Source organism: Desmodus rotundus, chromosome 1 (assembly GCF_022682495.2).
Source record: "Desmodus rotundus isolate HL8 chromosome 1, HLdesRot8A.1, whole genome shotgun sequence".
In the NCBI taxonomy this organism is placed as follows: domain Eukaryota; kingdom Metazoa; phylum Chordata; class Mammalia; order Chiroptera; family Phyllostomidae; genus Desmodus; species Desmodus rotundus.
Genome location: NC_071387.1, coordinates 150047865 through 150181985, shown reverse-complemented (window position 1 = coordinate 150181985; position 134121 = coordinate 150047865). Strand labels below are relative to the sequence as shown.

General features: G+C 43.0%; 2 protein-coding genes across 5 annotated transcripts; one reads left to right on the top strand and one right to left on the bottom strand.

The window, feature by feature from the left end:
* The first annotated feature begins 12728 nt into the window (after nucleotides 1-12728).
* Nucleotides 12729-63262, top strand: RHOBTB3 (Rho related BTB domain containing 3). 3 transcript variants are annotated; one of them, XM_053911747.2, is made up of 12 exons: nucleotides 12729-13340; nucleotides 13506-13731; nucleotides 18403-18589; nucleotides 27005-27156; nucleotides 30291-30402; nucleotides 33565-33930; nucleotides 40473-40585; nucleotides 43856-43976; nucleotides 49036-49209; nucleotides 52546-52712; nucleotides 56658-56754; nucleotides 63087-63262. In XM_053911747.2, coding segments are annotated over exons 1-12 (1833 nt in total). In that variant the 5' UTR covers nucleotides 12729-13338; the 3' UTR covers nucleotides 63203-63262. The 3 variants fall into 3 exon arrangements, with proteins under 3 accessions (XP_053767722.1, XP_053767715.1, XP_053767723.1); XM_053911740.2 differs by having other exon boundaries at nucleotides 27002-27156; XM_053911748.2 differs by lacking the exons at nucleotides 56658-56754; nucleotides 63087-63262 and adding an exon at nucleotides 56285-56637 and having other exon boundaries at nucleotides 27002-27156.
* A 15764-nt stretch (nucleotides 63263-79026) lies between these two features.
* GLRX (glutaredoxin) lies at nucleotides 79027-87077 on the bottom strand. 2 transcript variants are annotated; one of them, XM_045197922.3, is made up of 3 exons: nucleotides 86575-87077; nucleotides 81825-81943; nucleotides 79027-80263 (listed from the first exon to the last, which is right to left on the bottom strand). In XM_045197922.3, exons 1-2 carry the CDS (start codon nucleotides 86779-86781, stop codon nucleotides 81830-81832), a joined length of 321 nt encoding a protein of 106 aa, XP_045053857.2. In that variant the 5' UTR covers nucleotides 86782-87077; the 3' UTR covers nucleotides 79027-80263; nucleotides 81825-81829. The 2 variants fall into 2 exon arrangements, with proteins under 2 accessions (XP_045053857.2, XP_024419354.2); XM_024563586.4 differs by having other exon boundaries at nucleotides 79027-80268; nucleotides 86575-86896.
* Nucleotides 87078-134121: the final 47044 nt, after the last annotated feature.

Sequence of the window (134121 nt, the reverse complement as noted above, 5' to 3'; positions counted from 1 at the left end):
CTGATAGATATTGTTGGTGACAAAACCAGCCCAGCTAGCCCTTGTAGAGATTTGGTAGGGGAGACACCAGGAGAGGGAAATATCCTGTCTCATTTTACTCTTTCTAATCTCCCCATTGATTAAATGCAACTAGAAGCTAGAAAGCAGAAAGAGCTTATTGATGTAGTTCATACTGCCTAGCTCCCCAGTATACACAGCAGGGTGGAGAAGAGAAAAGAGTGGGCGTGGATGGGCAAAGGAAAAGTTAAACTCATACAGAAAAACTGGGAAATTATTATCATAAAATTCAGAATGGTGTTCACCTCTGGAAGGGGGAGAAGGTAATGAACTTAAAGGGACACATGGGTGGGAGGGCATTTTCTTAACAGAATGGTGGTTAAATGGGTGTTTATCTTATAATTATTCATTAAACTACACATTTATGTTTTATACTTTTTGTGTATTTCATAAAAGTTTAAAGAAAACAATGGTGACCAGTAAGGACTTGTGTATTTGAGTTCTAAAAGTCACAATAAATTTTCAGATGAGCACATTTGTAGCCCCTAAAACAAGTCTGTTTAGAACACAAGAAAATTTTATAGACAAGAATACAAGTCCTGACAAGTGAAAGAATTAAATAACTCATAACAAAAAGATCTTTTCTTTTTTTTTTTTTTTTTTAAAAAAAGGTGTTTTGAGCCAGATGGGGAAGAAAGAATAGTAGCTAGAGTCTTGGACATATTTAAATGCTGATTGTAAAGAAAAATAGAGAGGTCAAAGCCGAAGAGGTCAGTGGAGAAGAAAGGGAAGTAGATGGAACACAGCCCCTCCAAGTCACCAAGGATGCACCCTGCCGGAGGGATACGATGAGGAATATTTATTGTACTGTGGCTGTAGGAAAAGCATGTGTGTGGCTGCATATAAATGTATTGGCGAAGTAGTGGGAAACTGAGGGGAATGTCCTATGTGATGCTTCTGTTTTCTCTGTGACAGAAAACATGGGGAGGAGGTCAAAGTCAGAGATGGGGGACAGTGAGAAGGCTTGAAGCACTCTGACATCGTGGAGGACCAAGGACTTACTGGAGCAGAGAGAAAAACAGTGAACAGGGTAAGTGAGGAGGGTTGGTGGGGGTAGACTGGGAGGTTGCTAAATGACAGCAACAAGAGAGGGGCGGGGATGAGTAGTCTCTCTTGGACCTCAGAACAGAAGTTCTTCAGGAGGATGGAGGAGTAATGGTCTGGCTCTCACCTTCCACTCCAATCGGAACTGCAGAAGGTAAAGTAGAAAGTTTTGGAAGGAAGCCAAGTGTGGGCAAACCTAGATAAGTAGGATAAGTTATAGTTGGCTCTGTGGTAAGATTATCAGAAAATGGGACATGTTATATTAAACCGGCTGTAAGGTTTCAAAGAAGAATTTGCCCTAGAAATATTCTGATACTGATTAGTAGATGGTATTGTGGCCTAGATGCTCACAGATTGGCTCTGGAAGATTCCAAGTTTTTAGATCACTTTCTGATATGAGAATCTCATGGTAACAACCACATGCTCATTATACATAATTATTTCCCTACATGTTCAGCGGGTTATCATATTCCTTTGAAGTTCTGGGTTAAGAACCATATTTAGAAGGTGGCTTTGTATTGGATGTGGCTATGGGGTGATCCTCATGGCTAATTCCATCATGCAGATAGGTATTATTCTCTCCTAAAAGGCTGACTCTGCCAATCAGAATACCTTAGAAAATTGATCAAACCATAAATTGGCTTAATACAGTTTGCTTTGGAAAGTAATGTCTCAATGACAGTTCGGTGTTCCCATAATTCTAATTAAAGTGTTTATACATCCAAACATCATTGGGATCAAAATAACCTGAACCTGCCCTGACCGGTGGGCTCAGTTGGTTGGACATTGTCCCACAAAATGACAGTTCACTGGTACTATTCCCAGTCAGAACACATGTCTGGGCTGTGGGTTCAGTCCCTGGCTGGGTGTGTAAGAGAAGCAACCAATAGATGTTTCTCTCTCATACTGATATTTCTCTCCCTCTCTTTCTCCCTTCCTCCCCCTCTCTCTAAAAATAAATAAATAAAATCTTTTTAAAAATGACCTGTACCTTAGGTGCTTAATAAACATTTGTTGAACTGGAGAGATAATAATGGGCTTTCCATGTAGACTTTCCTACAGAGAAAAGGTGTTGGCCACGTATCATATGCTTGTAGGCTCTTTGATAGTTCCCTTTCTCATGATAAATGAGCAAATCAGTATTCTAGTCTATGCACTGGCCTCTGTGCATTGGGCTAGCACAGGCCTTTTCCCTTGAGTATGATTGACTCTGGGCACCCTGGCAAAATAAAGTTTCTAGACTTCCAAAACCAAGAAACGAGCCCTGGAAAATGTGACTTGACTGAGGCAATGTCATCCTGAGGCCAGCCTAAGCGCCCAGCGGGCCTCTCCCTAGGACATTTCTAGCTTGGTTGTTTAGAACAGTGACTCTATTTAAATCAATTTGACCTCCTGCAATAAAAATCTTTGAGACCATGATGGAGTTGTTACCACAACATTGTTGTAATCATAGTTAATGCAAGAGGACTGGGTAATTTATTAGAAATCATAGTGAGTTAATAAAATACGCTGGCTGAAAGTGCTGCCTAATTCCAGAGTCTAGCACGGGGAGTCACTGGAGTGTACAGTTTGTGACTGCTCATGGGTGGCGACCTAGAAACAGACTTCCATTTTAAGGCTACAGCTAGTGAGTTCTCATACGCTTGTTGCAAAACAAAACAAGGTGATGTAAACCCCACCTTTTGTCTCGTTTGTTTGTATGATACTTCTTCACCGCTTCTTGTTCCACCAGGGTTGCACATTCCTGAGTGTCTCGTTCTTTTTGTTTGTAGAAATCATAGACTATTTTCACAATTCTGAAGAGGTAGACATAATGATCAGTAAAAACATAATTTTTTCCCTACATGACAAACATTCCAATAATAATTACTAACCATGCTTTTGTTTCTGTTCACCCACAAAATGGTAGTTTATAACTAACCAGTTCTACAAAGTGTCATTTCTTGCCAGGTTTCCCTCTAAGAGTTTTCTAACCACCAGCATTTCATAAATTCTCTTTAAGATGTACGGACTTCCATAGAGGTAAACCAAGATATGTGAAAGAAATATCACAGTATAAACAAGACCCGTCCTTCAATTTTACCTGTTGTCAACTAATCTAATTCTTATTTTCATACTAAATCAACAAAGATGTACTATGGCTTCAAAAAAAAAATAATCCTGGGCTTGCAGCGGGCAACTTATGCTGCCACCTGGGTGGGAGGTTAGGGGTGGGCATGTTGGGGGTTTGTTTGGGGGGGGTATTTCATAGAAAAGTTTGAGAAGCTCTGCTTGCTGCTGGAATTAGTCCACAGGCATCTTTGCTGTGCTTTCCCTTCTTATCAGTTCACTGAGAAAATTATGCATGCCTGTCAATGTGGATCGAACTGCCCTTGTCCTAACCTGTCCTAACAATGGAAGGAGCTTGTTAACATGAGAACATCTGGGGAAGCACATGGAATAAGCCCCTTCACTAGTAGAAACTGTATTAGCCCTGTAGGAGAGGGGCAGTGATTGGCTGAGAAAGGGGTTTGGATCTTGCTATCGTGCGAAAAGAAACTGGTGGTGTAGTTGAAGAGATGATAATGATTAACACAAGTCCAGGTGTTTTAATTTGAAGGTGAGAGGAGAGACTATCAATCAAAAATGATACTCAAGTACCAGATTAAGATTTTAAAAATAGAATGGGTTCTACAGCGGAACATGGAGATCAGCAACGGTAAGAACATGCCCAAGGGGATCTCTGGAGAAAGTGAGCAGTAGGAAAAAAGGAAGAGAAAAAAAATGTCCTTCAGATAAGCCAAAAAGTGTAAATTCCTCAGCTAGGTGATTTGTTCGAATGCCAGGGGGACTATTCACCAAGAATACAAGCTGCCAACTTCATACTGAATGGTATCAGTTGGACTTTCCTCAGAAAAAACAACCTGTAAGAAAACTTAATTGCTGTTCATTGTAAAATAGAGTTTTTAACTGCATACAGGATAATAGACTTGGAAGTGTAAAGTAAAAAGCAGGCATAGAAAAATCAGGATCAGACTACTGTGGGAGGGCAGAGGTCAGGCTAAGTGGTGTGTGATAGCTGTTGAATGGAAGATAGCACATTTCAAAGAATGCATGTGAGATGCCCCAGCTGGGATAATATCCCACTGATGACCACAGCAGAGATGCACGAACACACACAGTAAGTTAAAGGGTACAAAGGATGATGGGGAAGACTTTGGAGAACTTTACCAATGTAAATGGTACAACTTTTAGTAAAGTTAAACTAGAGTCAGATTATAGTAATATTAAAACAAATCTGTTTTTTAATGTATTTACATTCTTCAAAAAGAATGTCTACCAGCAAAGTATTATAGCACTCAAATCTAGCATCCAGTATTTCTGTATGGCTACAAATGGAAAACTTCACAAAATTGCTGCATGAATAAATGACATAATCAATAGTGCTTGGTTAGATACTTGTATATGTATTTTTTCAAGGGCTAAATAACACAGCAGGCATGCAAAAGGCCAAACAACCAGACTTCTTTGAAGTTCAATCCTTTGAAAAATGCTGGTAGAAACAGACAGTCCTGGTTCAAAGAAACATACATGTACTGGTATTTTAAAGTAACATTTTAACTGAAAAACAGAACAGTTGTTTTAAAAACACAATTGGACACAATGATAGAGGTGGGTGGGTAACATAAATTCAATCAAACAGTTTAGACCTTTTTCTGAAAGAGATTACAGTAGTTGTTGCATATAAATAACACTCTGGATTTCCACCTCAGCTTCTCTGAAGAGAATTGAGGATATTGCAGCCTTGCAATTTAGAAGAAATCCACAATTAGAAGAAAACTGTTGGCTATTTCTCTGAGAAAAATTACTCAGATAATAAAACAAGTAAAGTCAACTTTTCTTATGACTAACTATGGTTACCAACCCTGGTACGTGACTTTGCTTAGGTTACTCTATAAGAAGTACATGCGAGCTCTCGTAAAAAGAAAAGTCTAACCTTGAATTTTATGATTTTTGTGTCAATTTGCAAACTTTATCACTCATTTGATTAGTAATATAATACAAATACATTTTTCACCAGGCTGATTTCTAGGCAAGTAGGCCTGCTGTTTATCTGTGTTGCCTTCTCCTATCTCCTCCCACTTCCTTTCTCACAGCCGCCCTCACTCCCGGCCACAGGCCCAGAGTCCCTGTTCTGCTTCCTGGTGGCCCTGAACTCCACCAGTGTCCTTTTAGGCTTGCCCTCTAGAGCACAGTCCTAGGCACCAGACTGGCAGGTCTGGAAACCATTTTAAAAATTTTTTCTTTTTCTTTTTATTGTAAGCATCTTTTTAAATAATTTTTATTGTTATTCAGTTACAGTTGTCTGCATTTTCTCTCCATCCCTCCACCCCACCCCAGCCAAACCCACCTCCCTCCCTCACCTCCACCCTCCCCTTTGATTTCGTCCTTGTGTCCTTTATAGTAGTTCCTCTAAACCCTTCTCCCCACTGTCCCCTCCCCACTTCCCTCTGGCTATTGTTACATTGTTCTTAATTTCAATGTCTCTGGTTATATTTTGTTTGCTTTTTTTCTTTTGTTGATTATGTTCCAGTTAAAGGTGAGATCATATGGTATTTGTCCCTCACTGCCTGGCTTATTTCACTTAGCATAATGCTCTCCAGCTCCATCCATGCTGTTGCAAAGGGTATAAGCTCCTTCTTTCTCTCTGCTGCATAGAATTCCATTGTGTAAACGTACCATAGTTTTTGATCCACTCATTTGCTGATGGGCATTTCGGTTGCTTCCAGTACTTGGCTATTGTAAATTGTGCTGCTATGAACAGTGGGAATGCAGACTGGTGAGGCCACTGTGGAAAAAAAAATTTTATTTTTCAATTCCAGCTGACACTCAATATTACATTAGCTTCAGGTGTACAGCATAGTGATTAGACATTTATATAACTTACAAAGTGATCTGCAAACTCTTTTGACTGAACATCCTATCAGAAAGAATTTTGAGTATACCCTCAATATCTTTATAAGTTACATGCATATATTAATGTCAACATATTATGATTATAAGAAAACATACTAAAATAGAAGTTTTTTCAGTAGATGAAGATGAAATAATCATAGTTTTACACACTTTAAAATGTATTAATAGTAATACAAAACACATTTTTCTCTAAAATGTTACTTTTAACAAAGCTTTTAGGGGGAAACAATAATTGAATATGCCTCATTATTTTTAAAATCTTGGTTTAACACTTTGTGAGACAGCAGTGCAGGTGTCTGCTTTTAGGTTCAGTTTATTTAAAGGCTCTCTGAGAAGAGCTCACAAAGATATATGGATTTAAATGGAAGAACTGCATCATTAGCTGGGTTACTAAATCATGATACTTATTTTTCAGTCCCGTCACTCATTATACAAAGATTTTGGTTGAAATCTGATGAAAGATTTCCATCCTGCCTACTGTTACTCATTTGCTCCAGCTAACTAATTAGAAGGTGTTGTACTTTTTTATATTTTTAACAAGTGGCTTCAAAATCCATAGGATTATACTTGGAAAATGTTTAGGTTGGCTAAAAAATCCTGTAAGATATAAGAGTTTTTATAGGCCAAATATATCATAATGTATTTTTCAATCACAAAAAAACTACATAATAAAAGAAATACTATTAAACATCAACACAGCACAGTGGGTAAGGGCAAAGCCCAAAGCCCCCGGATCCGGTTGTCTAAGCTGGATTCCCAGCTCCTCTACTCCCTACTTGTGTAGCTGTGGGCAAGTTACTTAGCATCCTTATGCCTCAATGTTCTCTCCTGTAAATTCGGGTAGCAACAGAGCATATTCAATAGGGTCATTATGAGAATTAAATGTCAATAATCATAATGTACTTACCATATTTTGCCATGTACAATGTGCTCCTGTGTATAATGCACACCCACCTTTTTGGCCCCAACTTTCAGAAAAAAATCTTTCACTTTAATTTTTAAATTCAATTTTCTATTTATTTATATTTAGAAACAAAACTGATTTGCATATTCCAGGGTATTATTTTTGCATACAGATATTGTCATTGCTTTCTAGAGTAACACTTTTAATGCACAAGTATAAACAACAGAATTAAAAACATTTATATAGATATGGAATTAGTACTACCCATGTATGATATGCATTCTTATTATTCCCTCAAAACTTTGGGCAAAAAAGTGTACATTATACATGGAAAAATATGGTTTTATCAATATAATACTAGCATATAGTAAGTATATTGAAGCATGTAAAGGACTATGGGTAGATTTCTTGTGCCCTGCTATTAGAAATATTATCATTAAAATCACTTTTGCAATCAGTTGGGTATTATGTACCAAAGTAGGACACACGCACGCCCTGTGACAGCATACCCACTCAGAAACTGTATTTTAAAACAAGAGTAGTCCTGGCAGCCTTGTTTGTAACACGCAAACACTAGACATAACCCACATGTGCATCTGCAATGAAATGGATAAATGAATGGTCACATTGAATGCTATTCAGCAACAAAAAGAAACGGAAGGAACAAATCACAGCTACGTCCACGTGGATAAATCTTGCAAATGACGATAAGCATAAGAACCAAGACACAAAAGAGTACATACATTGTTATGCCTTTTATATAAAGTTCAAAGAGAAGAACAACCAAAATATTAGTTTAGGAATGCATATACAGGTAGTAAAACCATAGAAAAAATAAATAATCATCACAAAGTCAGACACTGATTATCTCTGAGGAAGAGGACTGTAACTGAGGAAGGGCAAGCAGGGGTGTGTGTGTGCATCTTTGCGTGGGTGTTGATAATGCTCTATTTTTCTGACCTGGGAGACATTTAGAAACGTTTATTTTATAATTATATTAACTCACATGCACAGGTATTAAGCACTTTTCTTTATGTGTGTGATATTTCATAATAAAGAAATGTTAAAAAAATATCCTGCTATACAAATCTTGTTTTCACAAAATTAACCACATTGATAACCTATATTGTTTGTGTTCTGGCTTCAGCTTCTTTGCTGGAATAATTGACTATGAGATATACTGTGAATTGAATGTGGTTGCTGTCACTGTAACCTTAGCTTGGACTCCTTCCTTTATGCAGAAAAAAATTTTATTTTTTAGTCTAAGCAATTAACCCACCAGTGGTTACACTTACACAAGTTTTGCATACAACAGTTTTTATTTTTTTAAGTTAATTATTGTTTAAAATGTCATTAAAAGATGTAATACAGAAAGAATGTCTACTATAGCTTTCCTTTAATGGCTCACCAAAAATGCCATTTTAAAATGTATTTTATTATTGAAACACAATCTAGTAAAAACCACATTGAAACAGAATCTATTAAACACAATAGCATGAGACATATTAAAAACATCTGTGCTCTCAGTTTAACCTTATCATAAACGTCCACACTGTGTATTTGATTCCAATACTTGTGTCTTTGGGTCTTGAGCAATATTTTAGAACCATATTCTCAAGGTAGTCACTGTCAAAAGAACACAGTTGTTTCTTTCCATTTCTGTTCCATGTATATTTCAGCCATTTTTATCTTGGCAAGAAGCAAACTATTTTCTCAAGTGTATGTTGCTCTTCGACTTTCATTTTTAAAAGAAAGTTCAGAAGCTTTTTAGCATTTATAATTGGTGAGTTTTCTTTAAAGTATCAGCTTGAATAGTACTTTAGTTTAATATCCTGGAAATATTGTTGAGTTTTATTTTCATGTTTGGATGTCTAGTTTTTAAATGGCTAGCTAACTGATCAGTTCAGAATACTGTTATCTAATAACTAAAATACACAGAGTGAAGTCGACATTAGCAAAAGTAGATGTAAATTCATACTTAAACCAGTGTTCTTTATAATTTGAATTATTATGGCCAACTTATTGTCAGATCTGACTGGTCATTAGTTTTTCACCTTCGAATATGGCTCCCAAAGAGTGTCAGAAATGTCAGCTTAGCCAACTGTGTGTTGCCTATTATTGCATTAACACCATCTCCACTAGTCCACGCTGAAACAGTTAGTTTACTTAAATGCCATCCATAAATCCACTTAGATCCAAGAACTGCAACATGTGGCAGCATGTTCAAAGTGAACAAAGGGGAGAGCCCTGTCCTCCCCAGCCCTGCACTGTGCTCCCACTACTCCTAAGAACACAAGGTGCTTGCCTTTCTGCTGACCAAGAAGGGGTGCCAGTGCCAATCCTCATACTAAACATTAGTAAAGCTTACTTTCTTTCCTTCTTTTTGGTAAAAAAACAAACAAACATATGCTTTTTAATAGAAGTTCAAATTCTGGAATTTCAGGGGTTATCTCCTGCACTCCATTTTGGAGACCCTTGCTCTAGATAAGTAGTCTTTAAATAATGTTGGAAAGCCCTCTTTTAATGAAAGTGAACATGAAACTCTAACATTTAAAAAACAGATGGCAATAAGACTGCTCTGATTGACTCTGAGATGGGAGGAGTAGGGGCTCAGCCCTCTCTAGGCATTTTGTCCACCACCTCTGTAGGTGGACTTGAAGATTCTCTGTGGAAACCTAGTTTCCTTGAAACACAGTTGGAAAAATCTTATGCGAGGCCCAGCCCCTCAGACCTGCCCTTACTGACACTTGCTTCCTCTTTAGTCATTAAGGACCAGCATGTTTTTAAAGGCTGGTACACTAATATTCACAATATGGGGACCAATAGTAGCTCAATGAGTTATTGCCCATGTACCTTACACTCAAATGTGGCTACATTTTATCTGAGGATCAGAACATTAAAAATGAATATAAAGTGATGGCCCTTCAGCCAAGAAAACAGGAAAACATGTTGTCCGGGCTGGAGGCCCTTCCTTGTGTGTTCCCCAGTGACCTTGAGGTTGGAGAACATATGATAATCCAATTTGTTACACCCTGGTTAAAAAAATAATAATGCTACTAATGAAGGAAACTACAAAGGTATAAACCAAATAAAAATTATAAATAAAAAGGAAGTAATTATAAAAATGTCTTAAGGTAATTATGAAAAAATCAGTGAGATATCAGGAAATGGAGCATCTGTGATACTGTATGAACAAGATCAGTAACACTAATTGCTGTAATAACTGACCCCAAAATGTCTGGCTTAACTCAATAAAGATCTGTTTTCTCATTCATATCACAGGGCAAGGCATGCTATGAGGAAACTATGCTGTACCTAGTTATTTAGGGACCGAAGCTTCTTCCACAATGTGGACCAACACATTCAAGCACATGGTGTCAAGGCTGGCCTGGTTTCATCCAGTTGGTAGATAGAAAGATAAAACAGAGCAGAGAAGGCATGTCTTCTCTTAACTGCAGGGATTATATTCCTCTGATAGGAATTAATCATATGGCCCTACCTTTGTGCAAAAAATTTGGTACATATGGTTTAGCTATGGGTCCTGGAAATCAGTTTTGGTCAGCATCTAGCCAGGCTTCGTCACATAAACAGAGCTTGGTATAGGGATTCCCAATGTACAATGTGAATATCACTAGGTCCTCCTTTGGAAATCTCTTGGAAAGTCTCTACCACTCTCTTTTCAACCTGCTGTAATAAAGGAATCTACTTGCCTGTACTAATTTCAGCTCTTGTTCCCAGAACAAGCCATGATGTTGCATGTCTCTACACCTTTGCATGTGATTTGCATATGTCTGTACATTCTTTCCAGTACTACTTCCCTTCCAACCTCCTCTTCCTCCAAATCTAGCAAGCTCCTTTTCATCTATTAAGACCTAAAATGATGCTTACTTTCTCTATGAACTTGTCTCTAATGACACAGAAGACACACAGATCTCTCTTTAATGTTCACTGGACTTTATTGTTGTAGTTTGTACCTACCACTACTACTAGATCATTAGCCTGTACTATAATTATTTAGGGAACCAGTATGTTTTCAAAAGGATCAGACACATTAATATTCACAATATAGTGACCATTAGTAGTAGACTTAGCTTCTCAAGAGTAAGGACTGAGTCTTAGGTATCTTAGTATCTCCCAATGCCTACTCAGCACAGGTCTGGCTCCCTTACTCAATAACTGAGGGAAAAAATGCATCCTGCCTCCATTTTTGCCACTTCCTAGTCTGTCTGTCTGTCTCTGGTGTGGTGATAAAACACATAACATAAAATTTACCACCTTCACCATTTTTAACTGTACATTACAGTAATGTTAACTATATGCCCCTTGTTTGCAGAATTTTCTCATCTTGCCAAACTGAAACGATACCCATTGAACAACTCCCCATTTCCCCCTCTCTCCAGCCCTTGGTAACCACCATTCTACTTCCTGTTTCTAAGAGTTTGACTACCTTAGCTAGCTCATAAAAGTGGGAAAATGCAGCATTTGGTATTTTGTGACTGGCTAATTTCACTTAGTAAAATGATTTAAAGATCCATTCATGTTGTAACATATGATAGGATTTCCTTCTCTTTTTTTGAGGCTGAATAATATTTCATTGTATGTATACACCACGTTTTATTTACCCATTCGTCCATCGTGTGTCTTTGATTTTGCCCTGTGGTCACTGGGGAGGACTACAAGAACATGTACTTCCTATTGACCCAAGAGAAAAGGTAATCCTGTCCTCAAATATTTCAGGATGGCTTAGGTTCTGGAGACTAAAAGGTAAATTATACTGAGTACAAAGGGAAAGTAGTTTTTTTTTTTAAAAAAAGGAATGATTTTACAAAAAAAAATGCCTATCATTCCCTATTTGAACATAAAAAACTATTACACAATTTTCATCTGGGCAACAAGGGCCCATAATAAAAAGCTGCTCGCATTCCAAAGGCCTCTCTTACCCCAGTCTTTTCACTGCCCTCCTCAGTATCTCCTGCTGCATACTCTCAAAATAGCTCTGCTGAGAAAAGCAGCAGCAAAATTTTAAAGTAGGGCAAAATAAATGAATAAAGGGATAAACAAGAACTCTTTTCACAGAGCACTTGTAAGAATTCCCAGGTTTATGGAGAAGCTGAGCCCAGAGTAACCTCTGGCCCTTTTCGATATTAGCAGGTTCCAGTGTTCATTTGCACTGAGGTAGTTTGAGGCCCTTTGGAGACATTCACAACCTTTACTCAGTACATTACCATGATGGAATCTAAAGTGTCTTTGCATTAGCACGAACTTTATTTTTGCAGTTGGTCTGAGGGGCTATTACGAAATACGTAGCCATAATGTGTATTTTTAAAAGATCTCAAAGTAAACTAGCATTTACCTTGTAAACGTGTTAAACACCTCACGCATCGCAGTAAGAACTCCAGCACTTAAAATCCTGCAGTTTTTAGTAATATATGCCAAATATAGCTTGAAATTGTAAATAATCCCCCCCCCCCCCCCCCGCAAGAGCTGTGTTAGCAAATCGGTGTGTGAACAAAGAGCCCTTTCTGCACCGGCATGAATGTTGCCTTTTTTCCGCCCGCCTCACAAGCGTGATTTTAGAAAACAGCTGTAGCGCACGTTGCGAAATGACAAAGCGAAAGACGCGGTCAAACGCTTTCGGTCACTGCCAAGCGGGAGCTGCGGAGAGGCCAGCGGGCTCGAATCCCTAGTTTCTTCCAATCTTCAGCGCGCGGGGGCCTCAGCGCCCCACCCCCTGTCCCTGGCTCCGGTTACAGCCTTTCGAGTTGAACAAACTTGCTGCGGGCGGATTGGCGATCGGAGCTCCACGGCCCCGGCGTCGTATTTATTCATTGAGAGTCCGCGGCGTCCCGCCTGGGCCGCTCCTTTGGATCTGCCGCCTCCCGGGCGCCCGGGCCTCCGCCGGCCGCGCGCCCCCTGCGTCCGCCCGGCCCCCGAGGCCGGCACGTGCTGCGCCCGCCCGGCCCGCCGAGGGGGCGGAGGCCCAGCGTTTCCTCTAACCCCCGTTCGGCCGGGAGGAGGAGCAGCAGCGGGAGGCGACGACTGTCCGGCCGCGGGAGCGAGGCGGAAAGGGGCTGCGGCGCCCGGGAGCCCGGCGACTCGCGGCGGCGGCGGGGAGGCGGGGAGCGGGCAGCGGCCGGGATGTTCCCGGGCACTTCCTGACTGGCCGGCCCCGCGCTCGCCGCCCGCCGCGCGCGCCCCGGCCCCGCGCTCGCTGCCCGGCGGGGGCCCGCTCCGCGTCGGCCGCGCCGCCCTGGAGGCACCCGAGGGGCTCGCGGCGGGGGATGAGCTGATTGCGGGGGAACACGCCGCGGACCGGCCGGAGAGGCCGAGGGAGCCGCGTTTCTCGGAGTCGCCGCCCTGCCCTTGGATTCGAGACCATGTACGTGCGCGCCGCGGTCCTGCTATTGTCTGTGCCCGGGCGCGCGCGGCGTGCGCCCCCGGGCCAGGGGCTCGCGCCCACCCCCGCCGCCGGCCCCCTGCGCTTCCTGTTCGGGCCGCGCGCCGCTCCGCTCACCGCGCGCTTCTGCCCCTCTCGGTGCTGCAGGTCCATTCACATCGTGGCGCTGGGGAACGAGGGGGACTCCTTTCACCAGGACGGTCGGCCGTCGGGGCTCATCCGCACGTACCTGGGGAGAAGCCCGCTGGTCTCGGGGGACGGGAGCAGCTTGTTGCTGAACGCGACGAGCGCCGCCGCGCGTCCCGCGTTCACGGAGTATCAGGCCAGCGCGTTTGGAAACGTCCAGCTGGTGGTCCACGACTGCCCCGTCTGGGTAAGGCGCGGCGGCTGCTCCGGGATGACACTGACGCAGCTTTTCTTTCATTTTTTTCCGCCTCCCCTCTTTCCCTCTTTCCTGAAAGTGAAGTGTCCGGGTCCCCCAGGTGGAGTTCTCGAACACTTTTAGGAATATATTTGGTCCTTTGTTTCATCGGGCAGGGAGCAGCCCCGAGAGCACTCTTAGGAGACACAACGCCCCGGTGGGAAAGTGGGGCGTTTACACTTTCGGACTGTGGCTTGTCCCTCGTTAGACGCTGACAGTTGAACGTGCCAGCCACGAGGGACAGGGTTACTAAGTTTCACCGGCTGAGAGTAATGCTTTTTATGCCTACCCTGTCAGTGATAGTGTAATACCCAGTGTTCTAAAAATAAAGCCCTCTGAAAGCTCGACACAGGCAAAAATACATTTCACTGGGGCAATTCAGAAATGGGACCCTGGAGAGGAGAAGGAGAGACAGGGACTGAGGATTAATTTTTAAAAACTCATTTACATTACTATCTACCTTTGAAATTTTTTAGTGTTTCTAATTGTAATAATGCAGACCCTCTTGATATATTAGGCATTTTTTAGTGATTCATAAATCAAATGATATTACTAATACAGCTTGGAATTTTGAAAAGCTTTAAATTTTGTAATTGACAGGAATTGTAATGAAGTCGGTAAATTCTAATATAATTCCTGAGTGTTTGATAAAACGAGAAAGAATATTCCCACTGATACATATGTTTTCAGTACACAATAACATCATATTTTTAAATGTTTTCATCCTATTTGAAAATGCCTGATTCTTTTTTCCTGGTATTTAAGTTATATTGCTACTAAATATTACATTTTGTAACAAGACAGTTTAGTGTCTGAAAAAGAAAATAAAAATTATCATTATGTGAGATTTTTACATTTAAACAGCATTTCTTAAAAACTGAATTAGGGGTTATATGGAACTAATATACATTTCTAAAGAAATGTATAGAATTTACATGTAACATTTTCTTATGCAAATTTCCATATTATGGAAAGAAAAGATCACTTGCCCAAATAAATGTGTGGTTAAAGGGAAATTTATATTAACAGGCTAAAATAAATGAAAAAAAAACCAGGCTTTTTTTTATAACAGTGATGCTATTAAACTCCTGGTTACGACAGCGGTGAGGCTGATCATAAGACGCATTGGTAGAGAATTTATTGACTGGAGTCCACGCAAGCAAATAAAACACTTCTTTTAATGTGGTCATTGCATGTGAAAGGCCATACAGTCTAAAAACTTACTGGTTTTACACGGAGTTGAGCAGATGTTGACTAAGTACAGGAAATAAAATCTAGGGGAAATAAAATAAGCTGAATTAGGATGTTAGGGTTACCTTTTACATTTTTTCTTTAAAATGTTAAGTCTTTCCTGTTTATGTTGTTAATTTAGCAAATAGAAATACTTGTAATCCCATGAATTGTCGTAAGTGGAATCTTCCAAATGGATTTAAATAAGCCCCAGTAGTGTGAGTTTTTGCCATTTACTGATTGTCATGTTTTGTCATGCTAGTCATCTTTGTTTGGCTAGACTCTGGCCCTGTAGAAGGCATTGAGTTTGTAACCAGGTAGAATTTTGGGGGTTATTATGGTCCACAGGCATAGTAGAATACATTTGTAGAGTTAATCTTTATAAGGTGGTTTTCTTCTTGGTATTAAATAAAAGCATATCAGAGATATTAAAGTTGATTGTACTCATTGTACTCATCTGCTGATACTTGGCATGTACTGAATCAGAATATTAAACATAGCAGAGCAGATAGCGCACAGGTTTTGATATCAAAAGGACCTGACTTCAGATCCTCACAGTGCTACTTGGTGGCTGTGTTCCTTGCTAAGTCACCTGTCCTCTCTCTGCCTTACCTTTCCTATGCATAAAGTAAATATAATAATCCGTACCTCCTAAAGCTATGCCAAGGAGTAAATGAGAGAGTCCGTGTAAAGATCTTAGTGTGGAAACTGGCATGTACTAGACACTCAGTAAGTGGTAGCTGCTACAATAATAGAGTATTTATGACAACTTTGGTACAGCCATGTATCACTGATGTTAAGCCAAAGTACAGTAGTTTTCCCATACATCATTCAAGATTTAAACAAATACAAGTGCATCGATGCAGACCTGTTAGTACTTAGTAAGTATGGCATTTGCATCCCCACAATCAAGTGGAATAAAATGACTGTTTTCCTATGAAAATTCAGATTAGTTTTTGAAAGATGAGCTTTATTCTCCAAATGTGGCTCCAAGCCTTGTGTTGCACAACCTCCTAAAGGAAATCCTGGAACCGATTTACAAGGGGTGGGAAAATTTTATTTCCTTCATATTTCTAGAAACCAGTGGAGCATTTTCTCTTTGACGTAGTTTGAAAAGAAATGTGTTGTTTCCTTGAACCTGGAGTGAGAGAGCTGTGTTTCCCTTTTCTAGTTTTCTTCTACAGATCTGTAGTCCTACTCTGGACCCTTGCCATATATACTTGGCACTTTGAAAATAAATGTGCTTCAGATTTATTTTATGTAGTTCATTTTTTAGTATGTTTCTCTCAAGCCCACCCCTTTTGTTGCAGTTATTATTTTATTTCTACATTTTCCCCTGTTTACCAGAAATAATTCCACAAGAAGCAGTGAGGGAATACATGCATAGTTTTCTTATGCAAGGTTTGAAACTCTGGTTTATATTTAAAATAAATTTAGAAATTAAAATTAAATTATTTATATGTCTTTCTAGTCTCAGTACCATAGTGTTAATAGGGCCAAAATGTATTTTTTATGACATTTTCTCTTAAATATTTGTCCCACCACCCATCACCCCCGTACACCTCTCTAGTAACTGGAATTTTGAATTATTTTGGAATGCAGAGAGCAAATTACTTTTGATTTGTTTTCTCACAGTTAAATGGCCACTTAATATTGATTCCGCTGATGTTTAGTTTTTGTGTTCCATTCTTCTGGTGTCCTTCTTCCTTGTTATCCTTGCATGCTTTGAGCTCACATACTCTAACAGATACAGTTGGAACTGAATGGGTTTGTGGTTTGGGATTTGGAAATTAGCACAGAGCTCTGCGGGAAGCTTTCACACTTTCTTGATCTGTGTCCCACTTCACTTCTCTCCCCTCTTACACCCTCTACTAAGTGCAAGACTTTGCACTTTATATTCCTATAGTTTGTCTTTGGGTGGGGGTTTTTTTTTTTTTGGTTTTAATCTTCCTTTAAAAATGCTGTATCCATCCTACTTTCAGTAGGGTATGCATAGCTAAAAATTCTGTAATTCTTGTTATTCTGAGTGTACTTGTAGGAAATGGGTGGGTGGGGAGGTGTAGGGAATCGACACAGGCTTTGCTGGGGCTGGGGGGGTAGTGGTAAGAAGCAGCTCTCTGCCAAAGGGCTTGCCGTGAAACACTTCTCCAGAGTTTGCCATCATGGGATAAAAGCTCTGACACACAGACACAGATCTTTATTGATCGATTCAACACTATTAACTCTGTTTTAGACTCAAAGTGAAAACTTTCATAGTCCAACAGTTTTGGGGCCACCTAGCCACATCAAGCTATCTGTTTTCTTTCTGTGTGTGTGTGTGTGTTCCAATAAATCTTTATTCACACACACACACACAACCCCAGACATTGGACCAGATTTGCCTGCAAAGCTGTCTATTTTCCTAATCCAATTTTATTACATCCTAGAAATACATACTAAAGGCCACATGAAAACACAAATAATGACTAATAGTTAACTAGAATATGAGAAGAAAACTACTTAGGCATATTTAGTAATGGTATTAAGACACATAAATGTATATTCTTTATGCCACTATTCACACAGAAACTTTGAAGAATTATTTTTAAAATATTAAAGCACTAATTTTTAAGGATTCGCATCCACAATGAATTATTTTTGGTCCAGGTTCTAAATATAAGTATTATAACTATAGCTCAAAAGTAAAGATTTCAAAGTAGAAGGATTTATCCTAAATTTTTTAATTTATATGAACAAAATACATGAATTGCCGCTATATTCCTTACCACGTTAGCACCTTATTGTACTGTTTCCTTTTACAGAGGCACCCCCCACCACGCACATGCATGCTCATACTTTATGTATGCCGTGCTGTGCAAGGGATACATGAAGATGAAAAGTATATATGAATTTTTAAAATACGTATAAAACATACGGAACTCCACAGAATTTACAGTGTATTACGATTTAAAGCACAGCATTCTGCAGTGTCTAACGGGGTCACAGAAAGTCCTTTGAAGCTTCCTTACTCATGCGATGCTTTTGTATCTAATGTATAGTGTTCTGCTTTGAAAATTATTAGTTGATAAAAATAAGGCATAATTTTAAAACAAAGTGCTTATTTTTAAATACAGTTATTGAAAGAAAGAGGTTTATTTCAGTAGACTCTCGGGAGTTCTCTAAGTCATCTACCGCTACCTAGTTGTCTAGGCTGAAAGAATAAATAAAACATTTTTAAAAATAGAGGAGTTGGTAGACTTCAAACATTTTTAAAATGATGTAGTTATTTTTTTAAATAAATTTTTTTATGAATCCCAAAAGTAAGATAGGAAAAAAATTAAACTACTATGTTACAGTTTATTTTGTGATTGATTTGAAGACAGACTAAAGGTTACTCTTTGCATTTTGATTTAGGACATTTTTGACAGCGATTGGTACACCTCTAGAAATCTAATTGGGGGCGCTGACATCATTGTGATCAAATACAATGTAAATGACAAGTTATCATTCCACGAAGTGAAGGATAATTATATCCCAGTGATAAAAAGGGCATCACATTCAGTTCCAGTGATCATTGCTGCTATTGGAACCAGACAGAATGGTAAGTATTTAATTTTCCTTTTATATAATGAGAGTGCAGGTACCATATTAATTATTAATAGAGCTAAGTTTATTAATGATTAATGCAGTTTTTAATAAAAAACCCAAAATGACTGTGGGTTCAAATGCCAGCTGTTGTCTCTTCATCATTGGATACGTTAATGAGACATCAAAGGAAAGGATTGCAAACTTCTGCTGTGGTTATGCTGGGTCAGATATCTCAGGGCCAACTCAGAACGCACTGTGATGTGGTGATGTTTTATCATTCCTAGTGGTATTTTCTCAGTAAAGCCGACTTTAAATTTTTAGTTTTATTCATTTATTTATTTTTATGGTGGTGTGGCAGAGTAAGGACATAAAGCTCACTAATCTCTGAATGCAGCTTGGTTCATTTTTGCTTATGCATCCATCACACCAATTGAGATACAGATAGAATCACCTGTGGCACTAGGCGTCTCTCCTGCCTCTTCCCAGTTAATAACACCCCTCCCAGAGGTATCCACTATTCTGACTTATAAAAACATAGATTAGTTTTTTCTATTCTTGAACTTCGTACAAATGGAATTATACAGTAGGTAATGTGTAGTGTCTAATTTCAGTTAGTATAATACCGTTGAGATTCATCCTTGTTGCACTTATCTATCATTTGTTCTTTTCATTGCTGCATATCATTCCATTGTACAAATATGCTGTAATTTATTTGTCCATGCTCCTTTGGATGATGCTTAGGTTTGTACCTAGGAGTAGGGTCGTTGGGTGATAGGGCAGCTACATGTTTACCATTAGTGGATACAAAAGTAGGTTTGACCGTTCCTTGAAATCACATGTCCTCTATTTCCCTACCTTTCTTTTCATTGCTGGCCGTGAATCTCGAAAGTGTCACCCACACCGAGTTCACTTCCTGACTTCCCATTTATTCTTCAGTCCACTACAGTCTGATTTTGACTTTTACGATGACACTGAGTTTGTTCTCAGTCAGGGTTGCCAGTTTATATGTTTATTGCCAAATTTAATATGTTTCAATAATATTTTTCTCTTTGAAATTATTCAATCATACCGTTTTCTCCTGATTCCCAATCAGGGCGCATGCCTGGGTTGCAGCCCAGGACCATTGAGGTAACCACACATCGATGTTTCTCTCCCTTTCTCTCTCCCTTCCCCCCTCTCTAAAAATAAATACATAAAATCTTTAAAAATATATAGCTATTTGTTCCTTCCTAATTGTTCTGTCTTCTTGCTCCCCAACCCCTCTCCCCACACATACACCAACACATCTTGTAGTTGTTGCCCAGAGTTCCACCCTTTGACTTCACCTCTTGCTCTTTACTTTGACTGTGAACTCGCTCATCTCTTGTCCTTGCCTTGTATAGACACTGATGATTACCCAGCGTGTGTCTCTGGCTCCAGTCTCTCTTATGGCCCAAAGTTCCACAGACATCTTCCTTTCTCTCCTGAATTCCCTGTCTTGGAGAATAATGCCAAACCTATCCGTTCATCCAAACTAGAATCATCCGACCCAGCTTTTTCTCCCATTCCCTATACCCAGTTGACTCAGAAGGTCTTTAGATTTTGTATTTTAAATAGATCTCAAATTCATTGTCTTTTCTTCATTTTCATTGGGTTTCAGATTATAGTCATTTAATTATCTGTCACTGTGACCTTCTTTTTGATATCCTAAGGGACAATTCCAGATTTTGTAGGACCTGAAACATACAATTTCAGAGGTTTTTTTTGTAAGAAACCCCCGCCCACAAAATCACAGATACCTATATGTATTTAAAGCGAATGTTTATATTGAAAGAGGAAAGAAACCACAACAGATTACAAACCTAAATAAATAGCTGCCAAATACCACAGGTTCGTTTTCCCCCCCCCGCGTGCTTCTTCACTGTCTACATTGGTTCTGGCACTATAATTTGTGTTGTGCTCGTCCTTCAGCTTGGCCACTCTGTGTCATAACACCAAATAAGTCAGCACAGCGGGTGGCAAAGGCATTCCTGAAGGCCATTCCTGTGCCAGCACACTTAACCGTGCAAGGAAGTGACTACAAACTACAAATAATATACCCCTAAGCCTAAATTTAAATTCCTCTTAGCATGATCCCCCAGATGCCCCTGGTTACTCTAGAGCTAACCGATACGAGGTGAAATGGGCTGGATTGGAAAGAGACAGTGGTCTTAACTAAACGTAGTTAAAATATCCTATTTTGAAAAATTCACAAAAGCATGTGTCTGTGTGAGAGAATCTAATGCTCAGGCCCCTCCCAGGGCTTTGGGAAGGACCACAAGAAAAGGGCCTGAGGCTGGAGCGTTTTAAGCTTCATGGTAAATTGACCTCTAGTTCGCAGTTCCTACCTTGCCTCTTTCTGAAATACATCCTCACAGAGTCATTATCCCAGAATACAAGTCAGACCTTGACACTTCAGATTGTTCAGAAACTCTTTTCTTTTTCCCTAGCTTTTATTTGCAAAATTTTAAACCTAAGAAAATTGATAAGAATAGAACAATGAACCCCAGAAATTACACACATACACACACACTTGTCTCCTCTGAACTACTGGAGAGTAAATTGTAAACATTATGAGATTTCTTCAGTTCTAATTATTTAAGCCTGTATCACCTAAGAACAAAGTTATCCTTCTACTAACTGGAATGCAACTGTCACCCCCAAAATGTAACTGTTACCTATTATACTGCTGTTTAAAATAGTCACATTTTCCCAATTGTTCCAAAGCTGTTTTGTTTTTAAAATCCGGATGAAATAAAGGACTGCACATGGGATTTAGTTGTCATGTGTCTCTGCTCTCTTTAAATCCAGAACAGTTCCCCAGCCTTCTGGGGAGTGGGGTGAGGAGGGAGCGTGGTGTCTTTCATGGCCTTGACATTTTAAAAGAATCCAAGCTCATTATTTAATTGCACAGTTCCTTCAGGTCTGATAACTCTGGTTGCAGATAGTGATTTTTTTTTTTTTTTGGCAAATAGTGACTTTTTTGCAAAAGCAATTTTTTAATCATTCCTTCTATACTTACTAGTGGGTATCTTTCTGTAAACAGAGGTTTCCCTTATTTCTGCTCCATCTTTCTTTTAGAATCATTATGACTCATGAACTTGCTCTTTAAGTTCAATATCTTATAAACTGTTCTCATTATTCTTTCTGGTACTCAAGTTACGCCAAATTTTCCTAGAGGGGGCCTCTTCAAGCTAACTCCAACTGATTTTTGAGTTTTTCCTTATTTTCTGGCACAAGATGTGCCAGGCTCACCTTAGACCTTTCCTGCCCCAGCCCTGGAATCAGTCCTTTCTTCAAGGAACCCTGGGTCTGTATAATGAGTAATGGTGTTCAGAAACCAAGAATTGGACTGTGGGGGTGTTCATCACTTTAGGTGTCTTGGCTTCTAGGTCCATGTATATATGACTCTATCCAATGGCTCTATCCTATACACACACATACACACATACAGGGCCTGTCCCAAATAACGCCCCTTTTGTATTACAAAATTTTTATTACAAAATCATAAGCATGTAATTCTGTAACATAACAACATCACATTCAAGCACCATTTGACATTTTAGGTGAAATTTTCAAATTAAAACTTTATAAATTATTACACCCGTGTTATTACCCTACCAACCACACTCAAGCAGGCCTTCCTTCCTCCAGACCCTGTGTGCATGTTGTGTGTGTATTGTGTATACATAAAATCATGGGTTCCCATTGATGACTCTTATTCCAGTCCAATATTTTTTATCTCCTTTCAATAATTTTCTATTGTAAAGTCTTACCAAAAACACAAGGCAGGTGTGTCTGTCCTCTGGTCCGCATGCCCACCATACTGAACCCTGGAAGAACTTAACATCTTTCTTTAAATCTGGGAAAATCTCAACTGTATGACTTCTTCAGATACCACCTTCCCTTCATTTTCTCTAATCTCTCTTTCTGAGACTCTTATTAAGCTAATGTTGAAGCTTCTGGATCTTTCCTCCATTTCTCTTATTTTATTTTAATTTTTTTTATGTTTCCTGTCCCTTTATTTCTCCCCGTCCCATTGTGGGAGAACTTCTTGGTGTTTTTTCCCCCCAGCTCACAAATTAGTTCTGGGTTCATTCTGCTTTATTAAATTTTATTTTTATTTCAACAGCTCTTCATATCCAAGATCTCTAATTGGCTCTCTTTAATAATTTATTTTTGTTTTAAGGATGTAGATACTTTTTTAACAGCCCTCTCAATTAATTACACTTATTTTAAGATTCTGTGTTGATTGCTCTATTAAGTCGGTTTTTGAGGGGGGTTGCATTTTATGTCTTTCCATGTGATGAGATTTTATTTCATGGTATGGATGTTTCCCAAACATTTGATAATTCTTAATTTGCCTAGTTTTGCAGTTTGGACTCCCTGTTGGATTGATTGATGCCTGCCACCCTGCACATCTGCTCTCGGGGGGCGGAGGGGGGAGTATGCACAGGACCTGCAGGCCTGGCTACTTTCACTGGGGTACTGCAGCCAGCCTCCACTGGGTCACCCTTGGGCCTCCTCCACCCCGCCATCTTTGAGCAGTGAGTGTTCTTTTTTCTTTACTGTCACTTTTACAGATGTCCCCATTTCCCCCACTCCTCTGCCCACCTCCACCTGCCACGCACACCCCCACCCTTGATGTTACCACAGTGCAGAACTTGAAGTCCCATGTGTGCAATGAGCTTCTGCTTTCCTCTTTGGTCTTGTGCTGTCTGCCTGCAGCCCCTCAGGCACTCCTAGTTTCTGAGTTGATGAGTATTTGTCCTCTGATTTTTGCATTGCTCTATATGCACATCTCCCTCCTTCCCCCCTTCCTTCCTCCCTCATCCCTCCCATTCTTCTCTTCTTCCTTTCTCCCTTGCTCTTCTTCCCCCCTCCCTTTTCTTCCCACTCCCTGGATTTCATCATTCTGTGATTCAGCAGGAGAAGAGGGAGAAGAGATTACAGTGTGGGCTTTGCCTGCCATCTTGAAACTGGAAGTGAATGTGTTCTCCTTTGTCCCTCACTTCCAGGCCTCTGCATGTGCTATATGTTTCGATCAGAGTGTCTCTCTGTATACCCCCATCATACCTGCGTAGCAATTTCATTATCTTTTAGATCTTCACCTCTTCTATGCAGCCTTCCATAATCCCCCAGGCAGAGTTAATTGTCTTCCGTTCCCATCCTGATTGTATATACCTTTATTTTAGTACTTACATTGTAATTGTTGATAGTCAGGTGTATCTCGGTTCCATTGACAATGAACTTCTTTTTGTGTGTGTTCTTACATCCCTAGTATTTGATGTGGTAGGTGTTTAATAAATATTTGTTCAGTGAATGCTTTAATGGTTTTATGAATGATATACCAAAGTGAAAAAAATAAATTGCACTGACAAGATGAAATTAATTTACTATTTAAGATTTGATCACAAAGTAATTACAAAGTTAAACCTGTCTATTCAACTCAAGGACATTTATTGTCTCCCCCCACCAATCCCTTTTAATACATGAAGCTCCTGGTATCTCCTCTCTTGATCTCTTTTTAGAATTAGTTCAGCAAACGCGATCAATCTCATCTCTTTCCTTTGTTACACATGTTTTGACAAGCTAGACTGTGTGTATCTTCTTCATCATTCTTAGCTCCGAATAAATTTTTGGCTTTTACTAAATACTGAATTTAACTTTAAAGTAGAAAAAAAAAATTCCAACCTTGCCCAGGGTGTATTCATCACCTTCAGCTCATAAAAATTGGCATACTGTCTTCTTTTCTCTTTGGAGCTCTTATATAGACAAGTACCTTGCTAAGCTAGTATTCTTACAAGGATTTTCAAAAGTTTCAGCGTTGGCAACATTGTAAGAATGTTCTCATTCTTACAGGTTCTCAAAGCCACTGCTTTGAAAGAGTTGCCATTCGTTTGAATTCCAAAGGTACAATGTGTTTGCTTTAAAATAGTACACATTTAGTGATAACTACAAAGGCAACATGTAAGAAAAAAGCCTACAGTGTTAACTAGAAGCATAGCACTCTGATTTGCAAAGTCCCTTTGACCCTAGGGGTTGGCTCACAGGAGTGAGCTCCTGAAGAAGGAACCACAGTTTAAAGTTATTTGGGTCCTCTGAGTGTTCTGGTGACATGTTCAATGAAGGTTTATTTAATCCGAACATGTTTTGTTGATTGTCCTACCCAACACCTGATGACTGAGCAGTTTTCCTTGTGTGCGTGTGAACAGAAAGAAATGTGTCCTGTGACGTAGAGGCTCTGTGAGGATTAGCAATAAGGAGGAGCTTTCTAGGCGTGTGTGGTAGCAAGGTGCTTATGGCTGCTCGCAGAGGAGACCCCCTCAGATGGACTAAACCTGAAATTAGTTTCCTTCAAATCCAGATTTTTGGTTAAAAATTATTTTAAATTATGTTCACCTAATTTTTCACTTGAAACACTACTGACTTTGCTTTGTATTTGAATAGAAATACAGTTTAATGCCTGCCCACCCCATTCCATCAACATAAGGAGAGCTTTGTAGACATAAGAAGCCCTCTGTATCCAGAAAATCAAAGACACTGCTTATGAAGGCTTTGTAAAGAATGCGAAATACCAATTTCAAAATAGGCTAAATTCTGTATGAAAACTTTATATGCTCCAAACCTAAAATAGAAAAAGTAAATGCAGAAAGTCAGAGTAGAACTTACGGCATAATTTAGAGAACTCAAGCTTAACTTGTTAAATCACTGTATATTTGGAATCTGTAATTCTTTACTCAAACTAAATTTTTAGCTTATTTTTCATGTCCCTTTATCAGGTGGAACAAGTATCAGTTTTTTATTGTTTCTCCATCTGTGACACAGGGAAGCTTGGACAGGTCACTTTACTTCTCTGAGCCTCAGTTTCCTCCTCTGTGAAATGAGGACATGAGTATGTACATGGTTTCTGAGCTCTCAAATGCATTCAGTGAAGCTAAAATTATCTAACTTGTGTGTGCACACACAGCTACATGCATAGTATGAACATGCGCTCAATATCCTTGGTATACACCCTCTGTATACATATATGTGCACCATCTATATGCAGCTCGTTGGCAGAAAATCTGTTGTGTGTGCTGCGGGGAGTTTCCTAGATGCCCCTTCAAGGCCACTGTTGTTACTACTCCTTCTGCCACTGGGCTTGTTGGCGCCTGCTGCTGTATAGCTGAGTCCCTTTTCAGACATTACCTTCTGCTGATAGAAGTTGCTTGCCCAAGGTTATGCCCCCTCCATACGGCGGTCCTCCTCTAATCTCTGGTGGATTTAGGAATACGAAGGTCCAGCTGCCTTCCTCCAAATAGGGAACAATTCTAAGAGCCAAGTAAGCTCCAGAGCCCCCCGTAGGATCAGCTGAGGTCCCTGTTGCAACTCTATTGCAGTTCACATTTTCCTTCTGCCCAGTCCCACTTCTTCCACTCCTGAGAAGAGTTGTTTCTGAGGTCACCCCCACCCCCTCATAAACCTCCTGCACACCAATTTTCATCAGAGTCTGCTTCCCAGGAAAGCCAGCCTACAGCAGCATGCATTTCCAGAAATAGATTTACCCCCTTCTGACTTGCCTTTGAACAGTGACATATCTGATGTTTTGGCATGAAACAAAATGAAGCCAGCCAACCAATACAGAGTTGAACATACATTTTGAGCCTTATTATGGAGTGTACTTACACATAGGTTGATCTAGCACCTTCCCAGTCGGATCCATACATGGTATAACCATGAATCTTGGAACAATACACATTTTGAGTAAATACTTTTTATTCCTTCAGTTTTTTATATTTCAATCTTGAAGAAAAAGATAAAGAGTGGTTGAATTTGTTCTCTGCAGTTGAGTGCTTTAGAGTCTAATAATTGAAAAGTCTGGATTGATAAGAATGTACTTCATATGAAATCTACAAAGAGAGTGGCATTTTCACTTTCTCTTGAGGATTCAGGTCAGATTGAAGATTCTGTTAAAATAAAAGTGTAAGGTCTATTCAAACTTGGTGAACATATTTCAGATTTAACAACCCATTGTTTCCCATGGTGTCTTTGGGCAGCCAATCTGTTAAATGTGTATTGATGCTGAGGATGTCGAGGTGGTTTAAAAGGAAGTAGGCCAGCCATTACTGGCTCATGCTACAGTTACTGTAATAGCCTTGGAAATACTCAGTCACCTACTTTTAAATTCTTCTGTTTTCTAAGATACTGTTTATTCTTCTTACAGTTAAAGCTTTTTTTTAGTTTTAGGGATTTTTCGATTATCATTGACACTTCTTATTCAGAGCCTTAGCGGATCATGGATGTACTGAATGCCCTTGAACCGTGGTTCTGATATGAGCTCTTGTTTACGTTCAGATTGTCTGTGTACGTGGGGTTTTTTCTGCTTCAATTCTGAGCTCTTTGTTGCTCCCGTTCATTTTCCCAGAAGAATTACCTTGCACGTGCCCTCTGTGCACCTCAGACAGAGGGAGCTGTGTCAGCACGACGGAAGGGATCCAGCTTGCTAAAGAACTAGGGGCTACCTACCTGGAGCTCCACAGCCTTGACGACTTCTACATAGGGAAATATTTCGGAGGCGTGGTGAGTGGAAATTCCTGTCACATACATCAAAGCCATTGTCAGGTGGCTCTTTAGCTATTTTCCAGAACCTCAATTAGAACTTTAGTTTTAAAAGCATGATTAGTTTTAACTTTGAGAAATAATATGTATGTGAGTAGAAAAAAAGGTTTTGTTAGAATAAAATGGTAATTTTATTTTTCTCTTCAAATGAAACATGTTCTGTTGTCTAGTATGATGTTTTAGAATTTTCTATTTGGTGCCACTTTATTAAAACATGTTTACTTAGTACAAACCCATGATGTCAGCTTTAATAGTAATCTTTAAATAGCTCAACCAGCTTGGCAACCTGAACCAGTGGGTCTTGAAAGTTCTTCATTTCTGTCTTCTACTTAAAAAGAATAATCATCTTTACCTGTGTGTGTTTCATCAAGATTCCATGTACTTCTGATTTTGGTGTAGCTCAAAACTACCCAGAGGAACTACTTATAAAATAGCTCTTGCTGGATAGGTGGGCAGCGGGGTTTGTTACCCTGCTGCAGCAACACTGCATGGCTCTGCAGGCATTCCTGAGGCCCACCTTAGCACACCGCCCCCGCCCCACAGCATTAGGATAGGATGGTCCTTGGAGAAAACTGAAGAGTTGTTTCCGAGATCCGACAGGATCGGGCATGTTGAGGGTGGTGTGGCCATAGACTAGAGTTATTTCACATAAGTATAACTAACTTTGGAACTGTCTTCCCAACCCTCTAAGAAGTGACTTCTTTTAATAGACAAATTTAGTAAACACTGGTAGGAGGTTTAAACCAAGTAAAGCCTACATTACACAGGAGCACTTTGGGCTTCCCCATCAGCATCCTAGCTCCTCATCGGGTACCCTTTCCTATGCCAAAATATTTACTATGTAGGTTTATGCTGAAATGTTGAGGTTCCCTTAGACAACTATAGAAAATGCATTTGTTCTGGAGTTACTAAACTCCAATTAAGAACCAAAGATAAAATGACCAAATATAAATGGTTCTGATTTCTATCAAATATAAATGGCTATTATTCATCCAGTATTAGAGAGAAACAGTAATAATAAATCATTGAGGGAGATATACTCATAATACTGACATTATCAATGATTGAGAAACTTTTGTCCTATTCATCTATATTGATAAGCAGTGGGTAGGAAGATAGAGAGGGGGGACTTCTTTTAATAATTAGTCTAAATTAGTCTAATTTTCCTGTCAAGCAGATTATATTATAGTGACTTTAAAAAAATCTTAATTTGGTTTAATACTCTCACACTTTCCTGAAGTACCTAGGGAGTTGGGGGCATAGCGGGAGGTGGTCTAGTTTCATTTACTGGAGAAGAGGGGCTGGTTCTCTTGGCAGAGGTGGCAGGGAGTGGAGTGCTTAGGCCTCCTTGCCCTTTCAGGTTCCTGAACCTGAAATTCTCAGGATCACTCTTCCCACCTCCCAGCTCCCACTTTCTCTTCTCTCTTCCTCTTCCTTCCCCTCTTTGTTTCTCTTTGCTCCTAATACCTACTGTTACAGCTGGGGTTGGATGCAGGTTGAGGAATGAAGATGTGGTCAATGTTGGAAGAAAAACGTGGTGCTTTCCTTTTTCCTTAACTCAAGACTTAATGAGAATGTGGAAATAAGATCAGAGTGCTCTCTTTTGAGACTCTTGAAAAGTAGAGTACAACTGAGATCTTGAGTGTAAGAAGTAATGATGTTCATAAGAATACCCATGGAGGTGATAATGTCAGAGCGAAAGCGACATTTAAAACCTTGTTCTTAAAAGTCAGTGATGACGAGCTGTGCGGTATTACCTTCACATCAGGGCGAGAGAGGCTTGTGTCCTTGAGCTTGAGAGGGCCCCATCTAGCCCTCCTCCAGTTGTACCCTCCCTACAGGACATGAGATGCTGGAGCCAAGGGGATGTCCACTAGAGCTAGTAGCCCTCCTAGACCTGTAGCATCTAATGTGGTAGTCAGTAGCCACATGTGGCTATTTATATTCAAATTAATTAAAAAAAATTCAGTTCCTCAAGTATACTAGTCACTTTTCAGGTACACATTTTAATAGCTACATGTGGCTACCAGCTACTGCATCAACTAGCACAGATATTACAGAACATTTCCATCAACATGGAATAGAGAGTTGTACTGACCGTGTTCCAAAACCCAGCATTCTGGAATTCTCCGGGTAGCTGGCCCTGAGTCTGTTTCCCAGGCCTGTGCAGGCTTCTTTCCTGGGTCCCTCCTCCTATAGGTGGACCACGTTGCTGGTGTGTGCCCTCGCAGACCTGAGAGGTGGCCGTGGGGTGATTGCGTATGCAGACTGGGGGAAGGGAGAGTGGATGGTGCTTGGTTGTGTAGCCATGGACATTGGTGTCTGTGCACACACCGCCTCAAGGCAGGGGATGGAGCAAGGGCTATGGAGAGAAGCCGGGCTGGGGCCCCAGAGTTAGGGACCAGCCCTCCCTGTGCTGCTTGAGACTCTGAGAATTTAAATCTGCACCTGGCATTCCAGGCTTTTATGATCATATATTTGTCATAGAAGGAGGATAGAATATCTTTTACATAACAGTTTGTTTTCTTGATTTATATTGTTTAAATATTCGGATATGCGGTATGGGGACCTGCATTTATACTTTTGCGTCAGGCCTCACAGCAAAGCACAGGCCTGTGAGGAGCTGTGTGAGTACATGTGGTTAGGATTTTAAATTTATAAAATACAGGATATATTTCAAAGTAATTTATTCAGGAAAACAATAGAGCAAATGTGAACTTTCCTAGTTGATATGAACATATGCAACGTAGCCAAACCTCTTCCTGCCTCAACTTTCTCTAATATTAACTGCCACGGTTACCAGAGAGACGGTCATTGATGGTCACACGGTTTTATTGATCAGCTTTCTTGATTATTCAAGAGAATAAACAGTTCCTTCTTGATTGGATAGTTGATTTATGTTTAGACAAGGTACAATCTGATCTACCTGATACATTTTTTTTAAACTGAAAAAAACATTTGAAAGTGTTTGCTAAAGCTTACACGTAGATGGCACTGGCATTAAAAACATTTGGCAAATGTGATTTGGGTGCAAATAATCATGTCAGATACACAACTTTGTTGGAGCTTTAATTAAAATTTGATTCATGTTTTAGTTGGAGTATTTTATGATTCAAGCCTTAAACCAGAAGACAAGTGAAAAAATGAAGAAAAGGAAAATGAGCAACTCGTTTCATGGAATTAGACCACCCCAGCTTGAACAACCAGGTGCATTTATTAGCCAATATCTAGACATTCAGTTTATATTTATTAGAGATCATTTTACAAGTTTTAGAGCAATTGTTCTCAAATTTTAGTATATTTAGGATTCACCTGGCATTCTGACTCAGTAAATCTGGAGTGGAGCCTATAATCTGCCTTTTAAATAAGACTCCCAGGTGATTTGGAAGCAGGTGGTACCTGGACTATATTTTGAGGACTACTGTGTTAAAAACTTGAACCTATTTAGATTCTTAAAAATAGTGTGTGTTGTGCAGAGCTATCTAGGTTATAGTCTAATGAGAAGTAACAGCCAAATGCAATGCATGAACCTTGATTGGCTACTGGCTCAATAAAAACATCTAAAAGACATTCATGGGACAGTTGGATAAAATTTTAATGTGGACTAGAATTTACATGATATTATGGAATTACTGTTAATTTTATTATGTATGATAATGCTGTTGTGATTAATAGGATGTCATTATTCTTTTTCTTTTTTTTAAAGATTTTGTTTATTTTTAGACAGAAGGGGAGGGAGAAAGAAAGAGAGGGACAGAAACATCAATGTGTGATTGCCTCTCACACGCCCCTTACTGGGGACCTGGCCTGCAACTCAGGCATGTGCCCTGCCTGGGAATCAAACCAGTGACCCTTTGGTTCACAGGCCAGCACTCAATCCATTGAGCCATAGCAGCCAGGGCCTTATTCTTTTTATTTTTTTATTGTCCTTCAATTACAATTGTCCCACATTTCCCCTGTTGCTCTCCCCGCTCCTCCCACACACACCCTCCTCTCCATAGTCAATCCCCATCCAGATGTCCGTGCCCATGGGTCCTCTGTACATGTCCCTTGACTTGCCCCTTCTTAGGAGATGAATTTGAAAGTATTTAAAGCCAAAATATTTTGATGATTTTGCAACTTTTAAATGGCTCAGCAGTGTGAGTGTGTTGTGTGAGACAGAGAGAGAGAATCTAGAGCTAAGGCAAAAAATGACAAAATGTTAATAATTGCAGAATTTAAGGGAAGGATATGTGTGTGCTCATTGTATCAGTCTTTCACCTTTTAGAATATTTGGGAATGTTCATAATACAAGGCTGAAAGAAAATAAAGTTAAAAATTAATAAAATTACATCAACTGTTATCATAATTTTTTGCATAATTTTGTGATACAAGTAGTAGAATAGGACTCTATCCAGATCAATTTGTTATGGACATTGCTTTAAAAAGAGGTACTTGATAAGTATTTGTTGAATGAATGAATGTAAATTTATCATGAAAATATAAGTTAGTATGGAAAGTCAATTCCAGGTTTTAAAAACGAATGCAGATATAGATCCCATAAATCAGTCATTTTCAACTTTTTTCATCTCATGGCACATGTTAATTTATAAAATTCTGTGGCACACCAAAAAATATATTTTTTGCCAATCTGACAAAATAAATAGGTATAATTCTGATTCATTCACACTGGATGGGTATTGTTGGGTTGGTGTTGTCATTTTTTCTATTTGACAACCTAAGGGCAAAAAGATCAGTGCCTCTGACTGAATATTCAGGTATTGAATGTTTTATAAGTTCCTGCAGCACACTGGTAAATCATTGCCATAATGGATGCACACCTGGTTTTGAACTTCCTGCTGTACAAAGTGAAAGGAGAGACACAGTCTATTATGTAGCAAACACTGGGGCCATAAATACTTCCTAGATGGGAAGATGGGTGGGGAATAGCCAGATAAATAATGCAGATAGATAATTTCTTAGTTGTTATTAATCAAGAAGAGAAAACACACCAGTTCCTTGGAGAAAGCAAAGCATTGCATGTTATTTACCACTAAAAGAAGTTTCTCCTGTGGGTCTTCATCTGAGGACACTAGGAGATATAGTGGACAGGGCTTTCAAAAGTGTCCCATCAGCAAATGCAGTCTCAGCTTTCCCAAGGCTGTTTCTCTTCCGTTAGGAGAGATGTGGTATCACACTAAACATAACCCAGAGGCCCAGGACAGTACAGGTCTGGGCACACATTTGTTCTGGTTCTCACTTGTTGCAGTGAGACAAATCCTGGATTCTGAGGCATGTGACTTGCAGACTGTGCTCAGCCTTTAAGGGTCTGTGAAGGTACCTCAGGCAGTGGAGAGGGGGAGGGGTGGGGTTCAGTGCAGAAAGAGCCTAGTCCCCAGATTACCTTGTTATTGTTCATTTTATAGACTGGACTTTTGCTTTAGAATAAAGCATTTTCGTTGCCAAAGAAGTTTGAATTTCACAGATTCAGGTGATTGCAAATCCTCCGAGCAGCCCTTAACAGATAACACTTTGCTCAGCTCAGCTTTGGATAAAAATTAGAGAGCAGACAGTTTACAATCTGTGACGAGAGTGTAGGGTGTGGCCCTCTGTGTGGATATTCTGGATCGATTGCAGGCTAACCTATTTTTGGTAGTAATCAAATTAGGAAACGGAAGGTTGCATCCTCTTTTGGAAATCAGGAAGCCTAGCCAACACTGCGGAGGGGAAAAAGCTGATTCTGGCAAAGCATATTGTCTTACTAGAAAGAAAAATATACTAATTTTAGGATCAACATAAAATGGTTACGGTGGTTTTAAACAGTGAAGTCCAAGACACTGAGCCCTGGCTTTGAGAAGTTGCAGTTTTAATAATTTATCTCCCCACTTTCCGTCCCAGGAGGAAAATGACTTCTGATGTTAGGTTGGGTTTCTTCAGGACTTACTCTGTAGTTTGTTTGAATTTTGTATCAGGTGTCAGGAAAGAGTGATGACTGCCCACATACTAAAATTCCGCATTTGGAGGAATGTTTTATTTTGGGACAGACAAATCATGAGAAATGTTATTTTATTGCTCCTATGGCATTAACAGGTTTATTTGTTTGCACTATGAAAAGTAAATACAGCATTTCTGTGTATCTGTATTATGAAATCCTAGTCCTTGGATAATTATTTTTATATGTCTTTAGGTTAAATTGTACATGAAAATTTAAGAAGCTATATAAAACTGCTGTTTTTATAGGTCAAAATGGCCAAATATTGGCAATTTTGCATGGCTCAATCTAATAATACTAAAAAAATACTGTTTTGTTGTATTTAAGGTAAACCTGAAATGATTGGGTCTGTAAACCTAGAGGGTAACTTACTATTTTCATTTTCTTTTTTGAAACAGAAAAAATGCCCGTCTTAAAGGCTGAAGCATCCCATTATAACTCTGACTTAAATAACTTGCTGTTCTGCTGCCAGTGTGTGGATGTGGTATTTTACAACCCAGATTTAAAGGAGGTTGCAGAGGCCCACAAGATCGTTCTGTGCGCCGTAAGCCATGTTTTCATGCTGCTTTTCAACGTGAAAAGCCCTGCCGACATTCAGGATTCCAGTATCATCCGAACTACCCAGGATCTCTTTGCTGTCAACAGAGATACTGGGTTTCCAGGTGCTAGCCAGGAGGCTCCGGGCAACCCGCCATTGCCCGTCATTGTTAAAGACGCCCTCTTCTGTTTGTGTTTATTGGACATTCTGCGCTTCATTTATTCAGGTATCTTGTCAAATGGTTCTTGTACATTCTCTTAAGCTTTTCAAATGCAGTGTGCCTGTGGTCCTTTGGAGTATTGGTTAGTTTTACATTTATCTTCTTCCTGTCATCTGAAGTGAAGATTATACATGAATTAGTATTGGCTTTATGTACAGGAATTGTTCCAAGCTTTCTGTCTTCCTTACAATTTACTTGCCCTAGTTTTAAAACTACTTGTAAAAACAATAATCTCTTCTCACACTAAGCAAGAAATACCCCAAATATGAAAATTCAAAAATTTGTCATCTAGTTTAACTTTAAAGACATAAAATTTTCCAGGTATATATATATCAAAATAAGTGTCTGTATCTTAAAACCCAGCTATATATTCACCTTTCTGTTCGACACTGAGATTGTGGAAGGGAATGAGGTGAGGAATTAGTAGGATCGTTCTGTTCGGGTTAGGAACCAGAAACAGGGTCTGAAGGGCATTCAGGCTGAGATCTGACCAACTTTGTGACTATTTTAGACTTAAACTTTTTTTTCTTACTGTACTCTAACCTTTTCAGGATTCAGCTTATCTTTCTCTTTGTCCTTTTAACAACTCAATAGCAACTTTATTTTAAAGAATAGAAGTTTTATCTGAGTCATTTTAGAAAATGAATTGAAGGTCTCACATCTAAATGTCCCATGTAGGAGTGGAACAGAATAGGATGTAAAATGACCTTCAAAATGAGCATCTAAATATACATTTTTGGGGAACTTCTTTTTTCTTCAGTTTTCTTTTTCCACTTGGAATCATGCTGATAAAAGATTACGTTAAGGTCATTCCTTCTGTCAAATGTGTCTGGAGAAACATAATCTGTTTTTAGACATCAGAATTGGGGACAGATATGATGTTAATGAAGGTTTACAAATAAAGAAGTATCATTTCCTATAGGTAAGAAAGTTTTGAGTAGCCTTCAGTTGAAAAGATTGATGCTAAAAGTAAGATTTTACTTTTTTTATTTGGGTTGTGGTTGTATAATTTTATAAATTAAAAATTAATGGTTGTGAAAAGTACAGTTGCAGCATGTAGATACAAGTAGGTTAAAATATATACCTGTTGGAGTAAAACGTGGTAGGTGTTAAATCCATTGTTCAGTGAAATTTGGCTTGGAAAAGGCATGAATGATCATTCCTACAGGGCCCACTAGCACAGTGCCTGCTGCACGGCAGGTTCTCTGTTAGTGTGGGTTAAGTTAATGAGCAGACTCCAGCAGCAGGGAATCGTCACATGAGGAAACCACACCAAAGACTTCATTTAGTACTACAGACTTTTATGTTGAAACCTGGAGTGTCACAGTTCGGAATTTAAGACTCATTTTGCAAAAATGAAATGTTCACATGTTAAAAGGAAAGAGTGATTTTAATGATATGTTTAGGAAACTGTTGAGGAAGTGTTTGGCTTTCCTTTTCAATGATTTTACTGTTACAATTATGAATTATTCAGAAAGTTTCCCACAATATCCACTGAACACTTTCAAAGGCATACGAACACTTTGAGGTCAGTTATATCCTCTTTAATGTTGTAGCAGTAAAATTGCTAGATGTCTCTCCAGTGACAGAATCTACTTGTCTTTCTGCTAGGGATTGAATTTTTTTTTTTTTTAGTTGCAAAATTAATACATGCAGATGGAAAAAAGGGGGAAAGAAAAGCTCTCCTCATTCCCTAGTTCCCTTCCCCGGAGTCAGTTACCTATCATCGGTTTTTCATATGTTCACTCTAATGTTATTTGAAAGAAATGAACTCCTGGGAAATTTGCATTAATGAAAATGTAATCTTTGGTAACTGCTGTTTTCCGGGAAGCACAGGCAATTCCCCAAGGCTGGAGCATAGAGTGGGAGGTGATAACGGGAAAGAGTGAGACTGACAGGGCCGGTGGGACCTGTTCCTGCTGTTCTCAGAAACTGTTCTAGAATTTTAAGCATGAGCAGACGGGGCTTTAGAAAAGTCATCTCTGGGGATGTTGGGAAGAATGAATAGAGCAGACCAGACAGGAGTCCAATCAGGAGGCCCCCTCTCTCTGGCCATCTACCTCAGGAAGGCAAACATTCTGACAGCCGGTGGTTGGTGTTGCAGTTTGTCCGTCATCTGGGCCAGGGCTGAAGTGCGTACAAGTCAGCTAGGGATCTTGTTAAAGGGCAGGTTGTGATTCAGTAGCCCTAGGGTGGGGCATAAGATTCTGCATTTCCAGCAGTCTCCAGGGGATGCGGGTGCTCTGGACCACAGCAGTTGCAACACCTGCTCTTGGAAGAACTGGCTACCAGCCACAGCCGCGGGCTAAGGGTCCAGAATTCACCCCAGAGGCCCAGGAGAGGACCCCAGTTCTCTGTTGTAGGGCTCAGAATCAAAGTGGGCTCAGCTGCAAGGTTGGCCTACACAGAGCTGTTTGGAGTTGGGGCTGTCAGTGCCCTAGTGTTGTCTCTTCCTAAAGCTGGGGGAAACGAACACTTAGCGGTTGGGTGGAAACCGAGTCTGAGAACGGCCATTACAGGGCCCAGGGCTGCGATGGCAAGGAGGGCCTGCTGAACTACAAGCCCTTGAATGGTTCAGAGCTCCGGCTTCTTAACCTGACACTGAGCTGTTGCACTTCTGCCCTGATCTCTGTGTGTGTGTGTCACGGCCCAGCAAGAGCTGGAGTCAGGTTTGACCAGGGCCACAGGCCACTGACCTGGGGTGCAGGGCGGCCCTGACGCTGGCTGAGGAGAAGCGGAAATAAACACTTCAGTAGGTCCTGTGTATTATTCTTTAGTTATTTAGGGAGTATAACCTCAGACTCAAGCAAAATTTATATTATCTAAGTTATATTTTAAAAGATATTAAAGCTATATTTGCACAGTAAAGGCAGTTTTTAAAAATACAAAAACTTTACTGAGAAAAAAAATCAACCAGATACCCACTCTCAAATCCCTAAACATTTATTAATGTTTTCTTTTATCCTCTAGTCTTTGTTTCTGAATTGGTTAGTGTTCTTTGTTTTTTTTTTCCTCAGAGACTTTGGTAAGGAGGCCAGGGTCGTTGTTTTTTCTCTGTTTTTTTCTTTTTTCCTGTTGTTCTTAAACATTTAAAAACTTTTGAACAGAGCACAGGTTTTAAGACTCAGTTATGTAATGGTTTCCTCACAGAAGCCTACCCACGGGTTATTTAGGGGCCTGACGAGGACAGGAGCTGTTTGTACTCACGTCAGCTGGGTTGGCAAAGCAGAGGCAGAATTTCAGGATGTGACACACTCAGGAATATTTGCCCTGAGCAAACGTGGGCTGAAAAACCATGTAAAAACCTAGCTCCTGCCTTAAAAAAAAAAAAAAAAGAACCAAATTACAAAGAATGTCTTAATTTTTTAATAACGTACCTGTTTAATCTTTAGGAATTTAAAATTTTGTATATACAACAGTTGAGTCCTATATTTAGGAAGGGCCTATTTAATAGTCTGGATAACACATTACACCTATAAGCTTTCAGTTTATTCCTCTGTCCAAATTTCTGAGTAGACACCATGAAAGCATATACATGTTAGTATCCCATTGGCTAACAGCTGACACTGCATGCTGTCTGGGCTCTTAGTGAGTAACGCTAAAGAAGGAGCAATCTGAAGAGTGAGGGCGGCAGTTTCCTGGCTGGTGGAGTAATCCTTAAATGGTATACAATTGTAACATTCTTACACCCCTTGATACCGTCTTTATGCTTACAAATGCCTGAGCCACATGATCTCAAATGGTTAGAAACTGAAATATTTGTAAGAGCCTCAGGAATTTAGCTTTGAGCTCTTCCTGCCACAGATGGCCCTTAGAATTTCCTATCACTTACTGAAATGCCGCCCGGGTAAGTGAATATGTGGAAGCGCGCTTTCATCTTCAGTTTGCATAGTGTTCTTCAGCTGTTGGAACCGTTCTGTGGCATGCTCTTTTCTGCACTGCATGAAAACGCAGCATGGTGCACCATGCTCTGTAAGAGTCTGAGTAAAGAAATGCTCTGAGAAGTTAAGAGAAGAAAATCCCAGCCAGTTATGCAAGACAAGTCTTAAGTTCTGGAGACCTGCTGTACAGACATCATGCCTATTGTTAACAGTATTGCATTGAATACTTAAAAATCTGGTAAGAGGATGGATTGCATGTTAAATGGTTTTACCACAGTAAAAAAAAAAAAAAAAAGAAGAAGAAGAAAAGAAAAAAATCCCAGTCTAAGGATCATTGCTTTATTAGGACCTAAAAGTATCAAAGATGATTAGTTAGTGTGTCTAACTATGAAAACAGCCCAGTCGTTGGAGAGCCCTTATGAACTAGTCTTGCTTTCAGTTTTAGTTATTGGATCTTTAGGTCTGTTCTTAAACAGATCAGTGGCCTGTGGGAATTTACCTGCTACTTATCCCATGTATTTGGATCTGATGCTTGCTTGCATTCACATTATCTTCTGAATGGAGACATTGCGGAGGTGTTCTTTAGTTAATATAATTGTATTTTTAAGAGACAATGTCTGTGCTCTCCTTTAACATGCATGAGTATAGACCAATCAAAAATACCTGCATGTGCTGTTTGCTGCACACCACGGACCCCAGGTTTGATAATGGGTGAAATGTCGAAGGACAGAGCCGTGGTCATCGGTAGTCAGTGCACGTTAGGTTAACCTGGGAGGCTTTTAAACTCAGTGTCTGGGCCCCAGCACTAAAAATTTTAGTTCACTTGGTCTGAGGATGAGACCTTCTCCAATGGTATTTTATACAAGATCTTTAGGTAAATGTCATGTGTAGCTACAGTTGAGAATCACCGGCATAGAGTAAATTTTCTTGATCTGGCAGCCTTTGGCTTCTAAAGGGTTCTTCTACTCCTGACATTTTAATACAGACTTTGTTGCCTATGTGTGCATGTGAAATTTTCTGGAGCAACAACACAAAGAATTTGCCGGGTCGTGAAAAGAGTATGTTATCTTAAAGTTAAAAATCATTCATGCAGAAAGAGGAAAACAGAATGTAGAGACCTGCTCCAGACAGCACACCTTTGGGAACTGGAGGCAGAAAGGGAGCCAGCAGTGAAGTCAGAACACGGGATCAAAGGTGGGAAGAAGCACGGTGGGCTGCAGCCAGCTGGCCCCAGCTGGGAGAGCTGGCTGTGTTTATGCCCATTCTGCGTTCTGCACCAGCCGTCATGTTGGTAGCTAGAATATGGTCCTGGTGGGAGTATTTATACCACAAAAATAGCAAAGGCCTCAAATCAGGGCTCTCCTCCCTTCTCTCCATGCTCCCAGGGTACACTGTAGTCGTCATGAAGGTCAGGGGAGGAGAAGTTTAAAGATACGTGAAAGTGCCGAGTGCTGCAGGGCTCCCTTGTCTGGAGGCCTGAGAGCTGCTGGGCTATCACCAGTCTGACTCTTCACATCAGCTTTGGATCGCGTGGGTACAGGCTGGCTGTGACACCTGGTCTCATTGGTTCCATACCTGTTTATTATGTGCCCTCTCCACTCCTGAGGGTCCATGAAGGCATCTGGCAAAGTTCTGGATACATAAAGGGAAACATCAGAGGAGATAGATTGAGATAAGATGGAAGAGGGCCCCCAAGGTGCCCAGACAAATGAAGTGACTTGCCTTAAAGTCACACCAGTAATTAATGGCAGAGATAGACCTAGAAACGGGGTTCCCCAACCATGGCCACTTATACCACATCTTTTTGAATTATGTTTTTAGAAGTTAGGACCTTCTATAAACCATGGGGTGGATGAGGGTGATCTCTCAGAATATCATGATCAGAACTGTACTTTTGGAAACATACCAGCACTGAGTAAGGGGTAGGTCAGACGAGGGAAAGGCCAGTAGGGAGCAGGGAGGCTGCTTTAGGCCATGTGAGAAGCATGCTTGCGGAAAAAGTGAGCTTTTGCTGACCATAAAATAGCAAGTTCTTAAGACAGTGAGGGAGAGGGGCTGAAAGAGTGTGACACAAGTGAAGTGAGCCTAGGAAGAGGTAATTTGGAAGTGGGTTGGGGTAAAGACGGGGAGGGAGGGGCCAGGTGGGGTGATTTTGCTCCAATGCCAAGGTCTTGTAGCTCATCAGAAACTTGTCTGCTCCCTGTCTTCTGGTTGGCCTGTAGAGATGGCTGTGGAGCATGTCCGAATGTGACCCAGACAATGCACGAGACCTTCTGAAAGCGTTCTGTTCCCACTGCCCACTCCTCTACTTGATGGCAGTCACCACTCCCTGTGATTAGTACGATTTAATTCGACCTTAGAAACGACCACAGGGCAAGTAAATAATTTGGGTGTTGGACCACGTACGGTGGTAGCTCAGATTGTGGCCAGTGCAGGTATCAGTAGCTGCTACAGGGCGGTGGCAGCTGCCCAAGGAGGAAGACTAGCTTTTGAATAATTTAGGGGAAGGCAAACTGATTTTCTTGTAATGTGAGAGTTGTGTAAGTGTTTTAATGATATATATTTGGTAAAGAAAAATAAGACTATGAAAAAAGAGGGAACATCGATATCTTATACTTACTTTCCTTCCTGCATTAACAGAAATAGTCAGTATGTATTTGTTTACAGGTGCTTTCCAGTGGGAAGAATTGGAAGAAGATATCAGGAAGAAGTTGAAAGATTCTGGGGATGTTTCAAATGTAATTGAGAAAGTTAAATGCATTTTAAAAACACCAGGAAAGGTAAGTTAGTTTACTTTGACTTTCTTTGAATTATAAGTGGTATACTATAATGAATATAACATTGAGCCACAAAGACTCAATAATATACAAATGTTTTTCTTCAGTATATTTTTGCCATTTAAATGTAAACACACTATTTCTCACTGTCTCCCATTTTAATTCACGTAAGAGAATTAAAGTACATGTAGGTCATGTCTTTAAAGTGCTGTCTGGGGAGCCCATGCTCCAAAACGCTCCCCTGACGCTCCAGGACGTCCAGGCACAGGGCAGTCCCCGTGCGCGCCTGCGCAGGGTTCACAGAGCTCTCTCTGAGCCAGTGAATGGTTAAAGGTTTGTTTTTCGTCTAACAGAGATTCAAAAGTGTATGTTAGATTCAAAGGTTATAAAAATACAGACTCTGTGTGGTCATACACTGGTGTACATTAAACCTTTCGTCATTTAGATTGTATAGTGTCTGTAAGGGTTTTAAAAGTAAATTTGTTACATTTTAAAACAACAATATTGCACAATTTAGCCAGTGCATTCTTATTTCAGATTCTGTGGTAAATAAATTGGCTACAGTAGATAAAAAGGTAAGTTATGTGCAATGCCTAGCAGCATATAGGTTTATATTAAATATAAGAAACATCATTTCTTTAATTTTTTTATACAGATGACTACCAATTATACAACTGAAATTATTAATGTTTAAGTTAATATTTTAAAAATATAAAAATGTACTAGTTATTTTATTAGTTTTTTTTTTATTTTTAGAGAGATTGGAAGTGAGGGAGAGAAACATCAATGTGTGATTGCCTCTCACATGGCCCCTACTGGGCACCTGGCCTGCAACCCAGTCATGTGCCCTGACTGGGAATCGAACCGGTGACCCTTTGGTTCACAGTCCACATTCAATCCACTGAACAGCACCTGCCAGAAAACTCTACTAGTTTTTAATGAAGATTCCTGACTATTTTATAATTGGGAAAAGAGACACTTTTTAAAACAAAGTAACATGGAATTAAGGGCAAGAACTTTCTTTTCTTGTTTCAGTACCACATTGAAGCAGCATACAGAGGCTGCCCAGTTTTACCCAGGTGTGTGGCAGGGTGGTAGCTCTCTTGCAATCTAAATCAACTAAATAATGCTTTTGTATAAATGTGCACATAACCTGCATTCAATTTTCAAAAGTTCTCTAGATTAACTAGTTTATAGACCTGTGAAAATGTATGTCTTGTACATCTGTGTGCTCTTCAAACCTCTGCCCTTTCATTTAAGGTATAGGTGGCAAGAAAAATATATATATACATACACATATATATTCATATACATACATGCATAATATACATTTACACAGTATTCGTAATATACAAACTCATAACCTTTATATATGAATGGTTAGGACAGAAGTGTTGCCTTTTGTTGTAAGGCAAGCCTTCCTTGGGTTTGATTCTGAACAGTCATTCCTTTGAGTACTCAGAATAAAATGAATTCTTATTTGGGAAGGGGAAGCTGGGGGCTATGAGTCCATGATATTGAACCAAATTCCCTCCTCTCCATGGCTAGAAAGAATTCTTCTGTGCTTTCTTCCTGTGCTTTCCAGGGATAAGGGTCGCTCTCATTCACTGAGTGTGACACAGGGGTGTAACACTTAATTAGGGATCAGAGAGTGTACATTTAAGTTGGCTGCCACTAACTAACTCTGTGGCTTCGCGCGAGTCTTCTCGGGCTTTCTATAGAATGAGGGTTAGCCCTGGCCAGGCGGCCCAGTTGGTCGGAGTGTTGTCTTGTACACCAAAAGGTAGTGGGTGCCATCCCAGCTCAGGGCACATATTTAGGTTGCAGTTTCAGTCCCTGGTTGGGGTGCACATAGGAAGCAACCAGTCAATGTTTTCCTCTCAAATCATTGTTCCCCTCTTTCTCTCTCTCTCTTTCTCTCTCTTTTTCTCTTTCTCTCTCTCTTCCCTCCTTCCTTCCTCCCTTCTTCTCTAAAATCAATAAATACCCTTGGGTGAGGGTTTTTAAAAAAAAAATGAGGGATAGACTGGGTGATTTCTAAGGTTCCTGCTAGCTCTCAAGTTTTGTGATGCTTTTGACTGTGGCTCTCTTTAATGTGTGGCACTCACCTGAATCTCCATCCATTCCTTCAGTGTGTGTTAATTAATGTGTATAGTGTACAGAATCAGAATGTTCTCTATGGGACCAGAATTTGGACGGTCCTGTTTTGCTCTTCTGTCCTGCTCACAGATAGCATTCTGGAGTGTTTTCTTTTTCCTTGTGAGGAAGGCTAATGTTGTTTTCTCCTCACCAAATATTTTAACTTCCCACCGTAGTAGATTAATCCAGAGTGGCGAATAGGTGACCTTCATTCTTAATGCTAAAGTTGTATGCTTGGTTGTTTTCTTTTAGGGATAAATCTTTCTGTATTCTCCAGCTAGGCAAGCAGAAGTCACAGTTCACCACAGGCTGAAGTTGTGAGATTCATCAGGGGAAATGGGTAGAAGGGGCAGAGGGAGGAGGGGCTGGCCCTTGACTCCTGGGAAGTCAGAAAGATGACAGAGATGATAAACAAAGCACCAGATCCTGAGCTGGGAGCCGGGAAGGCTGGAGACCAGTAGGTTGGACAAAGGCACGGTGATGGGAGGCCACCAGCTGGAGCGAGCGGGTGCGAGAGGATGCGAGAGGACAGACAGGTGTAGTCGTGTGAGAGGTTCTCTGGGCCCCATGTCAGAGACCCAGCAACTGTTACGGATTTCAGTAGTCCCCACTGAGGGCGGGAATGATATTTAGAATAATAAAATTGTAGGTTATGGTGGAGGTGAATCCATTCATCACTCTTGGGTATTTTAATAGTGATCTAGTAAGCAGTAGGACATGGTGTGATAAGGAAAAAATGGGTATTTTTTTAATTGCAAATTGAACTTTTGTGTATGTACTTTCTGAATTAGTGAACAAATGAGCAGGTTGCATTTGTAAACATATTTTTTCTAGGTTGGATGGCTGTTGTCTGTTTCCCAGGTAACAGAGAACCCCAGGGTTTCGGGACCCCACGGCTTCTCAGCCATGGAGTCGAGCTCTCACTTAGCCAGGGCAGTCACTGCTGTGAGCACTGCACAGCTCCCTGACGGGTAGACGTAATCCTGAGGGTGAGGTCCCGTGAAAGCTGGGATCGGGGATTCCGCAGTAGGATCGTTTAAACATTTAGCACAATTCTCCAAATTCTCTAATCAGCCCATATAATCAAAGATTTGTGTATAACATTTACCCTTGTATTTTCATTTTTACTTATAGATTAATTGCCTAAGGAATTGCAAAACCTATCAAGCCAGAAAACCTCTGTGGTTTTATAACACTTCCCTCAAGTTTTTCCTGAATAAACCAGTGCTTGCTGACGTTGTCTTCGAAATACAAGGTATGCTTCATTTTTACAAAGTTTATTATTCACTTTTGTTTCTTGTTTTATTACTTTCTGTTTCAGCTTTGAATATTTTGGGTGTACGAGTGACATTTCTCTATTGCAGGAAATAGATTAACACTGAATTTCAACAAAATCTTCTAGAGAAATGAAGTATCTTATTAAAATAAGAAATGAAATTTATATCTTCTTAGTTTTTTCTTACTAATTTCATTAGTAATGAAATATGTATTTCATTAATATTTAGGGGCCAGCAAGGGATGGGGTGATCTTTAATATAACCCTGTTATAAATATTTTTGTTTGTGTATTTCTTTAAGATCCTAGTTTTTGAATCATCTGAAACCAGCCTTCTTAAAACTACATTACCTCTGGCTTGTTCTCTTCCCCCTCTTTGTTTTTATTTGAGCAACAAGAGCTAGGCACGGGCGGAGCGGCAGGCCTGGCTTCCATCAGGCACCCGTGGATACTACTGCAGTTATTTCTCCCAGCACCAGAATTATCACCAGGGCAACTGGGAGCTGCTTTTTATCTCTGTAGGAAAGTACTGCCACCTGGGTTTAATTAAGATGAGCTAAAACAATGCCCATTATTGATTATTCACTTGATTAATTTTGTCACTTTAGTAGATTAAAAACATAATCCTAAAAAGGAAATGTCAGCTGCCTATGCAAGGATAGAAGGAGTTGTTTTTAAATGAAATAAGTAGAACTTCAGGTGGGCTATTACTAAAAGGAATATATAATTCTGTTTTATGGTAGAAATGTATGCAGCTAATCGTCTTTTACTTTTTAAAAATTTTCCCAAGAAAGATCCATTTTACTTTTAAATTTGGCCACTTACCAAGACAAGCAATGACTTGGAAACTTTCCAAAGAGCCTTCTAATAAGCTACAGTCAGCTCTGTCTGCAGTGTGAGCTTGGGACACTGAGAATGGGACAGTAAGAGTGACCTTGGAGTACATAAAACCCGATTTGGAATAAAACAAAGCTAACAAGAGACTAAATTTGCTTATTTGCATGACAGTTATTAACACCTGCTTTTAATTTGCATAGGAGGCATCAACACCAAACATTGTAGTAGAGTAAACCACTGAAAAGATTTTCAAAGGGAATATGCAACACATAGAAATGTTACATAAAAAGGAAAGAAATAAGCAGCAATGTGGAGAATCCTTTCTCCTCATAATCTCTTGCTTTTCTTCCTTGACTCCACCTGTGGACCCTTGCTAGCCCCTGCTCACGCCCCACCAGTGCAGAGGAGGGGGTCTGCAGGGCTGGGCGGGGGGTGTGCCTGTGCAGATACTCTCTGGTGCATCTCCAGCTCCCAAACCAAGGCCTCCCAGGGAGTCGGGAGCAAAGAGAAGCAAGATGGGTGAGGCAGGTCCAGCGACAGTTTCTCTGGCATCACCGAGAGGAGAGACAAGCCCAGCTTGTGAAGAGTGTGGGGAGGGCAGCAGCTAGGGTGTAGAAGGCAGCAGTGCTGTCTCTTCCTGAGGAGGCTGAGCCTTGTTCTGAAGCCCTGGCTCCAGCCTTGGCTTTGCATCCCAGCCAGTGTCTGTCTTGGGCAATTCACTTAACACGTCTTGAAACCAGAAAAGACACGGGTATTCGGGCTGCCCGTCACTACCAAACCCAATAAGCAATGACAGCGATTGAATCTTTATGGGTGCTTTATGGCCAGTGATCTCAGAATCTTAGGGTTCATACCCTAACAGACCATCTTGTCTTCTCTTTCCAGGCCAGACTTTTTATAAATGGGGAATAAACACAGTGGGGTGAGGGCTTTGAGATTCAGGGAGGATTGGGTGAAAGAAGCTGCAACATTCCTGTCCTGGGCACTTAGCTGTTCCCGGGGGTGGGTGGTTGTCTGTCTCTCCCTGGAACACAAAGGCCCGGATGCCTCCAGTTGTCCCCAGGCGGTAATCTTTAGCAGTGTCCTGGGAGGTCAGCTGTTTTCCCAGGAGCCAGGACAGGCCTTATCTGTAGTTTCTGAAACAAAAGCTTTAACATATACATTACTTGCTAGACTTATAACTTTTTACCTTAAATTAAAATTTTCCAACTCCTGAGTCCCCTATCAGCCTGGCCTTAAGTCTTCTCATTTGCAAAGTGAAGAAGAAGGTAAACCATAGAGATTCTGAAAGGATCCTTTGTAGTGTTAAGCTTGATGAGGTGGGAGTGGAAAGGCCTGGTTTGGATCTTGCTTGGGTGCTTATCTACTATATAATAGGTTTGCTGTGTTGCTCCACATTTCTGATCCTTTGTTTCCTCACCTATAAAGTGGGAATCCTCATTTCCACCTGGCCGAGTGGTCCCAGGGGTTGAGGTGGTGTGTGCAGCGGTGAAGCTGGAGGCCGCAATGGCAGCCAGCACAGGTGGATTGGTGCGCTGTGTCCTCCTGCACCTAGGGCCTCCTCACCCTTCTTTTCTAACCTTCCAGGCCATCAGCAGCAGCTGGCTGGAGGTGACACCGGACACAAAACCTATTTCCTATCCCTGGACTAGATAGCCATCAAAAAAATGCCATCCCCTCAATTTGTTGTTCAGGCTTGTATCTTTTTCCGTGAAATAATTTCTAAAGAAGCTACTATAAGCAGTTCTAAAACTAGTCTTGGTAAACACTTAAGCCTGATACAGAAGGACATGAATTTCCATTTGACATTTGAATCTTCACCTCATGAAAAATACTTTTACATTCTGTTCCTGTTTGCTTAAGTAGTACAAATACTAAATCTTTCTTGAACTAGGCAAGTTTTCTATTTTCAGAATAAAACAAAAAACATTTCTAAAAATTTTATTTTTAAAATTTAGCAACTAGTGTGAAAAGGAATGACAAATGTAGCATTTTATTTTAGTATATAATAAAAATCTTGGATAATCAATGCAAGATTACCAGAAAGCTTGGGCTTTTAAATTTTGTTCCACTCTTAAAACTCTTTTCCTTAAAAAAAGTTTCTAAAAACTGTAACAGCAATTAGATACTACAGAGGAAAGACACTTTTGGCCTTGACATTTTCAAAGAAAGTGTTTATCTTTTAACTAGAAAAATTGATGTCTATCCTCCCTGAGTAATTCTTCAGCTCTATCCTATTGCTGTTTATTATGTAAACACTGCATTATGTTTATTTAGTAAGTTTTGTACAATGTTTGTATATTGATACAGTTTATGTACAATGTTTAAAAATGTGACCAAACTGAGGTATTAAATTACAGTTTCACAATACAACAGTTTATAATACCAAGAGAGTAGTTTAAAACGGTGAGAAACAGAAGTTGATATTTTCTTAACTGAAGGTGTAATGGTTTTCTAAACTGAATTCTAAGGTTGAAATTGACTTGAAAATGCTTTAAGGTATTGAACATTTTGTTGCTGATTTTGTAACCACATTGTCAATGGAAATTTTCTGTTAAAATTCCAAGGCTACTTATCAAATTCCTTCCCCATCTACTATCCACTTGGTATTTTTGGCCAGTCTTAACTCCCTCTGCTTAACCCAAGTGAAAGGTTATCTAATTTGTGCCATGCTTCTAATTTTCCCTTTTTTCCCCCATGGTACCCAATTTAAGATGTTAAAACCTTAAAATTGCAAGTCAGACTGCACTACCTGTTTGAATTCTTGATTAATTGCCATAGGCATACATACAGCACCCTCTGAGTACGGAAGCCCGTCATTCTGTAGGTGGATACTGATATTGTGGGCAGGCAGCCTACAGGCAAAGAGGCGGGGAGGGTAGGACATCTGCAAGCAGGTGTGTGCACACCTGGGCAGGTGCTTGCTGTGGCCTCTCTCCCTCCCCTGTGGGAGGTGGGCAAGTGCAAATCACAGTGCCAGCAGTGAGCTCAAACTGACAGTGTTGGGAGCTGCTTGTGACTCCTGAGGGGTTAGTAGCTCTAGAGAATGCCACTGGGCTTAGGGGGAACTCTTTTCTGAGCCAAAAGATGTATTGCTTGGCTTTAAAGAGAGTGAAGAAACCAATAATTGTAAATATTTTAGAGAAGAATGATATTTTAGGGATGCATAGGTGAAGACTCTTGGTCACGGGAGGGTGGCTTGGCTCATAGAGTTACTATTCGGAAGGTGACATCTTTGTCACTCACATTGGCTGTGGCATCTTTCACCAAACCTAAAGCGCGGCTCCTCCGAAGCCAGGTAGCTTGTCTTTCTCATCTTCGTATCTGCACTACCTAAGGTGGCGATTGGCACGTGGGGGGTGCTGGATAATGATTTGTTGAACTGATCTAGACTAAACTGAAGGCCGGCTGTGGATTCCTGGTTTCCTAATACGGTGAGAGTAGTAAGAGCTGCTTCTCCACCCACAAGCCTCGGGAGACACGTGTCCCTTCTGGAGTTTGGTGTGGTGGCACAGTTTTTTTACTAGAGAGTCAGTTTAGTTTAATGAGCTTCGGTGAGGGGTGTAGGCTGAGGGGCCTTTAAAATTTGCAGTAGCTCTGGCTCACCCAGAAGCAGGCATTGCTCATTTAGGAAGGAGAGGTTCCCTGGGGAGACAGTGGGGGGACTAGGCCATCCCCTCCCCAATTTTCTGTGAGATCTGGAATGCTCTCCTTGGCTCCGCAAAGAGACAGCTTAGGCCAAAGATGGTTTATTTCCCGTGTCTGCTAAGGGGAAGCCTGGGCAGGGCTGTCTGGTGAGTTGGCCAAGAGAAGAATGGCATTGTTTTCTTGGGAGGCATGTGGGCAGGGGTGGGTAGTGGTATTTCAGGCCAAATGGAAAGGGTAAAAGGATAGATGTTTCATTATAAACACATGAAGCAAAAATTGTTCAGGGTTCCTGTCATCAAGAAATATAAACTAGTAGCAAATAATTGCCTGACTTGCAAATTGTTGGTTTCAATGTCAACTTTTGAACTCTTTCTTTATCAGTGAAAAACTGAAAGGTCTCTGAATTAATGCTGGCCATCACCCCCAAATTCGGTTTCCATGTATCAGCTTAGCTGTGCCGAATGCAGTAGCAGTCTCATCACAAGGGAAATTGCTAGGGTAGTAACTCTGCCAGCTCATCTCCCTTAACTTAGTTTCCCTTTGGAACCATGCAGGTACGACGGTGCCAGCCCACAGGGCCATCCTGGTGGCGCGCTGTGAGGTGATGGCGGCCATGTTTAACGGGAATTACGTGGAAGCAAAGAGTGTTCTGGTTCCGGTCTACGGTGTTTCCAAAGAGACTTTCTTGTCATTCTTAGAGTACTTATACACAGACTCCTGTTGCCCAGGTGAGCAGTATAAATGTGAGATAATATCTAACACTTCTTTTTCTCCTTGTCTCCTATTTTAATAAACTGCTTCATGTGAAATCTGTTTTCAGCGAAGGTTTATCAGTTGACATCATGGAGTGTGCTGAGCAGGTGGAGGTAGTTTTGGGACAACAATGAATTTTCAGTCGGTGCAAGTGGAAGAGCAGTGATTGGGAACCTCCTGCGGGCTCTCAGACTCGGACATAAGTTCACGTGTCCCAGGTGGGGCCAGCAGCATGGTGGTCCCTGTGGGCACCCTGGAAATGGAGGTGTCCTGTGGGACCCAGTGGCCACTCCAGTTCTACAGATGGGGACAGAAAGTTCCTTGCGGCGTTGTCCCTTCCGTGAGAAGAGGGTTGGACAGCTGCTTTTGTGGCTCTGCATTTTGATAAGGGCACTTTTGAGGACTTTCAGTATTCTGGGGCCTCCTTCGTCATCTCTCTGGCCCAGAGGATGTGAGCTCTTTGAAGGCATTGTTCTGACTTCTCCTAAAGTCAGACTTCTAAAGCTGACTTCTTTGAAAACTTTTCCTAAGATGTTTAGAATGCCTAATTGACTGCAGGCTTTCTTTCCTTATTCAGTGATTATCTTTGAACCAGGAGTTAACCGTCTGTGGCAGCTACAAGTTGGAACAGATCTTAACAGGTTAAGAATCCTTTCCACAGGCTTAACGCCTTGGGATGTAGGCACAGACCACCTTGGTAATCTTCCCCCTTTGGCCACCAGATGGCCCCCACCACAAACACAACTGGAATAAGGCCCTGGTGGCTTAGCCCAGGCCTGAGGCCTTGATGGCAGAATGAGGCCAGGCATCCTAGCAAAACAAATATCAAAAAAAGAAAATACACATTTCAGACCATACCTCCCTTCAGGTTTACTCTTTTGATTTTTAGATTTGGAAGATATCATGTGTTTGTTATTAAAAAGTTTAAAACAAGTCATGAATGCTCTAGTCAAAAGTTTTAGAGCTCCAAAAAAGAAAATTCCCTTTTAAATTGAATTAATCCTGGTCTTGCAGCCAATCACAGTTCTTCCTGTCAGTGGAAAAGACTGGTGTATCATTTTTGCATCATAAAAACAAAAGCACACACAGTAGAAACAAAGAAGCAGCTCCTACCTTTTATGACAGCACGGATGAACCTGAAGAGCATTATGCTAAGTGATGTAAGCCAGGTGGCAAAAGACAAATACCATATGATCTCATTTATAAGAGGAATCTAATGAACAAAGTAAACTAATGAGCAAAAGAGAATCAGAGGCATAGAATCATGGATAACTCACAGTGGTGAGAGGGAAGGAGGCAGGTGAGGACTGACTGAAAGAAGGTGAGGGGATTAGTCCAAGGACACACGTGAAGAGTCCATGGACACTCACAACAGTGAGGGCAGTGACTGGAAGCGGGGGGGGGGGGGGGGGGGGGGGCTGTGTGAAAGGGGATATGGGGGGAATTTAGGACAACTGTAATAGCATAAACAAGTCATTAATAAAAATAAAAATTAAAAAAAAGTGTGAGAAGCAACCACACATTAATGTTTCTCTCCCTCTCTTCCTTCCCCTCTAAGAAAAATAAATAAATAAAATCTAAAAAAAACCAAAAGCATTGGTTCTCATCAGAATGAGTGTTATTGTTTATTTTATTTTGATACTGGCCTGGCAAATATGTGTATTACATTAAAAACTTGACGAGATTTGAAATGATAAGAAACTTTAGTTTCTCAGTCATTTCTCATTAGAGTAATTGAAGCTTTAATATTTAGATTTTATTGTGTTAATTAGAAAAATGCTCAGAAAAGCAATAATAACTATAGGATAAAGCACTTAAAAATTTTGTCAAAGGTTCAGGGAGAAAATGAGTGAAAATGAATAATCAAAAAGCTAATCTGGATACTAGAATATTTGCATGGGGAAAATCACAGAAAGAAAAGTATTCTATTTGTTACGTTAAATATGCACAGCATTCTTGGTTCCTAAAATCAGGTTACAAAAGAATGTAAGGAATTTAAGGAGGGATAAGAGAATTACATAAAAAATCAGATATATTCCACAGACAGATGTTATTTGGACAGCATGTTTAGGCCTGAAGAACATTATGCTAAGTGAAATAAGCCAGTCAGAGAAAGACAAATACCATATGATTTCATTCATATGTGGAATCTGATGAACAAACTGAACTAACAAGCAAAGTAGAGACAGACTCATAGAGAGCAGGCTGACAGCTATGGGGCGGTGCAGGGGGGAGGTTAGGGGCGGAGGGACCAAGCAAAAAGGTAGAAGAACTCATGGACATGGACAACGGTGTGGTGACTGTGGTGGGGAGAGGGAAGTATAAGGGGAATAAATGACAATGGGGAAAAATATGGTAAAAAAATTAGACTTACAGGGAATTGTTAAAAAACAACCACCAAGGTGAGTGCCAGGGCTGGAAGGAGGGGGACGTGGGGAGCTATTCATGGACACAGAGTTTTAGTTTGGAACGACGTGACGTAAGAGCTCTGGAGATGGGTAGTGGTAATGGGTGCACAACAGTGTGAATGCACTTGACGCCAATGAACTGCACACTTAAAAATGGCTACTGGTAGGTAGGGTGGCAGAGGGGGAGTTGGAAGAAGGTGGTCAGTAAACAGGTGCTGGGGATGCAGCGTACAACGTGACTGTAGTTGGCACCGCTGTCTGGCTAGGACAGGTGTTACGGTTGTAGACCCTAAGGCTTCTCGTCACAAGGGGAGAAGTTTTTTCTTTTCTTTTTTATAGTATCCATATGAAATGATGGATGTTAACTAAACCTGTTGTCGTAATCATTTCCCAGTATATGTCAGTGAAACCATCATGCTGTACACCTTAAACTTACACAGTGATGTATGTCAGTAATTTTTCAGTAAAACTGGAAAAAATGCTTAGTGGTAAATTCTATGTTATGTTTATTTTACCACAATTAAAATAAAACGAATCTGGAACTAAAGCCAGAAGTAGAAGAACTACTTTAGTTTCCTCTGCAGGGCTTTAGTTTAGCTAGCGGAGGGAGGGAATTACCCCATGGCTCTGGGGCGGATCATTAAGGGCAATTGTAGAGCCTCCCCCTCTGGAGAACGGAAAAGGAAAACAACACACAGGCTCACTTCTGAGTGTGAAGGCTTAAATTCTCTTTTTAATGGCGTTTAGAATGCTGACTGCCCCAAGGTTGTCTCCTGGGCATTCTGTTCTATATCACATGACACAGCACTTTTTGTTTGTGTTTTTGTTATTATTGTTTTGTTTTAGGTCATAAAAGAAATGGTTTTATTGTCCACTTTCTCTAATTTCCCTTTTTCGCATCAGCCGGCATCTTGCAGGCCATGTGCCTCCTGATCTGTGCTGAGATGTATCAGGTGTCCAGACTGCAGCACATCTGCGAGCTGTTCATCATCACACAGCTACAGAGCATGCCAAGCAGGGAGCTGGCGTCCATGAGCCTCGACGTAGTCGACCTGCTCAAAAAAGCCAAGGTAATGGGCCCTAGGCATCTGCTTATTTGGTTTTCTAAAAGTCTCATAAAATTATATTATTTGAAAATTGCTTCTTATTAAGACATATATTAGTAGCTGTCTTAGAATAGAAGTTTGACTAAATGAGGCTAAAGTGCCCTCACAATAATTTCCGTGGCTGGGTGATTTTGAAGATAGGGTTTTTGAGCGATCCCTTTCTAAGGAGGTAGAATTTGTTGATAGGGAATTTTTCAACTACATGGTGGCAGTTATTAGAGTCCTTTCAATGTGGAGCTATATTGTATCATGTCAGCATTATAGGAAATAGAATTTATATTGAATTTCCCCCAAATGATCACATCTTAGGGTTCCTGAAAGGAAAATGACAGGATTGGTCCATTCATACTAACAGAGATGATTAGGCTGAACCGACTTATTTGTTCATTCATTCATCCACTTCATGAATCTGTTTCTGAAGTTTCATTTGTCTGTAGGAGGTATTGGTGTACCTCATTAATCCTGTCAAACCACCTTTTGTTGATACGTCTCTTGTTGATACGTCTCCCGGTATCAGGAATACACTTGGTACAAATATCTGCGTTGAGAATCACTGCAGTACACCAGGCCTTCTGGCCTCTTCGAAGCTCAGGGCCCTTTTGTTTTTAATAACTGTATCGCTGCACATTCTAGGGCGTTTATGCATTCAGCTAATTGTGATATATTTACATGGAGCTTGGGCTAAAGAGAGCTACCCACTAGATTTAATTTAAAAATGAATTTTTATTCTGCCTAGCATTTTCACAACCACAGTTCATTTCTGATGTGCCATCTTCATTCTATTGTAACAAGTCTGTCATACTTTTTGAAAAGGGACACAAACTTCTCTTATCTTATTGTACTCTTTTAAATGGATAGTTCATACATAAGAAAACTTCCTCTGTGGTTGCACTGATTTCTTCTAAGTGCTCTCCCCCCAATAACCCCGCCCCCCCCCCACACACATAACATGCAGTTCCTCATCAGCATCATTTAGGACCATGTTGTGAGAAATTTTTCCTGACTTCTTTTCCCTGACTGTGTGGTTTCTGATTATGTGATTATCCTCATTTTTACTCTTGAATTTTAAAATTCTAAGATAACTCTTTAAATTTTACTGTTTGTTTCTGATGACTTTTCTGTTTGCTAAGATTAAGCCTACATTTACCAGTTTTTCTCTCTTCTATTGCTGGTGGTCCCTGATTTGGAATTATGGATCCCAGATAGCAGGATAATCAGCCCCTCCAAGTTCGAATTTTCTAGTTTGAGGTTCTACTTCACTAGCCAGTTCATCCTGTGGTTGGAATTTAGTTAACCTTTTCCTCATTGTTTCTCTGACTTACTAGGAGGTGAAATTCTCTTTTAGCAGATTTAGACTTTGGAGCTCTGAGAGTAGTTGAAATTTCCAGTCCTTCTATCTGTCGGTTTTGTATTGTGTATCAGGAAAGCATCATTCGTACCTTCAATATAGATGAGTCGCTTTGGTATTCTCTCACTTCTGTTTCCACTTCTCCCTAAATTCTCTTAATCCTTTACCTTGATTCTACCTTTAGGTCCATATGTTTCCATCAAATTTAACTCTTAACGTATAATGGAGGCTTCTTTCCCTTAATCAAACTAGTTCCTTCGGATTATGGGAGAGATTTCCTTATCTCTACTCCCCTTTAAACTCTATCTAGCCAAATTTGCTGATTCATGTGAGGTCTTATTTACTCTCATATTAAAGTTTTAAATTCAACTTCTTTATAATCTGAGTATTAATATTTGACTGCTTCAGGCCATCAGTTTTGTTTCTGACCTTTTCCTAGTGAGTTCTTGGTACTTTCTGCTCCATTATTATTCTTTACCGAGCTGTTAAATGCTATAGCATTTGGTTTATGGTTTTTTAATGCCTCTTCTTTTTTATTCTGTTGTTTATCTGTCTAAACCTATTTTCTGAGTTTAGCACACATTCTTCCCTAAAAGTAGTTTATAGTGAGATGCATTCCATCTCTTCACAGGAGCCCACAATTATATCTTAAATTTTGGTCAAAAATAAAATTCTGCATTTGAACTAAGCTTTTGTAGGCAGCTATTCATCTCTGTGATCTCCCCTGTCTTCGCAAGTCACAGCCATTAGGCAATGTTCTGAACTTTTGTTGGTAAGTTATTCATCTCATAGTATTCATAGCTTCTGTTAAAACAGCTACAGCTACATGTTCTCCCCCTACTTCCTTGAGATCATTCACATTTATCTGCTAAAAGATAAGGTGAAAAAATATTGTTAAAATGTGATGTGGAATTAGATGAACTATAAATTCTCATACAACTCAAAAATTCTGAATTTGTTTGATAAAAATCAGAGGGTCCTATGAATTTACATTTTAAAGTGTTCTCACATTGGAACTTTCTAAAAGAGCAGTACTTGAGTTTCCTTCTTAAAATATGAGATTACAGCCCTGGCTGGTGTGTCTCAGTGGATTGAGAAAGGGCTGCTGGTTCAGTTCCTGGCCAGGGCACACGCCTGGGTTGCAGGCCAGGTCCCCGGTAGGGATTGTGCGAGAGGCAAGCAATTGATGTCTCTCTTGCTCATCGATGTCTCTCCCTCTCTTTCTTCCTCTCTTCCCCTCTCTCTGAAAATAAATTTTAAAAGTCTTTAAAAAAAGATTTGAGGTTACAAATCTTTCTTCAACTTACAATTATTTTAAATAATAATTTTGAGTGTCCTTAAAAGAGCTATATTTGGCCTAAGGGTGGAAACACCCTAAATGTCCATCAGTAGATGAATGGGTAAACCAAATGTGTTTTCACTCACAGAATGGAATATTACTCCGCCTCAAAAAGAATGAAATTTTAATACATGCTGCAACGTGGAGGAACCTTGAGGACATTATGCTAAGTAAAATAAACCAGACAGAAAATAAACAAATACTGTATAATTCAACTTATATGAGAACCCTAGAATAGTCCAATTCATAAAAGTAAAATTAAGTAGTTGTTGACAGGCACTGGGGGTAGGGGAAAGGAAATGTTTTATTTAACGGGTAAAGAGTTTCAGTTTGGGATGATAAAAAAAGTTCTGAAAATAGATAAAGGTAATGGTTGCACAATAATGTGAATGTACGTAAAGCACTGAACCATGCACTTAAACATGCTAAGTTTTATGTGTGTTCTAACCACAACAATAATAAAAGGAACTATACTCATGTACCAAAGTTGCCTCATAGCAAGTTATTGTAATCTGAATTGGGTGGTTAGATGAATTGGTGAGTATCACTGGATTGGTACCAAGGTGAGGATGTCATGGCCAGGTTGCTCTAAGTTCCCCCTCCATTAGCTTTTGAAGGTCAGAATGAGAAATATGCTGGGAATCCTGCTCATTGTAACAGTACCTCTGAGTTAAAAGCAACTATTCAAACATAACGTTCTCACAGAAATATTTATGCTGTGCTACCCATAACCTTAGGAGATGACATTTCCTCCCCAAAATAATTTTTGGCTCGCTCGCTGGGTAGATCTGTTTAGATATGGCCAAGTGTATGCCTTTGTAACTGTGATCTTATATCTCTGCCACACAGATGCAGGTGCAGTGAGTGAAGGCCATGACCTTAGATGAAAAGCTTAAACTAAATCCTCGAGAACCTCAAGAATAGTCTTTGTGAACCACGAATGCTCTCATACATCTGCTTAAAGATACTCAGCCACTGCAGCAGCAGTAGCTTGTTACTCATTTGATTCCGTTTATTCAATGTTGTAATTTTATTACTATGTGTTATTAATGCTCCTTTTTTCTTTCTGTTGTCAGAGTAGGCTGGAGGCTGCATCAAACATAGACGCATTAAACATGGATTTGGGCTCTCCATGAGTTCTCCCAGACCATTCTCTCTAGTCTAATCATCAGAGTGCTGGTCATTGTGTGCAATGCTGTTTCACTTTCCATTTTTCTTGCAGTTTCACCACTCTGATTGCCTTTCAACCTGGCTACTTCATTTCATTGCCACTAACTACCTCATCTTCAGTCAAAAGCCTGAATTTCAGGATCTTTCAGGTAGATCGCCAATTACTGTGTTGAAAGAAAACTTTATGATCTTTGTTCTTAGATTTGGGACATAATTTGTAGGAATAATGGTTTTTAAAAATTAAAAAGTCAATGTAATACATTCCTCTTACATATGCAGAGTGGTACTTGAGGACACGTTAGCTAGTTACCTGTGCTATGTAAGTAGCTTTACCTGTATTACACAAGAAGTTTTCTAATGAGGATAGCTCCCATAATTTTTAAATGCATTTTTTCCTTGAAGTGTAGAGATAAGGTAGCCTCAGGCAGCATTTGGAGTTGATAAAAAATATCTTGGTTTTATCTACCCAAATCAGAAGCAAAATTTAAACAGTGCAGATTGAAAAACATTTCTATTGTAAACACATTGTAATTGTTGTATGTTATTCATAATATATAGTTCTATTATACTGATATCTCTACTAAGTATATTTATATAGGAATTCACTGTATTACCTGGGACTAACAATTTTTTATAGATCAAAGAGTGCTACAAACTTACTGACCCTGGCCCGGTCGTTCAGTTGGTTAGAGCATCATCCTGATAAGCCAGGGTCGCAGGTTCAACCTCTGGTCAGGGCACATATAAGAATCAACCAATGAATGCATAAATACGTGGAACAACAAGCCGATGTTTCTCCCTCTCTGTCTCTCTCTCCCCTTTCCTTTTTTTTTCTAAAATCAATCAATAAATTTTTTTTAATTTACTGAGTAGAGAGTATGCATAGTGTGATTTTAAAGGTAAATTATAAAGATTAAAACCAATCAAAGATTGAGCTTCTCAGTTGTTACATAAGAGGAAAGAAAATGAAAATGGACTAGTCATCAGGGTAGATAATCACCTTAGTACAAAGATCTGCTCCTGTTATTACCTAGAATAGACTCAAGGAATAATCAGATTAGAAGGAAATTAAAAGATCACCTAGTCAAGTAGTTTCAAACTCTACAAGGAGAACTCTCCTTGGAGATGCCTGAAGGTCTTCTGAAGCGGGGCAGAGAGTGGGGAGGGGGTGCAGGAAGAGGAGGGAGTGAGGAGAAACGAAGGGAAGAGAAGACTACACTTGCACGTACTGAGTTTTCCCTCTCACCTTCAACCAGAGTAGCTCCATTTCTCTCTGCTTTATATCTTAGCTTTCTACATATATTTTACTTGTAAAAGAGAATCCATTGCTAAAAAACCCCTGAAAATCCCTGATTTCATTTGGCTACTTGTACAGTTAAGGAAACCAAAAAATACACAGTTTTTGGCAGACATCTTGGCAGGCATCAGCCAGTCCGCAAACATCGAGTACCTGCTGGAAGCCTCTTCACATAGAATTCAACTCTTAGCAGAACAATAGATACTTACTAACCACTTGCTTTGTGCAAGAAATGAACAAAAAGTCCATTCATAAAGATAAGGCAAGTTTCTGCTTGCTGTTCATTGGTAGGGACAGTCTTATACAGTTATTTTTTTCAGAAGTCAATTGAAATGAATGGACATTTTGATTTTAGAAGCACCTTCATTTTGCCACCTCAGGTTACTTTCAATTTGAAAACAAAGAATACGATTATTTTCCACTCACTACCTTGTAAAAATGTATGGTACACGTGGAGAGTGCTGCTACAACCTTGGGAGAAAGATGCTCTGTAAATTCTTTGAGTTACTCATTTTTATTTTATTTTATAACTTACACAATGATTTATAAGTATGTTGTGACCAGTTGGTGTAGTGAGAAGCAGGACCCCAGGGCGTATTTGAAAAGGCAGGGTAAGAAAATGAGACCGAGTCAGTGATTGTCTTCTATGCCTTTGGTGGGAATTATAGGGTATCACAAGTGCTGTGAATCAGTGGTGCCTGCTCTGTCCAGGACCTGCTGTGACTGTCCTCTTGGGCAGTGATAAAAAGCCTCTGTGGATAAGGGGAAATTTGATAGTCTAAACAGGTGGTCACAACTGGTAGTCTGCGGGTTCAGTGTAGCCTGCCGAGGGGTTTCATTTAGACCACATGGTTTTTGTTTTGTTGGTTTTAATTTAGTATCAACATTTAAAAACTATCACATGTTACATTCAAAAAATCCAAAATTTTGGCCTCTTTGGAAAAGTTGGAAGGTCCGGCTGCTCTGGGCCCATCTTCCCACATGACAACCCCCGGGAATAAGCAGTAGCTGCCCGTGTAAAGCTGCCCGTGTAAAGGAGCATGTCCTCCAGGCTGTGACAGTCACCTTTCCTCTCTGTTGCCTTACACTTGGCCTACTTCTCATGGTCACCTGAAGTTCAGGAGGGTTCTTGTCACAATCACTCTATAGCTTTCCTAAAGAATTGCCTGTTTTCAGTTTCAAAAATTATCAAATTATTGTTAGAATTGTTTTCTCTTAACAGAATTTTTCATATTTAGAGTTATTTCGAAATTCAAAGGTGAGACTGGAAAAGATCTCATCAATTCTGGTGCTGATGCATCAGAACTCAGTCAAGCAGCTCATTAAATATTAGACATTTTCTATACTGGCCTCATGAAAACAAACAGCAATGCACAGGAATATAAGTTACCTTTGGCATTTATGAAATCATTATCCTAGTTTAATTTAGCTGAATATTGCATTATGCATTTTATATTATGGAGGGTATTTTTTTTTGTCTTGTTTTTTTGGTGAGGGTATTGTTGGCCAGAGCTCATCTGTGACAACTTTTTTCTTTTATTTTATCTTAACCGAGGGAGCAGTTTTATATCACCTTTGCTTCCTAATGAAACTGAAATTAGTTTCCCTGAGCATCTAGTTCATTTCTCCTTATCTGGGCCCCACAGCCTGGATCAAGACCTTGTTAGTCCAAATTAGGGGAGGTGGAGAAGTGGAAACTGACTTAGCAGAAGGAAGCCTGAGTGCCCACAGAAGGGAAAATGATGACAAAAGAGCTGATTCACCCAGCACAATACCAAAAACCTTCAACATTCAAGGGACCAGGTGTTTTAGAAAGCAGAATGAGGCTTGGGGCTGAAAGCAGTACAATTACTTAAATGTTGATTAAGATGCTTTTACCACACACTATACCCCCCAGGCGGGTAACTGCTTCTCCTTCATCATCACTGGAGAGGGGAGGTTTGTTCCTGAAGAAATGAAACCAAAAAAGTTATAAAATCGTGAACTCTGAGTATAGTTGAGATTGGGCAGGGAGCTGTACTGAAAACATGGGCGTTAGGTGAAAGTATGCACATTGTATAGTAAATAGCCAGCCTCCTTCCTGTATCCAGGTTCTAGAATTCTGGCAGCCACATGTTTGCTACCTCTGTAGCCTGGGCATGAAATTGAAACATCAGAGGAAAAAAAAAAAAGAAAGTACAGATGCAATCATTTGGGAATTCTTTCAGTGAACCCAACGTTAATCTGCTCAGTCGTGCTCCAGGATATTCATTCCACCAGTCAGCCAGTCCGGCCCATGCCCCAAAGATTTCCAAACAGCATTCCAGTATCTCACTCTTAATATAAAGAGATAACTGAGGATCAGCAGATACATGAGGCAATGTCCAATCTGAAAGATAGATACCTTTGCCATTCACACAGAATACTTCCCTTCTGACACTTCTGCTCACCCAGTGTGGGGGCGGCTACCCCACACCAAGCAGTTCTCCATACTACCAGCTGGGTGACCTATCATTTAACTCAATTCTGACACTCTACCTGGAGATAGTGAGAGGGTCAGACCCCACACATTAGGGGCTCAGTCCCACAAGACTGTCCCCCATCCCACTTCAGACATCAGTTGCAAGTCCAGTATTTCCAACCAACTGGTTATAGATCAGAGGTTCCAATGACCCCTTCCTTGGGTTCAATTAATTTACTAGATTGGCTCACACACTTACCTAAATTTACTGGTTTATTAAAGGATACAGATGAGCAGCCAGATGAAGAGATGTATCAAGTGAGGTCTGGGAGGATCCTGGGTGCAGGAGCTTCTGTCCCAGTGGGGTTGGGGGGAGTAGCATCCTCTGCATGTGGATATATTTACCAGCCGGGAAGCTCTCTGAACCTTGTAGTTTTGGAATTTTATGGAGGCTTCACTATGTAGGAATGACTGGTCATGAACTCCATTTTCAGTCCTTTACTTAAGAAAATGCGGGGTGGGGGTAGGAGGAGGGGCATGGCTGTAAAGTCCAGGCTCTTAATCGTGGCCTTTCAGTGATTAGTCCTCATCCAGGAGCACAGCCAGGGTTGCCTCAGTAGAATAAATGACACTCTTGTCACCCAGGAAGTTACAGGGGTTTCAGGAACATCGAAACGGGTTAAAAACCGTGTATTAGAACAAAAGACGCTCCTAGTGCTCTTATTGCTGAGGGAGTTACAAGGGTTTCGGGAGCTCTAGGCCAATAACTGGCTGCAGAGACCATTATATATGCACATTTTCTATTCTCTCACAAGAGGAACTTAGAAGAATAAAGAGACACAAGGAGTAGACGAAAACCTTTAAAAAAAACCCTTTAAAACTATCCTCAAAGAATAAGAAATACGCATCCATAAAAAGCAGGGATAGAATATGACTGAAAAGAAATAATAGACAGAAAGACAGAAAGCGGAGTGGGGGTTTCCAGGGCCCGGGGGTGGGGAGGACAGAGTTGGTGGTGAACAGGCAGAGTTTCAGCTTTGCAATTTGGAAAGGGTTCTGGAGCTTGGTTACACAGTCACATAAATGTCCTTAACGTTACTCAGCATACACCGTGCACTTAAAATAGTTGAGGTGGTTTATTTTATTTCATATGTATTTTACAATTTATAAAAATCAATAAAAGAAAACGTCATTCTTGGAAATTAGAAATGTGATAGCAAAAAACTCAACTAAATAAAATAGTTGAAACATATAGATAATGAAATCTCCCAGAAAGTAGGACAAAAAGATAGATAGGAAAGAAAGTTAAAAAAAAAAAAAAAATTGGGGGACTCAATCCAGCAGGTAAAGATCCTGAATAATAGAAGTTAATACAGAAAGAAAATGGTGGGGAGAAAATTACCAAGAAATGACACAAGAGGTTGTCTATCCCAGTAGCGAAGGCCTCGGGTCAACCAAGTGCAAACGTCTGCTAAGTGCTCAGCTTAATGAACAAGGTATGCCGTTGAGACCTGTAAAAATGCCAACTGTAAATAGAAGAAAATTGGAAACTTTACAGGATAAAAACAACAACAACACATATTACTTACCAAGGACTATGAATCTGAATGGTGGTGGAGTTCTTAGCAACCCTGGAAACTAGAAAGCAGTGGAGTACTTTCTCCAACATTCTGAGGAAAGTTTTTAACTTAGGATTCTGTCCCAAACCAAATCATGAATAGGTTGAAGTCATTTCATCATAAGCAAAAATACTTCTGATGTATCCACCTTTTTCAGGAAGCTAATAAAGCAGGGGTGTCCAACTCATTTTCACTGGGGGCCACATCAGCCTCACAGTTGCCTTCAAAGGGCTGAATGCAATTTTAGGGCTGTATAAATATAACTACTCCTTAACTAGGGGCAAGGAGCTCTGTGCTGTCGCTGCGTGCCAGCAACAAGGTGCCAGGTGGGATGAAACAAGGTGGAGGGCCGGATTCAGCCCGCGGGCCTTGTGTTTGCCACCTGTGTGATAAAGGTTCTGCTTCACCAAAACTAGAGAATACACAAAGTGAAGGACCGGAGTCCAGAGTGGAGGGATCCAGCACAAAAGCGAGGAGCAGGCCTAGAGAGCAGTAGGATGCAAGCCCGGAGGAAAAGGTCTCCAGGGCAGAGACAACAACAACACTACAGGAATGCAGAGATTATTTGATAACTCTGGCTTGGTGGAAGATAAAATTGAGAGGATTTTAAAGAGTTTGGAAGGTTTCCCTCGCCTGTGTGGCTTAGTTGGTTGGAGCATCATCCCATAGACTAAAAAAGGTCTCAGGTTTGATTCCCTGTTAGGGCACATACCCAGGTGGGTTCCATCCCTGTTCAGTGTGTGTGAGACAAAGCAACCAATCGATGTCTCTCACGCATCGACGTTTCTCTCTCTCTCCCTCTACCTTACTGTCTCTCTAAAAGCAATGAAAAAAAATCTCCTTAGGTGAGGGAAAAAAATTTTTTAAAGACTTTGAAAGGTTTAGTTAGCTACAAAGGAAACCAACCAATTAAATGAAAAAAAAAATGAAGCAATGGACAAGATGTATCCTGGTGCCTTATTTAACCAAAATTGTAGTCAGTGAGTTTGGAAGGCTTGAGGGAAGTGTAGAGAGCATGTAACAGAGCTTGGGTGTCATCTATTAAATAGGAAACTAATAATTAATGCCTAAACTTGATCCCAAAGAAAATACATTCAATTAACATTTTTTTTCTAAAAATTGTAGTGGAAGAACGCAGTTTTGTTGAAAAGCACAGATGGCCATCGAATATGTACTTGAAGCAGCTTGCGGAATACAGGAAGTATATTCACTCCCGGAAATGTCGTTGCTTAGTAATGTAACCTGGCACTTTTTATACATACACTTTTCAAAAATATTATTATGAAGAATGGGATACCTCTGGGTTCCAGCAAAATTCTTGTGACCGAAACATGGGCGTTAGAAAACAGACAAAAAAAAATATATATATATATAGACATGTGTATATATATATATATTTTATGGTATTAAAAAATTACCATACAGCTTAGTGAGTTTACTAGTTCTCTTTGACAAAAACTGTTGTGATCTTAAAAGGGAACAGCATACACCATAGGCTAGATCTGAGGCTTTACCCTAGTGTGTAGAGCTGTTTGTTGTACAGCTACTTATTCCCTTGGAGATGCCCTGTTGCTTTAGTGACATTAATACCCATCCAGTTAAGAAATGTTTAACTTAAAAAAAATCATGTAGGATTAATACAAACATTTTATCGTGTCTGATTAATTGCTCTGTTAAAATAAGGGGCATTTAAAGACCTAGTCTGACTATTTCTGTAATGAAAAATCTAGGGGAAGACTGACCAATCTGAGACTTTAGGAATCAAAGCTCACCTGGGATTTTGAATGTGAAATGACACTTAGTTCCAAATCAGGGACAGCATTTGAATGATCATGAAAAAAATTCTTTTTTTTGTCTGAACAACCCAACTGAGCCATCTTGTCTCCTCCCTGGGATTCTGATTAGGCAGGAAATCTGAACAGGCATGACTCTCTGGCCAGGCCACCCATGCAGCTGGACCGGGCTATGGGCTTAAACAGGCCCCTGCTTGTTCAGGGCTCTGCTGTTACTGTCTTGAAATTCATAATAATGTTTGAAGAAGGACCCTGCCTTTTCACTTTGTACTGGACCCCCCCACACACACACCCAATTATGTCTGTGTTGTGGCGGGATAGGTACTATGTTTTCTTGCTCAAACATCATTGTCCCTGAAAGCAGAAAAGAGGCACTGCTGTCCAGGGGAGAGCAGGAGTCTTTCTGAAAGGAAGAGAGCCTGTGGGGGTTCTGGGATCTTCGGGGAAATGCGTCCCACCCAGGGCCTCTGCTGCCACTTCGACTGGCAAGTGAGAAACGCCTTTCGTTATCTTTAAAATACAGTTCTGTCTCTATCACAGACGAGCAAATACTTTCTTGATCATTCTGAAAGACCAGGATATTGGTAAAAGTGACAGGCCAGTGTGACTTTAATGTGTATTTATAAAGATGCTCATGGGAAAAAAATGCTTTTTTAAAGAACTCACTGTCAAAGCCTCACGTGTTTCGTTTTAGTGTATTTACCAAGATCAGGACCTGGGTAGCTTGGATTGTTTCTGAGAACCACAAGGTTATTTGATGAGGAGTAGCATGAATTTTGTCCTTCAAGATTACCCAGTAAGTTAAAGAAAGGTTATAAATGAAAGACGTGTTACAAGTAGAGAAAATGGTATGGGATAGAGGACAGAATTATAAATTCTTCTGTGTTATGTGTCAACAGAAATAATTACACTAGAAGCTCACAAGCTGAGAGATGGAAAACCTGATTACCTTATTGTTAGCATCATTTTCATCTGCAATGTAATTCAGTATTGGATACATTTTTCTTTTAATTTCCAGTTATTCTAGAATGCATACAGTTTTCCGACTGCTCCAAGGTTTGATTAAACGGTTTTGTACTATGGTACTGGGGTCCCATGCACTTCGTCCTGGGTGCGCACCAACCCTGCCGGAGTGACACAATAAAAATTCCCGGCATGTTTCTTCTAAGAAACCTGACTTTAATTGAATTGTGTTGATGAAGATTACTGTAATGCATTCTATGTTTTTCGTATTTTAATCACTTGAGTTAATCAGCTGTTGGCAAATCCCACTTGATATGGACCGGCATTGTAAAGAATAGATACTGTGGTTGATTTCTAGAAATTCATTCACCTTCAAGAACTTTGAAAATGCAGTGATAGCATTTGGTTCTTCATAAGCATAGTCTTACCCCTATGTTAATTAGAGCATTTAAAGTTCTAAATCAGTAACTCTTAATCTAGGAAATTGAAAAATAAAAGTTCAAAAGCAAAATATATTCTTGCCAATACTGTTTAACATTTAAAGAGACCACAGCTAGTTTTTCGGCCGTTGGACTGGAGTTGAACTGCAAGGTGGTGTTCTGTGGGTGTTCGGTGCGTAGCTTTCTTGATGAGGTGATGACTCATCTGCGCAGAGGTGATGGCTCCCCAGAGCTGGTCAGAACAGTAATCAAATGAGTTTTTAAATCTAGATTAAAACTTCTGAATTAACAGAATTTAAAATAACAAGATATTACAAAATAAGCTGTCACAGAGAAATGAGTGCTCTTTTGATTTTATTTTTAAGTGAAAGACTATTTCTGAATGAATGCATGCTCTGTGCTGATCTCTGCTTCAACGTATTTACCAGTCATTTTACTTAGAGAAGATACTGTTTGGTAGGACGAAAGCCTTTTCTTTCTGGGCCAGGTTTTCACCTCATATAACCCTTTGCATACTTCTGACTATTCTGTGTTCGTATTATAGGAGAGTAGGCTTGTGATATGAGAGTTTCGGTAACACACCTGAAATTTTCCAGTGCAAGCCAGCATGGTGGCTTCATACTGGGTAGTAGCAACGAACTGAAGAATTGGATAAATCTGACCTTCAAGACTGAGAAACTTTTCAACTATAATTTTAAAAACTACACTACACTGATACAGTTAATTATACAAAAATATCCTCAAGAGTATTTTATTTTATTTAAAGCATCTGTTTAATTCAATCTTTAATAATTTTGCAAGGAAGGGTATGTGTGTATTTTAATATAGCCTGATCTGAATTTATATGTTTTTAGCTTTAGTATTTAACATTTTGTAACAAATAAACCTTTTTTAAAAAACAAATTCACCACAGTGTTCTATAGTTATTTTATCTTGGATATTGAAATGCTAGAATTAATTTGGGAATATTGCCTTGTGTTTTTCAAGTAAAATTATGTCACAGAAAATTTCCAATATGTGTACAATTTTTAGAGAATTGCTGATATTATAGATGACTCATATGCATGTGATAAGAGAAAGAAATATATGTTATAGCTTATCTAAAAAAATTATATTTAACAGGTGTTACCAGAATTTCTCTAAATGAAATAATTGCCTTTATTTACAAAAAAAAATGTTTTGATAATTATTTAGCATAGAAGTGAGTCCTCTGCAGGCTTGAGTGTTGGCTCTGCATAACAGTTAAGAATCTGGAACTTTCTCGAGCTGAGGAGCCCAGATAGGAGCTGAAGAAGGACCGGACAGCCACAACAAGCAGATGGAGTGCGCACTATGCAGTACAGTCTCTCCCCAGGAGGTTCCCAAATTGTCAGTAAAAGCTGCTGAATCCCTAAAGCCCTGCACAGTTCCATTGAAATTGTGTTCCTGTCACAAGTCTGACCTGGAGTCACACTCTCCTAGAAGACCCCTGTCGCCCACAGGGGAACCTCCACCGCCCTCACTGCCCTTCATAACTGGTCCCAGCTTTTCTGCTTTGACTCTCGGGACTGTGTGTACAGTTGCACACCTCATACACTTCCTACGGCTTGGTGTGGGTTCCCGTTCCCTGTCCACTCTGCAAACTCCTGCGTATCCCATAAAGCCCAACTTAAGCATCATCTCTCTTGCTTTGTATGACTCTCCCAGGAAGAATCAGTTGCTTCTGCACATGTCTTTCTTAGGTCTTTATTCGCTTAGCTCTTTGTGGCACTTACTGCACTTCAGGAATTCATGTATTGCTGGTCTCTACTTGGCTATAACTTGAGGGCAGGGACCATGTCTTGATTTATCTTTGTGACCCTTTCTCCAACCTTCTACTAAGCACACAGACTGACACAGACCTTGTGTCTAAACTAAATGGCACTGAAAAGGCCAGACTGCCTCAGCTGGAACAAAAGTCAAAGTTGCAGATGCCAGTGGAAAGTATGCTCACACTTGAAGGTCTGTTTGCTCTGTGTCTGGAGCAGCCTGAGTCAGCTGGCATGAGACCCGGGGCGACCGGGGTAGCTGGCTGTCTGGGGAGTTAATGAACATGGAATGGAAAAGTGATCAAGTGTTGAGGGGGGTGGAGAACATGTACAAAATGATCCTTGAGGACACCTCTGCCTGGGAGTCTCTACTGCACATTGGGCAGCAAGATGTGTCTGGGGAACAGAAGAGTTCTTACTGGACATAATGAGGGGAAAATGGCTCCCAGGGTTAAACATAGTATTGACTTTGTGCAAGCAGTTCTTTTAACTGCATGCAAATGATGCCCCTGGCATGCAGCTGGCTATGTTCTCAAAATCTTAGTTGTCTTGCCCTACTATTAGAGTTAAATATTCAACAATGAACTAATGATCAGCATTAATATAAGAGGGTCGACATTTTCTCTTTTACATGTCAGAGAGCTCTCTTATTTACTCCCATTTAAGAAGACAGTATGCCCTTTAGTGGACACAGTACCGGGTCCAGCACAAATAATGCCTCTGGTTTATTACAAAATCTTTTAGTACAAAATCATGAGCATGTAATTCTGTAACATAACTATCACACTCAAGCACACCATATGACATTTCAGGTGAAATGTTCACATTAAAACTATAAATGATTATACCAGTATTATTATCCTGCCAACCACACTCAAGCAGGTGTTACTTCTGCTGGACCCTGTATATTACTTATTTTTTAAAATTAAGTGGAAAGGAGATGGGATCTCAGTTTCTCCTCCTTTGTTGGAAACTTGGACTAGAAAGATCCTCAGGGGAATACTTTAACTCAAAAACAAACTAACCAAAACAGTAAATTTTCCTTAAAGCTGAGCTTAGTCCCTCATCTATGACCTAGTGCCTGTCTTGTTTACAATGACAGGTTTTGCTACTATGTCAACATATACTATTTTTTGTCTGAAAATTGTCTACCCTTCCATTTTCTGATTTTTTAAAAAAAATATTCAGCTGCCCTTAAGAATTGGAAGCAACATTGAAGCACATTCATAAATAAATAATGTTTTAAAGATTTTATTTATTTTTAGAGAGAGGGGAAGGGAGGGAGGAAGAGACAGAGAGAAACATTGATAAGAGAGAGAAACATCGATCCATTGCTTCTCATACATGCCCCAACCTGGGATCAAACCTCAAACCAGTCACATGCCCTGACCAGGAATTGAACCTTTGACCTGCTCAACCAACTGAGCCACTTCAGTCAGGGCAATAAGTAATTTTTTAAGCCAAAGGGACTATAGGACAAAATCTAGTTAAACCAGTTTTATGAGCCCCAGGAATTCTTATCACAAACAGCAGGAAGTTACTAAGTGGCCACTGTCCCCCCTCACAGAGGCTGGCTTCAGACTTCTGATTGCTTTTCCCTTCCTCGTCCTCACTGCAAGTCCCTTGCTTTTGCCTTCACTCTGAGTAACACTGAGGCTGTAGAAAAAGAACTACAATCTCCTCAGTTCCAGTTTTCATTAAATTTATGTGGATGATTTTTATTTTCCTGGAAATCTCATGTCTAATTCTCTGCATGGTCACCTAGGTGACAACCCATTATTGTGTCCCCTTGGGTGGAGGAGGAGCAGGGGTAGTTTTCTAAATTTTCAGCGACTTCCTCTGAAGAATGAATTGCCTCAGAGCGAATTAGGACATGCCAGCCCGCCTGCGAGGCCACACGTAGCGCCCTGGGCAGCGGCGAGGAAGGCAGGCTGCAGTGCCCCCGACAGGGTCCAGGGCCTTCCCCGACCAGAAGGATAGTGAACGTTAGGACATGTCCTTGGCAAAGATTCAAATGTAAAGATCTCTTCAATCAAGTAAATAGGTACGTGTCAAGAGTTGCCTGGGCATTTTCCTAAGCTATGCACCACCACCGTCAACAGCAACACTTTCTATTTCATAACCCTCACTGTCTTCAATGAATATGGTAAAAAAAGGCTGATTTTATATGGGACCTTAGTGGACATCGGGGGTTCCTAAGCTGCTCTGGGGTACCAGCCTGGACACACTGGTTGCTTGTGTCTTCCTTCTTTTTTTTGTATATCCTCTGGCACCATTTCCAAAACATAATAGTTGGTTAAGAGTTGTCTGTTGTCCCTGGCCAGTGTGGCTCTGTTGGTTGAAGCATTGTCTCGTAAACCAAAGTGTCATGGCTTCAGTCCCCAGTCGGAGTGTTTGCAAGAGGCAACCAATCGCTGTTTCTCGCCCTCTCTCTCCCCGTCCCTTCTCCTCTCTCTAACATCAATAAGCATGTCCTCGGGTGAGGGTGTCTGCTGAATGTAACAGGACATGGGTGATGGAGAGCCCAGCAGAGTACTAGTTCCTGACAGTGTTGACTGCTATGGCCCAGGCCCACCATTTCTGCTTAGGGACCAGGGAGGTGAGTTCTGTGAAAGGGGCACAGAGGACAATCACAACAGAAGTGGAAGAGACCCCACCTTCAAGGGACTTCAAGGGCAGGGCCTTCAGGGAGGGCACGTGTGGGAGAAGAGGAGAGTCAAGTGAGACACCTCAGAAGTAACTTGGAGAAACGTAGAGATGCACACCATACAGGCAGAGGTATAATCAAGTGAACTTGCTGTTACTACTCTTCGTGTGAACTCCATGGGTTGGTGAGGCCTAGGGAAATTGAAGTAATATTTACTGTTTCAACATTACCATTTACTGCACTTTTACTAAGTGCCAGGCATTTTCCATGTATTATTTCTTTCAGAAGAGACAGTATAGCACAGGAAAGTAGTCTGGTGGGGCGATCAAGCACACGGGTGATGAAACCAGACTGCCTGGGTTGACTCAGATCTCAGCTCCGTGTCTTACTGTGCGACCTTGGACAGATGAAGTGGCCCCTCTCTCCGGACTTTGCTCATTTATAAAGTGAAGCTAATGGATGTAGTAACCTCATAGTTTCTTTGGGAGGGATAAAGGAAGTGATACATATAACATGCTGAAACCAGTGTCTCACAGAGAGTTAGTACTCTGTAAGAATTATCATCATCATCATCACATTATTCCAGCAATCCCTTGGGGCACATGCTGTTGGAATCTCCATTCTAAAATGAGCATGGTGAGTAAAAGCCTAAGGCCATGTAGCTAATAAATGGCAGAGCTGGAGCCTGATTCCAAAGCCCCCATCTCTGCCAACCAGCAAACAGCCTCCATGAGCATTCTAAGAAAAATGTCAGTTAACCCAGCTAAGGCCGGATCGAAGGTTCCTGCAAAGGTGCTGCAATGCTGCTGGCTTTGTGAGAAGAACAAACTGGACGTGTCCCTGGGATCCTCTTTGCAAGGATAACTCCAAGGTCAAGGAGTCATCAAGGTCATCACTCCTACCCTACCTCCATCCCCTTCCCTTGACTCCCTTCTTAGAAAACTGTTAAAAGGTCTGATCTGATCATGATTCTTTAAATATTATGACTGGTTAACACTCCACCCTGTGGTTAATATTTGAAATAAATAGCCCAAGGCTGATGACTGGAAAACAAATAGCATATCCTGGTATGAAGCAGTCAGAAAGCGCGGTAGCTGGTTGCAGAACCCATTCAACCCCCACAGCCAGGAGGTGAGATTTCTCTGTTCATCTCTTTCATTTAAATTAATTTTAATTTAATTAGTTTTATTAACATCAATTCTATATCAATATTAACATCAACAGTAAGAACCCAAGCTGGATAAATTTGCATAGCCACAGGCACACATCTAGGAAATAGCCTACCCAGGATTTGAATTCAGTCCATGTTGCTTTTAAGCCATAGGAATCTACCCTTGGAGCAGGGATTTCGTGTTCTTGGGCCAGTTCCTATAGCAACTGTGCAGCTTAGGTGAACGTTCTCTTGTGAATTGTACAGCCGAAATGAGTGAGTTACATGAGCTATAGACTACGCCTAAATAAAGTTGTTTTTTAAAAAAAGAGAGAAAGGAAAAAAAGATCAAAGAAGGGAGGGAAGAAAGGAAGGAAGGGAGGGAGGAAGGAAGGAAAAGTCAGAGTAGCCAGAACATGAGTAGCCAGAAAATTTTTCCTTATTGGTTCAATAATCACTATAAACCAGTGACATGAGTCCAGTGAAGACCAGTAGAACTGGATAAACCCTGAAAAAATTGGTTTCCAGGTAATTTCCTTGCACACCCCCTTGTGAACTTGCAAGTTTCTTATTGAACCCTCCCCTCCTCACGTCACCCCCACAATACAGCCTGGTAACCATGGAATTCTACACTCCAGGAAGTATAAACACCCTCGTGTGCATGTTTGCTTTTGGGGTGGCGTGCTTGCAGCAGTGAACAGAGTCCCAGGATCTAGGACTTTCTGAAAGAATTCAGTCTTAAGGGTGTCGTTTTAGGCAATTACCAATGCTTAGGGGCTGTGTTGATAAATCAGTTCTAACAACATGTGGCACAGACTTTGGGTAACAATAATGCTTGAACTGAACCAGCAGATGAAGGCTGTGATGGATTTTGTGTTGTTATTGGGAATGTCAAGACTTATGCCAGCTGTCAGCTGAAAGTATAATAAATAAATTAGGAGCTGCTGACATGGAAAAAATGCCAAACATTGACTTGAGGCAGCTGGTGAGCGTCTCTTGCCGGCAGTGGTTTTAGCCATGGAAAGCAAGGGAGGGTTGGCAAACTGAGGGCAGGGACATGAAAGAGAAATAAATCAGTATTTTCTGTGCTTGTTGCTCTTAAAACAGATTCTGATTAGTGCTTCTTGAAGAAGGGATGGCTAGTTAAACGCTTTGAGAAATAATGGGTACCTCATTACCACGCTGGAAATTCACAGTTCACACTAGCATGTTAAAGGCTCTGAAACTTCCCTAGGTAAGGCCAGCAAGCCTGGTGGGTGTCTCTGGGTAAATTCAACAAGCTCAGAGCCTGTCTGGTGCTGCCGCCACTGCTCCACCGCTAATGCCAGAACAAATCAGACATTCACCTCTCACATGTCGCAGATGCTGGTTTAGTACATCTGGAAGGTCCGAAGAGTAAGACTGGGTGCAGGGCCTGGTTGAGCTTCCCTGCTTAGGAGTCTACCTAACCCAGCCCAGTGTCATCTCTTCAAGCTGGAGATGCCCCTCAGAGAGACTGTTTCCCCAGCATCCATCCATCATTTCTTGTCCCCTTCCCACGTCTCAGCAAAGGGAAAGAGTTTGTATGCCTGTGTGGTTTGGTGAGGCTAAGAGCATGAGTTTTGTTTTGTTCTTTCATAGACTTTATTTTTTAAAAAATATATTTATTGATTATGCTATTACAGTTGTCCCATTTCCGCCCCCCTCACTCCACTCCATCCTGCCCACCCCCTCCCTCCCACATTCCCCCCCTATAGTTCATGTCCATGGGTCATACTTATAAGAAGTTCTTTGGCTTCTACATTTCCTACACTATTCTTACCCTCCCCCTGTCTATTTTCCACCTATCATCTATGCTACTTATTCTCTGTACCTTCCCCCCTTCTCCCCCTCCCACTCCCCTATTGACAACCCTCCATGTGATCTCCATCTCTATGGTTCTATTCCTGTTCTAGTTGTTTGCCTAGTTTGCTCTTGTTTTTGTTTTAGGTGTGGTCGTTAATAACTGTGAGTTTGCTGTCATTTTTACTGTTCCTATTTTTGATCTTCTTTTTCTTAGGTAACGCCCTTTAACATTTCATATAATAAGGGCTTGGTGATGATGAACTTCTTTAACTTGACCTTATCTGAGAAGCACTTTATCTTCCCTTCCATTCTAAATGATAGCTTTGCTGGATACAGTAATCTTGGATGTAGGTCCTTGCCTTTCATGACTTGGAATACTTCTTGCCAGCCGCTTCTTGCCTGTAAGGTCTCTTTGGAGAAATCAGCTGACAGTCTTATGGGAAGACCTTTGTAGGTAACTGTGTCCTTTTCTCTTGCTGCTTCTAAGGTTCTCTCCTTCTGTTTCATCTTGGCTAATGTAATTATGATGTGCCTTGGTGTGTTCCGCCTTGGGTCCAGCTTCTTTGGGACTCTCTGAGCTTCCTGGACTTCCTGGAAGTCTTATTTCCTTTGCCAGACTGGGGAAGTTCTCCTTCATTATTTGTTCAAAAAAGTTTTCAATTTTTTGTTCTTCCTCTTCTCCTTCTGGCACCCCTATAATTCGGATGTTGGAACGTTTAAAGATGTCCTGGAGGTTCCTAAGCCTCTCCTCATTTTTCCGAATTCTTGTTTCTTCATTCTTTTTTGGTTGGATGTTTCTTTCTTCCTTCTGGTCCACACCGTTGATTTGAGTCCCAGTTTCCTTCTCATCACTATTGGTTCCCTGTACATTTTCCTTTGTTTCTCTTAGCATAGGCTTCATTTTTTCATCTGGTTTTCGAACAGATTCAACCAATTCTGTGAGCGTCTTGATAACCAGTGTTTTGAACTGTGCATCCGATAGGTCAGCTATCTCTTCCTCGATTAGTTGTATTTTTTCTGGAGCTTTGAAGTGTTCTGACGGGGGTGGGGGGGGGGCGAGGGGGGTAACGCTGGTTTCTGCACTGTGACACTGTACGTGGGGGAGGGGCCGAGAGGGAGCAATGGCGCCTGCTCCACTCTCCACCGGATTTCAGTCTTTCACTCCACTACACACAATCAAACTGGGCCCCTCTGGTGCTGGTTCCCGAGTGGGTGGGCTTGTGCACGCCCTAGGCCCCTGTGGGTCTCTCCAACGACCTCTCCCATGAGGCTGGGAGTCTCTCCTGCCGCCCCAACCCCCACGGGCGTTTTCAATCAGAGGTTTGAGGCTTTATTTCCCCACGCTGGAACCCTGGGTTGTGCGGCCTGCTTCGCTCCCCGTCGTTTGTCCGGTTTATCTGTGCGTGAATGTGGGGCCGTGGTGTGCTACCCGCGCTCTGCCTGCCCCGTTCTCCTCCACTCTGAGTCCGGCCCTCTCGGTTTATCTGCGCGAATGCGGGCCGCAGGGTCTGCTAGTGGTCAGACTGCCTGCCCTGTTCGTCCCACACTCCGCCAGTCTTGGTCCCGCAATGGCAACGTGAGTCCTCTCTGCCCTGGCTGCCCATCTCCGCCCCGCCTACCGGTCTGGATGAATGTTTATTTTTTATTTCCTTTACCGTTCAATTTTCTGTCAGTTCTGGCTGTGTGAGGAGGCGCAGTGTATCTACCTACGCCACCGTCTTGGTTCTCCCTAGACTTTATTTTTTTAGAGCAGCTTCGAGCTGAGTCCTCTATCTAATTTGGCCTTTCCAGGTGTTGCTGGTCCTCCATTCCCAGAGTGGATCCTCTGGTCCCTGTTTGACACTCCTAGTTAGAACCGGGGCAGACTGTGTTAAAGAGCATCCATACCCATTTCTCAGGATGACTTAGAAGATTAATAAGGAAAGACAGTGCAAAATCCCTACCTTAAAGACAACCTTCAACTTTAGGTATGAAGAATTGCAAGTTTCACAAGGTGCACAAAAGTGAGAAGGCAGTTGCTCTGCTCTCTCCTGAGAAAGCTCGGCTGTAGGTGCTGCCCAGAGGCCCCAGCCCTGGTGGTTGGGAGGGGGAGCCCACTGGGAATAGAGCCCCAGGTATACTAGGTGCACCCCAGAGAGGTTACACAAGTTCTACACTTTCATTGGCTCTCCTAATACCCTTTCTCCTTTCTGCAGCTCTGCACAGCTTGCCAGGAAAGTCACCTGGGGACAGGAAATAGAAATCTCTGTGTAGATATAGACCCACAGTTAAATATCACTTGTGCTTAAAGGAACCAGGCCAGAATTCTTTTTCACTAATTAGTAAGATTAAATTCTGCCCCTTCAAATGTTCAATGTGTTTAATAAGAAAATATCATTTACGAAAGGAATTGTATTTAAAATGTCTCAGGAGCCCAGTTCTTTAAAATAGCTCCAGGACCACTAGTAAGTGCTATGGTGCAGTGAGTTAGGGAGCGTGGCTTTCTCTTAACATCCAAATATCAAGATAATGGCCTCATATTACTCACTGGGGGTATGAATAGTGTGGTCTCAGCCACACAGGCCCATCGGTCACCCATGACTGTTTTATTCCCTTAGGGCAACCTTTGGACAGCCTGGAATGGGGAGGAATGACTGCCAGTTGTCCCACTCAGGGAGCCAGGCAGTTACTAAAATGAGACATGCATGGGGGACTGAGTCACTTGCTTTTTAAAGTGAACAGAAGGAGTGGAGCTTTGGCTATGCATTTTTTGCCTGGTTATTCTTGTTGCTTTCCCCTGCCAACCTCTTGTGCCAACCTCTCAGTGCTCTTGGGATTATAGTTTTTCTATCCCTGCAATTCACACAGAATTATTCTGCAAGAAGCTGGCAGAGAACAGGAGATTACAGGAGAGTCTGTACCCAGACCAGAGGCTGCCAAACCCCTTTCCCCTGCTTGGCGGCCAGAACTGGAGGCAAGACCCAACCCCCACCCTGAGCCGAGGAACAGTAGAGACTGAACAGCTCAAAAGAGAAGCTTCCAGGAACTATCACTTGGGGCATCTGCACCCGATCATTCACTCATTCGAATATCCATTCATTCAAACCCCTAGCAGATATTGATCAAGTGCCTACTATGTACAGATTGTCTTCTCAATGCTGTAGACACAGCAGTAAATAGACACAAATTCCTGGCCTCAAGGCTCTTACATCTGAGTGGTGAAGATGCGTAGTAAACAAAATAACTAAGTAAAGTACCAATATATTAGGTGATAAATAAAGTAGAGAAAAATAAAACAAGGAAGAGGTATGGGGAATTCCAGTGATATTTTTAAATAGGGTGATGTGGAAGGCCTTGCTTAGAAGGTAACATTTCCACCAAATCTCTGTACTGAAGCCCAATCCACACACACAGATCTTTCCCCCAGTTTCTGATGTCTCATCCATTACAATTTACAGACATATGTTCAATGCAGAACATCATGCATAAAGCAGAAACAGAAAATAGGGACTCAACGAGAAGAGAGCGAATACAGGCATCAGAAGACAGCCTCAACTATGAGTAACATCTTTGGAGGGAGAAGTGATTGCACCCATAAAACAAGAACAAGAAAAAAGCAAACAACTGAGAACAACAGAACTCTTGGAAATAAGAAAAAAATCATAATTGGAAATAAAAAGATCAAAACAGATAACATCAGAGAGATAAGAGACTGCACTCATGAAACAAAAACAATTCTATGAAAAAGGAACATTCACATAATATTGAAGAGCTATTGGTTATGAAAAGCATGATGTTAGAAATTAAAAACTCAATAGAAAAATAAGAAGATAAAGATGAGTAAATCCCTCAGGGAAAACAAATGTGATAGGAAAAGGACAAATCCAGGAAAGCCAATATCTGATTACTAGGAGTTCCAGAAAGAGAACACACAGAAAACGGAGGGGAGGAAGGTGTCCATAAATAAATCGCGTTTCCTATGGGCCCGCCCGGCCTCTAAGTACACTCATAACATCTGAAAACAGACGCCCACCAGGACACATCGCTGTGACATTTCAGAGCACAGGGCTCAATGGGAAGATTTTGTAAGCTTCCAGAGTATGAAACAAAATAAACAAACAAGATAACCAAATAGGTCATCTGCAAGGGATCAAGAATCAGAATGGCATCCGACTTTTTTTTTTTTTAAGTTTAAGGAGGTTTCAGACTTCTTAACAACCACACTGAAAGCAAAAGACAGTGAGAAGTGTCTTCAAACTTCTGGAGGAAAATAGTTGCCGGCTAGGAGCTATATCCAGCGGAACTGTCATCAAATATGAGGGCAAAATAACAATATTGTCAGACAAGCAAGGTTTCAAAACGTTTCCTTCCCATTCTCTCTTTCTTAAAATCCATGGTATACATTTGGTCCTTTGAAATGAAAAAGAAAACTGAGAAAGAGAAGGACGCAATCTGCTAGTTTTCCCCATTCTCTTTTGGTGTAGTCTTAGCCGGACAGGGTTTCCCAGCGGGGATCCTGCTGCTCAGCGCCCCCTGCATCCAAGTGCTGAGGCTGTGCCCTAAGCTCCGGCCAATGGGATGCGAGCAGGCGGTGCACACAGCCCCTGGGTTGATGTGACTTCGTGGAGCAAAGCCACCTGCCTGCCTCTGGACTGCTACAAGAAATAAATTTCTAGCATAATTTTATGTTTTTGTTACAGCACTTTAGCTGTAACAAATAGATATATGGGGAGTGGGAAACAGAAGATTCGACCCCAGAGAGAGGGTAATAGAGTCCCTAGGGAGGTAAGTTCCAGGAAGAGACCTGCGCGCAGGTAGAGGGCACCCAGTGCAGACTGGAGCAGTGTCATCCCCCACGTCAGGGGCTCACCATTGCATTCCTTTTTTAAAACTGGAGGGCAGAGTGCTCAAATGAGCCCACAGCAGGTCCCTGCCTGTACTTTGCCTTCTGCCGATGACATTGCAGTTCCCCACACCACACACACCAACCAGTTGAGGGGTGTGGGAGCGCCAACCCCCTCCCCCCTGGAAAAGTGGCATATGCTTTGACCTGCTCCTGAAAGCTGCTGGAGGTGGGCCACTATGCGGAAATGCAGAGCAGCCTACTTCTGTTTACCTTATTTCTGGGGTCCGCCCCAACCATGGGGTGCCCGGTGTTTCCAGGGCTCACTCAGGACCACCCCTCTGGTCAATTCCCAGGGAAGCTGAGCCTCCCTTCAGCTCATCTCCTCCTGAGGCTGTTCATCCACTGTCATAATATTGCCCTTTTCTTACACAGCTAGGTTGCTGTTTGGTATTGCTTTTTCAATATGTATTGCTTAGGGCAGGGGTGTCAAACTCATTTTCACCAGCCTCCACGTTGCCTTCAAAGGGCAGAATGCAATTTAAGGACTGTATAAATGTAACTATTCCTTAACTAGGGGCAAGGAGCTCAGGGCTGCTGCCGGGTAGAAACAAGGTGCTGGGCTGGATAAAACAAGGTGGAGAGCTCGATTCGGCCCTCAGGCCTTGTGTTTGCCACCTGTGGCTTAGGGGTATTGTAGGGAGTAAAACTATAAAGAGAAGCATCAGAATGATTACAACAGAAATGAGCTAGATTAATCTGTGGAGCGAGGAAAGGATTCATTCAGAAGGGGCACATGGGCCCCTGAGGTACTGTATCAGTACTTTACAGACAGTCTTATAGAGTTGCTTTATCTATTAACCTAGAAGGCATATATCCAGGTGTTAATTTAAATAGAACTCTGCCTGCTTACCTCTTCTATGTGTTTAACACATTTTGCAATAGTTTTAAATAGGCTTAAATATCCATGAAACTGATAAATGTGTAGCAAGGACTGGGGTTTGGAGGGGTGGAGGAGGAAAGACTCTCCATAGAGACTGACATGTTAAACCACATGCAGGTGTTGATAAAATCAAAGTTCTGTGCTAGGAACTGGGCATAGAAAGATATTAAAATCCAGGCTCTTTCCTGTGAGTGTGGTATTTCTGCATCTGGCAAGAGACCGATACAGATGACTGAATACAGCTGTAAAGTACTCAAACGTGGAGTGCTTTAGGCTTACAGAAGAGGGAGCAATGGCTTTTTCAGTCAAAAAGTAGTGAGAAGAGAGGATAGGAACAGCGTAGTCTGTCATCAGGCCTTGAAGGAGGAATCTGAAAGCAGAGCAAAGGAGAAGAAACACCATGAGCAAGGGCAGGAAGCGTGGGAGGAAGTGCAGGGGAGAGGTCCGGAGCGGATCGGGGACTCGGCAGGCTGCACTCTGCACAGCCGCCAGGGTGGCGTTCAGTGTTGCAGTGTCGCCTGCACAGTAGGCACACTCTGCCAGCCTGGTGGAAGAGAGCGACGTGGGCCCACGAGAGAAGAGAGAGGAAGCTGAAAGAACAAGGGTATGAGGTGAGAAAGGGAAAAAAGCTTTAAACGTCATTCAATAGTCTACTGTTGACATGACATTCAAATTGTCATTTCAATATGAAATTTAAAAAATCACATCAACCATTTGTACTCAGTGAAGGACAACAGCATGTGCCTTTATTTATAATGGCAGGGGGCAAACACGAATACAGCTTCAGACCGATGCATCTCACATTAATGCCATCCCTTAAGTGCTCAAGAACATAGGAAAGAAATGGACAAAAGAAAAACTGTCATCTATGACTGCTTTATTACACGGAAATTAACCTTTCACAGTAGAGACTGCAAAAGGAAATTAAATTAATCTTGTGATTCTAGAACAAACTCACAATGACGAATTCTTAAGTTTTCATAGAGTAGGGAGTAAAAGGAGAGAAAATCACTTAGGACAGTGTTTCTCAAATTCTGCTACTTTCACAGACATATTCTTGGGGTACTGGGTTGCACATTTTTTATGACAATGTTTTGAATATATGTGTTAATTTGTTCGTAATTTAAACAAATCATGCACACTTTTGCAGGAGCCCCTGACAAGTGCTAGCACATGGTCACCGCATCTGCACGCGCACCTCTGAGCCCTGTGGCGCCAAGCGAAGGCCCACTGTGCTGAGCTCTATGTGGCCAGCATCCCTCAGATCGGCCCCCAGGCCCTACACACGGTCGTTGGCCATTCCTGAAAGCGCTGTGTGTTGCCGAACTTCGGAGAGGTGATTCTCAAGGTAGAATGAGAGGTGACTGGGGAGACACATGTAGTTTCAAAAAGCACATTAAAAATACCTACTTCATTTTAGGTACAAAGTCTATGAAGTCAAACTCAACAAAATAATTTTGGGGGTGGTAGCAGAAAGTTAATTTGCAGATTCATCCTAGGGGGCCTGAGATAAATTTGGCTGAGAAGCACTGGCTTGGAGGTAGAGTCCTGGCACATGAAGAATACATAGTAAGAGCCACGTGCAAAAGAGAAGGTACTTTTGGGGGGTCAGTGAGGGAATCCTAAGCTATAACTTGTCAACGTCTTTTGGACCCCAAGGGCCAACCCTGAAGAAACCCAAGGCGTCCATCGACCTTCTCAGGCCTGTGGTTTGTGGCAGGTGGGTCCCCTTTAACTAAGTCAATAGAAGCAAAGCCTGGTTGTTGGTAAGAACCACCCCCTGCCATTTTTTTGGTTTAGCTATTTCAGAACTTTGAGTAAACAGCTGCAGTAGCTGGGTGAAGGAAGGCCCAGGTCCCAGTCAGGAGGAAGCGCCGCCATCATTCAGTCACTCGCGAGGCCGTCAGCTCTCAGGGAGGGGTCAGCCCAGGGTCTGCCCTGCCAAGGAAAAACACGAAGAACTGCATTTTCTTGAAAAGGTAAATTCCCCTCACTTCCCGCTCATCACCAGAACATTTATTCTTGTTATTTAGACACAATCTGTTACAAATGGCCTTGAGAAGCGGTCGTCAGCCAAATACTGAGAGCGTACAATGCCAATAGAGGCCTTGTGAATATAGAGACTCTAATAATTGGGGAAATTATATTTCCCATATTCCCAGGAAAGTCATTAGTTTTCTTCCATTCTTAATCTAAGCCTAAATTGCTTAAAAAAAAAAAAAGTTCTAGAATAGAAAACATCTGGCACCACAATTGAGTTGTGAAGCTTCAGTACATGCGATAAGGCCAGAAAGCTAACACAAACACAGTGTTCGCCTGCTGTGATGATATAGAATTGTGATTACAAGGTTTACAATATTTTTATCTCAAAGGGTTCAGTGTAGTTTTTCAGAACTTTTTTTTTTAACTTCTGTAGCTATTCTGAGTAACCACCACAAATTATATATACTCATTGCCCAAGGGTAAGTTATTAATTAGTGGGCAATAAATACCCCTCAAAAAACATTTTGGTTTAAGGACCATAAATATCTCCTCTGACTAACAACCACCCACCGAATCGGTGTGTGTGTGAGTCGGAGGAACTGGCCTCACTAGACGCTAGCTGGCACTAGGAAGAGCTGGGGGAAGGGGAACTCACGGGATCCCAAAAGTATCCTGGTTCCTTTCTACAGAGTTCATCACCCTATGGTTTCCCCTTTAGCCAAAGACACCCTTTAGGTTACAATTTTAGAAAACTTTGTTTTGATGTTTGAGATGTCCATTAGATTGAAATTGAGTTGCAGTGTGAACACAGGTGAAGCAAAATTACCTTGATTCCACCCTGCACTTATTATAATCTGAATTGCTTAGCATGGCCTGTGAGCTCTGGCCCCTTGTCCATATTCATCACTCCTCTTCCCTCTCACTGCACTTTACTTGGTCTGCTCTTCCTTGTTTCTGATTCTCGAATTTTCTATACTAGTTACCTCAAGGCCTTTGCACTTGCTATTTCCCCTGTCTGAAAGCTTTTCTGCTTCATCTCTACATGACTGTCACAAGACCTTGAGCTCAACCAGCCCCTCTGAGAAAGACCTTCCCTCACCACGTTGGCGAGCTTCGCTCCCCACCCCTGCCATGATCTACCACATTAGTCTAGTCATTTGTTTCAGGAATTATTTACTTATTTTTCATCTGTCTGCCTCTCTAGAATAAGTTTCATGTTACCTTTTTTCCCCATCATTATATTCCCAGTGCCTCGCACTGTCTGGCACATAGTAAATGCTCAATACATATTGTGAAATGAAGGTTGAGTGAAAGGATTTCTCCCATTGACATGATTAATCCCTTTATAAAAAGGGGAATTCACAAATGACATTGCAGTTCCTCAGATCACTCCAAACCACCCTTTTCCTAGCCAGAGGGCCTTCCTAGATTATGATAAAACATGGCAGCAGAATCCTGCCATCTCTCGGTTCTCCCAGTGCCCCTGGCCCAGCATCCCACCTGTCACTCACCATAATTACTGCAGAGCTCCAATTTGCTTTAACCGAGTCAACAGTTCCCCGCGTTGATGCATATTTGTTAGATCAGTGCATCCACCTATACACTCTTCACCGATAAAGACTCGAGGTACCTAAAAAAAGCAAACAAGCCAGGACAGTTAAGGAGCTTAATTATTAACTTAGAGAATGACATTTTATCCTTCCTCTAAATATTTCCCATGATCCAAGCCTTCCAAATCACTTGACAATCTCCTCGTGTGTATTACAAGTCAAACCTTCGTCTAATCATAAAATTGTGCCCCAGGGAGGGGGGGAGGGGGGAAGAGCCCTCAGGACTGTGTTGCAGAGAGAAAGCCCGGTAATGTCTTCTTCTTAAGTCACAGAAGGGGCTGCCTGCTCTGCTGGCACCACAGGCTTGTGGGGACCTTTACTAAGGGAACGGGGCTTTTGTGAGGCTGAAGGAACAGCCTCGGACAGCTGAGGTCAGAAACCTAAGTTTCCCCCTGGGTCCTCGCCATTACTTTAGAGAATATAAAGCCTCCCCCATAAATCGTTGAGGTATTTTGGCTTCTATCTCCCCAGGAACACTCAGCTAATGTAGTTCTAATGTAATTATACTGCAGAACTGCTACGGAAGGCAGTGCCTATAATGAAGTAAAAATCACCTGATTTTTATATCATTCTATTTTTACATTATATAAGGGAGAGATGTAATCATTGTAGAAATTCTACCTTATCAAAAGGAATTGAGCAATTGCCATCACTCCTCCAGCTTGCCACATCTCCACCTTCCGCGAGGGTGTTGACCAAGAGGGTGTTAGTTAAGTTAGTAGGGCAGAACGCCCTGAGAAACCAGGAGTCCTCTTTTTAAGCAGTGGAACCTGCACCGGAACTGCCAAAGGGCCTATTGAGACATAGATTTCTACTCCTCCTGCCCCCTCCGCATAAACTTCTGACACAGGAGATCTCGGTTGGGGCCCAGGAATGTGCATTTTTGAGAAGTTGCTGGGTGGTACGGATGCTGCTGCTCCAGGGATCACGTCTGTAAATCACTGACTGGGTGACACTGAGCAGCTGTTCATTCCTCCCAGGGTAACTGAGGCTTTTAACTTTAACAACCCACAGCCCACAGCAGCCCCCAGGTGCCTGAGACGGCGCTGAAGCACAGTCGGGCCGTCTGCAGGACAGAGCCTTGAGTACACCATCTGGCGTGGATGCTGGTTCGCCTGAGAGCCAAAAGGCCCCTCTGACTTACGCTCACCCTCTAGTCTCTGCAGCCCAGAAACACCTTAAAGCCGCCAGTTAGCTGCATTACAGGTTGCACCAGACAGTGTGGGAGGGGGCGGGGGGGGGGGGGCTGTGGTGGCAAAACAGGAAACGTGATTTGGCTGAGGAAGGAAGAGGACATGTGCCCTCAGTGCCCGCCCCTCAGGGCCCCATCCCCCTTTTCTGAGGAACCTGAGAGTCTGCTACGGACAAGAAGCAGAAAGAGAACTCCCACCACAAACAAGCCTGGTAATGCAGGCACCCTCTCTCTCCTGGAGCAAGTTTCTTCAGTCCCCAGCCTCAGCCAGGTGCAGTGTCTATGCTCTAGGGTTGCTCAGATGCAGCTACTCAAAGCTGCTTCCCAGCACTCCTCACCTCTGCCATGACCACAGGCCTGGGACAAGCCACCAACGTTCCTCATCACAACTGAAGCTATGGTCTCCAACTGTCTCTCAGTTTCAACCTTCAACCTGGCCCTCCTCCAGTCTCTTCCCCATAGCTGCCAGGGTGATGCTTTCTACACTAACGCAGATCAGCTGTCTCTGCGCATCTCACATCACCAGCAGCAGTCCTGATGGTAGCTTGAAAGGCCTTTGCAGCCTACACCCCACAATGTCCCGGACTTCAGCTCCTCCTACTGTCTTACCAGCTTCCAATGACCCAGGCACACAGGCCTCCTCATCAGGCCCACTTCTGGCCTAGGTGGGACCTCTGCACTTGCTATTTATTCCATTCCCTGTGCCTGAAACACTCTTACCCATACATTTCTGCAGGCCTGGCTTCCTCACCTTCTTTAGAGATCTAGTCAAATCAACGAGGCCCCAATGACTCCATCTAAAAAACTGTACCTTGCTGCTTGCTGCCTACCTCCCTTTCCAGCTTAGTTTTCTCCATAGCACATATCAATTGTCAGCTTCCAACACACTATTGACTGCATTTACTAGAATGTGAGTTCTACAAAGGTAGGAGTTTTTGTCTGTTCTGTTCTTGGAGGTGTTTCCAATGGCTGGGAAAGCGCCTTGTATGTAGCAGGTGCTTTAAAAATACTTGTTGTATCCAGTAAAATTATCCTTCAAAATTAAAGAAGAAATACTTTCTTACACACACACACACACACACACACACACATTGAGGGAATTTGTTGCCATTAGACCTGCCCTGCGAGAAATGTTCGAAGAAGTTATTCAGAGAGAAGGAAAATAACAGGCCAGAAATTCGAATCTATATGAAGAAGAATTTTAAAGAAAGAATAAATAAGTGGCCTGATCCACTTATTTATAAATAAATAAGTGGACACGTGGCTACTGCAAAACCGAAACAGGTTTCTCCAGGTGCACGGCCTGACTGAAGGCACAAGTTTCTGTCGTTAACCAAGTCCTGCTCTTACTACGCACACAGCACCGCGTGCCATTGCAGGGTAAGACAGCAAGTGCTTCCAAGTTTTCCACCTCTTCCAAGATAAATGCATCACTGTTGGGGACCATAGAGCACAGAATTCTAAAGGATTTGTTCTTCCCCTTGGAGGAAGCTGTGAAAAAAAATAGTTCTTAGAATTTAAAAGCAAACTTAAAAGACCACTAGAAGAAAAATCATTGATTACAAAGAAATGAAAAAAAAACCAAAACTGTTGAGCGAATGCATGAAGAGGCTTGTTTGTCCTGCTAGAGAACAGATGGTGCCCGGCTGAAGGCTGTAGCTCCCAAAACTTGTTGCAAATTGGAATCACCTGGGGAATTTTTTCTGGCTAGAAAATAAACTTTTTCCCAGCTTTACTGAAGTATAATTGACAAATATACTTGTGCATATTAAAGTCTAAAATGTCATGGTTTGGTAGAAATTGTAAACTGATTTACCACAATCAACTTAACACATCCATACCTCACAAGGTTGTCATTTGTGTGTGTGAAGTGAGAGCACACTCTCAAAATTTCAAACACACAACGTAGTACTGTTAATGTACACTGTGCTGTACATTAGATCCCCAGAACTTACTCAAACTTTCAGTGGTAAGACCACCGAAAGTTTGCACCCTTTGACCCAGGAGAGATCTTTAAAACTACTGATGCCTGGTTCCCACCTCTGCTTTGGTGATTAAATTGGTATGGGGGATGATTTGGGCATCAGGATTTTTTTAAAGCTCCTCAGGTGATTTTAATGTGCAGCAGCATTTGGGAACCACTGGCTGAGAGGGACCCGCCACAGTGGGGGCCGTGGTAATACTTGCATGGCTCTTTCCCTCCCACAGCCCAGGCAGCCTGTAGGCCTGGTGGTCCAGCTCCTCTGCTCCAGGACCTCGCAGCAGAGATGAGGGTCCTCCACTCACAGCTGGAGCCCTGGAAGCAACTGGGTCACGTGGTCAGCCTCCCTCTGCACCAGAGTGCTGATTTCTCACTGGAGAGGTGAGGAGAAAGCCTCCTGTGCTTTCAAATCGAGAACCCAGAGAACACCCTGTGAGCAAAACTAACACTGAACTCGGACACGTGCTTCTGTCCTAAAAAGTGCATCTTGAAAGAGAACTTAGGTAAGCTGGTGGGACACCGGTTACCCCAGCCAGCACCAAAACTGACACAGGCAATCTGGTTGGCTGGGCATCCCACAAGAAGCCATGAATGCCGAAGAAGCCTTTCCAGAGGCAGGACAGCAATTCTTAGAGCGTCCCCAGGTCTCTTTGTAGCAAAGGAAACTCTGGTCCAGTCTTGCAGCCAAGAAGGTCCTTGAGGGTCACAGAGGACTTGCCCAGGATCACACAGCAAGACACTGTGAGAGCAAGGCCCTGGCCTCTGAACTTCCTACTATGTCAGGCCTAGAAACATCCCATAATTTAGAACAAGGAGCAAATAATAAGCCATTTTTTAAATTATAAGATTAATAATTATTTTTTCAACTTTCAGTACCATTTATTTTTCCTAGAATCCAGATACAATTAACTGTACCTATTAATAAGATTTTTCCAGTGGGAGGAGTTAAGCAAGATGCAGAATAAGAAGCAAATTAGGTTAGGGTGAAAGAGAGCCTAGAGGAAAGAGCGAAGGACAGCAAGTCCCACTTGGCCAGGGAAAACAGGAGAGTGCACGCAATTCCCATGGTGTAGCAGAAACGTACAGATCACATCTGGCCCCTGCACCCCACCCTCCACCCCCAGCACTGCAAGCTGAAAACTGTCACTTCACAGCTTGCTTAAAACAAAGACTCCGGCGAACTCCTCCCTCTCCTGACAGCCGCTGGACCGTGGACCCTGACGCCCAGCACAATCAGCTGCGTCCCCTCCTCGGTTCTGAGAGGACCCTTGACAGCAGTCCAGCTGCCCATTCAAAGGAGCAGAGTTTTCTCTCAGGCGTCCTCCCCGACCTCTCACGCCCTCCCGGAGGAGCCGTAAGTGACAGAGCCCTAGCGGTGTCCTAGAGAAAGGCACAGGCTAGGCTTTCACAGCCCTAACAAGAAAAAGGAACCCGGGGAGCCTTTCCCTGGGCCTTTTAGAACAAAACCCCAGACTCACTGTTCTGGCTCCGGTGAGCTTTTGCAAATAATCTTGAATCTTGTCTGTTTCACCGGTGGCTGTGATATCAACAAATTCCAAAGCCCCTTGTCTGAAGGAGAATTGGCTGAGGAGCTCTTGGGTCTGTCTACAGTAGGGGCAGGTGGGCTTGACGAACACCACCACCTTCCCAGGATGGATTTTGCTGTCCACAAACTCCTGAGCCATGCTGACAGGCTGCTGCCTCCTAGGTGGGAATCCTCAACCGCAGGTATCACTCAGAAGTACAAAACGGAGGCCCAGCCAGCTGGCTCTCATTTAAAGGAACCTCCCTGGAGGAGGAGTTTGCCGGATAGCGTGCTGGATTTTTAAAGGGACAGCCCCAAAGTCATTCCATTCTAAGATGATTCACCAGCGAGTCATTCCAAGGAATGCATACTTGCATTTAATCAGCAATAGCTGTGCTCAGGATGTCCTTGTTGTCCTCAGATCTTTCAGGAGTGCCTGCCCTTTGGCAGAAAGCAGGGTCAGAACACGCTCTGGGGAATCACAAAACACACAGACCAGCCCCAGGCTGGGGACTGAGCAGGCAGTGACCTCCTAGAGTAAAATATTTGTTTGCCCTCCGGGAGACAGGGTTTTCAAAAATATGCATGCAGACAGAACCATTCAAGAAGTAGAGCACATGGCAGCCTCCTCTGAGGAAGTGAAACTAAATGTGCACCTGGTCTTGAGCTTGCCCCCAGGCCCTTTCACCTAACCTACACTGGGTCCTTGTTACTCCAATTATTTTACAACACTTAAAAATCTGGACATTTCACAAAAGAGTCTGATCTGGAACTTCTCTTATAAGTCAAGTCGGACGAAACAGCTTGTGTTCCTCCATGACTACCGGCAGGGCTGAGCGGCTGTTGCACGGGCCAGCGCGTGGCTCTGGTTTGCTGGAAAACCTGGCGCTCTCCTCTGGGGTGCCCATCCTCCCTAGTAGGCAGACCGAAGTCTGTTCTAGGTCAGTTCTGATTCCCTCTGTGTTCAGGAAGTTAAATAAACAAATCAGGGAAGAGCCATCTGATTTAAAAGTACATCATCCTTTCCCCCAGGAGGTTTTACACTGAAACCAGAATATCACCAGGGAGCTGTGGCCTGCGCCGGAGCTGGACGTCCCCACGCATTGTCCTGTCTGTGGAATCCTGAGCGCAGTGCGATTTCTCAAAGAAGGAAAGGGACTCCCAGAAGCTGCTCTGATTATTACTAAAATTCAATGGAAAAATGGGAAACAGATTCTGAGTCATGGACAAGAAGGTGAGACCTCTGCCAACAGAAGGAATGTGTGACGCCAGGAGGCCTGAGGCACTTGTCCTGGTCAGGGCTTGGGACTTCTCAACCCTTAGCTTCATTTGCCTCCTGAATAAACTCATAGGAGAGTCTTTGTCGTCTCCTTTTTCTTCCTGCTGCTTGGACTCCTGTGGCCAGTCCCTCCCTGAGGCTGAGGATTTCTTCTGGACCCTCAAAGCTGCTGCCTGCTGCTCACCTGGCCCAGGGTGCAGCAGTGTGCCTGTATCTGGCTGTTCCCTCAGCGCCTTTCTCTCCTCCGGGCCTGGAGTTCAGGTCTCCTTCTTTGTTGGCTCCCTTTTCTCAGCGTGTGACTGTTCAAGTCCCTGCCTGGTTAAAAACCACCACCATCTGTCTCATTTGGGCCTGCTTTCCCGCCGCTGCCCTTTTCTTATCAGGCAAGTTCCAGGAAACTGGCTGTTATGTTTGCTTTCTGTGCTTTCCTCACCTCCCACTCTCCTCATCTCTATGCCATCTGACCTCCTTTTCAACCTTCTGCTGAAATTCCTTTGGTCAACACACTTGTGACCTCTGCACTGCTACATCACCTTGTAGTCAAGTGTTCTGACTCAAGCTCACTCAGAAGTGTGCGGGTGGACTATCTGGTAGACTGGTGGAGCGAACCCTCCAAAGAATGTTTGCATTGGGTGCCCTGAGAGTCTGGGTTCCTGGGGCAGAGGCTGGGGTGTAGGGAGACTCAGTTGTCTGCCCTATGGCTCAGCTCCAGGCAGTAGTGTCAAAAGCTTTTGGACCGATGGCCACAGGACACAGTTGAAGGAAGCACTTTCGTGAGTGACAATGTGAGACATGGAACACAGATGACAGAGGGGAAGTGTCTCTTCCACATCTTAGAAAATGCTGTGACTTCTGCTCAGTGAAGAATTCAGAGCATAGACCACTCTGCTTCACTGGCATCGTGAAGCTTATAGCTTTGGCCAATCCGAGGATGTGCCGGTCCATCGGGACGCAGATCATGTGTCGACTCCTCTAGGAAGTGCTCCTGAATACACACCCTTTTTCCCCATTGAATTGGGTGACCCTCAGCTGAGCTCACACGGCATACTGTGCCCAAATCACCCCATTTCAATGTTCTCTTTTACCCATTTTCTATCATCTATAGGGAACTCCTTGAGGGCAGGGCAAGGGCTTTCATCCCTGTATTACCAGAGCCCAGAACTTATCCATCCACCCATACATCCATCCTACGCACATTTATGAATCAACTACTCTGGGCCAGACACAAAGGTCAATCATATGCAGCCCAGTCATTAGGAGTCTATAGTCTCACGGGGGGTACAGACATGGACAAAGGACACAGCGGGATGAAGCATTCTAGGTGGTACAACAGAAGATGTATTCCGTTTGGGCACTAGGGTAACCGAAAGAGAGCGGTCACTTCAGTCTGGAGGTGGTTAGGGAAAGGCTGATAAAGGTGAGCTAGACTGAATCTTGCGAGGTGATATATATGTGAGTCTACAAGGCAGGGGAGGGCACTGCAGGCAGAGGGACAGGAAAAGCAATAATGACACTGTTACCGGCCAGGGGCCTGGCCTTGAGCAGGTCTGCCTAAGGCCAGCTCATGTGTGGGTGCTTGACTTTGTGTAGGAAAGATTTCACAGCACGAATCCAGGTGACTATGACAGTGCACTTATTAAAGCTGGGGACAGTGAAACAAGGAAGGGCTTAGCAACAGGAGAGCCTAGGCTGGGCTGCCTTAGCTCAATGGGAAGTCAGAGAAAAGGGGGCCTTGGGGACAGCTCAGGGGATTAGCCTGGGACGAGCTGCCAGCTGCCCATCGCCTTGGATTTTAGGAGACATGTGTTTGTGGGGGAAGAACTGGGAGAAGGGAAAGGAGATGGCTCTGGCTGTTCCCAGAGGAAGAGCACACCCAGATCTTTTGTCTTGAGGCTTTTATCTTCTCTTGCAGGTGAGAATTTTAGGGGAGGTCTCAGGGGAGGATTTCATCAAAATGTTCAGCAATTCTCCAAGTGTGCCCGTTCAGGGCCGTGGACTCCATGACTGGTCAGAGACAGGGCAGGGACTCTTTCATCACCGGAGTTGGTCCTCGTGTCGCCCACCTGGTTTTGCTGCTCTTCTGAGCCTCAAGCTGAAACACACCTGAGACCTGGATGTTCTCTCCAGGGAGGAAAGGCCAGGGGAGGAAAGCTTACCCTGGTGGTGAGGTCCTTGTTTTCCCAGTTTTGGCTCCTGCCAGGCACTGGGGCCTTCCGCCCTGGTGACCATCTGCACCTGGTTGTATATTGCTGGGCCACTGTGTTCAGCATTCTGTCTCAGTGTCCCTGTTCCACTTGCCAAGGAATCTTCCTAGCTTCTTACTACCCTGTCTCTTGCTGTTGAGTGTGGCCGTGTGCGGCTGGAGCACTGGGGTTGGAGGTGGGTAGAGTGGAGACAGACAGCTGGAGAGCAGGGTGCCCTTTACCAAGCGGAAGGGTGAGGACTTCACACATAGGAGTGAGGAGCCCTAATAGGTATATTTAAAGCATGAACAGATTTACAGTTAAATGTTTGATGGAGTCAGGACTTTCTAGACTGATCACGGCCACGTTGGCCCTTTCGATAGGCCACTGTCGGTAGATGAGCCATGTTGTCAGCAGCTTTCAGACGCATGGAGATGCTGGTTTGTGGCTGTGCCTGTTTTCAGTCTGATCTTCTTTGGTAATGGCTCTCTGGACCTCTCTAGGTGTGACCACAGAGCAACCCAACCCTAGCTGTAGACTGTAACTCCAGATTCGGCCACAGAGGACTTCTGACTGTGACTCTAAGCACATAGTCCCTCTGGTCAGACTCTTCCTCACCTTCTGCCTCTATGTGGGAGAGCTCAATGCTGAACCCAATGGCACTGACAGAGACCATTTACTGTGGACCTACTGTGTGCCGGGCTCAGTACTAGGAGCTGTACATACATCCTTTCTCATCCTTATAGCAACTTTTGGAGGTAGATGCTTTAGATCCCAAACTGACCAGAGGAATAAGGAGAGGATCCCTGACCTGGAGGGCCTGAAGGTCAACCAAGGTCAGGAGAGGAGGCTGCTTTCCAATGAGCGCCAACATATTATTTGGAAGGTCTCTGTTATTGCCACCTTTTGTAAGACCCAGGCTCAGTTTACATATGGCATGTCACCTACTAATACTGGTGACCTGAAAGTCCCTGCATCCCACTGAGTTTTCTTGCTGAGCTTTCTAGGTGTCTCACCACACATAGATCTTACTCTTAATATTGGCTTCCTAGGAGGGAATAACCCCTATTCCTTTTCTCTCCTTAACCTAATCATATCAGGCTAACCAAACTAAGCCCTTAATTTAGTTTGAATTTATTAGGAATCTCTTTATTAGGGGTCCTCTGAGGGGGTCCTTGGGTGTTTTGAGGGAAAGCGCATAGAGTTACACTTCAGAGCACCACGTGAACAAGCATAATGTAATACCCCAGGTTCTGTAGCCCCAGCCATCTAACCATATTTAGCCATTCAAATATTTTGAGTAGAGGGGTTTGTTTTTCTTGGCTGTTGGAAAGTCGGAGGTAGGAAACTGGCTCCGAGGCTCAGTGTTCCAGGGCTCTGGGCGAGTGTCTCTGAGGTTCTCTGGGTCCTCCCCTCACGATTGCAGGTTGGCTGCAATTGGTCTGAGCATCTGTCCTCAGATGGCTGTGTTGCGAGAGAGCACGCAGAGGCTGGCACAGGCTGGGCATTCCTCCTTCCATGGCTTTTCCCTGGCACACTTCCCTTCTATTTCCTGCGCTGGAAGTGGTTCACATGCTCACCCCCAAAGTCAGGGGCTCTCTTCCCTGAGCACGTTGATCTGTGCTTGATACCTGAATTCTCGGGGCCAGCAGGAAGAAGAAACAGCACACTTCCTATAACTGGTGAACCTCCACTGACACATCGTCACCCAAAGTCCGTAGTTTACTTCAGGGTTCTGTCTTCATGGGGTACCTTAATGTGTGATGACAGGAACTACTTTCTACATGACTTCCCTAAGAATCCTCTGTGTTCTACTTATTCATCTCGCCCTCTCAGGAGGAGCTTTTAATTTTCCATGTTGGACCTTCTTCAGTGAGTTTTTATTATATGCATGTATTAGTTTTATGTTTCATATTTTACTTATTTAAAGTAGTGATCGGGCAGTAAGGAGGTGGAGAAAGCTGGTGCAGAGTAGCCTTTAAAGAACTTTGGCAGGAGAAGAGGACGTGACGGGGCAATCGCTTAGGGAAAGAGCAGAGTTGAGAAAAAGTATCTGTGGTATGAGAGAGCTTGAGCACGTGTTTTGTTTTGTTTTTGCAAAGGTGGCAACCAGATGAAGTAGGAAAATATGAGTGAGAGAGAGAGATTGCTTGGTAAAGCGAGGTCACAGAGAGCTAAGGGTAGGGGACAGAAGGTCAGGCAATGGGGTTGGCCTTGGCGAGAAGGAGAAGGACGTCTTCCGAGGGAGTGCTGGGGTGGCAGGGACACATGGGGAGGGACTTCTGGGGCTGAGGATGAGAAGCCAAGTGGCTACAATGAGAGCCCAAGAGACAAGGGACTCTAGACTCTGACACATGGCTCAAACAGCCAGATGCCGGTTCCAGGCTGGGAGCAGGCAGGGGAAGCCAGGAGAAGATGATGAAAGAGCAGAAGGGGGAGAGGTTTATGTCAAAATAAAGATGAAAAACTGGTTCAGTGCCAGGGATTAAAAAAATAACTTAAAAAATTATGGTCAATGACAGGAATTCAGGCTTATAAGCAAGTACTTGGTGGCTGCTTGGCTGCATGACTAAATATGAACAGCAGGGTCAGAAATGCTGAAAAAAACACTAAAATGTTTTTTTTAGGACTTCTGGTCAAGACAGCAGTGTAGGCAGACATGGCTTGCCTTCCCCCACAACCACATCAAAATTACAACTAAAATATAGAACAACCGTCACTCAGAATTGTCAGAAATCAAGTTGAATGGAAATGTGAGAACTACAGAATTAAAGAAACCTCATCCATCCAGACTGGTAGGAGGGGCGAAGACACAGAACAGGCTGGTCCCACATCCGTGTGTGGTGGATAAATATCTGGGAGGGATATCTAGGGACCAAGGAATCCCAGCTCCACACCAGGCCCACCCAGCCCAGGGGTCCAGTGATAGGAAGATAAGTTCCCACAAATTCTGGCTGCACAAACCAGCAGGGATTGAGTTGGTGGAAGAAACTGCTAGAACCCTAAGCAGTTTCTCTTAAAAAAAAACCCACACATGGATTCACCTACTCAGACTCACTTCCTCTGAGCTCCAACACCAGGATAGCAGCTTGAAAGACACCAGTGGCTTAATGGGAGAAATGGATACGTTGGCATCAAGGCAAGCAGAGGCCATTGTCCCTTTCTGAACGCTCCCCCCACAGAGCCAGCAAGCTTGTGCCATATCTGAGACACCATCAACACTATTTGCCCCACCCTGGAGATCCCCTGAGACTCTGTCCACCCAACTAATGCCCATCCAAGCTACTTCTCCTTATGAATGGTGGTCTTAGCTCATGCTTCAAAACTTCCTAACTCTTCCCAAACAAGCAACAGCTGGCCCCAGTCAGCCCAAGCCAGGCATTAGCAGAAGCCATCCTAGATTCACAGCTTGGCTTCACCTGGGAATCTCTAAGCCCAGCACAAGTAGCAGCTGTCACAGATTGCTGTACAGCCCAGGCAGGGTGGCCCTGGGCTGACCTTGGTCTGCACTACCTGGGGAACCCCAGAGCCTACACACCCAGTGGGCAGCTACAGACCACATCAGAGCACCACCACCCCACCCCTGCACAGCTGATCCTCCATGGAGGGCAGAGGGTTGTGGTCAGTGGTCACAGCCAGTCCTTGCAACTGACAGGCCTGGGTAAATCCCTCCCATTGATCTGCCAATAGCAACCAAGGCTCAACTACGAGAGGAGGGTGTACTCAGCCCACACAAAAGTCGCACCTCCAGTACTCAGCTTGGGTGATAGGGGGAGGCTGAGCCTCTGGACCCTACAGGACACCCACTACATTAGACCACATTACCAAGACACAGAGTCAAAGCAGCTCTACCTAATACATAGAAACTAACACAGGGAGGCTGCCAAAATGAAGAGACAAAGAAACCCATGGCCCATATGAAAGGACAGATCAAAATTTCAGAAAAAGAGCTAAACAAAATGGAGATAAGCAATCAGATGCAGAATTCAAAACACTGTTTATAATGATGCTCAAGGAACTTAGAGAGGAACCTGAACAACATTAAAAAGAAAACTAGTCAGAAATAAAGAATACACTAATTGAAATAAAGGACAATTTACAGGGAAACACAGTAGAGTAGATGCAGCTGAGAATCAAATCAATGGTTTGGAACATAAGGCAGCAAAAAAGAACAAATCAGAACAACAAGAAAAAAAAAACAAAACCCAAGGAAAGTATAAGCAGCCACTGGGACCACTTCAAGAGGACGAACATTCGGATCACAGGGGCACTGGAAGGAGAAGAGAAAGCAAGAAATGGAAAACTTATTTGAAAAAATAATGAAAGAAAACTTCCCTAATTTGGTGAAGGAAATAGACATGCAAGTCCAGGAAGCACAGAGAGTCCCAAACAAGATGGATACAAAGAGGCCCATCCAAGACACATCAAAATTAAAATGCCAAATGTTAAAGATAAAGAGAGAATCTTAAAAGCAGCAAGAGAAAAGAAGTTAGTTACCTACAGGGGAGTTCCCATGAGACTGTCATCTGATTTCTCAAAAGAAACTTTGCAGGCTACAAGGGACTAGCAAGAAATATTCAAAGGCATGAAAAGCAGGGACCTACAACCAAGATTGCTCTACCCAGCAAAGCTATCATTTGGGATCGAAGAGCAGATAAAGACCTTCCCTGGGGGGTGGGGGGGAAGGAAAACGAAAGGAGTTCATCATCACCAAACCATTAGTATATGAAGTGTTAAAGGGACTTATTTAAGAAAAAGATCAAAACTATGAACAATAAAATGGCAATAAATACATGTCTATCAACAATTGAATCTAAAACTCCAACTAAACAAACAAGAACAGAGACAGAATCATGGATACAGAGAGCACTTTGATGGTTGCCAGATTGGAGGCGAGTGTGGGGGAATGGGTGAGGTGGTGAGGGGATTAAGAAGTACTAATAGGTAGTTACAGAACAGCCATGGGGACGTAGAGTAGTACAGTATAGGAAATGGAGCAGCCAAAGAACTTCTGTGCAGGGCCCATGGGCATGAACAAGGTGTGGGGACTGCCTGAGGGAATGGGGAGTGCTGGCTGGAAGGGGGCAAAGGTGGAAAAATCAGGACAACTGTAATAGCATAATCAATAAACTATAATTATAATAAAACTTTAAAAAATAAAAAATAAAAGTTTTTTTTTTTAAAGCAGTTTCAAGCCTTTCTTGGGAAACACAATTTTGCTTTGGCTGCACTGACCCTACAACCACACAAGATCTGTGTGACTAAAGAGGCAGTCCTAGAGACAAGTGAACCACCTAGGCCCATTAGTTACCAATGCACCAAAATACTAAATTAACACTTTTGGATTATCAGGTGTACAGCACCTGCCTTATACAGAAGTGGATGCTACATTTATGCTCAACTGGTTATGAAAAAAAAATCCTTACATATGAGCTGAGATGCTCAAAGGAAATGATTCACCTAGGGACCAAACGTCTTTAATGGGAAAGGACGGCTTGTCCCACCCAGGGACATGACTGGGCACAAGCGTATGCAGCTGTCATTTGGAATGACTTGTCCAAAGTGCTTGAGGTAAAACTGAAGGAGGCAGAAACTGGGACATAAAGATCTGAGCTGGCAGTAGCTACCGAACCCAATCACCAGCAGGGTTAAGCGATGAATCAAGAGGAAACCAGGCTCTTAGCCCTTCCTCACGTGGAATCTTCCCTCCACTTCTCTCTGCGCATCATCCTTTCCCTGTGTAACAGCTCTCAGGTTTCATGATTCCTCCACAGCATCTGAGGGTCAGCTACAGATGCCACGTGCGCTTGTGACAAAAATATTCTTCAGTGGGCTCCTGGTTAATATATTTTACATATCCAAATAATGAAAGAGTATGTAGTTGTTAATAATAGCAACGGAGATAAGAATGTGCTAAGTTTTCTAGGGTCTAAAAAAATCTAAGTGTAAAATCATGTGTATAAAACTGTATCTTCCATATGAATACAAAAATGTGGGGTATGAGAGTATTATATTGAGTGTGTATCTATATCTGCCTAATCTATCTACACGAGATACATATAGAGAGATACAGAGAAATGCATGTATCTCATATAGATAGATATCCTAACATTAAAGACTTCCAAGTGAAAAACATATCAATTTTTAAAAGTTGCAAGTAATGTGTATATTTTTTTAAATGAGAAATAAAAAATGATCTGTGTGCATGGACCCACCTACTATGCATGGCTGAAATGCCAGCAAGACAGCTGGAAGGTCACACAGTAAACTGTGGGCAAGTGTGGCCTCTAGGGGGCGGGACAACAGACCTTCAGCTTTGCTCTGGAGACTTCTGTATTGTCTGAAACTTGTACAGTAAGGACATATTCATGTATAACTTACATAAGAAAAAGAAACAATGAAGAGCAACAATGAAAACTAAGTGATCAACCCTTGACACCCCCCTGAGAAACTGGAGAACCGGAAAGGTGGGAATACAGACACGAGCGGACACACCCAGGTTTATTAATCACAGCCACGCTGGGAGCTGACCCACGTAACAGAGAGAGGGACATAAGGAGGGAATGGTAAGTTTGGTAGCCACGCCAGGCCCTAGGCCCTCACTTCTGCAGATCTGGGGACTACCGGAGAACTTTGCTGAGCTTCAAAGTTCATTTCCAGAAGTTGTAACCCCTCAGCAGCTCCATGGCAATGGGCAGAAAAACCATCTAACAGCCTTATTGAAGTTGCTGAAGAGTAATTTTCAGCAGAATATGGAATTTTAGGGCTTACCCATTGGACATTGAATTACTAAAAAAATTGAAGTCTTTCTGGAGAAGGCCGATTGCCGAGTGCTAGAGCGTGAGCTTGCCCAGGGCCTGGCAATGCGGGCTGACAGGTAGGGACGGGCAGAAGCCAGCACCCCTCTGCACTAAATGGTCAGAAACTGCCATCCCAGAGGAAGAAACCTCTGAATCTTGGCTCACATTATAACTTTGCAAGAGTGCTGGTCTCCGGTGAACAACTGCTGAAGGAATGTCTTAGAGACCCAGCCTTCGAGGTCCTTTGTGTCTCCAGGTGAGCATTGCCCGACTCTGACTGAATTTCTGAGGCTGCTCAGGTACAAGGCGCCTGAGGAACTAGGGTGGGCTAAAGTCAGTCTTCTAACCCCCCTACCAAAATTTAAGGAAGTGTTGTCTTTCTAAGCACAGAGTTTAGAAATATTAGCCCTGGCTGGTGAAGCTCAGTGGATGGAGCACGGGCCTGAGAACTAAAGGGTCACCAGTTCGATTCCCAGTCAGGGCACATGCCTGGTTTGTGGGCCAGGTCCCCAGTGGAGGGCGTACTAGAGGCAACCACATATTGATGTTTCTCTCCCTCTCTTTCTCCTTCCTTTCCCCTCTCTCTAAAAATAAATAAGGAAAATTCCTTTAAAAAAAAAAGAAGTATTGGTACAGAGCTTGCGGGAGGTTGCTGCTCCAGGGAGTGCCAGTCCTGTTGTCTCCATGGCAGGAAAGCAGATGTTAAGCTGGAGCTAGTGAGTCCAGTGAAAGCAGGGGAGAGAGATGAAGTGTTTGTCTCCACGGCTGAGGGGGATACAGCATGGCAGTGGGGGTCCAGGCCCTGCCAGCTAGGGAGAGGGGGTGTACCACACAGCCATAGAAACTATGGATAACCAATATGCTTTCCTGAAGTCTGATATGCCTCTTCATTGCTGTCCTGCTCTCCGGCGTCCCATCTGGCTGCCAAGGTAAAGGGGTCCCAGCTTTCCTTTCTCTGTGAAGCCCAAGGATGGGTCACTGGGGAGGGGAGCTCTCCTTCCCATACCCGGCACACCACACTCAGGAGGAGGAAGGACTCAGACATGGGCAGGGTGCATCAGCGTCAAACCGTGTGTGGTGTGGACGCTGTGGAGCATGAAGACTCAGAGAACACACAGAGGGTGTTTTTCTGAAGACACACTATGCGTGAGACAGGAGAGTAAGAACTGGAAAAATTCCTGGGCAAGTGGAAAGGAGAAACTGAGACAAGAGAATTAAACAAGGCCAAACAGTTTGAGAGATTTAATTTATAGCCAGCGGGTGAACCAAGGGCACTTGAGAGCAAATGGTTCACACTTCTCCACCGTGACCAGAGAACACACACCCTCCCTGGCAGTGAACTGCAGGGTTCGGGGAAGAGAGGAACGCTGAGAGGAACACTGAGAGGAACGCTGACGCAAAGGAGAGACAGCACCTAACACTGGGACAAAGGCAGCCGGTTTGGAAAGGAGCTGCGTGACTCCCTGGTCCGCTCCCCGTCCTAAGAGAAACAGCACGTGTGCACGTCGGCGTCCCCCTAGGATTCCCCCTCCCAAATCCCATGTTTCCCTGATAGAAACTTACTTCCAAAAGCTCAAGGTAAGGTGGATGTTAGGGTGTTAACCCGCCACCTCTCAGACTGCTGGCCTCTGATACTAATAAAAGCACATGGATAATCCCACCCCCATCTCTGCTGTTTGGGTGAGTGGTCACAGGCAGCATCAGCCCCAGGTTCGGTTGCCTTTGGGTTTCAATTCTGGCGACTCTGCTGGGACAGGGATCAGCACCCTTCGGTAAGACTGAGTATTTGACAGGAATAATACCCATTGACTGCCTGGACTGGGGGGCCCGGGGGTGTGTGTTTGGAGACTCCCTAGCAGCTGCGGAGTGATTTCACTTGGGGACTCTCCTTCTACGACTCTTGGCACCCCCCGCCCCACCGTCGCCATCACTTTTGGGTAAAAGATTGGATTTGCTTTCAGAAAGCCCATCTGGTTTATGACCTTCGGCTATCTGGTGGTCTACGGACCACATCTGGGCTTTTCTGTAATTTGGTAAATCCGGGGGGTCGACGGACTTCAAACAAACTGGGTAAGTCCCGGTGTGCGTGGCCAGGGCCCCTGCCCCCCCCCGCCCCCCCCCCCCCCCCGCCCACTCTCCGTGGTAGGCACTTGCTCAGTGAAATCCCAGTTCCCCATGTGCGCTTGGGCTGGAGCGCTCTTCTGGCTTTGGCATGTGAATGTCCTGCGTTGTTTGTTTATCTTGTTGTATACTGCATTTAATAATTGTCTTTTGGGTTTGTTTCTCTGTTTCCCCGTGGGAGGAAGTCAGTTTTGTTTGAGGGCGCTCCTGTTTATCTTGTTTGTCTGAAAGGAAAGGTGGTGTGAGGTAAGATTCAAAGGCTAGTCCCAGTTTGAATTTTGTCTTCTGTTTTAGATTTTGTTTTTTTGTCTGTTTTGAAAAGGAGCAGCTTGGTCTCAATCCCATCAAGAGTCCATTAAGTCGAATTTTCCCTGACTCATCAACTTACAGCTGTAAGTCACTAATTAGTGTTGCTAAGGTCTAATAAATACAACAAGATCACGTATGTGCAAGCTTTATGTTGTTACATCATGAGGATTCTACTTAGAGAGGATTTTAATTGATGGTTTAAAGAGAGAGGAGATGTTACTCCCCTCCAGGCTGTAAAGCTCAGAAAAGGAAGAATAATGAAATAAGTCTTTCAAACATTCTAAATACTCCTCCTGGAGGCCTGGGAACTGTTGAAGTCCCGGGAACAGTGGAGGAATTAACACTACTTCCCAAAAGTTGTGTGGAAGCAACAGAGGCGCCTGCCTCCCCTCACCGTGGGGAAAACTTTGGCACTTCAAATGCAAGCCGGTTTCCACCTGAGCCTGCTATCTCCGCCACCTCCTTAAAGTTGTCAAGCACAAAAATAAGGACTATATCAAATGTGGCTTTTTTTTCAGGATCATGTAGTCTGGAAAATATTGAATATTAAAGCTGGTTTAAGTTTAATATCTGTGAAGTTATTCACATAAAATGTTTGTTTTGTCTGGGTTTATAGGAGTAAGTTCATTTATTCCTATTACAAAATGTTTCCATGAAACGGCTTGGGCGACCACCGTTGCCCTTCGGTTTCATGGGGAGATGGAGTTGGGGGCTGGGCAACCAACCCATCGCACTGGTGAAATTCAAACCCATACTTAGGCCTCCATGTGATCAGCTTTCAATTCTGTCTGCACAGGAGACAGCCCGGGGAAGCTTTAAAATTACTTGCCTGGGCCCCACCTCAGACCCACTGAATCAGAACCTCTTGGGTTCATGCTCCCACCAAGAACTTAGGAAGGCCCACCCAAAGATATTTTCCCTGTTCTTGCAGGGAGGCAGGAAGTTCCCTTCATGTTCCGACTCACCTGCCAAACCTAGGGAAGCTTACCAACCCTGTGAGGTGCCGTTTTACTGTAAAAGTTACTCTCCTGTGACATTTAATCCACAAAACTGGGTCTCAGGTACTCTGGGTAAGCAGGGCCCTTGCCTCCCTTTGAAAGTCTCCCTATTTATTTATGGAATGTATTTACCCCTTAGAGAGCACAAAGATTTACTGAGGGGAGGGTGTAACAGAGTAGTGGGTTAATTCCCGTGTGGAGTTTTTGGGGGTTGTGTGTGTGTGTGAGTGTGTGTGTTTCAGGAAACACCACCCCCTGGACCGGAAAGAAACACAGGCCTTTGTGTTCTGAGTTCTGGACCCTCTTGTCTGGGATGGGCCAGGGGCCAGGGTTATGCTGGTTTGCACTTTAGAATGGAAACGTTAATTTTGAAATATGGGGTGGAGCTGGAGAGAAGGGGGGATGGGAAGTGGGTTTCGAGGGGAAGAAGGAAATGACCTGGCTCCAATGCAAGAGAGAGGATGACAGGTCTCAGGTAGTGGGGACCTGCGTGCCTGTAATTACCTGGCACCCGAGCTGTGATACCCCTGGGGTGAGGTCAGCATGGGGACCGGGGGGGTGAGCACTGAGTCTCAGGACCTGGGAGCTGGGAGAGAGCCCTGGGCCTGGCGGCCGGGCAGAGCTGGGGCAAAGGCTATCAGAGGAGCCTGCGGGTGGAGCCCGGCTGGGCCCTGAGCAGGGAGCTGGGATGACAACTGTGATGCCCCGAAGACCCTGGCCAATGTGCTTGGATCCGGGAAACTTTAGAACTATAGAATTTTCTGGAGAACCAAGATGGCGGCGTAGGTAGACACACTGCGCCTCCTCGCACAACCAGAACTGACAGAGAATCGAACAGCAAGGGGGACCAACACCAAGGAAACAAAAAATAATCATTCATCCAGACTGGTAGGAGGGGCGGAGACGGCACTGGGGTGGAGAGGACTCGCGTGGCTGTGGCGGGACTGAGACTGGCGGAGTGTGGGACAAATGGCGCAGGCAGTCCGAGCACTAGCAGACCCTGTGGTCCCACATTTGCACAGATAAACCCAGAGGGCCGGACTCAGAGTGGCGGAGAGAGGGGCAGGCAGAGTGGCGGATAGCACATTGCGGCACCACATTCGCCCACAGATAAACCGGACGAACAGCGGGCAGAGAAGCAGACTGTGCAACCCAGGGGTCCAGCTCGGGGAAATAAAGCCTCAAACCTCTGATTGAAAGCGCCCCTGGGGGTTGGGGCGGCAGGAGAGACTCCCAGCCTCACAGGAGAGGTTGTTGGAGAGACCCACAGGGGCCTAGAGTGTGCACGGGCCCACTTACTCGGGAACCAGCACCAGAGTGGCCCAGTTTGATTGTGGGTAGCGGAGTGAAAGACTGAAATCCGGAGGAGAGTGAAGCGGGCGCCATTGCTCCCTCTCGGCCCCGCCCCCACGTACAGCATCACAGCACAGCGACCAGCATTACCCCGCCCCGGTGAACACCTAAGGCTCCGCCCCTTAAAGTAACAGACGCGCCAAGACAAACAAAAAAAATGGCCCAAATGACAGAACACTTCAAAGCTCCAGAAAAAATACAACTAAGCGACGAAGAGATAGCCAACCTATCGGATGCACAGTTCAAAGCACTGGTTATCAATATGCTCACAGACTTAGTTGAATCTATTCGAAAAACAGATGAAAAAATGAAGCCTATGCTAAGAGAAACAAAGGAAAATGTACAGGGAACCAATAGTGATGAGAAGGAAACTGGGACTCAAATCAATGGTATGGACCAGAAGGAAGAAACAAACATTCAACCAGAAAAGAATGAAGAAACAAGAACTTGGAAAAATGAGGAGAGGCTTAGGAACCTCCAGGACACCTTGAAACGTTCCAACATCCAAATTATAGGGGTGCCAGAAGGAGAAGAGGAAGAACAAAAAATTGAAAACTTATTTGAACAAATAATGGAGAACTTCCCCGATCTGGCAAAGGAAATAGACTTCCGGGAAGTCCAGGAAGCTCAGAGAGTCCCAAAGAAGCTGGACCCAAGGAGGAACACAACAAGACACATCATAATTACATTACCCAAGATTAAACGCAAGGACCTACATCCAAGATTACTGTATCCAGCAAAGCTATCATTTAGAATGGAAGGGAGGATAAAGTGCTTCTCAGATAAGGTCAAGTTGAAGAGGCTCATCATCACCAAGCCCTTATTATATGAAATGTTAAAGGGAGTTACCTAAGAAAAAGATCAAAAATAGGAACAGTAAAAATGACAGCAAACTCACAGTTATTAACGACCACACATAAAACAAAAACGAGAGCAAACTAGGCAAACAACTAGAACATGAGGGTTGTCAATAAGGGAGTGGGAGGGGGAGAGGGGGGTAAAGGTACAGAGAATAAGTAGCATAGATGATAGGTGGAAAATAGACAGGGGGAGGGTAAAAATAGTGTAGGAAATGTAGAAGCCAAAGAACTTATAAGTATGACCCATGGACATGAACTATGGGGGGGGGGAATGTGGGAGGGAGGGGGTTGGGCAGGATGGAGTGGAGTGGGGGGGGAAATGGGACAACTGTAATAGCATAATCAATAAATATATTTAAAAAAAAAAAAAAAAGAATTTTCTGATGACCCCAAAGGAGGGCCTGGGGCAGGGTGGCTGGGGACTGAGCCATGTGCATTCTCTGCAGAGATACTAGGAAGTGTGACAGTTCTGCTCTTAGGTGTGATTCCCATCACACACCGAGATTTGTTGGTAGACCACTGAGGAACGGAGTTTACATTCAGTGGCTTTGAAAGAGGGGTAGAATGGGGTGGAGGAGAACGCATGGGAAGAGACAGCAGAGCTGAGGGCGTGAGGTGGGGAGGCCAGCAGAGGAACTCCTAGCAGCAGGTGTTAAACAGGGACCTGGGGACCAGGAGTCTGCGGCTTTCTGTGGGCGTGGATGTAAAGCCTTCCTCTGCCTCCTTCTGGACATCCATCGTCAGAGAAGCTGAAACTCGTTTCCCTGTGTTTCTGTGTGGGTGGCTTCTCCTCCCCCTGCTTCCTCATTAGAAATGTTTTCAAAGTAACGCTGGTTTATTGTTACAAAAGATGATATATGAAAAAGATGTGCTTCCTCTTACTCTTGACCCCAAGCTCAAGTCCCTCTCTCCACATGCAACCGTGGTTACCCGCTCCTTATTTATGGACTTGGTTGTGTGCGTGCAAGGCTTTTCCCTAAACAGCAGCTTACCTGCCCACTGTCCTACGCTCACTTTGCTCAGGTAACAACTGACCTAGAGTGTGTGTAGCTCCAACCCATCTCCATCAATGCTACTAAGTATTCCATTTTATGAATGTCCCCAAACACACTGAGCCAGTTTCCTATCGCTGGGTCTGGGCTGTCTCCGTCCAGCAGGACTGCTACTGTGCGCGTCCTTGGGGTGTGGTCACATTTTCCCCCGGGAAGCCATGGTGTGGCAGAGCTGGCTGGAAGGGACTCAGGAGCCTGAAGTCAGAGACCCGGAGTTACTGACTCCCAGGGGACTGTTAACGTGGGGGCACTCTGGGGCTCCCCAGCCCAGGAAGTGGAGATCCAGGTGATCCTAGAGATCTCAAGGGCTGAGGGGTCAGTGTCTCCCTCAGAACCTCGGGAACACCTGAGCAGCCTGCCCCAGTGCGCTCGCAGTCGGGTCTCCTGGAGGCCCTCACGGTTCTGTTCCCTGCCACACGTTCCCATAAAATGTGATCGAATTGACTGGATCTTATTTTTTGTGAGCAAAAACATGGCACCTGTTTCACTGTTTGTTTGTTTTTTTCTCTTTCTTTGTGAATCTTCCAATGGAGAACTTCAGGCCTTGCAAAGACCTTCTGGTCATTTCTGAGGATCAACAGACAGTGTTCTGCATGAACTTGACAGTCCTGTTAGAGACTGCGAGATGTCCCGACACTTTTTACCTCCCTCCTGACTCTGGCTCCAACTCTTCGGCGCCCTGCTGAAGTGGGGCTGGGCTGAGCACGGACCTCACTTTTCTCGCCCCCCCTCCAAGGCTCTGGCCGGTGCGCAGGTCCGCTGGCGGGGCATGGGCGTCGCTCTCCTGCCGGGTCCTTGTGCCCCTCTTCTCACCCAGGCACGGGCACAGGTGTTCCAGTGTGGGTGTCACCTTCTTCCAGGATTGCGTTGATGTTCAGGGATTATGTAACCAAGCGCCTTGCTTCCTCATGACCTGAAAAGCAAGTGGAAATTCCCTTGGGAGCAGTAAGTGGGTGACTGCTGTACAGACACCTGCCGAGTTTCCTAATAGCCGAATTTTGATGTGAGCAGGAAGGCGACGCACCTGGCAGCCGCTCGACGGCCTGTAGGCCTCGTTCTGACCCGCAGTAGCACACCTGGCTGCTGCCCACTCGCCTCTGACAATTCCATCCCTTGTGTGAGAAGAAATTGGTCAGGAAGAAAGGCTTAGGTGAAAGAAAGGAGAAAGAATCACGTGGCTCCCATTTTCGTTCCTCCCCTACCCAGTGGAATTCTGTGCTCACAGCAGGGACACTAGCGCCCACTGCATTGGCTCCCAGCTGTGGCGGTGGGCCCCTGGCGTGGGCACAGGCGGGTCTTACTGATGTTCGCTGGCATTTCCTCAGCGTGCTGGGGACCAGCAGGGCTCCAATGGGCTAGGGTCTGTGCCATCCAAGGCGCTGAATATTTTAAATCTGTTTGGGTGTATTCTGAAAATCATATTCAATATTACATAGTAATTTTATATATGAAAAATAAAAATGAATTTCTTTTGTAATTCAAACTACAGGAAGTGAGGTTTGGCAAAAATCCATTGACTGGTGAGGTGGAGAAATGCACAAGGCAGGATGGGAGAGCAGAAACCGCTGGGACCAAACCAGGGCCTGGGATGGCGGTAGTAGGAATTTTGCACTTATCAGAGGGTACGTGGGTGAACTACAGTTGAGAAACACTCGATGACATAAAATAGGGCTAATTCTGCTTGGGTACCACTGTGGGTAACACACGAAGAAAACCTGTATTATTGCCTCTCCTGTGTGTGCTGGTTAGAGACGTGTGTTGTGAGACATTTTCAAATCACTCAGCCCTGTGGTCGTCGGAAGTGCCGGTGGCCTTCCTATGACTCTGGGGGCCCCAAGTGGTCTTCTGGTACACCCTTGTTTGTTCTTGGCATTCTGCACCTTCAGGCTTCCCTGCTGGAAGCAGAGATCCAAGGAGGACAGTGTGTAGTCGTTAAAAGCATGGCTTCAGTGCCAGGCAGACCTGGTGCCAGTCCTTCAAATGCCAGTGACCGGCCATGTGACATCAGGCAGGTGACTTCATCTCTCCAGCCCCCAGTTTCCTCCTTGGTGGGTGGTGTTAGACCGAATGATATTGGAACCTCCCTCAGAGGAGAGCCGAGGATTGCATGAGTCACGACACTGAGGTGGTTTCCCAAGTGCCTGGCCCAGATAAGTCCTCAGTCGATGGTAGCGACCGTTGCTGATTCACAAGGGTGGGAGAGAGATTCTGGGAATTTCAGTTCATGTGCAAGAGGAGACAGAAGTGTCTTAAATGTCCCACAGTTGGGAACCTGACAAGGGTAATGATCAGGAAGAGTGACCATGAGAGAACTGTAAGGTTTCCGAATTTTGAAATTGTCCCAGTTCTCCATGTATATTCAGTTCTAATGAAAAAAGAAAATTTTGTTCCTTATTTTCAAGAGTATCAACTGTAGCTGAAAAGACATGTCCTAGGCCTAGCTGGGGTTAGGAAAAGAGGAAGCTCCCCACAGACAGAATAGACAGAAAAACATAAAAGGCTGGTACCCTGGGGCCTGCACGAATGTAGCAGACAACCACCAAGGCTCAAAATACAGCCCTTGGGGACTTGGCCAGCCCGAAGCCTGTGGTACTTCCTTACACAGTGACTCCTGGAAGCCAGTTCACCCAATAACACTCCCCACAGGGGCTCAGTCCAACTTTGTGGCTTACTGCAAATAAACATTAGTTTAATGGACACATCGTTGAATGGGTAGGCTGGCTTGACTAATAGTTTCTGTTACCTAGCTGCTCTCCAGCACACCAAAGGCATCAGGTGTGCAGACAAAGGGAGTTCACAGCTGTGATTTTTACTGCTTCAACATCCCTTCTTCCACCAGTGGAATCTATCTCTTCCTTCTGGGGAACCACTCCTCCTCTACTCTTAGCCTTTCGTTTAGGTTTCACCTTTTGAAGGCTTGGTTCTAGCAAGATGTGGGCTCTGGTAAATTCTGAACTCCCAGAGCCAGGGGTGACACAGGCTCAAAATCAGGATCAAATCGATATGTTGAAGGCGGGGCACATGCTACATTCCATTCAATGAGATGCTACTCCCAATACCTGGAGCTACTGGGACACAGTTGGACTTTTCCTGGAGGCTTTGAGTTTAGTACCTGCAACTGTTGGAGTTTAACTGTTCCTTTAAGAGAGACTCAGCGAGGACGAAGTCACTCAGAATAAAGTGGAAACGAGAGAGGGGGAGAGAGAGGCCTGATGACACCATATGAACGACCCTGCCCTTTTCTATGGGCTGCTACATTCTCCCTTTTGCTCAAGTTGGTTTGAGGTGAGCTTCTCTCACCTAAATACAGCAAGAAACGGAGGGGACACCTTCTGTTTTCTTTTCAGCAGCAGAGTAGATAAGCAACAGGGCCCTTTCCCTTGTGGCTGATTTTATAAATGTCCTACCACATTTTTTTATTGTATTTTTTTCCATCACCATTTAGTCCCCTTTTACCCCCCGTCCTCCCCCCCCAACACACACAATCACCACATTGGTTTCCATGTCCATGAGTCCTCTTCCTTTTAGCTCGATCCCTCTACTCCCTCACCTACCCCATCACCTAGCTGTCATCCTGTTCTCCATCTATGAGTCTGTTTCTGTTTTGCTTCTTAGCTCAGTTTGTTCATTAGATTCCTCATATGAGTGAAATCATATGGTATTTGTCTTTCTCTGACTGGCTTATTTCAGTTAGCATAATGTTCTCCAGGTCCATCCATACTGTCGCAAAGGGTATAATTTTCTTCCTTTTTTTAATGGCCAAGTAAAATTCCATTGTGTAAATGTCCCATAGTTGTTTTACCCACTCATCTACTGATGGACACTTGGGCTGCTTCCATATCTTGGCAATTGTAAATAAGGCTGCAATGAACATAGGGGTGCTTACGTTCTTTTGAATTAGTGTTTTTGGTTCCTTTGGATGGATTACCAGAAGTGAGATCACTGGGTCAAAAAGCAGTTCCATTTTTAATTTTTTGAGGTATCTCCATACTGCTTTCCATAGTGGCTACACAAGCCAGCATTCCCACCAACAGTGCACTACGGTTCTCTATTCTCCACATCCTCGACAGCACTTGTTGTTTGTTGATTTATTGATGATAGCCATTCTGACAGGTGTGAGATGGTATCTCATTGTGGTTTTAATTTGCATCTCCCTGATGATTAGTGACATTGAGAATGTTTTCATATGTCTCTGGGCCTTCTGTATGTACTCTTTGGAGAAGTGTCCATTCAGGTCCTTTGACCATTTTTTAAATTGGGTTGTTTTTTGGCTATGAGTTTTGTTGGATATTAACCCCTTACTAGATGTGTCAGCAAATATGTTCTCCCATTCTGTGGGTCTCTGCCTGCTGACCCTTGGTTTTCCCAACTCACATCTTGACTTAAGCTCTTGCAGCTAGTCTGAGATTAATTCCACATTTTGTACAGTAAGGAGGAGACAGGAGATGGTGAGAAATAGTAAGTATTTTACCATGTGATAAGACCTGGGGCCAAATGTCTTTCCATGCATCAATTGGCAAGCCTGTGACATCGCCCCAGGGAGGAGTGCAGCCTTTTTCTTAATTGTGTTGCAGGCATTTTGACAAAGAGTGGCAAAGAGCTTTAAGATTCTCAGTGGAAAGATGGGAGAGAAAGCAGTCATCTGGACAATGGAAGTTAGTATTCTCTTTTTATGTTCTATGGGTCTAACTTGGGACTTAGTTAAGTATTAAATATGTGTTGTACCTGAGTCTCCAGTCCGTGTCTCTGGTAAGAGAAAATGTCTCTCTTAATTGAACCTGGGAGGCAAAGCAAACAGCCTTTATTTTCACGGGGTTTGACAAACACGCCGTGCCAACCTGTGGGGTAGATGTGGTTCTTTCTTGCTCCATGTGGACAGACCATTCTCCCTTCTTCAGCATATCCAAAATATTCCTTACTGTGTGTGACTTTGGGAAAGTCCCTAGCATGGTTTGGGGTTTTCATCTGTAAAATGAGCAGTTTGCTCTAGACCTGTGTTCCAACAGCAACAGCAAAAGAGCTTGTGCAGAAACCCTTCTGGAGATATTTGGGCTGAGGTGGGCATGGTGGGCTGGGCCTCCTCCCTGCTCAACCTCCAGGTGGCTCCTGAGGTACCTCCCCGAACACCTAGGACTCTGAGGGACCGATTAAAACATTGTGCCCAGATGTTCCCAAGGCCCTTTCCAGCTCCAGACTTTACAGTTGTGTTATCCTAAGTGCCTCCTCTTTGATGAAACCTTTCTAAAAGTACCCTGGCTACATGGATTGCTTCTTTTTCTGTACATTGTAGCATTTGTGAGCATATCACACACCCTCGCCATGTTTGTAAACCGACTTACCTATGGACATTGGTCTTTAGAAGCTGGAGCGTCTTGTGTGTTTCTTTTGGAAAGTGGCTGAAAACTTTCTTGGGAAATTGAATGCAACTAAAAGAACTCTAGGAAATGGGGAGAGCAGCTTTGTTCACAGACTGGGAAAACCTGGACCTGTGTGTCTGGCAGCATGTCGTCTGTGCTGACCAAGGCTGGGCTACTAGCCCAGAGCAACGAGCCAGCCGAACAGGCCCAACAGGGACCACGCAGCCCTAAGCCCCACACCGGCCCTCCCCCAGGCCTTCTCCTACTGCGTACGTTGGCCAGGCCACGGTACCCTGGCAGTCATGGAAGTGTCTGTGTGAGCTGGGCCATGGCCTCACCTTGCAGCCTCACTGGGCCAGCCACTGAATTTGGAAATTAAGTCACTATTGGAAGCATCACCAGGAGGAAAAGACCGAGCCTGCTGGCCCTAGCACCCCACCTGTGTTAGTCATTTTCTTACCACTGTGGGTAGAATTCTGCTTTCCCGACTAGAGTGCTTTACTATTGCCATCCTCACTCCAGGGTTCTGTGTACACTTCAGTGATTTTAGAGACATAATTCATACGGGTCGATTTTATTCAAGACTGGCCTCGGTCCATTGGGTTGTAACCTAGGACAGATGGTTTGCAACAAGCGGGAGCGTGAGGCTCAGGTAGGAACATTATGGTTATAGCACCACCTAGTGGCAGAAAAGAATAATGCGTGTGGTGAGTGACTGGAATCTTTCCAATGGGTGGATGTATGGTAAGAGAAATAGCACTCAGGAGTCTTGGATCTCCAAAAACAATTCCATTGAAAATATGCTTTAAAATAAAATTATACTGGACATAATTTTAGTCCTTCCTTAATGATTCCAAAGACATGTCAGTGTCGTCATAATAAACACTGTTATTGCAGAGTGCTATAAATGTAGGAGATTGGAAAAAATCTATAAGAAATTTTCCACCCCATTTAAGTTTCTATTTAAAAAAATTTGCTGCATCCAGAAATAATATACCATGTAACCATTAAAAGGAAAGAGGCTTATGCATAGAACTAGGTAAAAGAAATAAATAAGATGTAGAATACTACAGTTTATGTGAGAAACACATTAGAAGATACCTATCTATGATTTACAATATATAACTACATGCTTGTTTTGTTGGACGGAAACCTAATAAATTGATCATTGCGGTGGCCTTTGGGGGAGAACCGAGGGCCAGGGGAGGGATGGAGAGAAAAGTGCCGCACGAACACGCACGTGCATATGTGCACACGTGTGTGATTGGATGCTTCTGTGCTGCTTTCATGCCCTTTGGATCTGGCAGGTAATGTGTTGTCTATTCTAACAAATAAAAATTGTAAATTTTTGCTACTCAGTGAGTAGCAGCTATTATTATTGTTAACTGTTATTGGTAGTAACAGTAGTCACAACGGTCATAATCTTGTCATTTGTGTCTTCTTCCTAGAAAAGCTCAGTGCAGAAAATACTACCCGCCAAGCTAGCACCTTAAAAACCCTGACTTTTCCCCATTGGGAAACTTCTACTTAGTGAATTTCTTCACTAGCTGATGTTTCCTTAGCTGGCATATTAATAGCTTTTTATTTTTATCTATCCATCCATCTATCCACCCACCAATCCACCCATCTACCCATTTATCTGTTGTCCATCCGTCTCCTCACTTATAATTTATTTTTAGCTCTGGTAGTCTTGTTTTATTTGTTGACAGACATGAATAAATGAGTATATGTAAAGCACTGATATGTGATAGCTACTATTATCTTATTCACTCACTGGTATCCTGTGTGTATTATATGAACACCAAGTCACCGAAGTTTTTGAATCATATTTCTATAAAGGCAAAAATCAGTGATAATACATGGACTTCAGACGACAGACTGTTTCTAACCCAAGTGTGTCAGTGACACCGTGGTGTCAGGAACACTTTGTCTGGCGTCTGGAGGACAGGCTGCGGAGACTTGGAGCCTCTCCAGTGAGAAATAGGCTGATATATTCAGGTCTAAGTTTAGGGTCAGACACTTTGAAGTTTGAAAGCCTATTCATTCTGATTCTAATTTACGGAGTTTTGAAAGCCATAACTCTTTGAGGAAATGGGGTTAAAATGTAGTTTGTTGGTATATGAGTGTCTGCAAGGCCTGTTTCAAAGCTCGGCGTGTACACACACGTGTATCCATGCACACCACCTTGGCCTCGCACTGCACACTCCCAGCATGGCACACAAGAGTGAGCGCTTCTTACCAAGGATATTGAGGGCACTTCTCAGCAGGTGATACCGAACAAGGTCCTTCTGTTCCCTACACCTGCTGTTGTCTGTAACCTGAAGCTATAGGCCGTATCCCTGCTCACCTGGTCAGTCACAGCTACAGTGGCAGCAGCTGACTCAGGCTTTCCTGGGCAACTTCATGCAATTCTCTCTCCCTTCCTACTTCCCCAGGCAATCATGGGACATGTTTCAACTGGCCAATTAAGACAGTTCTTGGACAATTTCAAATTAGCCGCCAAATGCTGCAGAGACTTCAAACACAGAAATGGAAGGGGTCAGTGAGCTCAGGGCTCTGGATGCCACCGCCTATGGTCAGAGCACCTGCTTGTGCTGGTCAGGTAAAGGAGCGCTGGGACTGCGTGACAAAGGTGATGGTAGGGTCACTCAGACGGAGCCAACAGTCCCGGCCATTGCTAGCCGGGAACCAGCTCTGCTTCACATATGAGTTATTCCTTTTCTAAATGTGCTTTTAGTTGAAATTAATTATTTACTTGGAATCTCTACTTCTTGCCAATTGTCCAGCTGGCAAGCTGCATCTCCTTTCCCCAAACCAACACCAAAAAAAACTATAGAATCGAAAAGGAAATATGGATTTTAAAATTTAGCAACAAACCACCTACTCCAGTTGTGTTTCTCCTAAGGGTTAATGCTTTGAACATTCATATTACTGTCAAGAGAATGTTTGAATGTTCTTTCCTCTCTCAGAGTGTCGCTGTCCTGTGATGGTCCAAGGCCCCCGCAAAGGCTTGGTTCAGTCCACTGCCAGTGCCGCCATCTGTGGTGCTCTGGGGCCTCGAGGCTGTGCCAGGAGTTGAGGGCAGGCCCTGCTCCCTGCTGTGGTGGTTGAGGCACAGAGGCTCATTGAGTCATGAGGCCGGCCCCTGATGAGGCTGCACGAGAGAAGGCCCTTCTCCCAGCCTCTCACTGGTGTTTCATCTCTCTCTCTCTCTGTCTTACACACATACACAGCCTTTACCCTCAAGGCATGTCCATAGTTCAGGGTGACTGGTTCTAGTCCCGATACATACTGGGACAAGCCCTCCCTGACCAGGCCCCGTCCTAGGGTTTAAGCCTGGTCACCAGTCCAGATGCCCTCACCAGCCTTTCTTTTGATGTTGCTGCCAGTCTGCTGGCCTCTTTGGGACATTTAGATGGTGGCTGATCTGACGTGGGGGGTTCACTTCTCTGTTTTTGGTGGGGATGGCTGGAAGGCTGGGCTCAGCTGGGCTCTTCCCTGTCTTGTGTGGGCTCAGGCCTCTCCATGTGGACAGTCAGCAGGGCACCTGGACTTCTTCCATGAAAGTTCAGGGCTCCAAGATCCTTAAGGATGAACTTGGAGCCGGCATAATGTGACTTCTACCATACTCAGTTGGCTAAAGCAGTCACAGGCCAGCCCAGATTCAAAAGGAGGAGAAATAGACGCCATCTCTTGGTGGGAATTGTGAAAGAATTTACAGCCATCTTTAATCCCCCATAAGAAGAAACTATGGGCCAGGCATACACAGAAGCAGGGCATACAAAAATAAATAAGACACGGCCCTGTCTTTAAGATGTGCATAGTCACATAAGGCTAAATGACCAGCAAGTGAATGTAGGCAGTACCTGAGATCAATGCAAAGATGTGCTGTAAGATGCAAAATAACTGTAATGTGAAGGACTAGCTCTACAACTAGGATATAAGAAACTCCTCTAATGCTCTCAAATATCACAACTCATGTATTGACTAGTTGGCCAATAATCAGGAATGAGGCTAAAAGTTTTCCTGGCACAATTGTCCCCGATTCTCAGACCAGCTCAACTGCTGCAACTTCTACCCAGCAGAACACAGTAGACTCAGTTCTTCTAGTTTAATTACACATCTTGAGATCTTGTTTTAGGTCAGCACCCACCACCCTCTGCTTCTCGATGCCATTTAACAGATGCTTGTCAAAAGGCCTACAAAGGCCTCTACTTAAGAAGAGATTTTTCGGTTTACAATGACCACCCCGCTACTCCTTGACTCCGGCCACTCACAGTCATTACTTTCACCTGCTGCCCTCACCTGGGCCATGAGGCAACACATTTTTGGGCTACAAGGCAATGGAGTTGAAGACATATTTAAACGTGCTTGTGTTTTCTTCACAAAATTTATTAAGTTCATACTGTGTAAAGAGAACTAGACAGCTGACCACTTGGAGCACATACAGTTTTTGCCTCAAATAGTCACCTAGATGAGACTTTAAAACTGTACCTGTGTTTGATCTGATTGATCAAGTGACACTTAAATATAAACAAAATTAAAATGGAGAACATTCAAAGAGCAAAAACAAAAAAAATCATAATCTCATCATCCAACAACAGTATTATTAACATTTTGATTTATTTCCTCCTGTTTGTTATTTATTTTCAGTTAAGAAAAGTCATAGACTTTCTATTTCAGGAGTTTTAGCTTTATAGAAAAATTGAACAGACAGTACAAATATTTGTCATATATTCTCATTTCCTGCACACAGCTTCCCCTATAATTGAGACCCTACATTAGTTGGTACTGTCGTTACAATTGATGAACCAATACTGGAACACTATTATTAACTTAAGTTCATCATTTACATTAAGGTTCATTTTTTGTGTTGTATGGTTCTGTAGGTTTGGGCAAATGCATAAATAAGATCATGCATCCACTCTTATGGTATCATACTGATTAGGGGCACACTTCAACACAGGTTTTTTTTCTCTCTTTTTCATGTCAGAGCCTAACAAAAGCTTTCCTTTACATTATTGCACTTTTCCTCCACATGTCGATAAGCTCATAAACATCACAGGATATACTAGCCTATACCTAATCATAGCCCCTAATGATGAGCATTCATACCACTGCCAATTTTTCACTTACCATATAGAATATTTTTAAATCAGTTTAGTCCTGGCTGGTGTGGCTCAGTGGATTGAGTGATAGCCTGCGAACCCAAAGGTCGCCAGTTCGATTCCCAGTCGGGGCACATGCCTGGGTTGCAGGCACAGTCCCCAGTTGGGGCTGTGTGACAGGCGACCACACACTGATGTTTCTCTTCCTCCCTTTCTCCCTCCTTTCCCCTCTCTCTAAAAATAAATAAATAAAATCTTAAAAAAGTTTTGAGGAAAATAGCTTTCCAGGATCTCCATCACAGGAAAAAAATACCAGTTCAGGAAGAAGTACTGTGTGGTGGCCCCCTGCACCTCCCAGACAAAGAGACTTTGTCTAAAGGCTTGAGGCCTGTGCCATGTAGCAAGGCCAGTTTCCCTGTGGCTGCCCCGCACCCCCTGGGGGATGGGCTTTTCCTGGAAGGCAGGGAGTGGGGAGGCTGGCCGGGTCTTAGCTTCTCTGCATTCAGGGAAGACTGCCCTCTCACTCTCATCCATCCGGGCCCTCGGCGCCTCCAGATGCCAGCCTGGTACTGCAGTATTCCCCCACTGTCTGCAGTTTCACTTCCTGCGGTTTCAGTTGCCCTTCGTCAACTGTGGTCTGAAAATATTGAATGGAAAAATTCCAAATTTGTAAGTTTTAAGTTGCGTGCCAGTCTGAATAGTGTGATGAAATCTTGCATCATCTGCTCCATCCTGCCGTGACGTGAATCATCCCTTTGTCCAGGGTATCCACGCTGTTGGCGCCGTCTTGGCCACAGAGGGACAGGCGAGGCTCCGCAGTGCTGGGTTCCCGCGGCCCGCAGTCACCTCACGCTGAGTCAGGATGTCTGCGTCCTCCACAGCGTCTCGTCAGGTGGGCACTCTCAGGTGGGCACTCTAGCTTCTCGGCCACCGGAAGGAGGAGTGCAGTAAATAAAGACGCTTTGAGGGTGATAGAGGCCATATTCACATAATTTTTATTACAGCATATTGTTATAATTGTTCTGTTTTATTATTGCTGCTGTTGATCTCTTACGGTGCCTAAGTTATAAGTTAAATTTTATCATAGGTGTGTATATATAGGAAGAACAGCATATACAGGATGGGCAAAAGTAGGTTTCCATTTGCTCGTATAAGAAATAGTGCAATAATTAATACATGATAATACAAGGAGAAACTGTTTTGCATACTCACAACTGTGAACCTACGTTTGCCCCGCCCTGTGTAAGGTTCACTGTCCTCTCCAGCTTCGGGCACCCACTGGGGGTCTGGGGGTCTTGGGACGTATCTCCGGGGAATAGGGGCACTGCTGCCGTGTCTTTGCCCTGAGGACTGGTTGGCTTACTGGGGACGACGGCACTGGTCCTGGTGAAAGTGAATTCGGTCTGTGTAGGCCAGCTTTGATGAACGGGTCACTCTGATCGCCCAGTTAGGTCAAACTGCCAACTATGCCATAATTCCTACGTAAAGTTCTCACCAGAGCGCACGAAGGCAGGATAACACCCGCTTGCCAGAGCTCCCGGGAGCGCACCCCCGAATTAACGAGAATAACTGTCCTCCGCCCCACCCCGGAATTGATTACCGGAAAGCTCGGTATCTACAGAGGCCTGGGGCCTCACCGCGCTTTCTCGTGCGTCAGCCCACGTCAGCCCACGTCAGCCTACGTCAGCCCACTGCAACTGGGCGCCGCGGGCGTCGTCTTTCTCCACGGAGAGAAGCCTCCTAATGGCAGGTTCCGCGCGGTGACGCCGCCGCACGCCACCCTTCCGTCCGTGCCAGCGTGCGGGGCGGCGCGCGGCAGAACTGGGAGTACAGCGCGTTCAGACACGTGCGCACCAGCCTCCGCCGGGGGTCCCCGCACAGCACAGGGAGCCGCTGGGACAGGCCTCGTTCGCCGGTGCCTTCGTCGTGCCTTCCGTCCCCTGACCTCTGACCCGGAACTGTTTGTTCAGGCCGTTCCCCTGGCTGTCGTCCCGGCTCGAAACCGAGGGAACGGAAGCTCTTTCCGTAAGTGCTGCTTTCGTACTCAGGGGTCAGGGAAAACGGGTGGTGTCCTGTGGCTGATGAGTCCCTGGGCCTTGAAATAGTACACATCCCATAGTTGAGGGCCCAGCAGGGTACAAACAGCTGGGAAGCAGTACACATTAGGAGCACACTCTTTGGGCCAAAGAGACCTGGGCTTGCCCACCCTTAGGCGGGCCGCTTCACCTCTCTGGGCCTCAGTTTCCTCATCTGTAAAGAAGGCTGATCACGCTGCATATCTCACAGGGCAGCTGTGAGGATTACAGGAGAAAAGGAAAAGGTAAAGCACCTAGCCTACTGCCTGGCAAGGTAAGCCCTCTAGATTGTGTAGTTTCTATTATTCAATCCTCAGGAAACCCCAGAAGAATCACCCTGTTGGTCGCTGGGGTCCCTAGTCCTGTCTACGAACACCTCCACGTTGCCGAAGCAGCCGTGTCGTGCATTGGACACCTCCGCTTTGTGTTTCAGGCCCCCGGCTTCAGCACCCGTCCGTGCTTTAGAGTAATAGCCTCTTAGGCGGGGAAAGTCACCTCATCGTTGTGACTTATGGGAGCTCATCTCTAAAGAGCCAGAGAAGTTCTGGCAAATACCCACGCGTGCCCACTTGTGTGTTTTCTGACATACCCACTCCCAGCTGCTTGGAAGCCACGGACTGAGGTTTGATTTCAGACTTCTTCCCACGGCTGGCAGCAGTTTACCTCACCTCAGGCTCAGCCTCGATCTCCACGCGGACAGCCCGTCCTGCCTGGCCGGGCGGCTGTGACAGTCTTTGTTTCCATGTAGGGGAAGTCTTTTGAAAGGGGGAAGAGTTCATTTGTTGGCTGTCATCCTTAAATGAGAGCCGAGATGTGGGCAGTTCATTTGGTTGAGTCTATTTTGTCTACTTGTACAGAGTAGGGGGGGTAATTAAATGGCATAATTTATGTAAATGCCTGTCAGCTGTAGAGTTCCCCACAAATCTAGCAAGGAGGATGACGATGATACTGCTTTTTCTACTTCTGTATGTAGAGGTTACATACAGACATGCCCAAATGCACAACCACCGCCACACCCTCGCGCGTGCATACACACCACGCCGCATTCCACAATGAGGAAAGGATTGCATATGGCACTGAGGGTCGGTTTGGATAAACGGTGCGTCTTTCTGCTAGTGTTTTTGCTCTGCTTGCAGTCAGGCCTGGGTGTTGCCTCAAAGCAAACAGGACTTCTTGGTCTGGCGGTCAGCTCCAGCGGGCTGCTTGGCCACTGGTGTCCAGCAGGTGGCGCTGCGCCCCACGTGGACCCGCCCCGTCGTCTTTGTTCCCGAGAAGACCGGAGTTACTGGGAAGTCAGGAAGTGGGTCTGCGCGCATTCCCGCAGAGCTGTGGCCCTGGCAAACGCACTTGATGACACACCAGCTTGATGAGGGTCTTTGTCAGAAGCAACGGGATCTGGTGTCATGGCGTCATGGAAAATAAAGTGCTTCTGCCTGCCTGGAGAGTTCACATTTGCTCACCATTGATTCTGGGGCATTTACAGGCAGAATGAGTTCCTGTGAAATGTCAGGACTCGGCCATGACTCAGATTCACTTTCTGTAAACCAGAGTCAACATTGCACTTCCCCTCACTATGGGCCTTACTTGAAATTTTAGGTCACCAAATGTATTTGTGCTAACTGAAGAGACTTGAGTATTTCATAAGCACTTTTTTAAAAGTGCAAATGACTTTAGGACAGATTTCCAGTTTGAGATCTTTTTCACTCTTAGCTCCAAAAATTGGTTGACCTTATTTACATATATAAACTTATGCCATGTAGAAATTTTTTTTTTTGCAAAATATTTCTCTGGCAGGAAGTCCCAGAGGAGGTTATTCATGGAAACAATTATTGACTGGACCAGGCAGGTGAAGAGGAAGGGAACTGAGGAGACTGGCTCAAAGGTTTTGTTGGGTTTTTTTATTGTTGTTGTTGTTATTTTGAACCTAGAAAAACGTAGGTGACTAGAGTGGATCCATTTTGAGAATTATGCCAAAATTTTGATATTGAGGGAAAGAGATACGATGGGGTTAGAACTGGAGAGAAAAAAACAACTTAGGAGGGTTTCAAAGGATATAAGCAACTGAGCAAGAAGGAGCCTGAATAAACCCTGGGTCTACATCAGGTGAAGCACCTGAAGAGAATTAACTTGGAAGGGGGAGGAAGGGGCATGGGAAAGCTTTTCATCTGCAGAGAGAAAAAGCAGCTGGCTCGAACTTGAAGGCACATCAGAGAGAAGCGTCCCCAAGCCAGGAAAAGGTGATTCTCTTACCTGCCTTTCTCCGTGGGGGAGCTCCTGACTCCCGTCTACCACATTTAGAAGGAAATGTGTCCCGGAGAAGGTCCCTGCGTCCTCATTCCTAGCTTCAGCTCATTGCTTCCCCAAGAGTTTATCCTACTGATCGCCAATACCCTTTTTTACCTTGTGGAATCTCAAATCTCATTGTCGCCTAAAAGTTCTCCTATAGAAATCTCTATGCCCGGTTGGCTTTTTTGTGCTTTTATTTGTATTTCTTTCTTGCTTTTCTTTATTTGTTTTTGTTTGGTCCTGAAGAGGGAAAGTTAGGAAATCATCTATGGCCTCTCCAGCTACCTTTTTCTGCCAGGACTGGGGCGTGAGAGGTAGTGGGGGGGAAACTGCAGCCGCCCTGCTGATCTCTGTCTTTAGTGGAACAGGGTGGGGCCAGCATGAGGGGCGTGAGTGCTGGCGCTGAGCACCTTTCAGACACACGGATATGGACCTTTCAGGTGACCCAGCAAACAACCAACCAACCAAACAAACAAACAAAAAGCCTCAAACACTTTGAAAACTATGTCTAGCAGAGTTTAGCTTTGTCGAAGTTAACACACTCCCATCCCTATTCCTACCTCTCAGGTGACAGGAAGAATAATGCTCACACATGTAATATATTTTCATGGATGTATGAAATGTTATGAGTAATTGTTGGCTTGGGATATAAATTCTGTCTTCTTCCTTACTCAAAGAAATATTGGGATTCAAGAAAACAAAAGTTCTGATTCTTTACGAGTGTGTGTGTGTAAATGTTTTATGTGAGAGAATAAATAAATGCAAACTGAAACTTTGCTAAGTAATAGGCCATGGCTGAATTCAATGCATCAGGGTAGTAGAGAACAGTAAGGTAAACCCCCCGAAAAGAACAACCACCCCCCCCCCAAACTGTTATCCACACATACACGCACTCAGGCATGAAGAACTTTGCTTTGGTGTGGCATTTTTAATATCTGACTTTGTAGAATAGGTAAGGCAGATTTACATCATTTTGGTGACCGGGCAATTGAGACTCAAAGAGGACTTAAGTGGATTTCCTAAGACAATATTATGTCAGGAGTGCAACGAAGTTTTTCAACTTCCAATTCATGTCATGAAACTCCTGCCTCTTATCCTTGACAAGGTAACTGGGGAAGACCAGGTGCAGGTCTGATAAATGGCTCATTCCACTTTCAGAGATGCTGAGGTCAAGTGCCTCCTAGGATTCGAGAAGTCTTGCCAAGACTGGGGAGGGGGGTGGGGGCGGGGAAGCACATTCCCGGGTGCTGAGGTGAGTGTTCTTCCCTAGGTGATAGTGCCTGACGAATCCAGCAACTGCGAACACGCAGGCAGAGAGACTGGCTAGAATATTCCTCAGTCAATTGACAGCATTAGTTTTAGGCCATTTAGAGGAGTGTGACCTGCCAGCCAGGCTTTTATCACACACCCCTCTCCCCTTCCTGAGGATTGTTTGCGTTGTGGAGATTTCCCATCTATATTTGTAGTTTCTAATTCTCCATGGTTGCTGAAGTACCTGTGACCGTGTTTTACTGATTCGCGCAGATGCCCTGCTGCCCTGGAAAGAGCTGATAAGGGTTGAATGGAAAGTGGTGTGGAAAGCCCAGGAGTTGCCTCAGAAATTGCCTTATGGGTTGCAGCTAATTATTCACAAGTTTTTCAGATAGCTTATCTTCCAGAAATACAGATTTTTTCACTAGTTACCCTTCTTCATGCTGAATCAGAAAAAGGATATACTCTGGGGTAAAGCAAAACAGAATGAGTGCAGCAAATTTCCATATACCATTTTCTCTCCCTGCTGCCTTTTCCATGCCAGCTCGAGTTCCCGAGGCCCTGCGTCTGCCGGCAAAGCTACGTGGTGAAACAGCTGAGTCACAGTTTTGCGTCTTCTCTATAATTACAAACTTTATCACCTCATCTGACATAGAAATAAAATACACATTAGAAAAGCTCTTTAGAAACAGGAAAAAAAAAAAAGCAAAACCAGCAAAAAACAGCTTTTACAACATGAAGGTTTCCCCCTGCCCCACCCCCCAGAAGTCTGGAGCTAAGGTTACAAAGAGAACAGAGGAGTCATCTCTGCTTCCTTCTCAGACAGTCATAAACATTAAAACATCAGAATAAACAACACTGTACACTTCTCATTCTGTCAACACATATCTTCTAGTTATTTTGTTTCACATCCTCTTTGCTGTTAGCACTGTGTCTCAAGACCTTATTCAAAATCACCTCCATCATGAAATCTTCTTGTCCCCCTAGTACATACTTCTTCATGGTATATTATTTTGCTTCTGAAACTTAAACAAAAATTGTCCTCAGGTTATTGTCCATGTACACACGTGCCCACCAGATTGGAAGTTCCTCCACAGCAGAGGCAGCGCCTCCTCAGCCTCTTTACTCTTCCTCCCCCGGGGTGGTTTTCGGTATGGGAAGCGCCCAATCTCAGATCTGTCTCATTCCCAGCTCAGACTGACCACGTGCCCTGCCCACAGGCTAGAAACAAAGCCCCATTCCCAAATGCACAAGTAGCCAAACAGCCCCCCAAAGAGCCAGGGCCTACAAGCTAAGTAACTTTCCTATTCTCGCTCTACCCGAGTATGACCTTACTGATACCATCTCCTATTAGATGACAGATCTGGATGTTTCTATTGCATAGCTGCTATTTGCCACATGCTTCCTGGACAGGTTTCCAGGTAACCTTAATTGTTGTGCTTCTGGGGAAGGAGGAGTAGGAAATAACTCACCTTTTCAGTAAGTGGTTTTAAAAATGTAACAGCGTTTAAAAGCTTTTAAAGAGCAGCTCTTTCCTTCCGGCTGCTCAGGCCCTGTTTGCTGATAGGAGCCCCTGTAATGCTTCACGCTTGGCAACCTCTGATTAGGACAGAAGGCAGATTCAAAGGCCAGAAGATTGATTTTTCTGTGGAGGGCTTTGCATGAGGGGCGTGGGAGAGAAATCACTTGTGAAAGTGAGGCTCACAGTGGTCAGTGAGGCTTCCTTGCTGGTATGCTCTTCCTCGCTGTGTGAGGCTGAACAAACGCTTTGTCTCCATAAGTGAATTCGAAACTACAGAGGGTGGCCCCTTATCCTGGAGGTCCTAAGGTGACGGAGGACCTGGTGGGTAAGAAGTTGGGGCTGTCGCAGATTTACTCCCACTCACATTTCCATCCAAAACTTGCAAGAGAAATGTCCCCAAATTGCTTGTGTGTTTTGCTTTCATGTGGCCACAGTGAGGCCACCCAGGCTTGCTCTGGTACAGCTGGCTCCCGCAGCTCAGACTAGGCCTGACTGTCCGGTTTTGGAAACTGGGAGGAGTTTCCCCTCTGCCAGGGCTCGGGGTTTACCTTCCCTAGACTATTGAATGAGAACCTCATGTTTACAAAATTCCAGGCCCCACGGTTTCTTCCTGTCAGGGCAGGAGGAGAAGTAGGCACATAATGTTGGCTGGACCTTGCAACTTGGTCCCTTCGTTCCTGTGCAGCAGTTAACAGGGAAAGACCATGTATAGGTGGGGTGCCGGGGGTGAGGCAATGTTCTGGTTGTTTGAACTCTGAAGACAGAATTTTAAAATTCTCACTGCAAAACAAATCATTAGATCTTCTGCATGTAGTTGTATTTTTCCAAAGCTATTCATAAAAACTGTATATAAATTAAAATGTAAAACCTAAACTATATTTGAAATGCTCTAGGCAATGTAGTGGTATTGGTTTTTCTTTAAAGAAGTGTTGTGGATCCTCTAAAAGAGGTACACTCTCCACCTGTTTTTTTTTTTCTGCAAATTTATATTATTTTAATATGTTGAAGGTATTTAAATCAAACACCCATTCAGTTTCTGATGATGGCTACTAGCGGCTGCATCAGCCCCAAACCTCCCCAAGGGTTTTCTCCCTTTGGCGCTGGCTCAAGCCGAAAGCCACTTGCACGCAGCCGCGCATCACCTTGACACCCTGGACATGTTGATGGCGAGCTCTTCCACATCAGTGTGCAAACTGCTTCTCGTGGCTTAGGGAGAGCTGGGTTACATAGCACCTCCTAGGTCTTAAAATAAAAAAAGATCAATGTCCTTTTTATATCATGGATCTTGTGGGACCTAATTAAAATATGCACATAAGTCTTTTAGAAGACGTGAGAGGTAAGAGTCCTGCAATATTTTACATGTGTGAAGAGACAACCATATATATTTTTGTGTTCATTAACTCCATGAAAAGAAAGATTCCAAACCACTACCAAATTATCATTTGGTTTTATCATTTGGCTTTAAAGACTAAAAGTACTGGCTTTTAAACAATTTTCTTAGGTAATTGGGGCTGTGCAAGGGTTGAACGCTAGGAGCTAAACAGTTCATATTAATGCAAATTGAGGCTCAAGGTGTCCCAGATTCCAGAAGGATTGGCCTCTCTGAGTCACATCATCTTTCAGGGGAAGTGTCACTGGGGAGTGGGGAATGGCAAAAGCCAGTAGGGCACAAGGAAGCAGGGCCTGATGATGATGACATTCAGAGTCTCCATGAGTCAGAAATATTAAGATCCATTCTCCCCCACACCGCCATATATAATTCAAAATAAAGACTATGCAAAGCCACAACATAAATGTAAAAAATTCTCCCATGGTAACTACCTGGCTGATTAAAATATTTTAAATTGGTACTTTCTCTCTGAATTGCTGCTGTCCGAAGCACATGCTTTGTCTGCCTGTTGGCTACCATAGCAAACCTAGCAAGGTGGGGAAGGGCAGCCATGGAGGTGGTCATTTGAGAGAATGTAGGTGAAGGCCACAGATAGCTCTAGCTAGAGAGCAGCACACCTGTCCAGCCATGGGGCAAAAGGAGTGAAGAGACAGACCCAGCAAGAGTTCTAGAGTGGGTGGGTTTCAAAATGTATGAAACGACTCCTTGTAGGTCCCTTCCGCTGGGGACTTAGTTTATGATTTGCACACATTCATTTTCTGACTGGTAGGCTGAAAGCAAACAGACAGCTCATTAGGAAAATAACCAAAGAGCTAAATATACTGGAGGAAGTAGGCAGCAGACTCTAGACAGAGGAGCATAGCTCACAGTCCTTCATGGGAGATCAGAGTCCAAGCCAAACCAATGTGTCTGTCCCTCAAGATCAGTCATCTAAGGCTTTGTCAGACCAGGACAGGAAAGGAGTTTCAAAGGGCCTTTTGTGGAATACACACAGATCTGGCCCCTGAGATTCAATTTCAGGATCTGGAAACTTGTGTAGCAACTGCTTGCATGTACAATGCTTAGAGATCAGCCAGGGCTCTCTTTTCTTTCTTCTTTCTTCCTTTCTCTCTCTCTCCTCCCCCCCCCCCCCCCGCCTCGTACACAAGCACATGCTCTTGCTCTCGCTCTCCCTCTCTTTCTTTCTTTTTCATGAGTACTAAGGTTTCCCTATAGTTGGGAAACAGATCATTAAAAAAATGCTGGTTACTTATTTTTGAATAAAATCAAAGAATGTTAACATAGTATTTTTTGTTGAACATTACTCAGAAAACTGTATAGGAAATATATTTTAAAACTATTGAAGACATTTATATCATAGATTATGTGGCCTAGTTGATAATGTAATATACATAAATCAAGTCTATGGGTAGATCAGCAATAACCTTGTTAAAAATTGGAAATATAACTTAAAGCAGACTCTCAACTGTCTGGCCTCCGGTTTCTTTTGCTGGATCCTATCTTCTGTGTATATTATTACTTGTTTTTTTACTTAGAATGACCAATAATGCTTCTCTAACACTTTCCATCTGCAGTGAGTGTTAGAAACATTAGAAGTGATCTCCCCCAGAAAACCTGGGAATTGTGTCTATGTTTACTATTTGGCTCCTGTTCACTATTTTACTATCTGGTTTTTGATCACCGTATAGTTCTTGTTTGAGTGGTTTTTTTTTTTTTTTTATTAGTTTTCCTTGAACTCTTCAGATTTTGTTGTGCGAAGAAGCCCATGTCCCGAGAGCAGGGGGCCAGCCCCCTAATCCAGTTGGTGCCCCACTTCCTAGCCTTGGGCCCATGGCTGGTCCTCTTGGTTTTCTGAGATAAGCCTTCGTAGCTGTTTACAGAGTTGTTATGGACATCGAACAAAACAATGATGCCGAGAGCATTACTCAAATTTAAATTATGTGTCATTATTAGTAAAGTTTCTATTTTTTTCCAAGACAAAGGAACACTGGTACTCATTAATTTAGTATTTCTTTTACTCTTATCCTGCATTTTACATTTCCCCCTTCTATTTCTGTCTGTACTGCTCTTCAAATTTTATAAGTTTAAAATAATGTCATCACTGAGTCCTGACTCTGAGTCAGCCACTGAGAATATGAGTCAGCTGAAATTAAGGGAGGACTCATCTCAAGTCCAGTAGGACCTGACTCTGTGAAGTCAGCTTCTGTTGAAGACAAAGAAGCTTCTTTCATTGTGAAGTTGTAAGTGAAACTCTCGGTCAAAGTAAAAAGCTAGAACTTCTGGAACAAAGAACTGGGCCAGTCGATAGGCAATGAATAGAGAGCCAGAAGAGTTTACAAATAGCTACAGAGGGCAATTTTAAACCTGCAGGCCCAGGAACTAATAATCATCCTTGAAGACAAGAATATCATAACCTCAGCCAGCTGAGGAAAGGAGGCCAACCAGTGAATCTAGCCGATAGTTACGCAACGGCTCGCCTTGCAGTTCTGGGAGCTGGCTGACAAGAGTTTCCCCTTCTCTCCGCCCTTCCATTCAAGTTTCTTGACCCAGCAGGGTTGAACACCTGCTAGAAACAGATGCCTAAATCTTATTCCTTAAGCATTTGTCGTTATCATCCGCCATGTTTCTGTTGTGGTTGACGTATTTATACACAATCAAATTTGTCTGCGAAGCCCCAGAGCAGAGTCTTGGTCTTTGATTTTAAGCCAGAGCCCCTTCTGGAAGTCTGGTAGAGCCTGTGAACCGTCTCTCAGAATGATGTTCTTAAAAGCATAAAACCAAATATGCAGGATACCAAGAAAATAAGTTATATTGAAGAATAGTTACCAAACACATTAAAAATATGTAATATAGTAACATACTAACACCTTAATTAAGATCTACTGGTGGATTTATTAAGTACTATACCATCAAAGTAGTGATGAATGTTAATATTTCAGAGTCCTGGCAACAAGTATTAGCAACAAATTTACGAGTAACTATTGAGATTTGTTACCTATTTTCAAAATTGAAAGAAATGCTGAATATCAGTTCTAAGTCAGTGAAAATAAATGAGCCTTTTCCACATCTGGATGTAGAATTCTATCCAAGAACTCCTTGGGTGTCTGTGGCACCCAGGTAGGCACCCTGCCAGAGTGGCTTCTCTCCTCCTGGCCCCAAGGACAGCCACCTGGACTGAGGACAGCACTGCATGTGTCTCCTGGGTGCATCTACTTATAAAAGCGAAGTTCCACAGCTTATCTCCAAATGGTGTACTTTTGCTCAATGGCAAGAAATGAACGTAAAATTCTTTTGGGAGCTTGAGTCAATGAGTATTTGTTTTGTGTTTTTGTTAAGGTGACCAGATATCCTTCCAACAGGTAGTCAAAGTTTTAGAGTACTTGTCTAAATACACTTTTAAAGTCATCTTCACTTTAATTGAGGGCTTCCAGGCTGGGAAGAGTTCCCATACTACTTCATCCCCTGGCCACATGCCTGGGACTGCCACAGAATTGGGCCAAACAAGGTGTGTTTTTTTTAAACCAACTTCACAGTGAACACATTTGCAATCCCTTCCCCACCATGAACTAAGATACCACATGAGTAAAAATAAAAACAAAACCTACCATTGCTTGGTTTGGGGCAACTGGTGTTACTTTGGAGCTAAAAATAAGCAAAGAATGTATTGATGAACACAATTAAGCAACATCTGTATAGAATGTAAGCTCAAGAAAGCAAAAGGATTTAACAGATCTTTAGAAATACCATTTTAGTTCTATCCAATATGCCCCCTGGGGCTAGGGATATAAAGGAAAGAATAAACAAATGGTACTACATCAAACTAAAAAGCTTCTGCATGGCTAAAGAAAACATCAGCAAAATAAAAGGGAAACCAACCATATGGAGAAACATATTTGCCAATGATACCTCGGGCAAGGGTTTGATCTCCAAAATATATAAAGAACTCACATGACTCCATTCCAGGAAGACAAACAATCCAATTAAAAAATGGGCAAAGGACCTGAACAGACACTTCTCCAAGGAGGACATACAGAGGGCCCAGAGACATATGAAAGGATGCTCAGCATCACTAGCCATCAGAGAGATGCAAATTAAAACCACAATGAGATATCACTTCACACTGGTCAGAATGGCCATTATTAATAAATCAACAAACAACAAGTGCTGGCAAGGCTGTGGAGAAAAGGGAACCCTAGTGCACTGTTGGTGGGAATGCAGACTGGTGCAGCCACTGTGGAAAACAATATGGAATTTCCTCAAAAAACTAAAAATGGAACTGCCCTTTGACCTAGCAATTCCACTGCTGGGATTATATCCTAAGAACCCTGAAACACCAATCCGAAAGAACCTATGCACCCCAATGTTCATAGCAGCACAATTTACAATAGACAAGTGCTGAGAACAGCCTAAATGCCCATCAGTAAATGAGTAGATCAAAAAACTCTGGTACATTTACACAATGGAATACTACGCAGTAGAAAGAAAGAAGGAGCTCCTACCCTTCGAGACAGCATGGATGGAACTGGAGAGCATTATGCTAAGTGAAATAAGCCAGGGGGTAAAAGACAAATACCATATGATCTCACCTGTAAGTGGAACCTAATCAACAAAACAAACAAATGAGCAAAAAAGAACCAGAGACATGGAAATAAAGAACAAACTGACAGTGACCAGAGGGGATGGGGAGGGGGATAATGGGGAAAGAAGAGGAAGGGCAAGTCAAGGAATGTATACAAAAGACCCATAGACAAGGACAGTGGGATGGGGATTGTCTTTGGGAGTGGGGGTTGGATGAGGCAAGGGAGAGTGGGGGGGAATGGGGACAACTGTAACTGAACAAAAATTTAAAAATTTTTTTCAAAAAGAAGAAATACACCCTGGCTGGTGTGGTTCAGTGGATTGGGCACTGGCCTGCAAACCAGAGGGTCGTGTGTTCGGTTCCTAGTTGGGGCACATGCCTGGGTTGTGGGCCAGGTCCCCAGTTGGGGGCATGTGAGAGACAACCACACATTGATATTTCTCTTCCTCTCTCCCTCCCTTTCTGTAAACACAAATAAATAAAATCTTTTTAAAAATTAAAAATAAAAATAAAATAAAAAAGAAGAAATACTATGTTTTAACTTTTCAGTGACATAGTTTCTAATTTTGGCATTTTTAAAGGAGATGTTGCTACAGTGTTTTTCTTTGTGTACAACTTATTGCAGTACACTGTATTGGAATCAGCCAAATTTTTATATACATGCTTATTTATAAAATATGCATTATATATATGTGTATACATGTGTACCCACATGTATAGTTTAGTTTTGTTTTTGTATGTGTTATTAGCTAATACTTGGGTAAAGTTCTACTTTTAAAAAATAAAGGCTAGTAAACCAAAGGGATGAGGCAGGTGTGCTCGTGTTTACTTACTCATTTGCTCCTGAGTCACGTACGCAGTATTCCCAGACAAGTGTCTGAGCGAGTGACACATGCTCTGATAGAGGTTGAGGTGAAACTGGACAAGGAAACAGCTATGAATATAAAAAAGGGAATTCAAGGTATGTGGTAGTTTTAGGAAATGTGGAAATGAGATCGTACGCAGAGAACAAGTTTACTTTTGAAAATAAGCTTTTCTGAAGTGAGAAACAACATGTCGCCCAGCTGGGGGACAACACTCAGGGGGATGGGGCAGCTGCTGGTGTCTCTGGGAAGTGGCCTTGGTTGGCTGAAGGCTGAGATCTGGGTGCAGCTGTTGCTCCTCATGCAGGTGGGGATGCTAAGGAGGCGAGGAGGCGGCTTGCCCTGCTGGTTTCACTGTTACTGTGTACTTCGTTCAGTGCCATTTCCTTCGTCATGGTCTGAGTGTGCCCCATGGCGTCCTCACAGCTTCTTCTGCTAACTTTTGATTTTGATGTTTCTGAGAACAGTATAGTCTCACTTTGGTCCCATCTCTGTGGGCACTGGGCTTAGTGGAAACTCTCCAGCCAGGCTGACACCACCCTCCGCACCTGTGCGTGCTGATACTGCCCAGGGAAGCCTCTCATTTTTCCATTCCCCTTCACGGAAGGCTGATGTTTCAAGTGCCAGCCATGGTTCTATGCAGGGATACAGTTTCAAAATTTAACTGTAAGAAAAACACCACCATGAAGTTTCCCTAGAATTCATCTTTTCAGTGTTTTAAATAGAGTTGTGAAACATTTGGAGTCCCTTGCTCCCAAGAAAAATGTGTTCCCTGCCTTCCTTTATAGAAGCCTATTCCTTCCTGGAATGTGTAAAACACAACGCGTTCTGGGACCTGGAGGAGGATTAAGAATGACCTTTAGCAGCACAACTATCGGAGAATCTGACCTATTTTCTTCCTGCATGTGTAATATAGCACCTCTCTGGAAAACAAAGGCAAGGTCGCAGGTCGGCCTCAAGCAGACCCTAAATATTCTCAGATAAATGGTCTTCGATCAGCAGAGAAATTGTCTAAATACGTACTAGTGTAAAACCCAGTTAAAATTTCTTAAAAGTGTCGTCTGTTCACAGGAGGGGCTGAGAGTTCTTTTAAAAAACAGAGCATGAGGTAAGGCATGCATTATAATGCTATTTCCCTACACCAGTGGTTACTCTTCAGTTTGAGGAACATGACAGCCTCATTTGATTTTTTTAGCAATAAGGTTTATAGAGTGATCTTATAGTTGAGTTATACAATTAAATAACAGATATAATTAACAAGGGGGTAAGAACACTCATCTTTAAAAAAACTTCCTATGTATTCAATAGTTAATACAGCAGATATGGCTAATAAGGGGTGAAGTATGATAAACAAGAGGAGTTAATTCAGAAAGAAAATAAATATTTATGCAACACCTAGTATTAGCCAGGCACTCACTATGCGAAGATTTTGACATGTATTATTCCACTGGGCCTTACAAGAGGTTGGTGGTACTAGGTTTTTACCAGAGACAAAACTGATGTCAGAGAGGAGCAGATTCACTGAATCACTTTTATATCTCAAGCATCTTACATATTGTTATGCATCTAATATCTACTAAATAAATTTTTTGAATTAAACTAGGTAAAGCAAAATGCTTATAATCAAGGGAGCTTATTAACTGGAGAGTTTGGGGGCGGGGAATGATGTTCTAGCTAAAAGACCATGGTGTAAAGTCATGTTTTCTTTATCCCCTTCCATGAAAATGACAAAATGGATACAATTAAAATGGATGAAATTTTGATAGAAAAATTCCGTCTGCAGTGAAACTAGGAAATAGCTAAAATCTCAAATCACATTATCTGCTAAATATGGTGAATCTGGACTGACTCAAAACAGGCTATAGAGAGCTGAAAGATGGTCTCTGGGTTCCAATTAGGACTCCGGTTTCTCTCTGAGGGTAAGTGCTGCAAGGGACCTAGGTGATGATGTTTCACTTGGAGCAAGAACTGAAGGTGTGCATGGGACACGAGAGAAATGCAGAGCCTCCCTCTGGGATGAGTTCTAAATTGCAGAGAAGAGAGGATGGTCAGACAGATGGAAGGAAGTTATTGGGCAGGACATGTTTATTTTCCCTTAAAACAGAATTCCTGTTTATGAGGTGAGGCAGGGAGGGTGAAAAGGTAGTAATGGCAACCAGCTTTCCAGTGATTGATCAGATTCAAAGAAGCAGCTACAAATAAACATAATTAACCAAGCAAAAGATTCGAGAGCTGGGAGTCTGCACCGTGCTCTTCACTGACATTTTGCCTTGGGTGATCTACTTGCTTGAGAGGTCAGAGACTCTGGCAAATAGGGATAAAGCTCTTGTGAGCAATCAGACCCAAGTTGAAGCCGGCAGCTGCCACAGCTCACCCCCAACCCCTCTCCAAAACTAATGTCCTCTTCACACCAGGAGAGAACCACACTCCCTTCAGAACAGAGTCTATATTTTCCTGCACACTTAGGCATATTAACAACACCAACGCAAATAAAATCAAGAACAGAAACACAGGAGGAAAGAAATTCAGCAATCAAAAGAAAGATAAAGAATAATATTCTTAAGCAGAATAATTCCTTCAAGCCAATGAATTTCAGACACATATTTATCTCTACTTTCAAAGGCATTTAAAAAATACATGGCTTTGTGAAATAGTATATAAATAAAATATGAGAGATCCAACCAGAATAGGCAAAAGAAGATAAAGTAAGCTAAGAATGATGAAAGAAAATGATGAAGCCATCCTAGAAATGAAAATCACATTACAACTGATACTGTTGAAAACATATTTATGATTCAGAAATCAGACTAAAGAGAATAAAATAACATTTACAGGGGGAAAAACAAACAAATGAAAATTAAGTAGAAAGATGACAGCTATTAAAGATGACCAACAGCCAGTCAGCATTTGGAATGACAGACCAGACCAGATGGGGAAGAAAATAAAAATGTCAAAAATAAAATTAAAGAAAACTTCACTAAAATAAAGTAAATATGTGGATTGAAAGAGATTTTAGGGGGAAGAAACCTGATAACATAATAATCAACACAAAGACACATAGTAAGTCAAGTCACTGAACTTTGAGGGCAGTAGAGGGATCTCATGGGCATGCAGGCAGAAAAAGCACATTTCCTACGGTGGGGGGAGAGTGGGCTGACCTCAGATTTCTCTACGGAGAAATTCAATTAGAGGAAAACACAGGCAACAGAATCTAGTTCACTACGAGATGAACCAAAACTAAGTCTCAAGAAAGGGAAAGGCTTAGCATCACAGGACTGATGTAGAGCCTTGAATCCATTTAATTATAGAACTAAGCCAAGTGAGTGCAGAATGTAACTATTTTAAATCCTAAACACAAAAATAGTATAAGCATATCATATAATAAATAGTCCAAAGCTGTCAGTAAGGAAATTAGCTGTTTTTCCCACTCTCCTCATTTACAGCATGGAGCCATAGCTGTGATCCAAGTTTTCTGCATTCAGGAAACACAATGTACTCAATAACCTTCAGGAATTGATGTACACTGTTTTAAATTTTTGCATTTGCAAATGATTTCTGAACATCCTCTAAACAGTCTTTATATTTTATGGTTTTCTCATGCTATAAGAGGACCTGGCACATAAGGTAAGGCAAGGTAGGGCTTGTCAGCAGGAGTAGTGACAAAAATGTTAAACCACGCAGTTCAGATAATTTATCTGGCCATTGCTGGTGATGATTTCACTTTTCCAGTATTAGGAATTCTCTGAATCTCAATCAGGAGCCATTAAGTTAGGAAATTACAATATAAATAAAATACCACGCGGCCGGTAAAAAGCATGAAACGAGTCAGCGGGGACCACCATGAATGACGTTCTAGCAGGTTGCTAAGTAAAAATTCAGCTGCAGGTCTCTAGTTTCACATCCTCTTTGAACCAAAGAGAAAACTGCACACCGACATGTACTCTGAGTGCTTTATTTAGTATTTGAAATTTTTGCAAAGAGCAGAAATGGCTTTTTTTTTTTTTAACAACAGGTTAGGAACAATACAGTGAGTTAGAAAGATAATCTGGTGAAACTGATTTGCTTAGCGGGGTCCTTTTTTGATACTGTTCCCACTGCCAGGCAGAAACTTCCTCCAGCCATGACAGCGTGCACTCTGCCTTTGGGCAGGACACAGCGGGAGAGAGGGTTCCAGTAGTGGATGGGAGCGTGGAAAGCTGTCAGTCATCTGTGGAATGGCCTGACTCAGGGTGGTGGTAGTGGAAAAGGAGGCATTTTCATAGCAGACTGAGGTGTTTAACTGGTTGCAGAAGCCAGGATAGTAAGGAATACCTAGCCCAGAGCACAGGTAGGGGAATGGAAATTTTACCTCCTACAAAGAGGAGTTCACTTTACCACTCTTGGAAGAAAACGAAACTTCATGGCCACACAATGTGAGTGGGCTCTAAGGAGGCCTTGCTGGGTCCCTCAGTCACCAGGTAAATCTTGGCAATCAGCATCAAGTCCAAAAGGGTGAGTTCCTGCAGAAAGCAGAGTGCAGTAGAGTGACAACATTTGTATTCTTGTTCCTGTGCTGATATCCTGTGACCACTCTGGGCCTGTTTCTTCTTGGTAGGCTGTCCCACGTCACACTGAAAAGGGATTAAAGGGAAGATGGATTGAGAACATGTGAGAAAATGGTTGGGAAAGGCACAAAGCATTGTATGTTACAAAATGGTCTATAAAAAACATTCACCTCATTTCCCTGCTTTTGCTCCGTTCCCAGAAGTGCTCTTTTTCAGCTTCTCTGATCTTCTGGCATCTTTCTCTCACCACTATTTTTTTTTTAAGATTTTATTTGTTTATTTTTAGACAGAGGGGAAGGGAGGGAGAAAGAGTGGGAGAGAAGCATCAATGTGTTGTTGCCTCTCATGCACCCCCAGTTGGGGACCTGGCCCGCAACCCAGGCACATGCCCTGACCGAGAATCAAACCAGCAATCTTTCCATTTGTAGGGTGACGCCCAACCCACTGAGCTACACCAGTCAGGGGGTTCCCTCACCACTCTTGTTTGCGTTTGCTGCTGGCCCACCAGTTACCTTATTACAGTCCCACCACACAGATGGTTTGCCTGGCTGCTGACAGCAGAGAGAACTGGTTAACACGTTTAATAGGGCAGATGTTATTCTTTTTCTCAGAGAAACTGTCTGTGGCTGATAGGGCTCTATCGATGTGGACAAGATTTCTTCCGCTAATCCCAGATCCCTCCACCAACGGAGTGCACCTGCCAGTCCCAGCTCTCTGTGCTCTCATTCTGCACCAGCCTTCCATGGCAAGATGGTGGATTTATGAATTTCTGGGAAAGGTAGTCATTATTTCTTCCCAGTTCAAACTTTTCCATGTGAAAGCTCATGGAATGGTTTGAGATCAACTGGCCACTAAATTGATTTTCCTCTATTTTGGAAACTTTCCTCAGAACTTATTAACAACATGAGAAGCCCACCAGGTAAGAACGTGAAGTACCAAGATGTCTCTGATAAGCAATAACCTGAAGTGCCCGGATCTCAGAAGGAAATCATGTCTGGGCTTCATGTGTCCTGAAATGCATAGTAAAGGCAAAGCTGACACAGAGGGAACAAGTTCAACAACAAAAACTCAAGACCCTAAATGGCTTTTGTTAATGAGAAGCGATTTGGGTAAACATGTATTCAGTGAGTGCTAAAGGCCTTCTTCTCAAGGTCTTTCCAACACGTTCTCTCTTTCTGGTACACTCTCCTCTCATCCAACTCCTATTCATCCCTCAAGCATTGGTTTCCATGCCTTTTCCCCAGGGAGGCCTTGCCTCGTTTCCTCACCGTCCTGTGTCCTGTTATCGTTCATTGTCATGGCTACCCTTTTATTTTGCAGCATTTACCACAATTGGAATCAAATTATATGTGCAGTTCACATTTGTCTTGCCACCACTGAGCACCATGCCCAGGCACACACAAGTATCTGTTGGGTGAATATACAAATGACATGACTGAAAATTCACAAATGATAGGACTCTGACACCTTTGGATGAAGTCACAAGACCTTAGATGCTACCTACCCCCACAATATAAAACAAGGTGCGGGGCCACATATGCAGGATTTAAATTAGAGGTTGTCCGAAAAA

Excerpts from the sequence above, each read along its gene's own strand:
- GLRX (XM_045197922.3), bottom strand. The coding sequence starts at position 86,781 with ATGGCTCAGGAGTTTGTGGACAGCAAAATCCATCCTGGGAAGGTGGTG. Across the intron at positions 81,944-86,574 it reads AGCTCACCGGAGCCAGAACA|GTACCTCGAGTCTTTATCGG; the intron begins GTGAGTCTGGGG and ends TGCTTTTTTTAG.
- RHOBTB3 (XM_053911740.2), top strand. Across the intron at positions 18,590-27,001 it reads TATTGGAACCAGACAGAATG|AAGAATTACCTTGCACGTGC; the intron begins GTAAGTATTTAA and ends TCATTTTCCCAG. Across the intron at positions 49,210-52,545 it reads CACAGACTCCTGTTGCCCAG|CCGGCATCTTGCAGGCCATG; the intron begins GTGAGCAGTATA and ends TTTTCGCATCAG.